The sequence below is a fragment of the Trichomycterus rosablanca genome, chromosome 1 (assembly GCF_030014385.1).
Source record: "Trichomycterus rosablanca isolate fTriRos1 chromosome 1, fTriRos1.hap1, whole genome shotgun sequence".
NCBI lineage: Eukaryota > Metazoa > Chordata > Actinopteri > Siluriformes > Trichomycteridae > Trichomycterus > Trichomycterus rosablanca.
The window spans coordinates 5,591,278-5,735,456 of NC_085988.1; the positions used below are offsets into that span (position 1 = coordinate 5,591,278).

Consider the following 144,179-nt stretch of genomic DNA (forward strand, 5'->3'; position numbering starts at 1 on the left):
TGTATTGAATCCTGGTGTATATTAATGTGTATAAAACAATAAAACTTTATTATATCAGCATCTGTTGTTTGTATGTTGTGTAAAGTGTGAAGCACAAATGTATGAACACGTTTTGTGTTAGAAATGTTCCTGATGAGCTGAATTCTAGAGAACAATAATCCATTAAACATGAGTAAGAGAGGCGACCAAAAGACCAGAAGGAGGAACAAGACAGTAAAGAACTGGGGGGTATTCCAGAAAGCGGGTTTAACAAACTTCAAACTTAAACCTGAACTCCGAGTTGACTTATCTCACCGTGTCATAGCCGGAGTTTTCAGTTACACAAAAGCGGTTCAGGGTTAGATTACTCAAGTCTGAGTAGATTGAACCCAGCAGAAGCGCGTTCATGGTTACCTATAAACAGGCATTCTCAATGGAGTGGCGATAAATGGATTCACCATGGATGTGAATGAAAGAAAAAGTAGTCCGTAATATTTTACACCAATAGAAGTGTTCATATTAATGTTTGCGTGTGCAGAATCATGAAAATGTTTTAGACGTGAAAGTAATACAGCAGCGTCCGTAAAAAAAGACGTCGCAAATGGCAAAAAAATTTTTTTTAAATTAAATAAATGCTTACAGAGTTAATGCATGAGTTTAAATGAATAAAAAAACTTAACCATTATTCAACATCTAGCAGAAGGATAGGTAAAATTGTTTAATATGTCAGTTGTAATATTTGTCTCGATTTTAAACGTTTTTCTTTCATTTACTCAATCTAGGTGTAATCCAAGTGGAATCAGATGCACAAGGCAGCAGATAAAAATGAAATACAAAAACTGTCTATATTCAAGGCTGTTCATTACGTGTAAATCATTAGTTTGCAGTGCATAAACTGTGGAATATTAAGAACTGCATTGGTACAGTCTGAACACTTTTTATTGCCATCTCTTCAGTGATTGGTGGAGTGGTTTTGAGCCTCCTGCAATTGTTAGTGATCTAAATGTCCCTATAGATCCTAATAAATATAAATGTTCTTTAATACAAAAAAATGAAAGAAAAATAAAAAACCATCTCTGCTGCCTCAGAGTGGGATGATACTGGGAGGCCTACAGAGGTACAGTAAATGTTGAACATAGAGCATGGCATTTCATTTGATCTACCATGATAATGTGTATGACTGTCCTCTAACAGAATGTGATGGGCAGTTCCGAATCAAATGAGGGACCATCCACCTCCAAAGCTCAGCTTAGAACAGTAAAAATGTCTTACCAAATATCTGAAATATTTAGAACACAAAAAGCTATGTTTGATCATAACATGCTATTTTTGTCTCTTTCTTTTAAGTTGGGTGTAAATAAGATGATCTATACAAGGTCTATCTGGAGAAACAAACTGCAAAGTGTGATCCTCAGGTGGAGCATATAAAACAGACAAGGCTAGAAATTCAGTTGCTTGAATTTAAGATGGGTGTCGGTGCTAAAGGTGTATAAATATAAATGTTCTCACTAAAGAATAAGGACAAGGAAACGAACTTGTTGCATTGTTTTATTTTCAGTGCCTGACCATTTGGCTTCAATGTTTGTAATGTTTTTTGTAATCACATAAGATCTTAATGAAAGCATCTCCATAAGATGGAGAACAGTAGGTTGCAGAACATGTATTAAATGTTACACTGTTTTATTTGACATTTGTTCATTTTTTAAGATAATGGTCACTACCTGTATGTGGAGGGATATTCTGTCTGCTGTTCAAATAATAAAAGACAACATTTTAATAAAATAAAATCCACATCTGTCAGCTACCCACCCACACACAGCTGTAACATACAGTATATACATGTGACAATGTGTGTAAAAAATAATACGTGAACAGACCCATAACAGGGCAGTTGCAACATTCATTGATATGTAGTAAAATCATATGTTTTAAGTAACAACCATGTTTGGGGTTAATTACTACAATCAATTTAAACCACAAATGATTTGAGCTTACTAAACTGTGTGTGTTTAAGGTATTCTATATCAATCCATAACATTCCATCCATAATGTTATAATTAATGTTGTAACAAGCCTTTTTATTAATATTGTGATTATTGTGATTAATAATGTTGCAGCTGCCCCTTGTGGCAACCGTCCCCACTCTCCCCGAATTGACTTTGTTTGAGAATAAATCCATCCGGAAATGACTAAACTAAGTTTAATGACTCGTTCCCGACTAAGATCTCTTCGCATAATTAGCGCGTCTGTATCCACTGGATCCTGGAGTAAAGGACACGCCAGGTTTACATGAGAGAAGTGTGTGTAACCCCGGGTTTAGGTTTAAGTGTAACCCCGGGTTAGGTTTAAGTGTAACTCCGGGTTAGGTTTAAGTGTAACCCCGGGTTAGGTTTAAGTGTAACTCCGGGTTAGGTTTAAGTGTAACCCCGGGTTAGGTTTAAGTGTAACTCCGGGTTAGGTTTAAGTGTAACCCCGGGTTTAGGTTTAAGTGTAACTCCGGGTTAGGTTTAAGTGTAACCCCGGGTTAGGTTTAAGTGTAACTCCGGGTTAGGTTTAAGTGTAACCCCGGGTTAGGTTCAAGTGTAACTCCGGGTTAGGTTTAAGTGTAACCCCGGGTTTAGGTTTAAGTGTAACTCCGGGTTAGGTTTAAGTGTAACCCCGGGTTTAGGTTTAAGTTAACCTGCCAGCGAGCAGGTTAGCTTCAGAGCGTAAGTTGCTATAGTAACAGACACAGGGTCTCTTTAACCTCAGTTTCTGGAACGGAAAACCCCGAGTCTTCCTTAATTCTTAGTTAATTTACCCGGTTTAATCACTTAACCCGCTTTCTGGAATACCCCCCTGTAGCACAAGATTATTATTGTAGCGACCCGCTGCTGTGGACGAGAAGGGGGCGGAGCTTTACCCAGAAGGGCTTGCGGCCGCGGCATCAAGACCTACCGTGACCGTGTTGTTCAGCGCTGGAAATAGGCTGGTTATGCGAGAAATACATTTTCGGGTAATGGGCTGTGCAGCTCTTAGCTGTGTAGTTATGTATATGTGGTATGAATGTCTCTATGTGTGTGGATGGGTGTTTGTCCACATGGTCACTGAAAGAGCTGAATTCCCATCCCGCTTCGTCTTTGACGCCGTGGAAACGCTACATTATTATTAATATTATTATTATATCCAGCTGTAACAGTGTTTATATTTAATATAACAGATTATTATTATTATTAATATTATTGTTATAATTATTATATTCAGCTGTAACAAAGTGTTTATTTTTAATATAACAGATGATTAGAACTTTACAAACACAAACACGTAGCTACAAACCTACAAGATCAACATTTCATTACACTGAACATTTTTATTAATAGCTGATATTGACTCATTAAATACATTTTTTATTTAAATATCTGTAAGGTGTTGTTAGGATGAATCTTTTGGTTCAAAAAGGTCCTGAAGAAAGCAGTCGAGAAGTCCAGAAAGTACTCTTTAAAACACTTTATTAAGTGTAAAAATAATCTGTGAATATATATCAGAGCTAAGCCGGCCGGTGCTCCTTACTCCTGCAGTCTAGACACACCACGTAAGAAAAAAGCCGCGCCTCTCTTCCCCGCCAGTTTTTAAACTCAGCTAGGCTCCTCCTCCTTTACTGCTGGTGGAGCCAATGAAGTGTGCTAACAAGCCCCGGGCTCTGCCTCCCCCCCCTTTCTGTAGGAGTCAGGGAGAGAGCTTAGCCGGCGACATGTTGAACAATAGACCATGTGGTCTGGATGTAATTTATGTTTAATAATGATGTTATGTTAAAAACCTAACAATCCCCCCTTGAAAGCATCTTAATGCTTTCACAATAACTTTTAACTATAGGTTAGGTGTTTCTAGATCCCAGGAGATAAGGATAGCCGTCAGCAACCCCCCAATTTAACCCCTTCTGACTACATGGCCACTGGGCTGAATTTTATACAATAAAACGTTTCTAAAAATAAAAAGGCTACCAATTAAACTAAAGGAACCGTACCTATCGCAACAGCTCCTAACCCTGAAACAAACAAACAAACAAAAAATAATAAAAACAGGAAATCAAAATAAAGTAATTTAAAAAATAGGAAATCAAAAAGAGAAGAAAAATAAAATAAACACAATGGGTGCGTAGCTTCCACAGGAAGTCCGTTCAGGTTGTCCTCCACCAAACGGAGCTGCAGATATTCAGAAGGGGCCCATAGCTCCTGTGTCTCTGCATGACTCCTAATGTCTTATGGATTCTCCCCTGTCGGTCTTACCTGTTTCCACAGCAGCACAAACATTTCCTAAAAATAGCAGAGTACCAAACATATATACATTGTAAACAATCCTGAACTAACCCCTTGCGTTTTGTAGCTAAACTATGTGTGTTGCACTTAACTAGTGTTTTCAAAGATGGTCTATGTGTCTGCGAACTATATGTTTATGTTTTTTTTTCTCCTAGTCTAACTAAATTCTCCCCCCTCGTCTTGTTCCGCTCCGTTGATTCCGCTGGACTCTTCTTCCACATAGTCGGTTTTGTCGGGCTTTTCTGCTGTGGGTTGTTCCCTGTAGGCAGGTCCAGTTAGTGCCACTTCTGTCCCTTGGAGTGGGTCTTCCAGTCCCCTCAGTGTCTGCCTCTGCCAGTCCTTCCAAGTCTCCTTCCTTCATCACGGTGTGTGATTAGTAGTGCTGGTCCTCTCTCCTCATCTTGTCTGGTCGGTTTTACCTTTAATTAAGCAGAGTTAGTAGAACTTATGCCGCTCGAAGTGGGTCTTCCGGCCCACCTTCAAGGGTATCCTCCTCATCATCATCATCTACATGATATCTCGACAAATCAGCCAACACCATCTGGATAACTGGTGGATCCTGCCCCCCTCTGCTTCCTCTACACACTACTTCTATCACAAATTTTTCTATTAATATCCTGATGCACGGGATACCACAACAACAACATATCACTAAAATTACCAATCCTACACATACTGACCTCACCAAGACCCCGGTAAGTAGTTTCCCTGACCAGTTCTAGCCTCACTGACTTTACTAACCAATTGCTAACCATGCAATAGGAAACTTAATCAATTCCACTGATTATTCCACAAAGCAATTGCTATATTGGTTTTCAGGGCCGACTGCTCGACACGGACCAGAAAATAACTTACCACACAAACGGTTGGACTTTAACCAACCGACCTGAACCCGTTCAGGCTTTCACAGTTGGACTCGGACCAACTGACCTGGTACCAGGCTTTGAGTTTGGACTCTAACCAAACTGGCATGGACTCTAACCACACCGGATCCTTTGGACTCACCAGGAGTCAAGGCATGCCCACCATACCTTTGTCAGTGAAAGAGGAACCACACCTTAACATTTATCAGTAATTATTTCTAATTATCTACAAGAGAATTCTCAACATACCACTAAAATTGCCAATCCCACACTCTCATACTGACATCACTAAACCCGTAATAACTTCCTTCCATGGCCCAAACATCCCTTCTAGCCACTTAACCCATTCATACACACATACAATCATACAACAGACAAACATATAAGCTACTTACCCAGCCCTCACCGCAGCCACCCCACTCCCAACATCGGGATACACGGCCACGGTGAGCTTAGACACCACTGCCGCAAGGCTTTCTGGGTAAAGCCCGTGCCAGACCCAGTGGCGACGCTACACTGTCCCCTCCCTAATGGTCAACCGTCCCGGTGACCCACTCACCAGCGTCCACTGGGTGGCTCCATGTCTGGACCGCACCCCATTACACTGCCGAGTCGCTCTTCCACCCACTGCTGGACCGGGCACCCTGCCCCTGCAGCCACCTGGGCTAGCGCACTCGGACAGACCGGGCATATTGGCTCACCAAACCATCAGAGCCACCCAAACACCACGATCCCACTTCTGACACCAATGTGGCGCCGGCGAGTAAGGAAGGTTAGCGTCAGGGCCGCAAGTGAGCTGCCTTTGGCAGTTCATTCAGTGGTTTAGGGACAGACACCCATTCATACACACATCCCTTCTGAAAATTGTCCCCTGTTTATCGGTTCTGGTTTGTTGCTCCTGAAACAGGTGTAATTGTCTTTATAAGCTTTGATGTTGGTTGGAGTTGGTTCCTGAGTTAGTGGGTGAGACATGGATAAATTCTCTATGTGTTAAATTAGACATTTTAGACCGCTTTAAACAACCTTTCGAGCAAAATCTGTAACACGTATTAAGACAAAGATAAACTGATACACCCTAGAACAGAAGATTCCTGCCTAGTCGAAGAATACGAGTATTCTTTTAACATTCACTGGCACAACTCACTCGGTTGTCCAAACACAACTCAGACAAAAGAACGTAAACCTCAGTACAACAACAGTGTCTACTGGAAACAAACAATTACTTCACCGCGACCGACAATGGCCCTATGGAAACAAACAATCACTTCACCGCGACCGACAATGGCCCTATGGAAACAAACATATACTTCAGGGCAATCGACAGTGATCCCCTGGAAACAAACAATCACTTCACCGCGACCGACAATGGCCCTATGGAAACAAACATATACTTCAGGGCAATCGACAGTGATCCCCTGGAAACAAACAATCACTTCACCGCGACCGACAATGGCCCTATGGAAACAAACATATACTTCAGGGCAATCGACAGTGATCCCCTGGAAACAAACAATTACTTCACCGCGACCGACAATGGCCCTATGGAAACAAACATATACTTCAGGGCAATCGACAGTGATCCCCTGGAAACAAACAATCACTTCACCGCGACCGACAATGGCCCTATGGAAACAAACATATACTTCAAGGCAATCGACAGTGATCCCCTGGAAACAAACAATTACTTCACCGCGACCGACAATGGCCCTATGGAAACAAACATATACTTCAGGGCAATCGACAGTGATCCCCTGGAAACAAACAATTACATCACAGCGACCGACAATGGTCCTATGGAAACAAACATATACTTCATTACTTGTCTCTCATACTGCATTAACCCTTCCTGCTATATAAAATTTAACTTCAAATAGTTCAAACTGATCAGAGCAGAAGGTGCATACACATTACATCTAACATTTTCTACACTTATTCTACTTCATCATCGTCGCATGCTAGAGAGCCTTCAAATTTTCTAAATCACATTTTTCCCAATACAAATCACCAATCCACTATTTATTATTTACTCTGCCATACTTAAAATAACAACCGCTCTGCTATATCAACTTCCATCAGTCCTACAAACCCCTGACTTATATTATTTATTCATTCAGATTTTTTACCCCAACTTTTGGTCACTGGTACTAACACACCTCCTGCTTCTAACAATACAGACTACATTTCCCACAATCCAACAGACTCTCACATGATCATCTCCTGCTCCTAGTCAGCCAATCCCTCATGCTCATCATCACCAGCGCTTTGATCCAGTTTGGCTTTCTTGAATCACATTAAACTCTACTTAAATAGTTCCATTTAGTTAACTCACTGCAAAGTACTACCAACCTATACTATCTCTATTGTATTATTGTTACATCTCCCTACAAATGTCATTAACCCCACATCACTATGGTACCTGCATCCCTACTCTCACTAAAACACAAGCACTTGTAGCTCTTTCTAATTTACTCTTGTAACCAAAACTTTTTCTACACGAATTATTGTTATTCTAATACCTTACTGTAAAATACATCCAAAACCTCTATAAGATGTTACCGAACCCCTCACTTTTTATTATGGAACCCAGATCTTCAGGTGGATGTCTATTAAAACACACTACTGTCCCACACGGTCTTGAGATTTCACTGCATAACGTCTCCATCCAGTCTCACATCAGCTTTCCCTTCCTCTTGTCTGATGATGTCATTACTTTGGCATTCTGTACCTTAGCACCCCATATGCCTCTTGAACACTGCTTTACTCAAACATCAGAATGCAACAACAGCCATGACACACATCTGCAAGATCTGGTATTCATAATTTTTACATCATCTTTGGTACTGCATAAGTGTCCACCATCCTCAGCCAGTACACAGTAGATTAAATATCAGACTTCTCTTTACTCATGCAGGGCCTGCAGTTTATGGCCTCAACCCCCCGCTGGGTTGCTGTGTGTCTGTGAAACCTATGACCTGGGTCTCCAGTCACCCCCCTTCATGTACTTCTCTCCTAACAAGTTATTTTCTTCTCACTATTCCCTCAATCTTTAAACTGCACTCATCTATGATCATGCATAGTATTGCCACAAGGTTTACTGCACCACATTGAACCAATCTAACTTCTTCAATAAACGATATAATATAAAATAAGTGAGTTGACCTGATCAATTAGCTAGAAAAGATTCATCGGATACAACACAAGCATCAAATATTAACAATCGTCAATTAACAATTTCCAAAAATATTACCAATTAAATTGAATCTTACCAGAGTCCGTGTAAGCAATTATATTTAATCTCCTGAGACCCGAGCTTTGATTTTTTCAATGCATTTTTCCTATTCCTTTTGTTTTTAACCTTGTTAGTTGGGTGACACGGTGGCTCAGTGGGTAGTACCGTCGCACACTGTCACAGCAAGAAGGTCCCCCCTCCGCGGAGCCCGCATGTTGTCGTGTGGGTTTTCCCCGGGTGCTCCGGTTTCCTCCCACAGTCCAAAGACATGCCAGCGAGGCGAACCAGAGACACTGAACTGTCCATGTCTGTGCCCGATATAACCTGAATCCCGTGCAATGAGCAACCACCGTTTCCTGTCATAAATGTAACCAAAGTGCAAAACATAACGTCAAAATCTTAATAAAGAAGCAAACAAACTTTATTAGTGTTCTAGTACTTTTGCTACCACTAGCTGGCAGACAAAAGTGTCCACTAATGGGGACAATCGATCGAGGTTTAGCAGGTCAAGGAATAAGGCATAACAAAACCAAAATGTAATGTCCTCATAGGTGAGGTAAGGCTGAAGATTACCTTCACCAGGCGTCCCTGAATCTGCATGCATATACGTACCTGAATCTGCATGCATATCCGTAGGTCTGCCAGTCCAGCTGCCCCAGCACAATGTATCACAGGATTTAATACACAAAGCGACATTTTAAACATAAATTCTTATTCCTGCCATAATACTCCCCCCTTTTTTCAAATTTTACAATCAAATCTTGAAAATAAAACATTAAATAAACCTTCTAAATGTGTTTATCCTGTTGGAAAGCACAGAATTTTAAAGTTAGTTCAATCAAAGTCTGGTGTTAGCTGGACCTGTAAACAAATAATGTCGTTAGTGAGCAGTGGAAGGTGTGCAACAGCTTTGTCGGCAGTGTCACCTCTGGCATTGTCCTGTAAAATTGGAACAAAACTTTACTTAAATAGTTCCACTTAAATTGAATAAGAGGGACAATGACACAAAGTATCATTTGCTAAAATTTTAACTAAGCCCACTTGTTTCCTGTCTGTTGCAGCATCTCTGGATGCAAATCCTTTCACAAACATTTCCAATTCAGGATTCCTATCAGGCCCAGAAAAAATAGATAGAGTAATACAGTCATGATGTTCACCATCTCCTGCAATTAGTAAAAAGTGGTAGGATTAAGTACATTACAGCATTTGATAATAATGTTCAATTTTAGAAGTACACTGTAGTATTTATACAATCATTAACTTGATACGTGAGATGTTTTCCTTTCAGTTATAGAACATAATTTGGCAAGATCACTTAATATAACTACGGATATTTCTGTAGCAGACAAAGACAAAGAAAATTCTGCACAAATCCAGAAGGGATCAGAGTCCCTGTCTTGTACAGAAATAGTGGTACCTTCAGGCATTATTTCCAATTTAATTCAAGAGGCAAACAAATGATCACACCTCATAAGATTTATAGGGCTATGAAATCTCACTCTTTACAACTACACAATATTTTAGAAACAGTAACATGTTAGCTTTTACCTTTTACTTGTATTCAGCATTTGTACACAGTGAAAAACACGACATCACTCTCAAATAAACATAAGCTTTGACAATATATAATCTAATATATTACCATATGTCCTAATCAGAGGTGGAAAGAGTACCAAAAATTGTATTCAAGTAAAAGTACTATTACTTTAATTAATCTTTACTTAATTACAAGTAAAGTTACTACTCTGAAAATCCACTCAAGCAAAAAGTAGAAAGTAACTCATTTAAAATGTACTCACCGAGTAAACAGCAGGGGGTCTCCTCTGTGTAATGTAAACGGGAGTGGATACAAACCTCAACAGTAGTTTTTAATTCAAATGTAATAGAAGAAATGTTGTCCTTAACTCAAATGCAATAGAAGAAACATGTTGATGCAACACTTAAAACAGTTAGGGATGTGTAATGTGTCATTTCAAATGACATAAAACTTTTTCAAAGACACCCACTAGCGATGTGTCGTAAAATGATTCGAATCCATGAATCGGCTCTTCTAACCGAAACAAAGGAACCGACTCTTCCGGCAGTCGCCATGTAAATACGCGGCTCTTCAAAAGGAACCGAGACAAAAGACTCGACTCCCTGTCGCAACTCACTGAATTCGCGATTTCTTTAGCGTTTTTTATTTTTATTTTTATTTTGCTCGGTAACAGATGCTATTCAAAATGTAACAATTACTAATACAAAACATACTTAAGCAAAAGCAAAATTACAGTCTGTGAAATGTGCTTTAAAAACTACTGTGTTACAGTAACCAGTGCGATCAGAGCGGTAACACTAAGCACTGGATTCGTGTATGTATGTGTATTGATCGAATTTGTTTAAAATCATATCCCCGCTATTGAAACATTCCCCACTTGCGACATATTGATGTCGAATTATTGTCCAGCACTACCCCATACATTAAACAAAGAAACAATATAGCAATCTCTCAATAATACATGCACCAATACACCCAGCAAATCTCCTATCACGACTAACAAGCGCTGTGTTACTCACAAAATTTTAATCTTATTCACTATAACAACTCTGATTAAGGAGATTTTCCTTAATTATGTGTGAAAATGTCCTATGTCACACATGGATGAATTCCACTCTAAGTACCCCCTTTCCTGGTTTAAGAACCTTAAAGTTCAAGAACGCTATCTACCTTAAAACACACTTAATAAGGTACCATAAATACTTCATCTTAACTCAGTTATCTTAAGATTATAAAAATAAAGTTGATTATAAAATTAACTGCAGCACTTACCCAATCCAGGCGTACAAAGACAAAGATAGCCGATGGACAAGATACGGCAAGCTGCTCACATAGAGCCAAAATGGTGGACAGACAGAAAACCACGCTCAGCTCTCCCAGAGCCAAAATGGTGGACAGACAGAAAACCACGCTCAGCTCTCCCAGAGCCAAAATGGTGGACAGACAGAAAACCACGCTCAGCTCTCCCAGAGCCAAAATGGTGGACAGACAGAAAACACGCGTGTGCAAGAAACAAAATGGCGGATAGACGGGAGACCACGTTGCATTCCCAAGACAAAATGGCGTACAGACAGAAAGCCACGCTGCGTTCTCAAGAAACAAAATGGCGGATAGACGGGAGACCACGTTGCATTCCCAAGACAAAATGGCGTACAGACAGAAAGCCACGCTGCGTTCTCAAGAAACAAAATGGCGGATAGACGGGAGACCACGTTGCATTCCCAAGACAAAATGGCGTACAGACAGAAAGCCACGCTGCGTTCTCAAGAAACAAAATGGCGCCGACAACAAAAGAAACCACGTTGCACATCCAGCACACGGTTTCACAGACAAACATACACAGAGACTTACTGACAAACAAAACTCCTGATGTACTGTTTTCGAACCGGATTTAGAATTTAAAGTAATCAAATTATTCCAGCCCCGTTCCCGAAACAGACAGGCTAGTTAGAATTTAGAACGACCGAATTAGGCTAATTCCGTTACCGAAACAGACGAACTAGCCGAGTCTCGTTTCCGTAACAGCCAGACTCCTTTGAGATTAATAATCAAATTACCCGAATTCCGTTACCGAAACAGACGAATTCGTTAGAATTTATTACACTCAAATTAGGTTCGCTTCATTACCAAAACAGACAAGCGTCCTTTCCCTTCAATTGTGTTCCATACACAATGGCGCCCTTAACATTTATTTTAACCGGTTTGGTTCAAATTCAGATATCAGGAAACACACATTTTTAGCTCCAACATATATTCACAGTTTTAAACTATCTAATGATACTTTAGTAATTTAATCAGACACTTACGGATTCTGAGATTCACTTTCACACTCAGTACACTAAATAATAAATGCATCTAATATATATACAGAGAACGTCTGTTTACCTTAAGTAGGCGCGCCCTTGTACTGAGTACAAAAGATTTTTTCAGAATTCCTGGTCTTACCTCAGTCAGCTGAATCGATTCGATGCTATCCTCAGACCTCTTGAACCATCTTCTGCTACCATTTGTTAGGATGAATCTTTTGGTTCAAAAAGGTCCTGAAGAAAGCAGTCGAGAAGTCCAGAAAGTACTCTTTAAAACACTTTATTAAGTGTAAAAATAATCTGTGAATATATATCAGAGCTAAGCCGGCCGGCGCTCCTTACTCCTGCAGTCTAGACACACCACGTAAGAAAGAGGCCGCGCCTCTCTTCCCCGCCAGTTTTTAAACTCAGCTAGGCTCCTCCTCCTTTACTGCTGGTGGAGCCAATGAAGTGTGCTAACAAGCCCCGGGCTCTGCCTCCCCCCCCCTCTGTAAGAGTCAGGGAGAGAGCCTAGCCGGCGACATGTTGGACATGAGTGAGCCGGCCATCACTCTCATGGAGATACAGCTGAGTACTGGAGAATCTGATCTCTGTACTGAGATTGGACTGATAAATAAAACACAGTACAATTAGTCTGAGAGAATTAGTCTGCTTCCCCTAGTCAGTCTTTAAGCATGGGTCTGCCTACTTTCTGGACGACATTTCCCAAAATACAATTGCCGATTATGTGATGATGTCAACCAGTCAGCCCTTGCTTGACAGATCATCTTCTTTAATAAACCACGCTTTAACTTTTTAATCTGCGAGCATCTCATCTGATTGAAAAATGTTACATGTAACCAGAAATTAGTTTTAAATGATTATTTTATTTATTCCACTTTGATGTCATACCTGTAGAAGTGTATATAAGGCAGCGCGCTGCTGCATTCTCATCATTCTGTGTTTAGACAGCGAAGAGAACAGTTGCGATTATGGATCATCTGTTGACTTGGTTTCCGATATTTTACCGGGGCCGAGCCGGAGATGCCCAACATAAACGAGGCAAAAGAGAAGAAAAGGGGGAAGAAAAGGTGGAAGAATATCTTCAAGAGGAACCGTAAGCCCGAAGGAGGGCCTCAGCAGCCAGAAGGGCCAATTCTCTGATATACATCCCCCTGGATAAGCCCAGTGATATCAGCCTGGATAAACCCTGGGATGATGATCTTTCTTCTGCAGACAAGAAAAAGGGAAAGAAAAAGTGGAAGAATATCTTCAAGAGGAACCGTATGCCCAAAGCATGAAAAATGGAGGGCCAAGTGCCCCAGCAGCCAGAAGGGGATGAGGGTCTGGAGCTACACTCCAGCCTGGATGAGACCAGGGGCAATACTGAGATGCTCTTGGCTGAGAAAGAGCTTAAAGCTGAGGCCAAATCTCTGACAAATATCAGCCTGGATGAGACCAGAGACGTCATCCTGGATGAGACCAGGAGTAATACTGACATGCTCCTGCCTGAGGAAGAGCTCGACTCTGAGGCCAATTCTCTGTTCATCCTGGATGAGACCAGGAGTGATACTGACATGCTCCTGCCTGAGGAATAGCTTGACTCTGAGGCCGATTCTCTGTTCAGCCTGGATGAGACCATGGATGTCAGCCTGGGTAAGACCAGGGGTGATGCTGAGATGCTTCTGCTTGTCAGAGAGCTCAAAGCTGAGCCTGAAGCCCTGGTTAACACCAGCCTGGATAAGACCAGGGGTGATGCTGAGATGCTTCTGCCTGTCAAAGAGCTCGAAGCTGAGCCTGAAGCCCTGGTTAACACCAGCCTGGATAAAACTGGGGACGTTGCTGAGATGCTTCTGCCTGTCAGAGAGCTCAAAGCTGAGGCTGAGGCTGAAGCCCTAAAGAACCTGGAGAAGACCAGCCTGATTGAGTCTGAGGAGAGTGGAAGAGACACTGAAGCTGATTTATTTAGCAAAAGGTGATGATGGTGGTATCACCAGAGAACACAGCAGGAGAAAAAAGACCAGGAGAGGAACCTGGGGACGCGGCCGGAAGATAAATTACAAAAAGAAGTATAATAACGGTAAATAAAAGTTAAAAAGATCAACATGCGTCCACATACTGAAGCCACTGTGGGATCTGATCTATATCATTCTTTTATTTTAGGATCTGAAATGATAAACGAGGTGCACGTGGAAGCAAAAGCTGAGGTCGTTGAGGTGAAGAATGTCCACCCTGATGAGAAGGACTCAACCGCTGTTGTGCTGAAACACGACCAACCTCTGGATGAGGAAAGAAAGCAGCTGATAGGTCGAGGTGACCCAGAGGACACAATGCAAGAGAAGAAGATCACACAAGGCACTCAACATTGCGGCCGCAAAATCAGAAGAACAGAACCAGGTTGACTGAGTCCGATTCTCTGACAAACATCAGCCTGGATAAGCCCAGGGACGTCAGCCTGAATGAACCCGGGGATGATCTTTCTTCTGCAGACAAGAAAGAGTGATAGAAATAGTGGGAGAACATCTTCAAGAGGAACCGTAAGCCCAAAGCAGGAAAGCTGCCGAAGGAGGCTTTGGAGGGCCAAGTTCCCCAGCAGCCAGAAGGGGATGAGGGTCTGGAGCTGTAAACGTGAAAAACCTCCACGTCGACCTCAGAAAGGTGTTGTGGGTAAATACTGAAGATCAACGTGTGCACTTATAAAACTAATAAAGCACAACAGTAAAACCATTATCCTTGTGTCTGTTTATTTATTTTTCCTTTGATTTTATCCACAGTTTAAACCTTTTTAAATTAAAACCTTTTTGAGTTTAAGCCTAGCCTATGGGCTTGTTAAGACGTGACATATCGACCTCATGAAATATCACATCCAGGTCCAGGTTGGCTGAGTCCCTCGTATTTTCAATATACCACAGTGCTGTGTCCCGTGTTGCTTCAACAGGTCCGAGTCGAAAAAGACTCAACTGTCTTTTTGCCGCTTTCCTTGCGATGAGAAAGAGAAAAGAAAATGGCTGCAGATGATAAGGTAAAAGCCAAACTTCCCCTTTGCAGATACCCTCAACATATTTATATTTTATAGGGTTCTTCTTGCTATATAACACATTTCAGTGTTTTTGTTGTTTACTGCCCAGTTAAAGCAAATACAGCAAATATATAAATATTTTATATATAAAATTTTCCAGTTTCCCGATCACCCCAGCATTCCCCCTAAGCAGAAGAAGCAAGTGGTCCCAACCAGTGCTGAGAATGAAGCAAGAACAGATATAGTACCCACAGCTAACATTGCAACTGTACAGGCCCCTAGTACTTCATAAAGTCTTGTGATGCTTGAGGTCGAGAATGACATGCTGAGAGATGAGAATGAGAAATTGAAAAAAATAATTGGAGAAACAGAAGCAAACATTTTCTTTCAGTCAGATTTCCTCACATCCTGACAAGGTTTAATATTACACTGGATTGCCCGATGCTGCCACTGTCCTTTTTTTGGAAGCGCTCCTTTCTAGATTTGAGCTACAATATCATTCTGATTGGACTGTCCACATTATGCCCCTAATTGATCAATTACTCCTTACCTTAATGACGCTTAAATTGAATTGTGGCCATGTAGACCTTGCAACAAGGTTTAATTGTAGCACAGTCACAGTAACTAACATCTTTACCACTATCCTTAGTGCACTGTAGGACATTTTGTATGTCGGTCTACTTGAGAACAACATCCCCTCCACAGCCAAGAATCAGACATCACTTCCAGACTGCTTCCGACCTTTTCCAAACTGTAGGATAGTGCTTGACTGCACAGAGGTTGCTGACTCGAACACAGAGAGGCTGGACACACAAAGTCATTTGTACAGCCATTATAAAGGAAGGACCACGCTGAAGGCTCTAACTGGTGTGTCTCCCATTGGAGTGATTACCTACGCCAGTGACCTGTACGGTGGGAGTGCCTCAGACAAAGCAATAACAGCAGACTGTGGACTTCTCCAACATCTACAACCAGGTGATTTGGTTATGGCAGACAAGGGCTTCACAATTCGGGATATTTCACCAGAGGGAGTTATTCTTAACATCCCATCTTTCCTTGTCAACAGACAGTTTACGCAGGAGGAAGTCAACAATAACAGACTCATCTCCAGTGCAAGGATACATGTGGAGCGGTCCATTCAGAGGCTGAAGTCGTTTAGCATTTTGGACCATATCCCATATCAGTTTAGAAAAAATATCAACAAGATACTGAAAGTATGTGTGTGTCTTACAAATGTACAAACACCCATTCTCTGTGAAATTCAATAAATTTACTAATTGTGTCTTTCTGGTCTTTTCAATGTTAGTTTTAAATAATTCAGGCCAGTTTGTTTTGCAGACAACTTTTATAAAAAAAAAAAAAGTAAAACCAGATAAAAATGTTTCTCCTCTCTATTTATTAAGTATTATTTATTTGAAGTGCTAAAGTCTATTTATTAAGTATTATAATTATAATAATATATATAAAACATATATAAATTATATAATATATAATTATTTTAATTGATTAATTTATAATTAATAATAAATCAATTCATCCAATAAATTACAAATGCAAATTGAATAAGTCTGTGACAGAATGTGTGGTAGGAAACAATCTTTATAAAATGTTTTCAGGATGTCCATGTTAACCACCCATGTTGGGTCTATGAGCTCTGGCAGAACCACAAAGTCAAGAGGAGTCCATACAAGCAGATGACAACAGTTAGCTCAAGTCAGGTGTAGGTTGCCCTGGATCTGATGCCAATAGTGTTGAGTTGGTTTTAGTGTTAGGGAACCAGTCACCTCCTCCAACTCCAAAAAAAAGTCCTGACTCTCTGCTGCCTGCAGAATAGTCTTGGTTCTGGCTGACCATGGACATTTCACCTCAATAATGCAATCACCAGATACTGTCCCATCTGAATATCCACCAAGCAGGCTTCTATCAGACAGGAACAGTCCCCTCTCCTGGATACCGACACCATGCACTCTGTGTACTGCTGCTTTGCCCTTGGCTCACTGAGGATTCCCCAATCACATGCCTTTAATAAAAACACAAAAATTGTCACTTAATCTTAGATACACTGATAAGTTAAATCACTTATCCACTTCTAACTTTAGATCCGTCTTTGACATTGTAATGGCCAAGCAGGGTTTTGAATAATGAAGGGGGGTAAGACTTCCGCTTGAATGCTGCCAACACCACACCAAAGTTGCTTGCCGTGATCCGTTTCTTGCGAAATGCCGACCTGTTATAAAAAAAAAGTTGCAATTACTAGTTTTGTATTATTTCAGCTTGTATCTTATTTGGCACAGTGATGCTAAGAGCTCAATGCATTATGACTTAAGAAAACATGCAAATACTTTAGACATAAAATGCAAGCAAATCAAGAAAACATCTACCCGACAGCCCATACAAAGCATTTAGAAAATCTGCAGCAAATTCAGACAACACATCACAACATATGAATTTGCAGAATGTTTTCTAAATGAAGTGCATAGGTTGTCAAATTGATATATTCTTAATTTGTGTTTTGTCCATCTGCATACACTGTATGTTGCAATGCATTGAGTTCCCAGGGCCACAGCAGTTTTTATTAATGCACTTTCTTACCATAAAGGGTTCCTTGCTTACCCAACTGTTGCTGCCTCGATCTGCTGCTTCTCATCATCTGTGACAGCAAGCCATGACAGCACATAAAGAGCCTTGTCCTCAGCTTGGGCAGAACCTGGGCTGGTCACTAACCCATCAAATGTCTTGATGGGTAGTGTCTAGATTTAAAGTTAAGCACATTGTGTCAGACATTTATATAACAAATGCTAATTTCCTTGCAAGTAAAAAAGGTTTAAGTTCAAATCTGTCATGGGTATAAACTGTGCCATGTTCATTTTTACTACACGGTACAACTGTTTACAGCACAACTACATCTCTAGTTGAAATGATTTCTTTTTGACATTGTACTAAATTGCATAATGACCAAATCGTTATTGACTTAACATAGCATATGTGATATTTCTGGAAACATGGTGGGCAAATCAAACTGCAAGAGACAGAAGTCGTACCTGAGGCGGTTCAGGACTCAAAATCCACCCCATTCCAGTGAAACACCCAAGTTTTGACAAAGATGCCAGTGCCCAGTCTTTGTCCTCCTGTGTGACAGGTCTATGATTCCAGCTGAAATAAAATAAGTAATTCCATCAACCGTCTTTTAAACTCACAGTGTACACTACACTCTTCATGCAGTATATCAGATTAACAATATTTTAAGGATTCAGAAAAGATCTCTGCCTGGCCAACTAAAATTTCACTATGAAGATAAAGCTTAAATTCATGATTGTTCAGTAGTACCACAGAACAATGTGACTATGTTAGCATTGTTTAATAAATACTATATAATGGCTTTAACCCAGTGGTCTTGGAGGACCCCTGCACATTTTAGTAGTTTCTTGCTCTACCACACCAGCTTCGTCTCCGAAAGGGATTTGATAATCAGCTGATTAGTTGGATCAGGGTAAAAACTAAAATGTGAAGGGCAAGGGGTCCTCTAGGACCGGGTTAGGGAAAACCCTGCTTTAATCCACCTAGCGTTAAGCAAATAAACCACGCAACATCAGCATCACTTGCAAATTAATTACTAACCTCGTGTTGTGGATGGTGTCATCTCAGACACCCGCTTAGCTGCAATTTCGTCCGTTTTCGATGTCTTCACCCTCTTCCACGAGCATTCCACGTCAGTGCGGGACACGTTTTTCTTAACCCAAATCAACAAGGCTGCCATATGAGGGCACTTGTCTCTGCCAATTGTGCACTCGCAGGTACTGTACCTCACTGACTGACCCTCAACGTGCACCTATATTGAACAAAATGTAGTCCTCGCTGTCCCTAACACATCTTCAAGACCTTATCAGTGCTGTAGTTAAAGTAGTAGCCTAAATATATTTCAGTAGCGCTAGCACTACCTAGCTACAAAGTGACAGATCATTAGCTAATCGCTAGCTAGCTAACATAACCTTACTAATCCCACAAAAGCCTTTATATAGGTTTTCATTATTTTCGTCCAAAGTTATAGCAGTCCTGTGCATTTATTATACAAATACCTCAGTCAGAACATGACATATCATCTTTAAATGCTAATTAGTGAACCTGGCTAACCCTCCTACCTTCTAACTCACCTCAACCTTGTAAATCAGGTTTTTCATGGATGCCTGAACTCTACCCTTGGATATACCACCTGGAAGAACACTTACACTCATCACTCTATTTGAGTTAAAAGAGTTTAGACCTTTTTTAACCCTCAATGGTGCCTCACTAAAGAAAGAAGTAAAGGTAAAAAGGTTCACAGGTTCAGCCACAGTCGTTTGCGTTTGGGATTAAAGTTGCGTTTGGCCCCGGAAATGGTCCTCACGTCGCGCGTGCCATCACACTTAACAAGCAGAGACTGACACTTTTACTTTGTATTACATAATAAAAAACTGATTTTTATTCATAACTTCAATAGCATTTAAGGTATTCAGCATATTATTAACTTCAATAGCTTTTAAATATTCATCAAATTGTTCCAAAACAAGTTGGAAGTAAAACGTTGGAAGCATGAATATGTGTGTGTGTGTGTGTGTGTGTGTGAGTGTATGTTAAACAGATTCTCTCTCTGAGCCTGCAATCCCCTTAATCCAATATATGACAAAGACAGAGGGATTAACATTGTCTTGGATTAACATTATTTGTAGTTATGTTAAAAGTATGTTAAAGTAACATTTAAAACATTTACAAATGTTTTTGGGTTTGTTTTTTAACTTGTATTAAATGTCTTGAGAATATTAAGAAAACTGACAAAAAAATGACAAAATAACGTTAAAGGAACGTTCTAATTAAACATTCATACAACCAAAATGGAATGTTAAGGGAACGGTCAGAAAACCTTATTTACAATGTTCTTAGAACATTCTAATACAATGTTTCCAGAATGTTACATTATGGTTGCAAATGAGGTTTAGGTGACGTTCTATGAACGTTTTCATAACTTTAAAACAACGTTCTGAGAACATCAAGAACACTGGACAAAATAACATTGAGGGCTACGTTGTAATGCAACGTTCCCACAACCAGAATGGAACGTTTGGGGAACGTTCTCAGAACGTAATTTTGTTAGCTGGGAATAATAAAATTTAGACCTAGCATGTATGCTAGCACAGTTCAGTGTGGTCAGTTATATTGAGAACATTAACATTTACCTCAGATATGATGACAGATAACTAATAATGGTTTTTATTTAGCTACAATGACAGAGTTTAGACTTAGCCTGTATGCTAACACAGTTCAGTGTGGTCAGTTATATTGAGAACATTAACATTTTGATGACAGATAACTAATAATGAGTCTGCCATGAGTTAGAAGCTGCTGAAACATGGCTGACACTGTCCACAATCGAGCAAGCTTCACATCATCATGGACTCAGATGCTATTAGGTAAGAAAGTAGCTGCAGATTTAAACTGGAGAGAGTTTAGAGGATATCGAGTCTCTTCAGCTGTGATGAATATCAGGATCATTTCTGTGATGCACTTCGGTATCTCGTCCTGTCTTGAACCTCCTCCTCCATCACACCAACCTCCTGCGTTCCTCCTTCACCACATCCTAAACCTCCTCTCTGGTGCTCCTCTACTACTCCTGCATTCCTCCTTCACCACATCCTAAACCTCCTCTCTGGTGCTCCTCTACTACTCCTGCATTCCTCCTTCACCACATCCTAAACCTCCTCCTCTATCACACCAACCTCCTGCGTTCCTCCTTCACCACATCCTAAACCTCCTCCTCTATCACACCAACCTCCTGCATTCCTCCTTCACCACATCCTAAACCTCCTCTCTGGTGTTCCTCTACTACTCCTGCATTCCTCCTTCACCACATCCTAAACCTCCTCTCTGGTGTTCCTCTACTACTCCTGCATTCCTCCTTCACCACATCCTAAACCTCCTCTCTGGTGCTCCTCTACTACTCCTGCATTCCTCCTTCACCACATCCTAAACCTCCTCTCTGGTGTTCCTCTACTACTCCTGCATTCCTCCTTCACCACATCCTAAACCTCCTCCCTGGTGTTCCTCTACTACTCCTGCATTCCTCCTTCACCACATCCTAAACCTCCTCTCTGGTGTTCCTCTACTACTCCTGCGTTCCTCCTTCACCACATCCTAAACCTCCTCCCTGGTGTTCCTCTACTACTACTGCGTTCCTCCTTCACCACATCCTAAACCTCCTCCCTGGTGTTCCTCTACTACTCCTGCGTTCCTCCTTCACCACATCCTAAACCTCCTCTCTGGTGTTCCTCTACTACTCCTGCGTTCCTCCTTCACCACATCCTAAACCTCCTCTCTGGTGTTCCTCTACTACTCCTGCATTCCTCCTTCACCACATCCTAAACCTCCTCTCTGGTTTTCCTCTACTACTCCTGCATTCCTCCTTCACCACATCCTAAACCTCCTCTCTGGTTTTCCTCTACTACTCCTGCATTCCTACTTCACCACATCCTAAACCTCCTCTCTGGTGTTCCTCTACTACTCCTGCGTTCCTCCTTCACCACATCCTAAACCTCCTCCCTGGTGTTCCTCTACTACTCCTGCGTTCCTCCTTCACCACATCCTAAACCTCCTCCCTGGTGTTCCTCTACTACTCCTGCATTCCTACTTCACCACATCCTAAACCTCCTCTCTGGTGTTCCTCTACTACTCCTGCATTCCTCCTTCACCACATCCTAAACCTCCTCCCTGGTGTTCCTCTACTACTCCTGCATTCCTACTTCACCACATCCTAAACCTCCTCTCTGGTGTTCCTCTACTACTCCTGCATTCCTCCTTCACCACATCCTAAACCTCCTCTCTGGTGTTCCTCTACTACTCCTGCCTGGTGGCTCCATGCTCACAACTCTTCTCCTCATGTAACTTTTATTTCTCCTCTGAACATCTCAAATATCTCAAACTCACCTCACTAACTTTGTCTCTGAGATATCCTTCCTGCGCTGCACCTCTAATGAACTTGTTCTTCATCTCTGCAGCATCTTCATCTCTGCCACCTCCACCTCCCTCTCCTGTATTTTAGTCAGTGCCACCACCTTCAGGTCCTACACCGTACCAGACCTCACCAGTCATGTAGTCCGTCCTTCCTCATTCCTGCCCTTAACACCGTATCATATGAAGACCAGCAGTGAGGTTCAAAGTGGAGGGGGAACTGCATCATGGACCAGCTCTGAGTCCGGCCTTCCACTACTTCTCCATCAACACACCATAATGCTGCTCACAAATCCTCACCTATCTTCTCAACCTAGCTTTTCTTCTCTTCTCCAGATCTTCATGCTGAGGCTGATGAACTTTATTCCTCTGTAGATGCTGCAGCTCTGCACATCACTCTGATTCTTAAAAACTGGAACAATTACGCTTCCTCTTCACTCCTCAGGCATCCTCGTACATTCCATCATTCTGTTAATCTGCTTAAAACCTCCACCACCATCTCTCCTAAACATCTTCATGTCTTCATCATGTGATCTGAGCCAACTGCCTTTCTACTCTTCATTTTCTTTTTAGCTGCCCTCACTTCCTCCTTGCTAATCCAAGACACTCTCTGGCTCACTATCTGTACGTTCTCCAACCTTCTCTCTCCAATTTTCTTCATTCATCATCATCTCAATAAACTCTTTCCATCTTCTCAGAACACTGTCCTCATTTATCAGCACATTCCCGTCTGCATCCTTTATTATTCTAACTCTCTGTTCTACTGTCTGGTAAATCCCTCCAATCACCTTCCTTAGTCTCCAACTTCTTATTCAGCTCACCATACATCCTTTACTCAGCCTTCACCACTCCTCTCTCTGCCTTACTCCACATCTCCTCGTACTTCTGTCCACTCTCTTCACCTTTCATTTTTTGGCAAGTTAATTTTTTTTGCACTTCGACCTCCAAGTCTCTTTTACTTTGTTCCTCTGTCTACACCAAGTATTTTACTAGCTGATTCCTCTGCCACTTCATTGGTCATATCCCAGTTGTACGGCACCCTTTTACCATTACGATCTTCTTTTAACCATCTAATCCTTGGTTCTAGAAGCTGATACCAGTGAGGTAGGCTGCCACCACAACTGCTCTGGCCATTTTTGGCTATTTATTTTTTATTTTGTGCTCTTTAATTGGCTCTTATTTTCTTTCCTTTTTACTAGTTTCTTTAGCTAGAGATGCCAAAAGTCTGCCCTCTTTCAGAGCAACAAAAATACCTTACCCAGTTCAGGGAAGAAAGGAAAAGAAACGTGTGGAAAATAAGTTGAGGTCTAGAAGAAAATAATCTTTAAACTTCTGAGATCCACCGAATAAAATTTAAACCTCTAGAACAACTCAGTTGTGTTCACATTTATAGAGAAGTGACACTAATAACAGCAACATATCAAATATCTCTTTATTAAAATAAAACTGGTATTATTATCATTACAATCATATTAATTCATTATAAACCTGCAACATCACTAATGTTTATTTCAATAGAAAAACTAAATACAATAAAAACATTAAAAAAAAAAAAATCAGTGACCACAAAATATTCTACATTTATAAAAGAAAATGTTTTAAAGATTATTTAAAGTTAAAAAAAGGAACTTTTACATGTATAATTTTAAAGGAAAACTTTCACTCACTCACAAGAAGGATTTATATCAATCAGTCCACATACTGGTATGTTTTTGGGAGGTGTGATGAAACCCTGCTGATACGGTTTCTCTCCAGTGTGAATGCACTGGTGTGTTTTGAAACCACTCTGACTATTAAAACTCTTCCCACACTGTGAGCACTGATACGGTTTCTCTCCAGTGTGAATGCGCTGGTGTCTTTTGAGTTCACTCTGGAACCCGAAACTCTTCCCACACTGTGAGCACTGATACGGTTTCTCTCCAGTGTGAATGCGCTGGTGTGTTTTGACATGACTCTGTCTATTAAAACTCTTCCCACACTGTGAGCACTGGTACGGTTTCTCTCCAGTGTGAATACGCTGGTGGCTTGTGAGAGCACTCTGACTATTAAAACTCCTCCCACACTGTGAGCACTGATACGGTTGCTCTCCAGTGTGAATGCGCTGGTGTATTTTGAGATAAGTTGGACTATTAAAACTCTTCCCACACTGTGAGCACTGATACGGTTTCTCTCCAGTGTGAATGCGCTGGTGTATTTTGAGATTACTCTGTTGATTAAAACTCTTCCCACACTGTGAGCACTGATACGGTTTCTTTCCAGTGTGAATGTGCTGGTGTTTTTTTAGATAACTCGTGGACCTGAAGCTCTTCCCACACTGTGAGCACTGATACGGTTTCTCTCCAGTGTGAATGCGCTGGTGTGTTTTGAGTTCACACTGGAACCTGAAGCTCTTCCCACACAGTGAGCAGACGTTTCCTTTTTGCTGTTTCCCCTGGTGAGACGTGTTAATGCTGACAGGACCAGAGGACGTTTGCTGATTACTGGAGCTTCTGGTGGGCGTCAGGTTCTCACGTTCAGTCTTAATCTTCACCAGCGTCTCATATTTTACATCACTGCAGCTCTTCATGTGATCGTGGAAATGGTTGTTCATTTCTGAAACAGAAAACAATACTGAATCAATATTTGTAACATTATAAATAATAAACATTGTTAGTAAAAGTCAAAAAGGGAATAAAAAATAATAAAAAAGTCAAAAAAGGACAAATTGTCCAGGCAGGGAAACGTGTTACAGGAACAATAAAATCAGAGGCTTATCAGAGCAGTTTAGAGTGAAATGTGCTCACAAGTGTAAGAAAAAAATGAACCTTATAGCAGGATAATATGGGAAGTCGTTTTAGCTTTTAATTCTCCTTTACTCGATATCAGGAATTCAATTTTTGATATCAGAAAATATTGTTTTACTAGTTAAAATTCTATTCAAATGAGTCTGTTCAAATTTATCCAATAGTAGCTCATTGTCACTGCATGTGGGAGTGTCTTCAAATATTCAGGGTTGCCAAGTCTGCAATAAAATCTGAGTTTGATAAATGAATATATAATAAAATGACAGTGGATTATATTAAATTGAATAAATTTTCTTAATGTTTGCTTTAAGTGTTTAGCTAATCCCAAAGTAGTTCATATTTTTTAGTTTTGTTTATTAAAGCGCTTTTGTTGTTGCCATCTGTAAGATGACCTCCATAGGTGTCTGGCAACCATGCTCCCATTACACTGACCATAGACCTGCATTACACAAATCTGACAGTGATTTTCATCTCTTACACTGTATATAAATCACTGTCATGTAAAACACTGAGAATCAGGAGCTTCGACTTAAACAGGCATTGCAAGTGATTGGAAATCAAATGTAATTATCAATAATCTACTTCTAAGATCTGTTTTTTTTTCTAAAATAATCATCATTAATAGAGGAATCAAATAAATGTGTATTTATTTAGTAGACCGTTCAGTCTTCCAAGTGCCGTCTACTGCATCTGGACTGTTGCACATTTTAAGTTGGACCAGAGAAACTCCATTAGAAAGTTGTTCATTAGTGTAGTTGTACTTTGTGAAGTGTAGATGTGAGAGAGTTGGGATGCAGTAATGAACTGATGTTAAATTTTACAGCTTTCTTACACATCATTCCACACATTATTAACACGTCAGCGTTAGAAAAGAAATGTGGTTTTATACTGATATATAGATTACGTGATAGAGCACAGATTTAAGGGTTAGATGTATTTTCACTCTGCAGTTTATTTTTTAATGTAAATGCTCGAGTATGCTGCAAAATCTGTAATGTACAACCTTTACTGTTTTGTTTACAATGGCTTGCAGTACATGTGGTTCATGATGTTGTCTTTAAGAAAAGCACAACCCAAGTTAGCCCCGCCTTTAAATCCACATGCAAATCAACTCATTATCATTAGAACATGTAATAATTCAATTCTTACTAGTACGAATTTAATTCCTGATATGAAGAAAAAGGATAATATAGGATAATAGAATAATGACCAAAAGCTCACGTCAAAAAGTATAAAAGCTGATTCAGATGGAAATAAACAGACTGTTCTAAACTAGCCAGCGATGAATCCTCTACAATCTTTCTTTCTGAACTTTTTTTTTTTTTTTATGTATTTGGTCATGTTGGCATGAAACCATAATGCTGCTCACAAATCCTCTTTTCTTAACCTAGTGTTTCTTCTCTTTCCCAGATCTTCATGCTGTGACTGATCAGCTGATGCTTCTGTAGTTGTTTCAGCTCAGTGCATCACCTTTACCCTTAAAATTATACTTCATATTCTTCAAATATTTGAACCATTATGCTTCGTGTCTTCTCCTCAAGCATCCTTTCACATTTATTTATTTATTTATTAGGGTTTTAACATCATGGTTACATTCATGACAGGAACGGTAGTTACTCGCTACACAAGATTCATCAGTTCACAAGTTTAATATCAGACACAGTCATGGACAATTTAGTATCTTTAATTCACCTCACTTACACGTCTTTGGACTGTGGGAGGAAACCCACGTGGACACGGGGAGAACATACAAACTCCACACAGAAAGGACCCGGACCACCCCAACTGGGGATGGAACCCAGGACCTTCTTTCTGTGAGGCGACAGTGCTACCCACTGAGCCACTGTGCCGCCCCCTCTCACATGTAAAGATTCCATTGAACAATCTAGTTCATGCCTCCACTGGTACGTCATCTAGGACGACTTCCACTCTTCATTCTCTTTATTGCTGCCCTCACTTAATTCATGCTAATAAGTCTGTGTGCTAGCACCGCTGCAGTTAGGCTAAAGCATTTTTATTTCATAGCCACATTTATAGAGAAGTGACACTAATAACACTAACACTTATAATAATAATGACACTAATGCTGCCCTCACTTAATTCATGCTAATCCAAGGCACTCTGTAGCTATCTACAGCGTCTCTGCCTATTAAGGTTGTATCATTCTGTTGATGGTGTCCCAGTCCATCCACCAGGTTAAGTTTCTCTTATCTGCAATCAACTAAAATTCACAGTACATGTAAGAAACCCTGCATTTTTATTTGCATTTTTCGTCCTGTCCCAACTGTTTATGATTTGGGGTTGTTGTAGTAGCAGCGGCAGCAGGACTACAATTTAAACTCCTAGTGAAAAAACGCACCAAGAAATTCAAGCATTAATGAATCTGTATTAAAATGTGATTTTGCTGAAGATAAAAAAGTCTTACTGAGTTCATCTGTATCTTCAGGTTCTTTCTTCTTCACAGGCTTCATCTGGAAACCTCCACACTGTTGGTCCACTGAGGAGAAGAGTTCCATGACTTGTTCCACAGGGATTAAAGTGACTTCACCTGAAATTCCATCAATATGTGAAGAAGAAACTCAACAACTGGAGAAAATGTAAGATCGTGGGTTTGGTTTTCCAATCACAAATAAATCCCAGTTAGATTTAAACCTTAAATCCAGACTGGAGTGGAGCAGCACAGTACAGTACAGGTTCTAATCCCACTATCCACATTCTCTTATTATTTCTACTGATTATTTTTACTGTACTGTACCACACTGTACCACACTGTACCACACTGTACTGTACCATACTGTACTGTACCACACTGTACTGTACCATACTGTACTGTACCACACTGTACTGTACCTCACTGTACTGTACCATACTGTACTGTACCTCACTGTACTGTACCATACTGTACTGTACCACACTGTACTGTACCATACTGTACCATACTGTACTGTACCTCACTGTACTGTACCATACTGTACTGTACCTCACTGTACTGTACCATACTGTACTGTACCACACTGTACTGTACCATACTGTACTGTAACACACTGTACTGTACCATACTGCACCAAACTGTACTGTACCACACTGTACTGTACCTCACTGTACTGTACCACACTGTACTGTACTGTACCACACTGTACTGTACCACACTGTACTGTACCATACTGTACTGTACCACACTGTACTGTACCTCACTGTACTGTACCACACTGTACTGTACCTCACTGTACTGTACCATACTGTACTGTACCTCACTGTACTGTACCACACTGTACTGTACCTCACTGTACTGTACCATACTGTACTGTACCATACTGTACCATACTGTACTGTACCTCACTGTACTGTACCACACTGTACTGTACCTCACTGTACTGTACCATACTGTACTGTACCACACTGTACTGTACCATACTGTACTGTACCTCACTGTACTGTACCATACTGTACCACACTGTACTGTACCATACTGTACCATACTGTACTGTACCACACTGTACTGTACCATACTGTACTGTACCTCACTGTACTGTACCACACTGTACTGTACCTCACTGTACTGTACCATACTGTACTGTACCACACTGTACTGTACCATACTGTACCACACTGTACTGTACCTCACTGTACTGTACCATACTGTACTGTACCACACTGTACTGTACCATACTGTACCATACTGTACTGTACCTCACTGTACTGTACCATACTGTACTGTACCTCACTGTACTGTACCATACTGTACTGTACCACACTGTACTGTACCATACTGTACTGTAACACACTGTACTGTACCATACTGCACCAAACTGTACTGTACCACACTGTACTGTACTGTACCACACTGTACTGTACCTCACTGTACTGTACCACACTGTACTGTACCACACTGTACTGTACCATACTGTACTGTACCACACTGTACTGTACCATACTGTACTGTACCACACTGTACTGTACCTCACTGTACTGTACCACACTGTACTGTACTGTACCTCACTGTACTGTACCATACTGTACTGTACCATACTGTACTGTAACACACTGTACTGTACCATACTGCACCAAACTGTACTGTACCACACTGTACTGTACTGTACCACACTGTACTGTACCTCACTGTACTGTACCTCACTGTACTGTACCATACTGTACTGTACCACACTGTACTGTACCATACTGTACTGTAACACACTGTACTGTACCATACTGCACCAAACTGTACTGTACCACACTGTACTGTACTGTACCATACTGTACTGTACCACACTGTACTGTACCATACTGTACTGTACCACACTGTACTGTACCTCACTGTACTGTACCACACTGTACTGTACTGTACCTCACTGTACTGTACCATACTGTACTGTACCACACTGTACTGTACCATACTGTACTGTAACACACTGTACTGTACCATACTGCACCAAACTGTACTGTACCACACTGTACTGTACTGTACCTCACTGTACTGTACCTCACTGTACTGTACCTCACTGTACTGTACCATACTGTACTGTACCACACTGTACTGTACCATACTGTACTGTAACACACTGTACTGTACCATACTGCACCAAACTGTACTGTACCACACTGTACTGTACTGTACCACACTGTACTGTACCTCACTGTACTGTACCACACTGTACTGTACTGCACCAAACTGTACTGTACCACACTGTACTGTACTGTACCACACTGTACTGTACCACACTGTACTGTACCTCACTGTACCTCACTGTACTGTACCACACTGTACTGTACCACACTGTACTGTACCATACTGTACTGTACCTCACTGTACTGTACCACACTGTACTGTACCATACTGTACTGTACCTCACTGTACTGTACCATACTGTACTGTACCACACTGTACTGTAACATACTGTACTGTACCACACTGTACTGTACCACACTGTACTGTACCACACTGTACTGTACCATACTGTACTGTACCTCACTGTACTGTACCATACTGTACCATACTGTACTGTACCACACTGTACTGTACCATACTGTACTGTACCACACTGTACTGTAACATACTGTACTGTACCACACTGTACTGTACCACACTGTACTGTACCATACTGCACTGTACCACACTGTACTGTACCTCACTGTACTGTACCACACTGTACTGTACCACACTGTACTGTACCTCACTGTACTGTACCATACTGTACTGTACCACACTGTACTGTACCTCACTGTACTGTACCACACTGTACTGTACCACACTGTACTGTACCACACTGTACTGTACCATACTGTACTGTACCATACTGTATCACACTACTGTACCACACTGTACTGTACCATACTGTACCACACTACTGTACCACACTGTACTGTACCACACTGTACCATACTGTACCACACTGTACTGTACCACACTGTACTGTACCATACTGTACTGTACCACACTGTACTGTACCACACTGTACCATACTGTACCACACTGTACTGTACCACACTGTACTGTACCATACCATACTGTACTGTACCATACTGTACTGTACCATACTGTATCACACTACTGTACCACACTGTACTGTACCATACTGTACTGTATCACACTACTGTACCACACTGTACTGTACCACACTGTACCATACTGTACCACACTGTACTGTACCACACTGTACTGTACCATACCATACTGTACTGTACCATACTGTACTGTACCACACTGTACTGTACCACACTGGTTGGTGGAGAAATGGCTCATCGCTCCATATTTACTTACAGAAGAAATCATCGTCCTCATCTTCATCTTCTTCCTTTTTTATTGGTTTCTTCTGGAATCCTTCATGTTGTAGATCCTCCGGGGTGTCGTGTCCCTCTTCTGCTGACTGCATTATTAAAGATCTAATACAAAGATAGATAGATGTACTTATTTCTGCTTTAAGGAATATTCTGAGAAATTCTTTTAGACTATTTTAATTGGCTATTGTTTATTCTGTGAGGCTAAACACGGCGAGAACGTTACAACTATTGTGGGCAGCATCTGACAGAAAAGACCTCCAACAGAGCTTCTAAGATCTTCAGTTAAATAAAGATTAAAGAGAATGAACACATCACACATCTCCTTCTTACTGGGTTTGAGCTTTGTCTTGTATAACTAAATGTACAATTTGTCTGATTAACTAAATGTAAAATAATAAATGTTTTTTTTTTAATAATTGATTGATTTATCTAAAACTACTTACAATCACATTTGCAATTAAAACAGAACAAACACCTGACCTGGTAGCTCAGTGGTGGAGATACTGGTCTAGTAATTGCTCACTGGTTCAGGCCACACTCTTCTAAGTTACCACTGATTACATTGTTTCATTGTATTAAAACAAAAGTCACTTTGGCTAAATATGTCCACTAAATGTCATGAATGTAAATAAAAATATAACTCGATGTGTTTCTATAAAAATGTTACATTTAGTTCTGATAAACTGATTCATTTTGCTGAATCGGTTCAAATGAATCGGTTCATCAGTACTGAATCATGTGAGATGCTAACAGTTAGCGGAGCAGCTAGTAGTTTGTGTGAAAATAAAGTTAAAGCTCCTTAAATCCACACAGTGATATTTTATTATGAACTCCAGTTTTGTTATTAATGAGAATGTAGTTAATAATTAAAGTGTAATAAATAAATAATTTACTTACAGATGATTCACTTCAGTACAAACACACCAGCTGCTGCAGCTTCTTCTTCTTCTGTATGAATTGAGCTGGTTGATCTACAACGTTCAGGTTTATTAGCGCCTCTACTGGACTGCAGTGTAAGTACTGATACTAACTCATTCATTCAGCTTTATTAAGTCTGATCAAGGTCGTGGTGCTCTTATTGTGAGGTGGATGGATTATCTCGGCAAAGGAGAAGTGCTCACTAACACAGATGTAGACACATTTGTGAACAATATTTAAAAGAAAAAGACCTTTTGTGCACATAGACAAAGTCTTAGATCTTTGAGTTCAGCTCATGAAAAATGGGAGCAAAAACAAAAGTGCTGCGTTTAAATTTGTGTTCAGTTTATGTGCACATTAATAGATATAAACCAAAGTTCTGTTCAGTCACTGAGCTGCTGAGCGTCTTTCTCAACAGCCGCTATTTTCAGTTCGTTTTTCAAGAAACTGAAAAAAAAATCCCCAATGTCTTTAACCAAGTTGTGTTGGAGCACCCAAAAGGTGGTGTGACAAAGTAAAACTTCATCTCCGGTAAGTATGTGTATGTATGAGTGTGTGTATATATAGGAGTGTGTGTATATATGAGTGTGTGTGTGTATATATGAGAGTGTGTATGTATATATGAGTGTGTGTATATATATATGAGTGTGTGTATGTATGAGTGTGTGTGTATATATGAGTGTGTATATATAAGTGAGTGTATATATGAGTGTGTGTATATATAAGTGAGTGTATATATGAGTGTGTGTATGTATGAGTGTGTGTATATATGAGTGTGTGTATATATGAGTGTGTGTATATATGAGTGTGTGTATATATGAGTGTGTGTATATATGAGTGTGTGTATATATGAGTGTGTGTATATATAAGTGAGTGTATATATGAGTGTGTGTATGTATGAGTTTGTGTATATATGAGTGTGTGTATATATAAGTGAGTGTATATATAAGTGTGTGTATATATAAGTGAGTGTATATATGAGTGTGTGTATATATAAGTGAGTGTATATATGAGTGTGTGTATATATATGTGAGTGTATATATGAGTGTGTGTATGTATGAGTGTGTGTATATATAAGTGTATATAGAAGTGAGTGTATATATGAGTGTGTGTATGTATGAGTGTGTGTATATATGAGTGTGTGTATATATAAGTGAGTATATATATATATAAGTGTGTGTATGTATGAGTGTGTGTATATATGAGTGTGTGTATATATAAGTGAGTGTATATATAAGTGTGTGTGTATATAAGTGAGTGTATATATGAGTGTGTGTATATATGAGTGTGTGTATGTATGAGTGTGTGTATATATGAGTGTGTGTATGTATGAGTGTGTGTATATATAAGTGAGTGTATATATGAGTGTGTGTATGTATGAGTGTGTGTATATATAAGTGAGTGTATATATAAGTGTGTGTATGTATGAGTGTGTGTATATATAAGTGAGTGTATATATAAGTGTGTGTATATATAAGTGAGTGTATACATGAGTGTGTGTATATATAAGTGAGTGTATATATAAGTGTGTGTATATACAACCCCTGGCAAAAATTATGGAATCACCACTCTTGGAAGATGTTCTGTCAATTGTTTAATTTTGTAGAAAAAAAATAAATCACAGACATGCCACAAAACTATCATTTCTCAAAATGTCAACCTTCTGGCATTAAGAAACAATAAAAAAAAGAAACAAATATAATAGTTGTGGTCAGTCACAATTGCTTTTTTTAGATCAAGTAGAGGAAAAAAATATGGAATCACTCAAATCTGAGGAAAAAATTATGGAATCACTCAAATCTGAGGAAAAAAATATGGAATCACTCAAATCTGAGGAAAAAATTATGCAATCACTCTGTAATTTGCCGTTTAAAAACAAAACATCTGCAGCAGATTAGATTTGCTAATTATTCTTCAGTTTAAAAAGAGTGCTTACACCTCGGAGAGCTGTTGCACAAAGCAGATTGTCATGAATCATGGTTCCAACACAAGATATGTCAGTTGAAACAAATGAGAGGATTATAAAACTCCTTCAAGAAGATAAATCATTGTGGAATGTCGCAAAAGATGTTGGTTGTTCCCAGTAAGCTGTGTTTAAAATCTGGACCAAGTACAAACAAAATGGGAAGGTTGTAAAAGGGAAGCATACTGGTAGACCAAGTAAGACATCAAAGCATCAAGATAGAAAACTTAAAGCAATATGTCTTGAAAACAGAAAATGCACAACAAAACAAATGAGAAACAAGTGGCCGGAAAGTGGAGTCAATGTCTGTGACTGAACTGTAAGAAATCACCTAAAAGAAATGGGATTTACATACAGAAAAGCCAAACAAAAGCCACCATTAACACCTAAAAAGAAAAGAACAAGGTTAAAGTAGGCTAAAGAAAAGCAATCGTGGACTGTGGGTGACTGGATAAAAGTGATCTTCAGTGATGAATCGCGAATCTGCATTGGGCAAGGTGATGATGCTGGAACTTTTGTTTGGTGTCTGTCCAGTGAAATTTATGAAGATAACTGCCTAAAGAAAACATGTTAATTTCCACAGTTGTTGATGATATGGGCCTGCATGTCGGGTAAAGGCACAGGGGAGATGGTCTTCAATAAATGCCAAAGTCCACATTGAAATTTTGGACGCTTTTCTTATTCCATCAGTTGAAAGGATGTTTGGTGATGATGACTTCATTTTTCAAGATGATAATGCATCTTGCCATAGGGCAAAGGACGTGAAAACTTTCCTTCAAGAAAACATATAATGTCAATGGCATGGCCTGCAAATAGTCCGGATCTTAATCCATTTGAAAATCTCTGGTGGAAATTGAAGAAAATGGTCAATGACAAGGTTCCAACCTGCAAAGCTGATCTGGCAACAGCAATAAGAGACAGTTGAAGGCAGATTGATGAAGAATACAGTTTGTCATTAGTTAACTCCATGCCTCAGAGAGTTTAAACCATTATAAAAGCCAGAGGTGGTGCAACAAAGTAATAATGGTGCAGTGTTTTCTAATGATTCCATAATTTTTTCCTCAGATTTGAGTGATTCCATATTTTTTTCCTCTACTTGATCTAAAAAAAAGCAATTGAGACTGACCACAACTATTATATTTGTTTCTTTTTTTTATTGTTTCTTAATGCCAGAGGGTTGACAGTTTGAGAAATGATAGTTTTGTGGCATGTCTGTGATTTTTTTTTTTCTACAAAATTAAACAATTGAAAGAACATCTTCCAAGAGTGGTGATTCCATAATTTTTGCCAGGGGTTGTATAAGTGAGTGTATATATATGAGTGAGTGTATATATGTGTGTGTATATATAAGTGAGTGTATATATGAGTGTGTGTATGTATGAGTGTGTGTATATATAAGTGAGTGTATATATGTGTGTGTATATACAGTATAAGTGAGTGTATATATGAGTGTGTGTATATATAAGTGAGTGTATATATGAGTGTGTGTATGTATGAGTGTGTGTATATATAAGTGAGTGTATATATGTGTGTGTATATACAGTATAAGTGAGTGTATATATGAGTGTGTGTATATATGAGTGTGTGTATATATGAGTGAGTGTATATATAAGTGTGTGTATATATAAGTGAGTGTATATATGAGTGTGTGTATGTATGAGTGTGTGTATATATAAGTGAGTGTATATATGAGTGTGTGTATATATGAGTGTGTGTGTGTATATATGAGTGTGTGTATATATAAGTGAGTGTATATATAAGTGTGTGTATATATGTGTGTGTATATATAAGTGAGTGTATATATGAGTGTGTGTATATATAAGTGAGTGTATATATGAGTGTGTGTATATATGAGTGTGTGTATATATGAGTGTGTGTATATATAAGTGTGTGTATATATAAGTGAGTGTATATATGAGTGTGTGTATATATAAGTGAGTGTATATATGAGTGTGTGTATATATGAGTGTGTGTATATATAAGTGAGTGTATATATGAGTGTGTGTATATATGAGTGTGTGTGTGTATATATGAGTGTGTGTATATATAAGTGAGTGTATATATGAGTGTGTGTATGTATGAGTGTGTGTATATATAAGTGAGTGTATATATGAGTGTGTGTGTGTATATATGAGTGTGTGTATATATAAGTGAGTGTATATATAAGTGTGTGTATATATGTGTGTGTATATATAAGTGAGTGTATATATGAGTGTGTGTATATATAAGTGAGTGTATATATGAGTGTGTATATATGAGTGTGTGTATATATGAGTGTGTGTATATATAAGTGTGTGTATATATAAGTGAGTGTATATATGAGTGTGTGTATATATAAGTGAGTGTATATATGAGTGTGTATATATAAGTGAGTGTATATATGAGTGTGTGTATATATGAGTGTGTGTGTGTGTGTATATATGAGTGTGTGTATATATAAGTGAGTGTATATATGAGTGTGTGTATATATGAGTGTGTGTATATATAAGTGAGTGTATATATGAGTGTGTGTGTGTGTCAGAGTCAGAGTCAGAGAGGTTTTATTGTCATTTCAGCTACATACAAGTACATACTGAAACGAAACAGCGTTCCTCTAGGATCACGGTGTAACACGGTACAAAAAGTGCAAGACAAAACAGTATAAATACAAAAAAATCTTATAATAAATAACTACAAAAGATATTCGAATTATCCCTAATCTAAACAAGTAATTAGAAGACAGGACTAAAGACAAGTGTTAGTACATGATGGTGAATAGATGGTACAATGGTTCATGAGGTAGTGACATGTTGTACATTAGCAGCGTAAAATTGGCAATGGAGATAAGGTGCCTAAGAAGTGAATAAGGTGCAAAAATACAGAAAGACTCTTTAATATTTGAATAAACAGGTAAAACAGTCTAACATAGTCAATACAGTTTAGTGTGTGGCAGCAGACAAATTTCCGGAGGAAATTGTTACAGTACTGAGTTGAGGATTCTGATTGCTTGAGGGATAAAACTGTTACACAGTCTGGTTGTGTTAGTCCGGATGCTGCGGTATCGTCTCCCAGACGGGAGCAGAGTAAAAAGTCCATGTGATGGGTGGGTTGGATCGTCCACAATGCTGAGAGCTTTGCGGATGCAGCGGGTGTTAAAAATGTCCGTGAGAGATGGAAGAGCGACCCCGATGATCTTTTCAGCTGTCCTTACTACTCGCTGGAGAGTCCTGCGGTCCGACGCAGTACAATTTCCGAACCAGACAGTGATGCAGCCGCTCAGGATGCTCTCGGTTGTTCCTCTGTAGAACGTGGTGAGAATGGGGGGTGGCAGATGAGCTTTCCTCAGTCTTCTCAAAAAGTAGAGGCGCTGCTGGGCTTTCTTGGTGATGGAACTGGTGTTGAGGGTCCAGGTGAGATTCTCCTCCAGGTGAACACCGAGAAATTTGGTGCTCTTGACGATCTCAACAGATGAGCCGTCGATGTGCCGTGGGGAGTGGTCCCTTAGTGTCTTTCTAAAGTCAATGACCATCTCTTTGGTTTTATCCACGTTCAGAGACTTTGAACCAGTCCGTTAGATGTTGTATCTCCTCTCTGTACGCTGACTCATCGTTGTTGCTGATGAGTCCCACCACAGTTGTGTCGTCTGCAAACTTAACGATGGAATTCGAGCTGTGCATTGCTGTACAGTCATGTGTAAGCAGAGTAAACAGCAGTGGACTGAGCACACAGCCTTGGGGAGCGCCGGTGCTCAGTGTGGTGGTGCTGGAGGTGTTCTTACCGATCCGGACGGACTGAGGTCTCTCAGTCAAGAAATCCAGGATCCAGTTGCAGAGAGAGGTGTTCAGGCCCAGCGTGCTCAGCTTTCTAATTAGATGCTGAGGAATGATGGTGTTGAATGCTGAGCTAAAGTCTATGAACAGCATCCTGACGTAAGTGTTCTTTCTGTCCAGGTGTGTAGAAGCCAGGTGGAGTGTGGTGGATATGGCGTCGTCCGTTGAGCGGTTAGGACGGTGCGCAAACTGCAGTGGGTCCATGGTGGGAGGCAGTAGGGTCTTAATATGCCTCATGACTAGTTTCTCGAAGCACTTCATTGATGATGGGCGTGAGTGCTACGGGACGATAGTCGTTGAAGCATGACACAGATGACTTCTTTGGCATGGGTACGATGGTGGTCGTCTTGAGGCACGTTGGAACGATGGCGCTGCTCAGGAAGATGTTGAAGATGTCAGTGAATACATCTGCCAGCTGGTCTGCACATCCTTTGAGCACTCGGCCAGGAATGTTGTCTGGTCCAGAAGCCTTCCGTGGGTTGACTCTGTGCAGAGTTCTCCTCACGTCCGCTGTTGTGAGAAATACATGTGAATAAGGAGAACATCAGTAGCACCAACACTAGATATTTTCTCCAAACCAGAAGTTAAAGTTCAGAGGTGATTCTAGTTATTTTAGATTATTACTTTCAACACCAACCACGTCCACATATTTATATTATGAGGTGTAAAGAACATCTGAAGATCCTTTAAAATGACATCTATAAAAATGTTTGATCTTTAGCCACTTTTGTCTGTGGTTTTATTAGAATGATAAAATCCCTGAATGAGTCATACATAGATGTAATACTGCCACCTTGTGGTCATAAAACTGTCAGCTAAACACTTGGAAGTAGTACATGAAGAAAAACTAAAAAATATGCTACATAATTAAAAGTATGTGAACACCTGATCATGATCATGCAGGACAATGTATTTTAAAACCATAATCATTAACCACGATACTGCTTTAATATACAAGTACTGTAAGATGAAGATTTCTGCAATCAGTTAAACATCTTCTGTCAGCGATATGTAGATCAGACGAAAGTCATTATAAAAAGTACATTAGTCTGATACTCCAACATTAATGACGTGGATGCCTCAACATTTGTTTTTTAACCTTAACTGAACCAGACGCTACATCTCAAACATCCAAACATTAAAGAAGTGAGGAACATCTCTGTATCTCTGATGATTTATTGGCATATTCACACTTTAATTACCAAAGCTGAGATAAAGAAATAAAATCTGACATGCGAATGTTTTGAAACTTGATATTTTATTGTAGATGTAAAGCAGTAAATATTAGCAGAAAATAAACATGTACAGATTTTGTTTGTTCAAATAAACAAACGTGTCCTCTAAAGGGAACAAAAGTGAACATTTTTGTTTTGTTGTTGATAGTCTAATTCTGGCTGGGTAAGATTTAATAGGGGCAGTTGGAAGGGGGTGGGGGTGATATAGGATCTTTGTATTAGGGTTAATAATGTTTTCTTTATGGTAGTTTAGTCCTGGTCAGGTGTCGATTTCCATACGCAAATGTAATGCATGAACATATATAAAATTTTTTGTGCAAACTATATATGAAACCTATTGGAACAATGGACAGATATTGACACAGTGAGGAAAATAATTATTTGATACACTGCCGATTTTGCAAGTTTTCCCACCTACAAAGAATGGAGAGGCCTGTAATTTTGAGGCCTGAAACAGAATCTCAAAAAAAATCCAGATAATCACATTGTATGATTTTTAAATAATTAATTTGCATTTTATTGCATGAAATAAGTATTTGATCACCTACCAATTAGCAAGAATTCTGGCTCTCACAGATCTGTTAGTTTTTCTTTAAGAAGCTCCTCCTATTCTGCACTCATTACCTGTATTTATTGCACCTGTTTGAACTCGTAACCTGTATAAAAGACGCCTGTCAACACACTCAATCAATCACACTCCAACACGCAAGATCCCCCTGCTCACGCCAGCACATGTCCAGGCCCGTTTGAAGATCACCAATAACCATCTGGATGATCCAGAGGAGGCATGGGAGAAGGTCATGTGGTCAGATGAGACCAAAATAGAGCCGTGTTTGGAGGAAGAAGGAGGATAAGTACAACCGTCCCAACCGTGAAGCATGGGGGTGGAAACATCATAGTTTGGGGGTGCTTTTCTGCAAAGGGGACAGGACGACTGCACCGTATTGAAGGGAGGATGGATGGAGTCATGTGTAGTGAGATTTTGGCCAACAACCTCCTTCCCTCAGTAAGAGCATTGAAGATGGGTCGTGGCTGGGTCTTCCAGCATGACAATGATTATTGTGATTATTTTATTGTTTTTATATAAAAATGTAAAAACACATTTGATCTAAATCTGCATCCAAAACTTTCAGAACTATTTAAACATGATGTTCCTGAGTGTAGGTTGTGTCCACAATGAATTCTGCTAGTCTGCAGGTCATCAGTGAAAATGTAAAAGAGAAGCTTTTAATTTTAGTGTTTTCATGCTGCTTAATTTACTACTGTATATCAATCATCTGGAACACCTCTGTCCATGTTTCTCCATTTTAGCTTGATGTTCTCTTCCATTCCATGCTCCTTCAGTTTCTGCTGGATCTGGAGAGAAGAAGATGGATTCATTAGGATCTCATGCTGGTTGATGGAACTGGTGTGTTGTGGTTAGAGTAACACTGGTAGAAGAACTGAATCCAGCAGCTGATGATGGTTACAATACAGTCTGTGGATCAGAGCATGATGAACACTGAGGTTCCTGCTGCCTAAATAAACAGGAACTGTACATTATTAGTAGAACCTTGTAGAGCAGGGGTGTCAAACTCATTTTCACAGAGGGCCACATCGTCATTATGGTGGCCCTCAAAGGGCCAATTGTAATGTATCCTGCTGTGATTGCTGTCTTAGGGGCTGAATTCTGCATTTATACTGTCCTCCTTTACCACAGACACGGCCTCATAACACAAGAGATGCACCGGTTTCTGTTCCTGAAGCACAAACATTACATTTCCTCCTTCTGCTTAATTTTCTTACTTATCTTCTTGTACATTTTAGAATTATGTGTAAATATTTCTTAACATCATCTACTGGTGGGCTGTGTCACTTTGCAGGTCACAAAATCAGCCTGCATTTTGAAAGATGCAGTTTGTTTAGGATTTTACAGTGTAATTTAAGACAATTATTCTGCCCTCACTAATAGTTTATCCCCCTTTCTCAGCTGGACAGACAGACAGACAGACAGACAGCTCTCTTCAAAACACAGTCAGTTTATTTGCTTCCCAGCTGTGTGAGACACTGTGTGCATTAAAATGAAGTAAAAATACAAACAATAAAGAACTTAATACAGTAAAAGCTCACAGCTGTAGTCAAGTGTTACATCTGGTACAATATGAGATTTAACCAAACGTAAAATAGCGCTAATGAGTTAGCATTTTGATACTTATAAAATACTTATTGCTATAGTAACGTAACAGTTGTATTTAATAATGGTAAATTTGTAACTAAAACGCTGTGATATACTCACTAAACATTTACTAACAACAGAGAATATAAACGTCACTACTTACAGACGATGCTTCTGTATTATACTGCAAGATAATTATCTGTATTTATTTATTATTGTTTACATTACTGACTACGCTACAGCGCGTTGTGTTGCCGTAAAAGTCACATGGCTTCTTAATAAAGGTTAAAGTTAGTTGCCATGACTACGATGTAAGCACTTGTCTCTTAAAGGTGCAGGAGTTAGATTAAATTATAAACGCGTCTCTGTAACGACTCGAACCATCACAACAATCATACAGTCGGTTAAGCTCTCGCGGGCCGGATGAAACGACGTGGCGGGCCGGATCTGGCCCGCGGGCCGTGAGTTTGACACCCCTGTTGTAGAAGATGAGACCCACCTTCTCCAGGAGCGCTGCCTGTACTGCAGGATCGTTCATGTTCTGATCCGACTGAACCTTGAAACTCAGGAGCTGTTTGTGTCCTGTTACATCTGCTCACACAGAGATGAAACTGAAATTATAACATTAATTAAAATGATTTTGAATTAAATACGACACTGAGAACGACTTGAACTCACCTCTGTGGCAGAAGAACGGTCTAAGTTTCGAGCACAGAGCATCAGCAGCCAGAAAATTAGATAAATAGCCACAATTTTTATACGCTACATCAGTTTTAGGTTCTCCCAGCTTCCAGGTAATGTTGCCCAGGCTGGTCTGATCTGACCACTTCCAGGTGACTCTGGACAGACCGATCCAAACAGAATCAAGGGTCAGACCACGTATAACAGAGTTTTCAGTTGCATCTCTCACACTGGTCAGGTCGGTGTGATGCAGTCTGCAGTAACGCTGAGCTTCATACCAGTTCTTACTGTTAGAGATGTAAACATACCTGCTGGTCCCAGTGTTCCTCTCTGTGAGATTTAAAATCACATCATTAAAATATTAACATGCATTAATTTAGTCCGGTAAATAATCTGTACACTAAATAAATACATTAAACACAATAACAAGCCCACTTACCGTCATAGCACACAAAGGGAAACACGTCTCCACATTCTCTGTCATGCCAAATACCATCGTATGTAAAACGAGCACACTCCTGTTTCTTTCCATAATTGTCCGGCTCAAAAGAAGACCAAAACTTTACAGCTCCTAGACTCTCATTTCTGTAGGACCAGCGCCATCCATGTGATTGTTTGTACAGTCCAACCCAAGCATTAGAAGTGAACTGGTCTAGCCATGTCAGCATCACTGCTGATGGTAGCCAGGTCGGTGTATCTAGCTCTGCAGTAAGTCTGAGCATCGTACCATGTTTTACTCTGCTGGATCAGGTAGTATTTATGCTGGGCGAGAGGCATGAGGGCAGAGACTCCTGTAGAACAGATTAATTCATTCATTCATCCTTTTAGCAGTCAGCATTTAGCAGACATTTTTATTCAAATCGACTTAGATTATTGGGACAGCATACAGCCTAAGCCATTGAGGGTTAAGGGCCCAAAAGTGACAACCTGGCAGTGTTGGGGCTTGAACCAGTGACCTTCTGATTACAACACCTGGTCGATGCGTGGAGCGGACGGAGCATGCCCCTCTTCTGGCTGCACAGTAAAGCTTCCTCAAGTAAAGCAGGGATCAGAACTGATAAGAACAGATACTACACTTGATCCTAGCCAAAAGGCCGAGAACCTAATTTAGCGTAATCAATCTGTCCCTTTTTATTCACCCACACGTTTGATAAATTCACGCGTGAGGCCAGTATTTAACCCTACCGGCAGACTTTAAATGGTTGATTTCGTCTGCTGCAGTCACTGCCAGTTATGCTCACTATGGGCACCCAGCCAACCAGTAGCAGATCTGAGGTTCCAACTCGGGAGTTCAGAATCTCAGGGCAGGTGTGATAAGGTCAATTCAAATGTATTTGTATAGCGATTTTTACAGTATACATTTTCTCACAGCAAATTTCAGGACCAACAAACCCAAATGATCAAGCGCAACAAAGGCAGAAAAAAACTCCCTAAATATTACAAGAAAGAAACCTTGAACTCCACTATACTCAACAGGGACCCATCATTCATGGGTGGCTTAGAAGATAGTGTGGATAGTTTTGAATTCAATTCTATCCCCTCCATGCACTCTTTCAACCGGTGTTCCTCAGGGCTCTGTACTTCGACCACTTCTATTCTCTATCTACACCCACTCTCAGGGTAAGGTCATAGCCTCCCATGGCTTCTCCTACCACTCCTATTCAGATGATACTCGGCTCATTCTGTAATTTCCTCCTTCAGACACACAAGTCTCAGCTCGCATTTCAGCATGTTTGCGAGATATCTCACAATGGATGTCAGCTCATCATCTAAAACTCAATCGCAGCAATGACAGAGATGTTGCTCATTCCTGGAGATCAGTCTCCAACCCAGGAGCTAGTTATATCTCTTGATGACTCCCAGTTCAGACCATCTGATAATATACGAAACCTTGGTGTCGTCCTGGATGACCAGCTGACCTTCTCTTCTCATGTAGCCAACATGACAAGATCGTGCCGGTTCCTCCTCTACAACATCAGGAAAATTCGGCCATTTCTCTTCATGGAAGCTACTCAGATTCTGGTCCGGTCACTTGTAATCTCACGGTTGGACTACTGCAACTCCTCTATTTAACCCTTGAAGCTCATTCAAAATGCAGCTGCTCGCCTGGTTTTTAACCAGCCTAAACACTGCCACATCATCACCACACTTCTGCCACATAATCACCACACTTCTGCCACATCATCACCCCACTGCTGCCACATCATCACCCCACTGCTGCCTCATCATCACCACACTTCTGCCACATCATCACCCCACTGCTGCCACATCATCACCCAACTGCTGCCACATCATCACCACACTTCTGCCACATCATCACCCCACTGCTGCCACATCATCACCCCACTGCTGCCTCATCATCACCACACTTCTGCCACATCATCACCCCACTGCTGCCACATCATCACCCCACTGCTGCCACATCATCACCCCACTGCTGCCTCATCATCACCCCACTGCTGCCACATCATCACCCCACTGCTGCCACATCATCACCCCACTTCTGCCACATAATCACCACAATTCTGCCACATCATCACCCCACTGCTGCCACATCATCACCCCACTGCTGCCACATAATCACCACACTTCTGCCACATCATCACCCCACTGCTGCCACATCATCACCACACTTCTGCCACATCATCACCCCACTGCTGCCACATCATCACCCAACTGCTGCCACATCATCACCACACTTCTGCCACATAATCACCACAATTCTGCCACATCATCACCCCACTGCTGCCACATCATCACTCCACTGCTGCCTCATCATCACCACACTTCTGCCACATCATCACCCCACTGCTGCCACATCATCACCCCACTGCTGCCTCATCATCACCCCACTGCTACCTCATCATCACCCCACTGCTGCCACATCATCACCCCACTGCTGCCACATCATCACCCCACTGCTGCCTCATCATCACCCCACTGCTGCCCCCACTGCTGCCTCATCATCACCCCACTGCTGCCTCATCATCACCCCACTGCTGCCACATCATCACCCCACTGCTGCCTCATCATCACCCACTGCTGCCTCATCATCACCCCACTGCTGCGTTCTCTTCACTGGCTTCCTGTTTAAAACACAGATGCTCGCCTACAAAGCCAAAAATGGACCAGCCCCAAGCTACCTTACACATGCTGGTCAGCAGCTCTCAGTTTATGAAGATCCCACCCACACAAAGTCCGGTCATCTCACCCTAGCAGATACGGTGGCCAATTAGTATCTGCTGCTGGCACTGCCAATTATGCCCGCCAAATGCCGTCCAGCTGACCGGAGGCAACTCTGAGTTTCGAATTTCGGAGTTCAGAATCTTGTGCTAGCCAAATATCCACCTGGGCGCCCTGAAACCGTGTCTTAATGGTCATGGATGAGAAGTAGGCACAATTTATGACAGTGATACCCTTACTACAAACACAGTCAACACCTGAACATCACACTTTTAAGCATGTAATGATGTATGTTAGTATCAATCAGCGGGCATTTTCCAAGAGTCCGTGTGGAACCAGGTGCTTTAATTCTTCTCTGTGTAACAAGCAGTGTTAATTTCGTTGACAAATGATTTGTCAACAAACCTTTTGTTTGTACCCAGTTTTATAAAGAATGTAATATGCAGTTTGTTATGAACAATGCATATGTTTTTCAGGCAGAGCGGGCCTACTGGTCATTAATATTTTGTTATTGTTATGCTCAATAAGCAAGCTTAGGTAAATAAAGATGTTTGAAATAAGTTAAATCTGGTTTTGTGTGTATTGCACATTCAAACATTAATAATATTCCATAACTGGTTAAAAAAAAAAATATTTTGTGTAAGTGTAAATAATTCAAGGAAACTGATGAAAAAGCATTTACATTTTACACCCTTTATATTTTAGTCGACTGAATCGACTGTAGATTTAGTCGACTATATTCTTATGATAATTAGTTGACTAAAACTAAAACAATTCAGATGACTAAATTATGACTAAAACTAAATCAAAACTTGCTGTCAAAATTAACACTGGTAACAAGTAACACACTTACCTGTGAGGAACAGAAGAACCATCAGTATCTGCTCCATCACTTATGTGTAAACCGAGAACTAAAACCTGGAGTAGTTCTTCCAGCAGTTCCACCTGGAATAAAGTTACATTTAGTAGCTACATTCATAATCCCACCTACTACAATTAAGCATAAAACAGAAGGTGGAACTAAATATTAATAAACAGGTAAAAATCAATTCATTATTAGCAACCTAATAAAAGTAGAACCACTGATTGGTTGGAGAAAGGATTTAATCCTACAGTGATTAATGTATTAAAAAGGTGAACATGGTCCTGTACATTTCCTCAGGTACATCAGTAAAGTAATGATCGAAGCTCCTGATTTCCAGCAGATGCTGCAGGTACCGTTATTGTACTGAACTGACCAGTTTGGTTCTCCAGCAAGACCAACACAGTACATAATTACTTCATCACTGTCATAGCTGCTGTGTCCTTTTAGGTTATCTGCTCTTTCCATTTGTCTCACTGTTCCTAGGTGGAGCTATGGCAAAGATGAAGAAAGCAGGACAAGGTGGAGAGAGTAGGAGTTTGAGAGAACATGTGTTATTGATTGGTGCATTGTGTGTCTGGATGATCTGCCGGGCCCTTGAGCAAGGCCCTTAACCATCCTGGTTCCAGGGGCGCCAGACAATGATGGACCTTTTGCTCTGTCCCCAGCTTTCAACAAATAAAAAACTAGCTGTGATATGCAGAAAAATTATTTCACTGTACTGTACTCTGTATATGTACATCAATCTTCTCAGAGTCTATTAGATTAGGTAATAGGGATGTAACGATTCACCACAATACGGTTAGTAACTGATTAAAAAATGTCACGATTCAAATTTATTTTACATGTAAAATGAATCATTATTCACGTTAAACAGCAGAGGGCGCTGGTGCTATTCACCTCGCCTTGTTAAACGCCACTGGCGCTATATTCCTGGTTGCCAAATTCGATTTTTTTCAGCCAAATTGGGCTTAATACAAAATTGTTTGTACCCACCTCAGAAATAAAAGGGCATTAATTATTTAGATAAAAAAAAAGACAATTACAGATACAGGATTTTCTTTTCTTTTATTAAGAGAAATAATAAAAGGAAACTTTGTCATAATTTGTCTTCAATTTCAGTTTTAAAAAAATTGGGGAAAAAATCGCATTGTGAACCCAGTATCGTGAATCGCATCACATCGTGGGTAGAGTGTATTGTTACATCCCTGTTAGGTACTGATAAAGGGTTTCTCTCTGGTTTTATGGTAGTCAGGAAGTTTGTTTTTTTCAGGTTAGTAAGAAGATTTGGTCTGGACATCAGCGTCGGGTTTTGTTTGTTGTTTTTGGTCTGGTCTACTCTTTAAAATACGGCACTTTTTAATTCTTGTTAGTTCTATACTTAGTGGAAAAAGTGTGACAGTGGTAGCTTAGTGGTCAAGGTACTGGACTAGTAATAAGAATGTTGCCGGTATGAGTCCCACCAATGCCAAGTTGCCTTTGTTGGGCCCCTGAGCAAGGCCATTAACCCCCAATTGCTTAAACTGGATAAAACTGTATGCTAAGTGCTACAAATGTTAGTAAGAAATGATCACAAACACAAAACCTTACACCTCCCTACCTACCCTTACTACACTTATACCCAGGGCTGTCATGCTACATCTAACTACATCTAAAACTTTAATACAACCACAAATCAGAAAACATTGGGACAGTATGGTAAATGCAAATACAACATATTGAAATTAACTTGAATTAAACTCAAGATTTTTCATGTTTTGCCTTGTCAACTTGAATTTGTTTGTTAATATGCATCCATTTCATTCCTGAAACATCTTGTGTATAAAATATTAGTAGGTAATGAACAGTAGAAACAGATAAAGTGTTAATGTGTATAAAAGATCAGGATTTGCATTAAATGGTACCTTTATGTTGAAGAAAAAGGTCTTGGTTCCTCAGAGTTTCTTCTGATCTTTGACCATATCACTTGCTCCTTCTCTATGTTCTTTCCACACCATAACAACAAGCTGACTGGACAGCACTGATTTCCATCCTCTTTAGAAATTCAAATCAGCTAGTTGTGCCGTCATGGTACAATGTGTACTGGCTTTACACAAAAACCAACAACCCAAGAGCATGAGGCCATGCTCAACTGGAGCTCCTGAAACGGTTATTGGTTATTTAAAACCACTGAAATAGTAGTAAAGCAGAAAAAAAAGAAAATATCCATCCATGGATAAGGCACCAAAGTATCCAAAAGACCTTAACACAGACGACCTCATCTTGCCAACGGAAATATAATATTTTTTGTTTTTTTTCTTCTTTCTTTATATTTTAGGAACTAGAACATTTCCCTCCATTGACCTGTGATAAAGTACAGACAAATAGACAAATTGTGGTAAAAGAAAGACAGGGACATAGTACCATTCTGGAGTACACTACTGGTCAGAACTGCCCTGTAAAGTCTGAGAATTACCAAGGGATTCTGAAGGAATAGAAAGCAAGTACGATCCCTCAAGGCTTTTTCAATGCTTGACTTGACTCGAGTAGACTTTATTACAGGTCATGTGAAGAACAATATACTAAAGTCTCTCATATTGTGAAAAATGGCAGATACATTTAGCAATTGGGTGAACATTTATGTAAACGATTAGGATCAGAGAAGTTGTCAGACTTCTCCAAAAACTAAGTAAGAGGACCAAATGATTGTTTATTAGGATTATAACGTTATGTTTACATTTACATTTTCGGCATTTAGCAGACGCTCTTATCCAGAGTGACTTACAGAAGTGCTCCCATAGTAAACATTTCATTACTCTAGATTAAGTAAACAACAACAAGAGTGTTAGTAAGTAAGTACAAGTCAGCTTAAGTGCTCAGTAAAGAGGTGATGAGAAGGTTTTTAATCGTTTTTTTAAAGACAGCAAGAGACAGACAGAGGAAGTTTGTTCCACCACTTGGGTGCTAGAACAGAGAAGAGCCTTGATGCTCTGGGTGGAGGATCAAGTCGAGCGAGACTAGTAGCTCCGGGGTTGCACTGTACAGAGCGGGGTTTGATTAGACCTCAAAGGTAGTTTGGGGCTGGTCCATTTTTGGCTTTGTAGGTGAGCATTAGTGTTTTAAACTGAATGCGGGCAGGTACAGGAGGCCAGTTAAGAGAACGCAGCAGTGGGGTGATGTGGCAGCATTGGGGTGATGTGGCAGTGTTTAGGTTGGTTAAAAACCAGGCGAGCAGCTGAAATTTGAATGAGCTGCAAGGGTTTGATAGTGGACATTGGAGCACCTGCCAGAAGGGAGCTGCAGTCGTCCAACCGTGAGATTACGAGTGACTGGACAAGAATCTGAGTAGCTTCCATGGAGAGAAATGGTCGAATATTCCTAATGTTGTATAGATGAGGAACCGGAGCCATCTTGTGATGTTGGTTTCATTGATAGTGACAGAAGACCTCATTGTCTATGGCAACTTTCCATGAACAAAATAAAACACATTTTATGACTGTTTTTTAAACGGGGTCATTTACATCATCAATACTGTAATTGCTGGAAAGCAAAACCTAAGGGTCTTAGCCATTTGTTGGCACAATGACTATAAAGTTGAATCTAATGTAATCAAATCTAATAGTTTTCATGCAGCGAGTTAACTACACATTTAGCATAATAAACTCACTTTGCTATAATTAAGAACATTAATAAAGTCGAATGTTATGGAAAGTAAATCTACTGAACTGTGGAGCTTACAGATATTTCAGTTCAGCTTCAATGAGGTGAATCAAAGCAAACACACCCGGAGGGACTTTGTTAGGATAATTAGCATCAGAGTTTTGTTTATTGTGTAAGTCGCTTTGGATAAAAGTGTCTGCTAAATGCTGAAAATGTAAATGTTTAAACACTTTGCATGGCGGTGGCGGCGAATCCTAAAACCAGTCAAAAACGTAAACGTTAAACTCCACATGGAATATTTGCTTAGTATAAAATGTGTTACATTGGTGAAATGAGGAATACTTCCATACTGTCCATATTGAGTTTGACTGTGATCATCTCCATGTCAGATACGCACCTCTAAAAATCCATGTGCTGCAGTCTAAACATTTAGACTCTTAAATGCACCTTTTTAAAGCACAGTTGTGTTGCAGTTAACATTTCAGGGTCAGCCTTCACTGGGAGCCAAGAGGAAGATGTGGCTCATTATTCCACCCCCGATACAGTGGTCTAATTTTAAATAGGCACAAATGCTCACTGCCATGATATGCATCATTTATTTAGCTGCATTTTTATCCAAATAAAAATGTTTTCTTAAATACAGGAGTGGTTGTAACCCACCCTTTCTCCAAGATTGACATTGTCTCTGATTACCATGAAAGGTGGCAAAAACAGAAATTTGACTATTGCGTCAAAAGTCTTTCTTTAGTGGACTGTTCTCTGTTTACATCAACACAGACAACACACCTACCTCACCTATGTTAACGGCCATTACCCTAATAACAGCCACTGCTGCCTCCCATAACTATGATGAACTGCAATTGAAGTGCTGTGAGATGCTTTGATTGAAATGAAATGACTGCATATACGGGGCGGCACGGTGGCTAAATGGGCCTCACAGCAAGATGGTCCTGGGTTCGATCCCCAGGTGGGGCGATCCGGGTTCTTTCTGTGTGTAGTTTGCATGTCCTCCCCGTGCCTGCGTGGGTTTCCTCCGGGAGCACCGGTTTCCTCCCACAGTCCAAAGACGTGCAAGTGAGGTGAATTGGAATCTTCTATGGGAAGAAGGCAAACCAGCAGAGGCAGCGTGAAGCTTTGGGCAACGTTCTGCGGGGATACCTTGGTTCCTGCCATCCATGTGGATGTTACTTTGACACGTATCACCTAAGCATCGTTGCAGACCATGTTCACCCTTTCCTGGAGACGGTTCCCAGATATATGTGGTCTTTTTTCAGCAGGATGATGCGGCCTGCCACAGAGCTAAAATGCCTCCGGAACAGTTTGAGGAGCACAACAACCAGTTTGAGGTGTTGACTTGGCCTCTAAATTCCCCAGATCTCAATCCGATCCATGGAGGCCCCACCTCACAACTTACAGGAGTTAAAGGAGCTGCTGCTGACATTGTGGTGCCAGATACCACAGCACACCTTCAGGGATCTAGCGGGTTCCATGCCTCAACGGGTCAGGGCTGTTTTAGCAGCAAAAGGGGGACTAACGCAATATTAGGAAGGTGGTCATAATGTTATGCCTGGTCAGTGTATAACCAACACCAACACTAACTCTCGCTGGTTAGTTTAACATGAATGTTTTAAGCTGAGAACAGTGCTTCAGTGTAGGGCTACAGGCTACAGGCTACTCACAGCTGGATGACGCAGACTGGGATATGTTCCGAGAGAGCTCCGCTGATGATGTCAGCGTGTTTACGGAAGTGGTTGTGTGATTTGTTGGGAAACTAGTGGACGATACGGTGGAGAAAACCGTAGTGAAAACTTTTCCCAACCAGAAGCCGTGGGTGGATAAAACTGTCCGCGACAATCTGAACTCTCGCACCGCTGCCTACAACGCGGGGCTCATCAGCGGTAACATGGAGGAGTATAAAGCTGCGTCTTACGGAGTACGCTGAGTGGTGAAGGAGGCAAAGTGGCGCTACGGGGAGAAAATAGAGACACAGTTCCAGCAGAGTGACTCTAGAACCCTGTGGCAGGGACTACGGACCATCACGGACTACAGAAGCCCACCCTCCAGACTTTCTTGTGCGTCAGCTTCCTTCTGGGATGACGACCATGCAGACCGAGTTGATGCAGTGTGCGGCGTATGGTCTGAGCACTGACAGGCTGACCTCTCACGTCTTCAACCTCTGCAGCAATGCTGGCAGCACTCATGTGTCTATTTTTTAAAGCCAACCTCTGGATATGACGCCGAACACGTGGACTCAACTTCTTTGGTCGACCCTGGCGAAGCCTGTTCCGAGTGGAACCTGTCCTGGAAAACCGCTGTATGACCTTGGCCACCATGCTGTAGCTCAGTTTCAGGGTGTTAGCAACCTTCTTATAGCCCAGGCCATCTTTGTGGAGAGCAACAATTCTATTTCTCACATCCTCAGAGAGTTCTTTGCCATGAGGTGCCTTGTTGAATATCCAGTGGCCAGTATGAGAGAATTGTACCCAAAACACCAAATTTAACAGCCCTGCTCCCCATTTACACCTGGGACCTTGACACATGACACCAGGGAGGGACAACGACACATTTGGGCACAATTTGGACATGTTCACTGTGGGGTGTACTCACTTATGTTGCCAGCTATTTAGACATTAATGGCTGTGTGTTGAGTTATTTTCAGAAGACAGTAAATCTACACTGCTATACAAGTTGTACACTGACTACTCTAAGTTATATCCAAGTTTCATGTCTATAGTGTTGTCCCATGAAAAGATATAATGAAATATTTGCAGAAATGTGAGGGGTGTACTCACTTTTGTGATACACTGTGTATATATATATATATATATATATATATATATATATATATATATATATATATATATATATATAAAATTGGATGCACTGTTTTTTTGTGAGCCAACTCAGAATGCTCACGGTAAAATTCAAGATGGTGAGGACGGCTGCCGTCACGACTGCTCCGACAACTTTTTACCTATTTTTATTTATTTCGCAACTTTTTATCGGTTTTAACCTCTTTTTCTTTTCACCACTCTTATTTCTATTAATCTACAATCCACTCACCTTTTGCCGTTTTTAACTCCTGATCCATCGTGGCCGAGGGAGATCTTGAGGGACAACAATGGACGGAACACGAAACGACCCCGAGGAAAATGAGCCGGAGTCAGGAACAAGCTGAAGGCTAGGGCACACCGAGCTCCCCTGCAGGATGCTCTGGATGACGCAGACTGGGATATGTTCCGAGAGAGCTCCGCTGATGATGTCAGCGTGTTTACGGAAGTGGTTGTGTGATTTGTTGGGAAACTAGTGGACGATACGGTGGAGAAAACCGTAGTGAAAACTTTTCCCAACCAGAAGCCGTGGGTGGATAAAACTGTCCGCGACAATCTGAACTCTCGCACCGCTGCCTACAACGCGGGGCTCATCAGCGGTAACATGGAGGAGTATAAAGCTGCGTCTTACGGAGTACGCTGAGTGGTGAAGGAGGCAAAGTGGCGCTACGGGGAGAAAATAGAGACACAGTTCCAGCAGAGTGACTCTAGAACCCTGTGGCAGGGACTACGGACCATCACGGACTACAGAAGCCCACCCTCCAGACTGGTGAGCGCGGACGCGTTTCTGGCAACCGAGCTGAACACCTTCTCGCTTTGAGGCTGCAGCCGGCAATGCTAACTGCGCTAGCGATGCTATCAGCGCTACCGGCGTGACCAGCATGCAGACGGAGCTCGTCAGAACGCAGAGACCCCTCATCATCAGGGAGAGTGATGTACAGAGAGCTTTCAGGAGAGTGAACACCAGGAAAGCAGCAGGACCGGACGGGATCGCCGGCCAAGTCATCAAAGCCTGCGCGGACCAGCTAGCACCGGTGTTCACAGATATTTTCAACCTATCCCTGAGCCAGTTCATCATACCAGCGTGCTTCAAACAGTCCGTCATCATTCCAGTCCCGAAGAAGAACCAGCCAGCCTGCCTCAACGACTTTCGCCCAGTGGCCCTGACATCAGTCGTGATGAAGTTCTTCGAGAGGATCATCAGAGACTTCATCACCTCATCACTTCCGGACTCTATGGACCCTTTACAATTTGCATACCGCCACAACTGTTCTACAGATGATGCCATCACCTACCTCCTTCACACCACACTAACACACCTGGACGCTGGGAGGGGTAATTATGTTAAAATGCTGTTTGTTGACTACAGCTCAGCATTTAACATGATCATCCCCTCTAAACTAACCATCAAGTTGGAGAACCTGGAACTTCATCCATCCTTGTGTCACTGGATCTCTAACTTTTTGACGGACAGAACACAAGCTGTGCGGGTAGGAAAACACATCTCACCCACACTCACCCTTAGCATTGGCACCCCCCAGGGCTGTGTCCTGAGCCCCCTGCTGTACTTACTGTACACATATGACTGTGTGGCCACTTCCAGCTCTACCACCATTGTCAAGTTGGCTGACGACACTGTTGTGGTGGGCCTGATCTCTAACAACGATGAGAGGGCCTACCTAGAGGAGATTAAACACCTGGAGGACTGGTGCCAGGACAACAATCTCCTCCTTAACGTCAGCAAGACAAAGGAGCTGATAGTGGACTGCAGCATAAAGCAGGAGAGGAACTATCACCTCGTTATGATCAGTGGCACCGCAGTGGAAAGAGTAGACAATTTCAAGTACCTTGGAGTTCACATCTCTGAGGACCTGTCATGGTCCTGCCACACCACTGCGCTGGCAAAGAAGGCTCGTCAGCGTCTTTATCACCTCAGACGCTTAAGGGACTTCAAACTACCATCCAAGGAGCTTTGTAACTTCTACATCTGCACCATTGAATCCATCATAACGGGAAACATCACAACCTGGTTCGGAAACAGCACCAAGCAGGACGGGCGGCTCTACGGACTGAGCTTCCTGACCTGCAGTCCATATACAGGAAACGTGCTGGACAAGGGCCAGGAGGATAGTAAAGGACCCCAGTCATCCCAGTAATGGACTGTTTTCTTCGTTACAATCTGGGAAGCGTTTTCGTGCTCTAAAAGCCAAAACGGAGAGGATGAGAAGAAGCTTTTTCCCACAAGCTATTCGAGTCCTCAACTAAAATAGCATTTAGGACCAATTTACACAACTTGCACAATCTAATTTATACGTATATGTATGTGTATATATTTGGACATATGTATGTGTATATAAGTATATGTATATGAGTATATAAGTGTATATATATGTATAGATTAGTATTTGTGTATTTATTATTTAGCACATCTGTATAGCATTATGTAGCATTATGTTGCACAGTTTCTGCACTACTTGTCACTTTACACACTTGTTCACTTTAAATTGCTCTTTTTAATTATATTGATAATTTTTCTAATGTTTACTTTAAATTGCTTTTTTTAATTATATAGTTAATTTTTAATTTTATATTGTTTTTATATTGGTAATTTTATTTTTACCTTTAAAAACATTCTATATTTTTTGTATAATATATTTTTTAACTATTTTGTAGTTTTTGTAATGACTGTGGCGGAGCAGTCACTAAAGCATTTCACTGCTAGTTGTACTGTGTACCATGTATGTGACAAATAAACCTTGATTTGATTTGATTCATCGGTCGACCCTCAATACCCAACGTACACAAAATCAGACCAACCAACATGTTCATGAAGGCACTTTATTGTTATTTTGATGTTGGAAAAGTCGGCGTGTGATTGGATGATCTCCGGATCGTCACCACCTCAGCTTCAGACGTTGAAGAACTGGAACCGTTTGGTTCTCAGGCTGGTTCTCCTCGACTTCGGCATCGGGACACCTACACAGCAACACAGAGCCGTCATGCACACGTTTTAAAGGAAACTCCAGCGTTACTCCACCCAGCGTGTATAACGTGTATTTCTGAATCTAAACCAGACCTTCATCTTCACACGCGCTCTCCATCAGAGCCCCGGACTCTTCAGGTTGGGCTTCGACGATGGGAACAAGAACGTCGTCCTGCAGCTGCTGGGGGTCTGGTTTGTTTGAAGACACCTCGGAGACGTTCTTCAGTGGATCTGATGGAGAAATGAAACCTAATTCCATTTTTAATGTTCACCTTTATTAGATCACCACCATCTATCTATACAATCCTTCAAACTTACCTTCAGTGCTTCCTCTATCCAGGTTCTGCTCTTTCAGTTTCCATATTTTGTCCTCCAAAGCTGCTGGATCCTTCTTCATGTCCTGGTCTGGTTGTTTCACCAGGTTCAGCGGGGCCACCTGCCTCTCCTCCTCCTTCACGAACTGGTCTGTTTTATTCACTGGGTCCACCTGCCTCTCCTCCTTCTTCATCTCATTCTCTATAAAACTAACCCTATTTTTTACCTGTCCCTTCCCCTGCTCCTTTAGGATGACCAGCTCTGGTTCTTCCACCAGGTTTAGCGGGTCCACCTGCCTCTCCTCCTTCTTCATCTCATTCTCTATAAAACTTACCCTATTTTTTACCTGTCCCTTCCCCTGCTCCTTTAGGATGACCAGTTCTGGTTCTTCCACCAGGTTCAGCTGGACCACCTGCCCCTCTGCCTTCTTTATCTCATTCTCTATGCAATGAATCTTATTTTTTACATGTCCCATCCACTGGTTCTTCAGGATGACCTGCTCTGGTTCTTCAACCTGCTCCACTGGGTCCACCTGCTCTAACTTCTTCATCTCAATCTCACAAACCAGAACCACCTTGTCTACTGGTTTCCTCCTCTGGTCCTTTACAACGACCTGTTCTGGTTCTTCCACCAGGTCCCGTGGGGCCACCTGCATCTCTACCTTCTCAGGTTTGTTTTTTCCCAGAACCACCTGCGTCTCCATCTTTGGTGTTTGGTCTGCCTGGTCCACTAAAACCTTCTGCCCCACTCCTTGCCCCATCTCTTCACCCTTTACCTCATTTCCCTTCTCACCCTCCACGTCCTGCATCTCTACCTTCTGGCGTCTCTGCCACCATTTTCTCTTCTTTACTTTCTTCTCAGGTTTGTTTTTTCCCAGAACCCCCTGCTTCTCCATCATTGGTATTTTGTCTGCCTGGTCCTCTAAAACCTTCTGCTCCACTCCTTGCCCCATCTCTTCACACTTTACCCCGTTTCCCTCCTCACCCTCCACGTCCTGCATCTCTACCTTCTGGCGTCTCTGCCACCATTTTCTCTTCTTTACCTTCTTCTCAGGTTTGTTTTTTCCCATAACCACCTGCTGCTTCTCCATCTTTGGTGTTTGGTCTGCCTGGTCCTCTAAAACCTTCTGCTCCACTCCTTGCCCCATCTCTTCACCCTTTACCCTGTTTCCCTTCTCACCCTCCACGTCCTGCATCTCCACCTTCTGGCGTCTCTGCCACCATTTTCTCTTCTTTACCTTCTTCTCCGGTTCGTTTACCGGCCTGTGCGGCTCGTCTTGGTCAGATGGAAGAGTCCAACAGGAGAACATGTTCATGCTGCTTACTGTCTCGGCGTCTCAGATCAAATGAGCACAAACACATGAAACGCAGCAACTTATACCAGAGGTGTGGAGTGTGGTGATGTCATCATGATGATGTCACAATGTGTGCATGTAGCTGAGAGTGGTGCTGATCATCATCACTGCTGCTCTCAGCATCATTAACCTCTAGTGTAGAGTGGGACAGTGGTGGCCTAGTGGGAGGAGCTTCGGGCTAGAACCCAAAGGTTGAGGGTTCGAATCCCAGTTCTGCCTTTTAGCAAGACCTTTAACCCTGTTTGCTCCAGGGGCGTAACAGCTGGAATACTGCACACCTGTACATGTATACATGACAAATAAAGGCAATCTATTCTATTACCATATACGTATTTACACACACACACCGACCAGGCATAACATGGTTCATGCTGGTTCTGATAGAAAGGTGTCAGAATACACAGAGCAGCACAGTTTGTTGCCGCAGATCAGTCAGGGTGCCCATGCTAATTCACCTCACTTACACGTCTTTGGACTGTGGGAGGAAACCCACGTGGACACGGGGAGAACATGCAAACTCCACACAGAAAGGACCTGGACCGCCCCACCTGGGGATGGAACCCTGGACCTTCTTGTTGTGAGGCGATAGTGCTATCCACTGAGCCACTGTGCCGCCCCCTCTCACATGTAAAGATTTTATTGAACAATCTAGTTCATGCCTCCACTGGTACGTCATCTAGGACGACTTCCACTCTTCATTCTCTTTATTGCTGCCCTCACTTAATTCATGCTAATCCAAGGCACTCTGTAGCTATCTACAGCGTCTCTGCCTATTAAGGTTGTATCCTTCTGTTGATGGTGTCCCAGTCCATCCACCTGGTTGGGTTTCTCTATCTGCAATCAACTAAAATTCTAAGTAAATGTAAGAAACCCTGCATTTTTATTTGCATTTTTCGTACTGTCCCAACTGTTTATGATTTGGGGTTGTTGTAGTAGCAGCGGCAGCAGGACTACAATTTATACTCCTAGTGCAAAAATGCTCCAAGACATTCAAACATTAATGAATCTGTATTAAAATGTGATTTTGCTGAAGATAAAAAAGTCTTACTGAGTTCATCTGTATCTTCAGGTTCTTCCTTCTTCACAGGCTTCATCTGGAAACCTCCACACTGTTGGTCCACTGAGGAGAAGAGTTCCATGACTTGTTCCACAGGGATTAAAGTGACTTCACCTGAAATTCCACCAATATGTGAAGAAGAAACTCAACAACTGGAGGAAATGTAAGATTGTGGGTTTGGTTTTCCAATCACAAATAAATCCCAGTTAGATTTAAACCTTAAATCCAGACTGGAGTGGAGCAGCACAGTACAATACAGTATAGGTTCTAATCCCACTATCCACATTCTCTTATTATTTCTACTGACTGTACCACACTGTACTGTACCATACTGTACTGTACCATACTGTACCACATTGTACCAAAATGTACTGTACCACACTGTACTGTACCGTACCACACCGCACTGTACCATACTGTACTGTACCATACTGTACTATACTGTACCATACTGTACTGTACCATACTGTACTGTACCACACTGTACTGTACCACACTGTACTGTACCATACTGTACTGTACCATACTGTACTGTACCACACTGTACTGTACCATACTGTACTGTACCACACTGTACTGTACCACACTGTACTGTACCATACTGTACTGTACCACACCGCACTGTACCACACTGTACTGTACCATACTGTACTGTACCATACTGTACTGTACCACACTGTACCATACTGTACTGTACCATACTGTACTGTACCACACTGTACTGTACCATACTGTACTGTACCACACTGTACTGTACCATACTGTACCGTACCTCACTGTACTGTACTGTACCACACTGTACTGTACCATACTGTACCATACTGTACTGTACCATACTGTACTGTACCACACCGCACTGTACCACACTGTACTGTACCATACTGTACTGTACCGTACCACACTGTACTGTACCACACTGTACTGTACCACACTGTACCATACTGTACCACACCGCACTGTACCACACTGTACTGTACCATACTGTACTGTACCGTACCACACTGTACTGTACCACACTGTACTGTACCACACTGTACTGTACCATACTGTACTGTACCACACTGTACTGTACCATACTGTACTGTACCGTACCACACTGTACCGTACCACACTGTACTGTACCATACTGTACTGTACCACACTGTACTGTACCACACTACTGTACCATACTGTACTGTACCATACTGTACCACACTGTACTGTACCATACTGTACTGTACCACACTGTACTGTACCACACCGCACTGTACCACACCGTACTGTACCATACTGTACTGTACCGTACCACACTGTACTGTACCACACTGTACTGTACCATACTGTACTGTACCACACTGTACTGTACCACACTGGCTGGTGGAGAAATGGCTCATTGCTCCATATTTACTTACAGAAGAAATCACCGTCCTGATCTTCATCTTCTTCCTTTTTTATTGGTTTCTTCTGGAATCCTTCATGTTGTAGATCCTCCGGGGTGTCGTGTCCCTCTTCTGCTGACTGCATTATTAAAGATCTAATACAAAGATAGATAGATGTACTTCCATGGTCTTCCCATGGTCTTTACAGTTAATTATAGTATTATAGTCTAATTATAGTACACTATTATAAAAATTATAACAATAATAATAGAGTAAATGTGTGTATGTATGTGTGTCTATCTATTTATGTGTGTGTGTGTATATTTAAAATTATATGTATATATATATTTGTGTGTGTGTGTGTATGGGGCTCTAGAGTGTTAGAGTGTAATCTTAAATCCAGTGCATTATATTATCGGCTTTACTGGATCTTTTACAGATTCCCAAAATCACTTGCGGTGCACTTACTGCGGTACACTTATTCTAATATTTCACTGTCTTTTAGTTATTTTTATATTTTACTTAACGAAAATATTGTGGTGTTTTTGCTATCGCCGCACTTTACCGCTAGCATTAGCCTATTGCTACTAGAGGGTGATGGAGGTGTGGGAATAAAAGCACACGACAAGGTAGACTTCACTGTCTAGCTCCAGAAACCGAACTTTAATGCTGGGACTGTCCGGCGAGTCTCATATACAAAACTAAACCAACTGAACGTCGAAACGCACATGTATAAACCTGGTGCTGCATTCTGATTGGCTGAGCTGAATGTCGCTCACATATCGCCGCTACAATATTGTCCCGCCCTTCACTGTCTCTGATTGGTTTAGACCATGATTTGGGCCTGATGTGTGTCTGTTGTACCACAGGGAGACTTTCAGAGTAGCGGAGACTTTTTTCCCCTCGAACGGCTGGTCGCACCGGTGCGACCTCAGAATTTTTTTAGTCGCACCATTGAGAAATTAGGTCGCATGTGCGACCAAATTGGTCGCACTCTAGAGCCCTGCTTATGGTATAACGTAATACATGTTTATAATATTAAAAAGCATATACTAGTTTATACAGAAGTTAAAATGTACATTTTGATTATTTATATAAATATTTTAAATATTTAATTTAAAACTTTTAATTTTAAAAACTTTTTGATTAAAACATTTAGCTGTGTTTATTTCCCCTTTTCTTATAAACAAACTTTCCTTTCCTAGATATATTTTAAAAACAAGGAACATTACTAAAACATAAAACAGAATATACAGTTTGTCAATATTGGTTTTAAATTATCCACATACCTTTCTTTAATATAAATATTTTGAAAATAAATTATATCTAAATTATTCAAATCAAAACCTTTTGCATTTCAGCTTTAAGTTTTTTCTTTTCTTTTTTTTTAACAGGACCTTGTGTGTAACTCATAAAAGCAGTTTGAACTTAAATGCAGAAAAATACATTTTAAACATTTTAAACATTTTATGCGTGATGTTTTGGTGCAGCCAGGGTTTCTGCACCTCTGTAAGCTGGTGCTTTCACTACCCACCACTGACAAGTGCTCTGCCCCACTGCATCTAACATCCTGGCTCAGAATCACTCGACTCCCCATCACTGTGCTGTTGATATTCATCCTCACTCCTCTCAACACAGCAGTATCATCTAGTAATGTAAGCACCTCATCATTAACATACATGAAAAAGATACAGCACCAACAATGCAGAAAGTTATACTGATACAGACTAAACAACATCCAATACATTCAATCCAAATGTCCAGATAGCTGGACATAAAACATTTGTTACAAAAACCTTCTAAAATACATCATTTTTTTTGCTAAAAAAATTCTCAATGTGTTTGAGCCACCTTAAATCCACACAGTGATATTTTATAATGAACTCTAGTTTTGTTATTAATTAGAATGTAGTTAATAATTAAAGTGTAATAAATAAATAAATAAATATTTGACTTACAGATGATTCACTTCAGTACAAACACACCAGCTGCTGCAGCTTCTTCTTCTTCTGTATGAATTGAGCTGGTTGATCTACAACGTTCAGGTTTATTAGCGCCTCTACTGGACTGCAGTGTCAGTACTGATACTAACTCATTCATTCATTTAGCTTTATTAAGCCTGATCAAGGTCGTGGTGCTCTTATTATTATATTTTACTTTATTTATGCTAATACAATTCAGTGTGGTCAGTCCTTTTATTGTGGTCAGCCTAAGGCTCACCTGTGCAATAATCATGTCTAATCAGCATCTTGATATGCCACACCTGTGAGGTGGATGGATTATCTGGGCAAAGGAGAAGTGCTCACTAACACAGATTCAGACACATTTGTGAACAATATTTAAGAGATAAAGGCCTTTTGTGTACATAGACAAAGTCTTAGATCTTTGAGTTCAGCTCATGAAAAATGGAAGCAATTTATATATTTATATGTTTTTGTTCAGTCTATGTGTGTAGCCGGTGTGTACTTGTTGGTGAGACTCACATTCAAATACCCCTCTGCGTTGTGAGACAAGAACACAACTGGACACACTCTGCCATTCACCTGGGAATTTATTCTGTATATAAAATGAGAGTATTGAATGAACACAATGAATTCCCTCACATGCACAGCACTGTGTACACTTCCTCCAGCGCGAACTGAGTAAAATGTATACGTTTACATCAATAACATATTTATATATATATAAGATATAATTACATTGCACTATAAATCACATATTTACTGTACAAATATAACCCATTCATATCAAGAATCTCACCAGGAAGGCAAATATATATTTTTGTACAACAATAAACTTCATAAAATGATTAAAGTCTTTAAAGTGAACAGTGCAAAATGACCATACCTGTATGTAAAATGAGAATATCAAATGAACACAATGAATTCCCTCACATGCACAGCACTGTGTACACTGTGTGAGGAAAAAAAGAAAAGGCGCCATTAGAGCCTAACTGGCGGCAATTCATTCACTGATGGAAAATTACTGCATACAATAAATCTCTCATATACGAAATACATGTAACATATAGGCCATCTTACTCAGAAATTACATTAAACATAATAAACAAACAATTAATACATGAAAAACACACTTTAAACAACTTTACAAATGTCTTTATACAGAGCTCTATGAACACATACCTTCCTCTAGCGCTTCCAGCGTGAACTGAGGACAGTGAATCGCTCAACACCAATATAACTCACCACAACAGGCGTAAAATTCAAAATAAAAGCTCTTTACATAAATCGGCTAAAAAACAAAACATTATAAAATTAACAAACAAAATGTACATGAAAATAAGGATTTTAAGTGAAATATGAAAAACAAAACTTTATCTTTTTACACATCTGCTATATGTGCACATTAATAGACATAAACCTTCTGATATAAAAGTTATAAAATAGATATAAAAGTTCTGTTCGGTCACTGAGCTGCTGAGCGTCTTTCTCAGCAGCCGCCATTTTCAGCTCGTTTTTCAAGAAACTAAAAAAAATCCCCAATGTTTTTGACCAAGTTGTGTTAGAGCGCCTAAAAGTGGGTGTGACAAAGTATAACAATGATAGAAAAGTTACATATTTTTACCAACATTTTAGAAAGAAATTGTGAATTAAAAATGTTTGTGCTCTTCCACTCCAGTCTGGATTTCAGAGGATTTTCATTCTAAGTACATTTTAACCTTCATTATTATGATTATGTCTGACAGTGGTGCAAATTTGTTTTCGTTTAGAGGAAAAAGTTTAAGTTGGATTGCTTCATTAGCATTGCTGCTAACTGATGTGGAAAAAGCTTAAAGCTGTGGGTCAAACTTTAAACGGTGTAAACAGTTCGTCTCTCCTCTCCTCCAGTGGCTCCTTCCAGTCCCTCTCCTCCAGTGGCAGTGGCGGCGTCTCTCTTCTCTCCTCCAGTGGCAGTGGCGGCGTCTCTCCTCTCCTCCAGTGGCAGTGGCGGCGTCTCTCCTCTCCTCCAGTGGCAGTGGCGGCGTCTCTCCTCTCCTCCAGTGGCGGCGTCTCTCCTCTCCTCCAGTGGCAGTGGCGGCGTCTCTCTCCTCTCCTCCAGTGGCGGCGTCTCTCCTCTCCTCCAGTGGCAGTGGCGGCGTCTCTCTTCTCTCCTCCAGTGGCGGCGTCTCTCCTCTCCTCCAGTGGCGGCGTCTCTCCTCTCCTCCAGTGGCGGCGTCTCTCCTCTCCTCCAGTGGCAGTGGCGGCGTCTCTCTCCTCTCCTCCAGTGGCGGCGTCTCTCCTCTCCTCCAGTGGCAGTGGCGGCGTCTCTCTCCTCTCCTCCAGTGGCGGCGTCTCTCCTCTCCTCCAGTGGCAGTGGCGGCGTCTCTCTCCTCTCCTCCAGTGGCGGCGTCTCTCCTCTCCTCCAGTGGCAGTGGCGGCGTCTCTCTCCTCTCCTCCAGTGGCAGTGGCGGCGTCTCCTCCAGTCCTCCCTTCTCCTCCAGCCCTCTTCTCTCTTCCAGTGGCAGTGGCAGCGACCCTCCCCTCTCCTCTCCTCCAGCCCTCCCCTCTTCTCCCCTCCTCCCCCCTCCAGCCCTCTCCTCCCCTCCAGTCGTCTCCTCTCCGTTTTTGTTGCTGATGTTTAAGGTGTTTGAGCTGTTACAAATTTACAAATAAATTCTTTAAAAATCCTACAATATGATTTCCTGGATATTTTTTTCTCATTTTGTCTCTCATAGTTGAAGTGTACCTATGATGAAAATTACAGACCTCTCTCATCTTTCTAAGTAGGAGAACTTGCACAATCAGTGGCTGACTAAATACTTTTTGGCCCCAATGTAAGAACAGTTTCTACCCACGAGTGGTTAAACTGGTCATTCCTACAATAACTACCAGGACATAACTACCTCTATGACTGTTGCACTCGCACTTTACTGGACTTTTGCTGCTAAATCCAAAACCTCAAATTTTGTTTACCTAAACCTAGCTGCTAAATCCATATCCACTACCTCAATCTGTCTATGCAAATTTTTTATCATTTGACCGCCCTAACAATGTTTTTTATTGAGCTACAATGTCAGAATTTAGATTTAGCATGTATGCTAACACAATTCAGTGTGGTCAGTCATATTGAGAACATTAACATTTACCTCAGATATGATGACATAACTAATAATGGTTTTTTTATTTAGCTACAATAACAGAATTTAGACTTAGCATGTATGCTAACACAGTTCAGCGTGGTCAGTTATATTGAGAACATTAACATTTACCTCAGATATGATGACAGATAACTAATAATGGTTTTTATTGAGCTACAATAACAGAATTTAAACTTAGCATGTATGCTAACACAATTCAGTGTGGTCAGTCATATTGAGAACATTAACATTTACCTCAGATATGATGACAGATAACTAATAATGGTTTTTATTTAGCTACAATAAGAGAATTTAAACTTAGCATGTATGCTAACACAATTTAGTGTGGTCAGTCATATTGAGAACATTAACATTTACCTCAGATATGATGACAGATAACTAATAATGGTTTTTATTTAGCTACAATGTCAGAATGTAGACTTAGCATGTATGCTAACACAATTCAGTGTGGTCAGTCATATAGAGAACATTAACATTTACCTCAGATATGATGACAGATAACTAATGTTAGGATGAATCTTTTAGTTCAAAAGGTCCTGAAGAAAGCAGTCGGGAAGTCCAGAAAGTACTCTTTAAAACACTTTATTAAGTGTAAAAATGATCTGTGAATATATGCCAGAGCTAAGCTGATCAGCGCTCTTTTCTCCTGCAGTCTAGACACACAACCACAAAAGCAAGAGAGCTCCTTTGAGCCCGCCGTCCTTTTTTAAACTAGTCTAGGCTCCTCCTACGCCGCTGCTGTTGGAGCCAATGAAATGTGCTAAAAAGCCCCGGGCTCCGCCTCCCCCCCCCTCGGTGGGAGTCAGAGAGGGAGCCTAGCCGGCGCCATGTTGGACAAAAGACCATGCGGCCTGGATGTCGTAAAACTTGGAAAATGCCGTAAAACTTCCCATATTGAATTTATGTTTAATGTTCTGAAAAACCTAACCAACCCCCCTTGAAAGCATCTTAATGCTTTCACATTAACTTTTAACTATAGGTTAGGTGTCTCTAGATTCCAGGAGATAGGATAGCCGTCAGCAACCCCCAATTTAACCCCTTCTGACTACATGGCCACTGGGCTGAATTTTTTACAATAAAAGGTATCTAAAAAATAAAAGGCTACCAGTTAAACTAAAGGAACCGTACCTATCGCAACAGCTCCTAACCCTAAAACAAACAAACAACAAAAATAATAAAAACAGGAAATCAAAATAACGTAATTTAAAAAATAGGAAATCAAAAACAGAAGAAAAAATAAAAACAATGGGTGCGTAGCTTCCACAGGAAGTCCGTTCAGGTTGTCCTCCACCGGACGGAACTGCAGATATTCAGAAGGGGCCCATAGCTCCTGTTTCTCTGCATGGCTCCTACTGTCCCATGGATTCTACCCTGTCGGTCTTACCTGTTTCCGCAGCGGCACAAACATTTAAACGATGAAACACAGAGAATATCTTTTCTAAAAATAGCAGAGTACCAAACCTATATACATCGTACACAATCATGAGCTAACCCCTTGCGTTTTGTAGCTAAACTATGTGTGTTGCACTTAACTAGTGTTTTCAAGGATGATCTGCGTGTCTGCGAACTATATGTTTATGTTTTTCTCTCCTAGTCTAACCAAATCCTTTCTCTTCTTCTTGTTCCGGTGGCTCCTCTGGACTCTTCTTCCGCATGGTCGGTTTTGTCGGGCTTTCTGCTGTGGTTTGTTCCCTGTAGGCAGGTCCAGTTGGTGTCACTTCTGTCTCTCGGAGTGGGTCTTCCAATTCCCACGAAGTCTACCTCTGCCAGTCCTTCCAAGTCTCCTTCCTTCCTCTCGGTGTATGATCCGTAGTGCTGGTCCTCTCTCCTCATTTTCTCTGGACGGTTTTACCTTTAATTAAGCAGAGTTAGTAGCACTTATACTGCTCGAAGTGGGTCTTCCGGCCCACCTTCAAGGGTATCCTCCTCATCATCATCTACATGATATCTAGACAAATCAGCCAACATCATCTGGATAACTGGTGGATCCTGCCCCCCTCGGCTTCCTCTACACACTACTCTTATCACAAATTTTTCTATTAATACCCTGATGCACGGGATACCACAACAACAACATATCACTAAAATTACCAATCCTACGCATACTGACATCACCAAACTCGTAATAACTTCCTTCCATTCTCGTGACAAAGCCCTTAATCCTTCCAAAGCTCGTGTCACACTACCATCAGGTGCAGTATTATTAGGGATGAAGGTGCAACACGATGAACCCACAATCTGGCAAACTCCACCTTTTTCTGCCAACAGCATGTCCAACACCATTCTATTCTGTAAGGTCATAAGTGAAGTCTGGTCTAGCTGGTCTCTCAGTCCCTCAATGGCCTGAACACAAAAGAGTGCACTTTCAAACCCTGCACCAATCTGGTTCCCAGCCTTAAATTCATCTGGGACCCCCCTTGGGACCCCTATACCATCAACCCACACGGTCTTGTCGAAGGATCCACCAGGTTTGACCTCTCGGGTGTCTCTTCGATGGCTGTGGTGATTGGTCAGGACGTCCCCGGCATCCTCCACTCCGTGCTGCTTGTAAATTCTGAAAGGCATAATCAGAAAGACCAACGCACACTCCCCAGACCAATTCCCATGCAATCTTCGCCGGATTCTCATATCTCCACAACCATACTAAAGCCGCCCTACTGAATTTTTGTGCATTCAGCTGGCTGCCTGTATAATTCCCATCACTATCCAGGATAATGGTTTCCTTACACCAACCTTCTGAAAAATGTCCCCTGTTTATCGGTCCTGGTTTGTTGCTCCTGAAACAGGTGTAATTGCCTTTATAGGCTTTGATGTTAGTTGGGGTTGGTTCCTGAGTTACTGGGTGAGACATGGATAAATTCTCACACCCTACTGGCACAATCTCATTGAACAATGAGAGTAGGCATGTCCAATTTCCTGAAGTTACTGGATGTGTGGCCAAATTAGGTTTTGCAGCTGCGCAAACAAAGCAGTTATCTATCTTCACTGAAGATACTGAGTACTTGACCCATTCCAGTCAGGTATTTGTGTCGTCATAACCTGTTTCTATAGTCAATTGGTCCCTCCATGCCATCTCTGATTTGACTATTACCATCATCTCTTCCTTATCTACAGACGATCTCCTTGTCCCTGTCTTGGTCATTCCTTTGTTTTCTAAACATAACACCGCCATCAATCCCCACAGTACAACAATACTGTCTGGACTTGTTCCAACCTGCTGCAGTCGTATTGTCGAACTGCCAAACTACTTTGTCCCTTAAGACAACTCAATTCCACTTTACACAATTCCTTCCATTCTAACTTACTTTTTATTCCACTGCTTAAGTTCACCTGGACAGATTATTAAAAAATTGTTTATGTGTACCACTTAGAACAAAGACACACAAGTACACCACAAACAATACCTTCCACTCCCTTCTTATTTCAACAAACACATACGTTGTCTCATACAACACAGACACATACAAAACATAAATCCAATAAATTCTTCAATCCAGTCACCAATCCTCAATTTTCATATATCTACGTATAGTTGGTTTTTGTATTGTTTATTAGTTGGATGCAACTTGTCCTCTCCTTCTGAGAGGCTAGTGCATTATTCACAACATTACAAACCCATCTGTCCGCACCAGGTTTCCCACGCTCAATTTCTTTACTGCAGGGGCACCTTCCAATTCCCTTTTACATTAGTCAACTTTATGTTTTAGATAAATTTAGAAAAATTTTTTAATACGTTGTTCAGAACCAGGTGGGGCTTTAGTTTCCAGTGGATAGAGACCAACCTCTGTCCAACTCAGTTCCTCAACTTTTGCGCCTGCTTTCGCCTTCTCTTTGACAGAGGAGGTTTCCACCAGTCACTTAACAACTACTTGTTTCAATTCTCTATGTGTTAAATTAGACCGCTTTAAACAACCTTTCGAGCAAAATCTGTAACACGTATCAAGAAAAAGACAAACTGATAGGTTTTAACGAGACACACCCTAGAACCGAAGATTCCTGCCTAGTCGAAGAATACGAGTATTCTTTTAACATTCACTGGCACTACTCACTCGGTTGTCCAAACACAACTCAGACAAAAGGACATAAACCTCAGTACAACAACAGTGTCTACTGGAAACAAACAATTACTTCACCGCGACCGACAATGGTCCTATGGAAACAAACATATACTTCAGGGCAATCGACAGTGATCCCCTGGAAACAAACAATCACTTCACCGCGACCGACAATGGCCCTATGGAAACAAACATATACTTCATTATTTGTCTCTCATACTGCATTAACCCTTCCTGCTATATAAAATTCCACTTCAAACAGTTCAAACTGATCAGAGCAGAAGGTGCATACACATTACATCTAACATTTTCTACACTTATTCTACTTCATCATCGCCGCATGCTAGAGAGCCTTCAAATTTTCTAAATCACATTTTTCCCAATACAAAATCACCAATCCACTATTTATTATTTACTCTGCCATACTTAAAATAACAACAGCTCTGCTATATCAACTTCCATCAGTCCTACAAACCCCTGACTTATATTTATTCATTCAGATTTTTACCCCAACTTTTGGTCACTGGTACTAACACACCTCCTGCTTCTAACAATACAGACTCCATTTCCCACAATCCAACAGACTCTCACATGACCATCTCCTGCTCCTAGTCAGCCAATCCCTCATGCTCATCATCACCAGCGCTTTGATCCACTTTGGCTTTCTTGAATCACATTAAACTCTACTTAAATAGTTCCACTTAGTTAACTGTCTACTTTTATCCTGTTGGAAAGCACAGAATTTTAAAGTTAGTTCAATCAAAGTCTGGTGTTAGCTGGACCTGTAAACAAATAATGTCGTTAGTGAGCAGTGGAAGGTGTGTAACAGCTTTGTCGGCCGTTTCACCTCTGGCATTGTCCTGTAAAATTGGAACAAAACTTTAGAATATGCACAATTTACAAAATGGCTCTCTGTTTGGTCAGCAGAATTGCATCCACAAGTTGTGCAACAAGGTATGGTGGGCGATTTCCAAATTTAAATTAGTCAAAACAAGACACTCTCCCACCAAATACAACCAATTGTTCGATTCCATATGTGAAAGTTTTTAGTTCATAAACATGTAAGCAGTTTTGCTTTCAGCCAGTCTAGAGGCTGTTATTAGAGCATGTAGTTCAACAGTTTAAGCCAATAAATTGAATAGGAGGGACAATGACACAAAGTATCATTTGCTAAAATTTTAACTAAGCCCACTTGTTTCCTGTCTGTTGCAGCATCTCTGGATGCAAATCCTTTCACAAACATTTCCAATTCAGGATTCCTATCAGGCCCAGAAAAAATAGATAGAGTAATACAGTCATGATGTTCACCATCTTCCCTGTAGTGTATGAGATATGAGGTTGAGTGAGAATACTATTGATTCTGTCTTTTCTCGCTCTTGACAGGGTAAAGGCTGTGGAAATCAAAAATGCAGTCACACCATGACTTGTATTGACAATAAGAGGATGACATGACCAAATGTGCTGTTTGAGCTATGGTACAAGGGTACAGCTCTCCACTCCCCCCTTTTTCTGAAAAAAACTGCATTTATAATGCCATTCTTTTCAGAAACATCCAAATAGAAAGGGTCAGAGTATTTCGGTTGTTGTAGGTCACTGGCTAAGGTCAGTTGCTGTTTTACTTCAATAAAAGCAGCCTCAAGGGGCTTGGCCCACTCTACTTAGGTTGTTAGGTTTCTTTGACCTAACCTGGTAATTTCAGCCCTCAAAGGTGCAACCAAGCCTGAGTAATTAGGGATGTAGTTCCTGGAATAACCTGTCAAGCCAAGAAAAGACAGAAGGTGACTCACGGTAGTTGGCTTCGGGTGATTCAGGATGCAACCTCTGGTGTCAGCAGTCAGATATTGACCCTTGCTGGGAACCCTCCATCCTAGAAATGTCACGACAGGTCGGCATATCTGCAGTTTGGCTTTGTTGACTTTGTATCCTGTAAACTTCTGAACTCTGCAACAGTCTATGAAATCTCACTCTTTACAACTACACAATATTTTAGAAACAGTAACATATTAGCTTTTACCTTTTACTTGTATTCAGCATTTGTACACAGAGAAAAAACACGACATCACTCTCAATTAAACACAAGCTTTGACAATATATAATCTAATATATAAACACATGTCTTAATCAGAGGTGGAAAGAGTACCAAAAAGTGTATTCAAGTAAAAGTACTATTACTTTAATTAATCTTTACTTAATTACAAGTAAAGTTACTACTCTGAAAATCCACTCAAGCAAAAAGTAGAAAGTAACTCATTTAAAATGTACTCACCGAGTAAACAGCAGGGGGTCTCCTCTGTGTAATGTAAACAGGAGTGGATACAAACCTCAACAGTAGTTTTTAATTCAAATGCAATAGAAGAAACATGTTGATGCAACAATTAAAACAGTTAGGGATGTGTAATGCGTCATTTCAAATGACATAAAACTTTTTCAAACTGTATAACCACTAGCGATGTGTCGTAAAATGATTCGAATCTATGAACCGGCTCTTCTAACCGAAACAAAAGAATCGACTCTTCCGGGAGTCGTTATGCGAATAAACGGCTCTTTAAAAGGAACCGAGACAAACGAATCGACTCTTCCGGGAGTCGTTATGCGAATAAACGGCTCTTTAAAATGAACCGAGACAAACGAATCGACTCCCCGTCGTAAATTTCACTGCAGCAGTTCCCCAGCCGCGATTTCTTTACCGTTTTTATATTGCTCAGTAACAGATGTTATTTAAAATGTAGCAATTACTAATACAAAACATACTCAAATAAAAGTAAAATTACAGTCTGTGTGATGTGCTTTAAAAACTACTTTGTTACAGTAACCAGTGTAATCAGAGCGGCAACACTGAACACTGGCTTCGTGTATGTGGCGTACGTCATCATGCACTGATGTATGACGCTACCCACATTAAAACACACTTAATAAGGTACCATAACAAATACTTGTCTTAACTCACAGTTATCTTAAGATTATAAAAATAAATTTGATTATAAAATTAACTGCAGCACTTACCCAATCCAGGCGTACAAAGACAAAGATAGCCGATGGACAAGAGATACGGCAAGCTGCGCACAGAGCCAAAATGGCCGATAGACGGGAAGCCACGCTGCGTTCCCAAGAGCCAAAATGGCGGACAGACAGAAAACAAAATGGCGGATAGACGGGGAAAGCACGCTGCGTTCTCAAGAGCCAAAATGGCGGATAGACAGAAAACCACGCTGCGCTCTCTGGTCCAAAATGGCCGCCGAACAAAAGAAACCACGCTGCAACCCAGAGCTAAAATGGCGCCGGCGGACAAAGGAACCACATGTGCCAGATGGCGGACAAACAAAAGGTTACATACAAATACACACAGAAACACTGACAAACAAACTCCTGATGTACTGTTTTCGAACCGAATTAAGAATTTAAAGTAGTCTAATTAACCGAACTCCGCTTCCATAACAGTCAAGTCCGAATTTAGAATAATCTTATTGATCAAATCTCGTTCCCAGCACCGGCAGATTTTTTCAAGATTAAACGGCACTCCGCTTCCATAACAGACAAGTCCGTATATAGGACAATCTTATTGATCGAATCCCGTTCCCAGCACCTGACAGATTCTTTCAAGATTTCCCACACGAATTACGAATTCCGCTTCCATAACAGACAAATTCGTTATAATTTAGAACTATCAAATTAATCACGCCCCGCTTCCATAACAGACAGGCTAATTAAAATGTAGAACAATTCGAATTAGACGAGTCCCGCTTCCATAACAGTCAGACTCCCCTTTCCCTCCAATAGTGTTCCAAACACAATGGCGCCCTTTAGCATTTATTTTAACCGGTTTGGTTCAAATTCAGCAATCAGGACACATACATTTTTAGCTTCGGCATATATTCACAGTTTTAAACTATCTAATGATACTTTAGTAATTTAATCAGACACTTACGGATTCTGAGATTCACTTTCACACTCAGTACACTAAATAATAAATGCAGCTAATATATATACAGAGAACGTCTGTTTACCTTAAGTAGGCGCGCCCCTTGTACTGAGTACAAAAGATTTTCAGAATTCCAGGTCTTACCTTGATCAGCTGAATCGATTTTGCTGCTATTTCAGGTCTCTTGAACCATCCTCTGGCTACCATTTGTTAGGATGAATCTTTTAGTTCAAAAGGTCCTGAAGAAAGCAGTCGGGAAGTCCAGAAAGTACTCTTTAAAACACTTTATTAAGTGTAAAAATGATCTGTGAATATATGCCAGAGCTAAGCTGATCAGCGCTCTTTTCTCCTGCAGTCTAGACACACAACCACAAAAGCAAGAGAGCTCCTTTGAGCCCGCCGTCCTTTTTTAAACTAGTCTAGGCTCCTCCTACGCCGCTGCTGTTGGAGCCAATGAAATGTGCTAAAAAGCCCCGGGCTCCGCCTCCCCCCCCTCGGTGGGAGTCAGAGAGGGAGCCTAGCCGGCGCCATGTTGGACAAAAGACCATGCGGCCTGGATGTCGTAAAACTTGGAAAATGCCGTAAAACTTACCATATTGAATTTATGTTTAATGTTCTGAAAAACCTAACACTAATAATGTTTTTATTTAGCTACAATAACAGAATTTAGACTTAGCATGTATGCTAACAAAATTCAGTGTGGTCAGTCATATAGAGAACATTAACATTTACCTCAGATATGATGACAGATAACTAATAATGGTTTTTATTTAGCTACAATGTCAGAATGTAGACTTAGCATGTATGCTAACACAATTCAGTGTGGTCAGTCATATAGAGAACATTAACATTTACCTCAGATATGATGACAGATAACTAATAATGTTTTTATTTAGCTACAATAACAGAATTTAAACTTAGCATGTATGCTAACACAATTCAGTGTGGTCAGTCATATAGAGAACATTAACATTTACCTCAGATATGATGACAGATAACTAATAATGTTTGTTATTTAGCTACAATGACTGAATTTAGACTTAGCATGTATGCTAACACAATTCAGTGTGGTCAGTCATATTGAGAACATTAACATTTACCTCAGATATGATGACAGATAACTAATAATGGTTTTTATTTAGCTACAATAACATAATTTATACTTAGCATGTATGCTAACACAATTCAGTGTTGTCAGTCATATTGAGAACATTAACATTTACCTCAGATATGATGACAGATAACTAATAATGTTTTTTATTTAGCTACAATGTCAGAATTTAGACTTAGCATGTATGCTAACACAATTCAGTGTGGTCAGTCATATTGAGAACATTAACATTTACCTCAGATATGATGACAGATAACTAATAATGGTTTTTATTTAGCTACAATGTCAGAATGTAAACTTAGCATGTATGCTAATACAATTCAGTGTGTTCAGTCATATTGAGAACATTAACATTTACCTCAGATATGATGACAGATAACTAATAATGGTTTTTATTGAGCTACAATGTCAGAATTTAGACTTAGCATGTATGCTAACAAAATTCAGTGTGGTCAGTCATATGGAGAACATTAACATTTACCTCAGATATGATGACAGATAACTAATAATGGTTTTTATTGAGCTTGAACCTCCTCCATCACACCAACCTCCTGCATTCCTCCTTCACCACATCCTAAACCTCCTCTCTGGTGCTCCTCTACTACTCCTGCATTCCTCCTTCACCACATCCTAAACCTCCTCTCTGGTGTTCCTCTACTACTCCTGCATTCCTCCTTCACCACATCCTAAAACCTCCTCTCTGGTGTTCCTCTACTACTCCTGCATTCCTCCTTCACCACATCCTAAAACCTCCTCTCTGGTGCTCCTCTACTACTCCTGCATTCCTCCTTCACCACATCCTAAACCTCCTCTCTGGTGTTCCTCTACTACTCCTGCATTCCTCCTTCACCACATCCTAAAACCTCCTCTCTGGTGCTCCTCTACTACTCCTGCATTCCTCCTTCACCACATCCTAAAACCTCCTCTCTGGTGTTCCTCTACTACTCCTGCATTCCTCCTTCACCACATCCTAAAACCTCCTCTCTGGTGTTCCTCTACTACTCCTGCGTTCCTCCTTCACCACATCCTAAACCTCCTCTCTGGTGCTCCTCTACTACTCCTGCATTCCTCCTTCACCACATCCTAAAACCTCCTCTCTGGTGTTCCTCTACTACTCCTGCATTCCTCCTTCACCACATCCTAAACCTCCTCTCTGGTGTTCCTCTACTACTCCTGCATTCCTCCTTCACCACATCCTAAACCTCCTCTCTTGTGCTCCTCTACTACTCCTGCATTCCTCCTTCACCACATCCTAAACCTCCTCTCTGGTGCTCCTCTACTACTCCTGCATTCCTCCTTCACCACATCCTAAACCTCCTCTCTGGTGTTCCTCTACTACTCCTGCATTCCTCCTTCACCACATCCTAAAACCTCCTCTCTGGTGTTCCTCTACTACTCCTGCATTCCTCCTTCACCACATCCTAAAACCTCCTCTCTGGTGTTCCTCTACTACTCCTGCGTTCCTCCTTCACCACATCCTAAACCTCCTCTCTGGTGCTCCTCTACTACTCCTGCATTCCTCCTTCACCACATCCTAAAACCTCCTCTCTGGTGTTCCTCTACTACTCCTGCATTCCTCCTTCACCACATCCTAAACCTCCTCTCTGGTGTTCCTCTACTACTCCTGCATTCCTCCTTCACCACATCCTAAACCTCCTCTCTGGTGCTCCTCTACTACTCCTGCATTCCTCCTTCACCACATCCTAAACCTCCTCTCTGGTGCTCCTCTACTACTCCTGCATTCCTCCTTCACCACATCCTGAACCTCCTCTCTGGTGTTCCTCTACTACTCCTGCATTCCTCCTTCACCACATCCTAAAACCTCCTCTCTGGTGTTCCTCTACTACTCCTGCATTCCTCCTTCACCACATCCTAAAACCTCCTCTCTGGTGTTCCTCTACTACTCCTGCATTCCTCCTTCTCCACATCCTAAAACCTCCTCTCTGGTGCTCCTCTACTACTCCTGCATTCCTCCTTCACCACATCCTAAACCTCCTCTCTGGTGTTCCTCTACTACTCCTGCATTCCTCCTTTACCACATCCTAAACCTCCTCTCTGGTGTTCCTCTACTACTCCTGCATTCCTCCTTCACCACATCCTAAAACCTCCTCTCTGGTGTTCCTCTACTACTCCTGCATTCCTCCTTCACCACATCCTAAAACCTCCTCTCTGGTGTTCCTCTACTACTCCTGCGTTCCTCCTTCACCACATCCTAAACCTCCTCTCTGGTGCTCCTCTACTACTCCTGCATTCCTCCTTCACCACATCCTAAAACCTCCTCTCTGGTGTTCCTCTACTAATCCTGCATTCCTCCTTCACCACATCCTAAACCTCCTCTCTGGTGCTCCTCTACTACTCCTGCATTCCTCCTTCACCACATCCTAAAACCTCCTCTCTGGTGTTCCTCTACTACTCCTGCATTCCTCCTTCACCACATCCTAAACCTCCTCTCTGGTGCTCCTCTACTACTCCTGCATTCCTCCTTCACCACATCCTAAAACCTCCTCTCTGGTGTTCCTCTACTACTCCTGCATTCCTCCTTCACCACATCCTAAACCTCCTCTCTGGTGTTCCTCTACTACTCCTGCATTCCTCCTTCACCACATCCTAAACCTCCTCTCTGGTGTTCCTCTACTACTCCTGCATTCCTCCTTCACCACATCCTAAACCTCCTCTCTGGTGTTCCTCTACTACTCCTGCCTGGTGGCTCCATGCTTAGAACTCTTCTCATCATGTAACTCTTATTTCTCCTCTGAACATCTCAAACTCACCTCACTAACTTTGTCTCTGAAATATCCTTCCTGCGCTGAACCTCTGATGAACTTGTTCTTCATCTCTGCAGCTTCTTCATCTCTGCCACCTCCAACTCCCTCTCCTGTATTTTAGTCAGTGCCACCACCTTCAGGTCCTACACCGTACCAGACCTCACCAGTCATGTAGTCCGTCCTTCCTCATTCCTGCCCTTAACATCGTATCATATGAAGACCAGCAGTGAGGTTCAAAGTGGAGGGGGAACTGCATCATGGACCAGCTCTGAGTCCAGCCTTCCACTACTTCTCCGTCAACACACCATAATGCTGCTCACAAATCCTCACCTCTCTTCTCAACCTAGCTTTTCTTCTCTTCTCCAGATCTTCATGCTGAGGCTGATGAACTTTATTGCTCTGTAGATGCTGCAGCTCTGCTCATCACCCTGATTCTTCAAAACTGGAACAATTACGCTTCCTCTTCACTCCTCAGGCATCCTCGTGCATTCCATCATTTTGTTCATCTGCTCAAAAACTCCACCACCATCTCTCCTAAACATCTTCATGTCTTCACCATGTGATCTGAGCCAACTGCCTTTCCACTCTTCATTTTCTTTGTAGCTACCCTCACTTCCTCCTTGCTAATCCAAGGCACTCTCTGGCTCACTATCTGTATGTTCTCCAACCTTCTCTCTCCAATTTTCTTCATTCATCATCATCTCAATAAACTCCTTCCATCTTCTCAGAACACTGTCCTCATTTATCAGCACATTCCCGTCTGCATCCTTTATTATTCAAACTCTCTGTTCTACTGTCTGGTTAATCCCTCCAATCACCTTCCTTAGTCTCCAACTTCTTATTCAGCTCACCATACATCCTTTACTCAGCCTTCACCACTCCTCTCTCTGCCTTACTCCACATCTCCTCGTACTTCTGTCCACTCTCTTCGCCTTTCTGGAGATACCAGGTATTTTTTGGCAAGTAAATTTTTTTTGCACTTCCACCTCCAAGTCTCTTTTACTTTGTTCCTCTGTCTACACCAAGTATTTTACTAGCTGATTCCTCTGCCACTTCACTGGTCATATCCCAGTTGTACGGCACCCTCTTACCATTACGATCTTCTTTTAACCATCTAATCCTTGGTTCTAGAAGCTGATGCCAGTGAGGTAGGCTGCCACCACAACTGCTCTGACCCTTTTTGGCTATTTATTTTTTATTTTGTGCTCTTTTATTGGCTCTTACCTTCTTTTCTTTTTACTAGTTTCTTTAGCTAGAGATGCCAAAAGTCTGCCCTCTTTCAGAGCAACAAAAATACCTTACCCAGTTCAGGGAAGAAAGGAAAAGAAACGTGTGGAAGAGAAGTTGAGGTCTAGAAGAAAAGAATCTTCCGAGATCCACCGAATTAAATTTAAACCTCTAGAACAACTCGGTTTAGTGTTCGTCTTCCCAAGTCTAAGTTCTCTGTAAGTTGCTGTTTCAGGCTGGTCACTACAGTTAGAATTCCTCTCAGGTGTCCTTCAGTAGAGTTTTACTCCAGTTTGATTTCAGCAATCTGAAAGAGCCTGACGCCTTCACCAGCCAGAAACATATGCTTAGCCTAAGTCTGTGTGCTAGCACCGCTGCAGTTAGGCTAAAGCATTTTTATTTCATAGCCACATTTATAGAGAAGTGACACTAATAACAGCAACATATCAAATAATTCTTTATTAAAATTAAACTGGTATTATTACCATTACAATCATATTCATTCATTATAAACCTGCAACATCACTAATGTTTATTTCAATAGAAAAACTAAATACAATAAAAACATAAAAAAAATCAGTGACCACAAAATATTCTACATTTATAAAAGAAAAAAAAAACTTATACTCGGGATTTTAAAGATTATTTAAAGTAAAAAAAGGAACTTTTACATGTAGAATTTTAAAGGAAAACATGAAGAGTCAGTCCACATACTGGTATGTTTTTGGGAGGTGTGAGGAAACCCTCTTAAGCCACTGTACCACCCGACTGCAGAGACTGTGGGTTCATTTATTAAAATAAAAAGAAACAGGTGCACATACTAAACATTACAGCTGCTGCTACATTAATAGGAACACTTGGTTTGATTTTAATACCACATTCCCAAAGAAATCTCCGTTTGTTTATTCAGTACAATTGAAAGTGTCACACTTGTGTTTCTTAAAATTTGTTAAATTAGCAAAACTCTTTCCACACTGTGAGCACTAATATGGTTTCTCACCAGTGTGAATGCGCTGGTGGGTTTTGAGACCACTCAGAGTATTAAAACTCTTCCCACACTGTGAGCACTGATACGGTTTCAATTCACTGTGAATGCGCTGGTGTTGTTTGAAATTATTCTGTCTATTAAAACTCTTCCCACACTGTGAGCAATGATATGGTCTCTCTCCAGTGTGAATGCGCTGGTGTGTTTTGACATGACTTGGACTATTAAAACTCTTCCCACACTGTGAGCACTGATACGGTTTCTCTCCAGTGTGAATGCGCTGGTGTATTTTGAGTTCACACTGGAACCCGAAGCTCTTCCCACACTGTGAGCACTGATACGGTTTCTTTCCAGTGTGAATGCGCTGGTGTGTTTTGAGATTACTCTGTTGATTAAAACTCTTCCCACACTGTGAGCATTGATAGGGTTTCTCTCCAGTGTGAATGCGCTGGTGTTGTTTGAGATCACTCTGGAACCTGAAGCTCCTTCCACACAGTGAGCAGACGTTTCCTTTTTGCTGTTTCCCCTGGTGAGACGTGTTAATGCTGACAGGATCAGAGGACGTTTGCTGATTACTGGAGCTTCTGGTGGGCGTCAGGTTCTCACGTTCAGTCTTGATCTTCACCAGCGCATCATATTTAACATCACTGCAGCTCTTCATGTGATCGTGGAAATGGTTGTTCATTTCTGAAACAGAAAACAATACTGAATCAATATTTGTAACATTATAAATAATAAACATTGTTAGTAAAAGTCAAAAAGGGAATAAAAAATAATAAAATAGTCAAGGACAAATTGTACCGGATCCAGGCAGGGAAACGTGTTACAGGAACAATAAAATCAGAGGCTTATCAGAGCAGTTTAGAGTGAAATGTGCTCACAAGTGTAAGAAAAAAATGAACCTTATAGCAGGATAATATGGCAAGTCGCACACTGACGTCTTAATAATGTATGGAATGACGTGTAAGAAAGCTGTAAAATGTAACATCAGTTCATTACTGCACCCCAACTCTCTCACATCTACACTTCACAAAGTACAACTACACTAATGACCAGCTTTCTAATGGAGTTTCTCTGGTCCAACTTAAAATGTGCAACAGTCCAGTAAACGGCACTTGGAAGACTGAACGGTCTACTAAATAAATACACATTTATTTGATTCCTTTATTAATGATGATTATTTAAGAAAAAAAAAACTGATCTTAGATTTTTTAAATTAAAGTCAATTATTGATAATTACATTTGATTTCCAATCACTTGCAATGCCTGTTTAAGTCGAAGCTCCTGATTCTCAGTGTTTCACATGACAGTGATTTATATACAGTGTAAGAGACGAACATCACTGTCAGATGTGTGTAATGCAGGTCTATGGTCAGTGTAATGGGAGCATGGTTGCCAGACATCTATGTAAGTCATCTTACAGATGGCAACAACAAAAGCGCTTCAATAACCAAAACTAAAACATATGAACTACTTTGGGATTAGCTAAACACTTAAAGCCAACATTAAGAAAATGTATTCAATTTAATATAATCCATTGTCATTTTATTATATATTCATTTTATTGCAGACTTGGCAACCCTAAATATTTGGAGACACTTCCACATGCAGTGACAATGAGCTACTATTGGATAAATTCAAACAGACTCATTTGAATAGAATTTTAACTAGTAAAAATGTATTTTCTTGATATCAAGATCATATCAATAAAATTATAATTAAATTTTTTATATCAATAATTGAATTCTTACTAGTTAAAAAAAAATTTTGATTATCAGAAAATAAATTTTTACTAGTAGAAATTGTATTCAAATGAGTGTTTAAATATATCCAATAGTCGCTCATTGTCACTGCATGTGGGAGTGTCTTCAAATATTCAGGGTTGCCAAGTCTGCAATAAAATGTGAGTTTGATAAATGACAGTGATAAATAAAATGTATTCAATTTAATATAATCCATTGTCATTTTATTTATGTTGGCTTTAAGTGTTTAGCTAATCCCAAAGTAGTTCATATTTTTTAGTTTTGGTTATTGAAGCGCTTTTGTTGTTGCCATCTGTGAGATGACTTACATAGGTGTCTGGCAACCATGCTCCCATTACACTGACCATAGACCTGCACTACACACATCTGACAGTGATTTATCATAAAATAAATACAGTAAATGTTATTGGGGATATAGAACGCCAGTTATACTGTCTGTAATCTGTATTTTGTCAGATTCATGAGATGACGAGACATTTATCATAAAGCACCGTTATATTCACTGTGGTGGCTATATCACATGCACACAATTAAAAATCTGTACACTATTGTTTTCAGGATTTTCGTCTCTTACACTGTATATAAATCACTGTCATGTGAAACACTGAGAATCAGGAATACAACTCGCGTGCTAGAACTTGTACGGGTCAAAATCAGTCACGACACCGCACGCGACCCTTGTTTACCTCTCGCGAGACAAAGCCACGAGCGCCATTACGTCAGTTGCTACCATTCAGTGAACAACCCGCGCTATAACTCTATAGCTATTACGCGCTGTAACTCTGTGAATTTTCAGGTACTGTACTACAGGTACTGTAGTCCTGTTAACGGTGTGCCGTGTTGCTAGGCAACATAACATTCGCAAACTATTACACTATTTCTTGGACGAAACACCCGCTTAATGATCAGGATTACTGTTTATATACATTTCCGTGTATAGTACATGACTTAAAATAGTGTTTCACCAAGTTTGTACTTTTTCTTTTCAGTGGTGTATTAATATGGAATGATGTGAGGTGGTCACAGGTGCGCTTATATCTGGGATTTTACAACGGCTTTAAACGCTGCTCAGCAGATCAGATTTTAGGACCGGAACTATCCGTTTTATAAATTATTTTATACAACCCCATCAACGTATAATATGCCAATTACAATAGGATTTTTTTCATGGGAACGGATTAATCATTTTCCCTTTATTCCTTATGGGAAAAATTCGTTTGGTATACGTCCTGTTTTGGTATAAGTCCAAGGATCTGGAACGGATTAAGGACGTATACCGAGGTACCACTGTAATCATCATTAAAAGAAGAATCAAATAAATGTGTATTTATTTAGTAGACCGTTCATTTCGAGATCTTTTTTACTTGTAAAACTAAAGCAATTCATTTTTCACCCACGGGAGACAGATTGAATTATTCTCACTGACCACGCTCACATACGTTTAATGTTATTTAGTTCCGTTTGAAGAAAAAAAAAACTTCAAAATAGAGCTAACAGCGAAGATAACCGGTTACAAAAGCAGCGACGTGTTTGTGTTCAATACTCTGTTCACAGTGTCGATACAAGTGATTCAGGTGTCGACTCATTTTAAGCGCAGCGTAAGTTTCTTTTCTCAGTCATCTCTCCGTGTTTACTGTTATAATAGGCATTTTTAACTGATCGGAAATCGGCTTTACTACTTTATGCCGATCATAACCCGATCATTTGTTTTACGTCAGCACGTCCGCTGTGTGGAAATACTTTAAATTGGAAAGTGAAACGAGTCCAACAGCGGTGTAATGTCTGTAATGCGAGCGTTTCACGAGGCGGTGGGAGCAGAGCTGCGTTCATTACTGTAGAATTTTACTGTTTATATGGTGTGTGAGTCGAGGATCACACCGGTTTACAAAACAATAACTTTTAATCCAAGTATGAAAACTTCAGGACCATAACATACAGCTTTTACCAGTTTATGTGTTACAAGACTGAACGACATCTCAGTATCAAGCTCTCTGATTGGCTTAGTTATGTAACCGAGCGTCGTAGTGATGCACTCACTTAATAAAGAAATAAATACACGGTATATTCACTAATTGTCGGGAGCATTTAACACTTTATTAACTTCTTCTGTTACTGTACTGAATAGCCGACAGCTAGAGCCAAGCACGCTATCCCATGCACTATGGAAGCCCCAAAGGGTCAAAACACACTCACTTTGCGTAGAAACGTCCATGAAACCATCATCACAATACAAGCACTTTAAGAACTGGCTTTCCTTCATAACAAAAGAGCCTGTCCATTTTATTTTGGTATTCAGGTTTTACTGTAATGCTGTTAAGTAACTTATTTGTTTTTTATATTTAAGTTAAGCTGCTACACCACTTGTGAGTGGAGATTTTTGTTCATGTTTAGTGTATCACTGCATTAAACAGAATTATGTTCTTTGAATATAAAGTTCAAAGTGAAACTGTAATTATCTCACTTCATTTTTACTACAATGCTGCACTAGATTTGTTTACTTTTATTTTGTAAAAGAACATTAAGCAATAGTTTGGATGCAGCATTATTTTCCTACAGCACTGCAGAGCTATTCAGTTGTTAAACATGTACACTGGATTAATGTGAATAACTGTAATGTACTTGAAGTGTGCACTGTGTGAACAGTATTATCTAGTTCTTATCTAGACAATATCCAGAAAATACAAGTATCGGTTTGAGAATCGGTATCGGATCAGGATCAAAATTAAAGATCGGGATCGGGAACAAAAAAACGTGATCGGGACATCCCTACCAACTACTACAGAACATTTTGTGTGACTCGCTTACATTATAAAGCTCAGGCTTAATTATACTGCTTATTACCACAGAGCGGGAGTCGACTCAGAGTCGTTTACGATTTACCGAGGTGAACCACGAACGTACGTGCTGATAGAATCGGCTCAGATGGGATCGGACTGTATTATCCTTTTAAAGTAAATATTTCAATCAGCAGAATCGCATCGCATGTATGATGTGCACAACGTTAATTACGTGCGTTTATTAATGAACGTTTATGTTAGCTTGTCAGAAGCTTTCTCAATGATGGCTGTGCGGTGGTTGTTTTTTTTTACAATTAGTGATGGCAACCCAAGCAACTGTTCCACTGCACTATTTTACACTAAAAACTACACTATCCCATAATGCTCCAGATTGCATAATTCTAAATAGGTATCGGTATCGGCAAGTACAAAAATACTTGTACTCGTACTCGTACTCGTACTCGGTTGGGAAAAAATGGTATCGATGCATCGCTCGTTTTAACATCATGTTTTACACTTTGGTTACATTCATGACAGGAACGGTAGTTACTCATTACCCAAGATTCATCAGTTCACAAGTTTAATATCAAACACAGTCAGGGACAATTTAGTATCTTTAATTCACCTCACCTACACGTCTTTGGACTGTGGGAGGAAACCCACGTGGACACGGGGAGAACATACAAACTCCACACAGAAAAGACCCGGACCATCCCAACTGGGGATGGAACCCAGGACCTTCTTGCTGTGAGGCGACAGTGCTACCCACTGAGCCACTGTGCCGCCCCCTCTCACATGTAAAGATTTTATTGAACAATCTAGTTCATGCCTCCACTGGTACGTCATCTAGGACGACTTCAACTCCTCATTCTCTTTATTGCTGCCCTCACTTAATTCATGCTAATAAGTCTGTGTGCTAGCACCGCTGCAGTTAGGCTAAAGCATTTTTATTTCATAGCCACATTTATAGAGAAGTGACACTAATAACACTAACACTAATAATAATAATGACACTAATGCTGCCCTCACTTAATTCATGCTAATCCAAGGCACTCTGTAGCTATCTACAGCGTCTCTGCCTATTAAGGTTGTATCCTTCTGTTGATGGTGTCCCAGTCCATCCACCAGGTTAAGTTTCTCTTATCTGCAATCAACTAAAAATCTAAGTAAATGTAAGAAACCCTGCATTTTTATTTGAATTTTTCGTCCTGTCCCAACTGTTTATGATTTGGGGTTGTTGTAGTAGCAGCGGCAGCAGGACTACAATTTATACTCCTAGTGCAAAAATGCTCCAAGACATTCAAACATTAATGAATCTGTATTAAAATGTGATTTTGCTGAAGATAAAAAAGTCTTACTGAGTTCATCTGTATCTTCAGGTTCTTTCTTCTTCACAGGCTTCATCTGGAAACCTCCACACTGTTGGTCCACTGAGGAGAAGAGTTCCATGACTTGTTCCACAGGGATTAAAGTGACTTCACCTGAAATTCCATCAATATGTGAAGAAGAAACTCAACAACTGGAGGAAATGTAAGATTGTGGGTTTGGTTTTTCAATCACAAATAAATCCCAGTTAGATTTAAACCTTAAATCCAGACTGGAGTGGAGCAGCACAGTACAGTACAGTACAGTACAGGTTCTAATCCCACTATCCACATTCTCTTATTATTTCTACTGACTGTACCACACTGTACTGTACCATACTGTACTGTACCACACTGTACTGCACCACACTGTACCGTACCACACTGTACCGTACCATACTGTACCACACTGTACCGCACCACACTGTACCGTACCACACTGTACCGTATCACACTGTACCGTACCATACTGTACCGTACCACACTGTACCGCACCACACTGTACCGTACCACACTGTATTGTACCATACTGTACTGTACCACACTGTACTGTACCACACTGTACTGTACCACACTGTACCGTACCACACTGTACTGTACCATACTGTACTATACTGTACCACACTGTACCGTACCACACTGTACTGTACCACACTGTACCGTACCACACTGTACTGTACCATACTGTACTGTACCATACTGTACCACACTGTACTGTACCACACTGTACCGTACCACACTGTACTGTACCATACTGTACCATACTGTACTGTACCACACTGTACCGTACCACACTGTACTGTACCATACTGTACTGTACCATACTGTACCACACTGTACTGTACCATACTGTACCACACTGTACTGTACCATACTGTACTGTACCATACTGTACCGTACCACACTGTACTGTACCATACTGTACTGTACCACACTGTACCACACTGTACTGTACCACACTGTACCACACTGTACTGTACCATACTGTACTGTACCATACTGTACTGTACCTCACTGTACTGTACCATACTGTACTTTACCACACTGTACTGTACCATACTGTACTGTACCATACTGTACCACACTGTACTGTACCACACTGTACTGTACCACACTGTACCACACTGTACTGTACCATACTGTACTGTACCATACTGTACTGTACCTCACTGTACTGTACCATACTGTACTTTACCACACTGTACTGTACCACACTGTACTGTACCATACTGTACCGTACCACACTGTACTGTACCACACTGTACTGTACCATACTGTACTGTACCATACTGTACTGTACCATACTGTACTTTACCACACTGGCTGGTGGAGAAATGGCTCATCGCTCCATATTTACTTACAGAAGAAATCATCGTCCTCATCTTCATCTTCTTCCTTTTTTATTGGTTTCTTCTGGAATCCTTCATGTTGTAGATCCTCCGGGGTGTCGTGTCCCTCTTCTGCTGACTGCATTATTAAAGATCTAATACAAAGATAGATAGATGTACTTATTTCTGCTTTAAGGAATATTCTGAGAAATTCTTTTTGACTATTTTAATTGGCTATTGTTTATTCTGTGAGGCTGAACACGGCGAGAACGTTACAACTATTGTGGGCAGCATCTGACAGAAAAGACCTCCAACAGAGCTTCTAAGATCTTCAGTTAAATAAAGATTAAAGAGAATGAACACATCACACATCACACCATCTCCTTCTTACTGGGTTTGAGCTTTGTACAATTTGTCTGAATAACTAAATGTAAAAATAATAAATGTTTTTTTTTTTTTAATAATTGATCGATTTATCTAAAACGACTTACAATCACATTTGCAATTAAAACAGAGAACAAATAACTGAACTGGTAGCTCAGTGGTGGAGATACTGGTCTAGTAATTGCTCACTGGTTCTACCCAGCTAACAGGGAACGTTCTCACAACTTTCACTAACGTTATGTAAAAGTTCTCCTAATGTTATGAGCAAACGTTCTCACAATAACGTCAGTAGAACGTTCTATAAACGTTACATGACCTTGATAAAAAAAATCTGTTCAAAGTGTTTGACGTTAACTTTTAACGTTTTTTAAAGGCGCATGTGTGATATTCTTTAGACGCATATTAGGAAATATTAGTCCACTGATTTACATTCATTAAAAGAGGTCATAAGATGCACCACTGTAAGACTGAATTCATTGCTTCCTACTAAACATTTTTGCTTTATATAATATTTTATTTAATAATATATTTAAAATAAACCATCATTTATCCAAAATTTCCTCATTGGATTTGATAAAAACTGCATTAAGAACTGCTGTTATCAGAACTCATCCATGCAGGACAAATATTACATTACACATCATTCAGTTAAATGACTTTATAGCACCTTTTATTATGTCTATTCTGCTCAAACCTCACAGCACGTCAGTCTCCATCTACAGACAGTCGGCCACTTCTTTCTGCACATGCACACATCAGCACTTGACCGTTATTTCAACAAATTTGGTGTTTTCAGTTATTTTATTCTTAGACGTGAGTCTGCCAGAGTACGTGCTTGTGTACTTTGAAGATGAAATTCCTGCCACATATATTATTGAATCAGTACTTATTGAAAGACAAAATAATCTGACAAGATCTCACAGACAACTAAACTGTGGTCATCAGCTTAAAGTGAGAAATGCAAAAAGACGTTCGTCAAGCGGCGCCCTGCTAAGCAACTGAAGTTTGATGGTAAGTCATAAACTTAAAGTGTTTATAATAATAAACAGGAAAGATTATATTATCTATTAAATGTTATTAAAAATAAATGGTCATTGTAGAAAGTCGAAAATAACTCATCATGAAATGTTTTCAAATTAGTAACTTGGGACGTTAGCTAAACGTTAACATTAGCATTAACAGTCTGTTAGCTAGTTTATTCTCACTGTGCATTTTAAATACTTAGTTATACTTGTTAAGACTGGTGCGATTACATCGTTTATAGTGCTGTTATTGTGCTGAACTGCACTAGAATAAACTTATGACTTTTAATGATTTTAAGTTTACAGATAATATTACTTAGAAATGAACACAGAGAAGTTTGTAAATGCTTTTAACATCTCTTACGAAACAATTCACCTTCGAGGTCACATCTATACACATATCTATACACATATCTATACACATATCTGTACACATATCTATACACATCTATACACATATCTGTACACATATCTGTACACATATCTATACACATATCTGTACACATATCTATACACATATCTATACACATATCTGTACACATATCTATACACATATCTATACACATATCTGTACACATATCTGTACACATATCTATACACATATCTATACACATATCTGTACACATATCTATACACATATCTATACACATATCTATACACATATCTATACACATATCTGTACACATATCTATACACATATCTGTACACATATCTATACACATATCTATACACATATCTGTACACATATCTATACACATATCTATACACATATCTATACACATATCTATACACATATCTGTACACATATCTATACACATATCTGTACACATATCTATACACATATCTGTACACATATCTGTACACATATCTATACACATATCTGTACACATATCTATACACATATCTGTACACATATCTGTACACATATCTATACACATATCTGTACACATATCTATACACATATCTGTACACATATCTATACACATATCTATACACATATCTATACACATATCTATACACATATCTATACACATATCTGTACACATATCTATACACATATCTGTACACATATCTATACACATATCTGTACACATATCTATACACATATCTATACACATATCTGTACACATATCTATACACATATCTGTACACATATCTATACACATATCTATACACATATCTGTACACATATCTATACACATATCTGTACACATATCTATACACATATCTATACACATATCTATACACATATCTATACACATATCTATACACATATCTGTACACATATCTATACACATATCTATACACATATCTGTACACATATCTATACACATATCTGTACACATATCTATACACATATCTATACACATATCTATACACATATCTATACACATATCTATACACATATCTGTACACATATCTATACACATATCTGTACACATATCTATACACATATCTATACACATATCTGTACACATATCTATACACATATCTATACACATATCTGTACACATATCTATACACATATCTGTACACATATCTATACACATATCTATACACATATCTGTACACATATCTATACACATATCTATACACATATCTATACACATATCTGTACACATATCTATACACATATCTGTACACATATCTATACACATATCTGTACACATATCTGTACACATATCTATACACATATCTATACACATATCTATACACACATCTATACACATATCTATACACATATCTATACACACATCTATACACATATCTGTACACATATCTATACACATATCTATACACATATCTGTACACATATCTATACACATATCTATACACATATCTGTACACATATCTATACACATATCTGTACACATATCTATACACACATCTATACACATATCTGTACACATATCTATACACATATCTATACACATATCTGTACACATATCTATACACATATCTGTACACATATCTATACACACATCTATACACATATCTATACACATATCTATACACATATCTATACACATATCTGTACACATATCTATACACATATCTCTACACATATCTGTACACATATCTATACACATCTATACACATATCTATACACATATCTGTACACATATCTATACACATCTATACACATATCTATACACATATCTATACACATATCTATACACATATCTGTACACATATCTGTACACATATCTGTACACATATCTATACACATATCTATACACATATCTATACACATATCTGTACACATATCTATACACATATCTATACACATATCTGTACACATATCTGTACACATATCTATACACACATCTATACACATATCTATACACATATCTGTACACATATCTGTACACATATCTATACACATATCTGTACACATATCTATACACATATCTGTACACATATCTATACACATATCTATACACATATCTGTACACATATCTATACACATATCTATACACATATCTGTACACATATCTATACACATATCTATACACATATCTGTACACATGAATTAAATGTGGACGTTAACCTGCAAGTTACACTTTAAATACTGGAGGTCCAACATTTTCTTTCAAATAAAAGGTTATATGTGTGCTTTAAATTGATCAAAGTTTGCATGATTTATTCAGAAAATCTCTATCAACACACATTCCAGGGTTTTTCCTGCTCTTATAAGATTTGGGCACCACCTAAGCCCAAGCCCAGTGACCACACCACCTAAGCCCAAGCCCAGTGACCACACCACCTAAGCCCACCAACAACCCAGGTAAAACCCTGCATTTGTGCCATTGTGTTTTAGCTATTGTAGCATTCTGTTAACTACAGATTTAAAATATGGAATCAAAAACTCAAAAAGTGTTTTTTTATATTCCAGGAAAATGGCCACATGTCAAGGAGGGCTGCTGAGGTTGAGAGTCTCAGTGTCCGACAGAGAAGACCCGGGTATTGTAGATACAGTTTTTGCCTTCATTCACATCAGCACAAAAGGACGGGTCGCCCATATTCAAGTTTATGATAGTGGCAACAAGTTTGACATGTAGCACACTGCTCCACAACCAGATTTAGAGAACGTCAATGTTTTTGTAGCCCATATCCTAAATTAATTGAAGTGCTAGCATTAAAAAAGAGCCACAGGCACCTCTTGCACATTGAAGACTTAAATGAAATTAAAGACTGCAACATAACTGTAAGGAAGTTTTGTATTTTAGCTGCCCAGAATGACTTGGTTACAGTGTAAAATGTTTTACATGTACTGATAAATGTGCAGAAATACTGAAAAAACCTCTTTGTTTACTTTGCAGGTGGAGAATGCAGAGACGCCCTGAATTACTACCTAACTTTATTTTTCATTTATTCATTTACATTAGAATTTATATATTTTTTCATTGATTAATTTAAATTAATCGCTCGATGATAATAATAATAATAACAACAATAATAAGATATTATAAACACAATATATTCTAACTGATTTTATCTCAGTTTATAATGGATAGAAACATTGAGGGATTGTTCTTTTTTCATTTTCAGTTGGGGGGGGGGGGGGGGGGGGGGGGGGGGTTCAAGATTGTTTGTTTATTAAGATTTTAACGTCATGTTTTACATAGGGATGCACCGATCCGATATTAAGATCGGATATCGGTCCCGATATTACCAAAATGAGATAGATCGGGTATCGGATAATTAGACCGATCCATGGGGCCGATACGTTCACTTTAATTCGTTTGCGACGCCCATACAGGACGTGCTGCTGACGTATGACGTAAAACACAAACAGGAACAACAACATGGAGCGAGCCAAACAGTCAGCTGCATGGAGCTATTTTACGCTTGCTATGCCAACAAGTTCGATGGCAACATGCAATATCTGCAGAACAAATGTTGCAAGGGGTGGCGGTAGCACTGCAAAATACAATACAACAAATGTAATTAAGCACCTCCAAAAGTACCATGCTAAAGAGCACGCCGAGTTCCGAACGTTACAGTCGAACAAACAAAAAGAAGCCGGAGACAAAACGACGAAACAGTTAACTGTGGTGGACGCACTGCAAAGACGTGAAACATTTCCAACCGATAGCGTGAAAGCAACAAAAATTACAGAGAAAGTTCCAGAATTTATTGTTTTAGATGGGCAACCAATGTCGGTGGTCGAAGATGAAGGCTTCCGTCGCCTGCTTGAACACATGGAACCACGTTATAATTTACCGTCACGAAAATATTTTTCCGAGACTGCTCTGCCAGAATTGTACAACAAAGCATGTGGACACATATCACCACAGTTAAAAGATGTCAAAGTAATGAGCTTCACGACAGATATCTGGAGCTCAGACGTGTGCCCCATGTCACTTTTAAGCTTAACTGTCCACTGGTTAGACACGAGTTATACGCCCCTCAGTGCCATGCTCCAAACTAAACATTTCCGCGGATCACACACCAGCGACTCAGTTTCGACTGCCATTAGGGAAATGCTTGATCAGTGGCATATTCCCTTGACCAAAGTGCACGTCATTCTGAGGGACAATGCTAGCAACATGAAAAAGGCAGTAGACAACCTGGGAGTGCGTAGCTTGGGCTGCTTTGCTCATACATTGCAACTCGTAATTAACGAGGGATTATTGTCACAACGGCGTGTGAGTGATGCTATTGCAAGCGGCAGGCAGATTGTGGGACATTTTAAACATTCTTCACTTGCATATTCACGGCTACATGATATCCAGCTCCAGATGCAAACGCAACCTAAACGCCTGCAACAAGATATCAAGACAAGATGGAACAGCACCTACTTTATGGTAGAGAGCCTTCTGGAACAGAAGCGAGTCCTTTGTGCCTACGTTACTGACCATGACCTGCCCACGACACTGACTGCTAACCAGTGGGCCTTGCTAGAAAAAACCAACACTGTTCTAGCACCATTTGAAGAGCTAACTAGGAAAGTAAGCTCATCCACCGCCTCTGCTGCTGATGTCATTCCAGCTGTTACCGTCCTCAAACGCATCCTGGCTAAGGAAGACGAGGCAGATACCGGCATTAAAACAATGAAGAAGACCTCGCTACAAGCTGTCGACAAACGCTTCGGCAATGTGGAAGATCAACCCCTATACGCTCTTGCCATCTTGCTGGACCCTAGATATAAAGCCAGGTAAGATTCAAAACTCATTACATTATACTTTAAAAGACTTAGAAAATAAAATTCAGCAGGATTGTAGATGGTTCAAACAACTCGCTATTGAGAGCTTTAATAATATGGCCAAGCATACGTGTGATTGCTGGCAGAAGCTTTGGGGATGTCACAGGCATTTATTGAATTAAAAAATAAATAAATAAATAACTCATAATCAGAATGAATTCAGTCAGATCTTTGCATGTAAACATGGTGTGAATTTTAACCAGTGTTTTATATTTTAAACTATTGTTTTATTTCTGTGTCAGATATTTTATAAGTGCAGAGTCCACAAAGCGTGCAAAAGATGCACTCAAAAAGGAACTTGAGCAAGAAGACTTGAGGAGCAGCACAGCTGGAGCACTGGAGACTTCAGCAGCAGCACCAGACAAGAGCAGCTTTATGAAAGAATTTGAACAAATTCTGGAGGAGCATGAGGGTCCTGGTGCAGCAAGCAGCTCAAGTCCTGCTGTCGATCTGCATCGATTCTTTACTGAGAAAACAATCACTGCCTCAGACGATCCATACCAGTACTGGAGAGTCAACAAAGATCGGTCACCATGTCTCGCTGCAACTGCCACCAAATACCTCTGTGCCCCCTGCACTAGTGTAGAAAGTGAGAGACTGTTCAGCACAGTTTCCAACATTGTAGATGAGAAAAGAAACAGACTTACAGCAGAGAGAGCAGAAATGCTTGTTTTCATGAGAAAGAACAAGTCATTGCTGCGTAAGTGAGCATTCATGGTAACCACAGACTGTGAGTGGTGTGAGACTGCACCTAATGTTTATGTTTATAATATTTGATTACTGCTTGTATATTTGACCAATTTACATGTTTATTACTCAGGTTTAGCTGCTAGATTTTATTTTGAATTACTGTTTACACTAAATATTTATGGATAAGTTTATTTGTTTTTCTCATTGTCAGCAGCTACATTTTATGTTGAATTGCACTAGATGTTTGCTTGTTTACGGTGTTTGATTACTGATTGTATTGTACCAGGGTTTTCGTTTATTCTCAGGTTCTTCCGCTGCTAGATTTTATTTTGAATTTGAATGCTGTGCCAAGGTCCTGCACAATTGTTTATTATTTTATTGACAAATAAATAGCAGTTCAGTACATTTATATCTGTGTTCATTATATTTTGTTTTGCCAACTTAGTAATGTTTAAGTCGATCCTGATGCCTTAAGTCTTTCCCACATGATAAAGTACACGGTTTATTAATTCAACAATGGTATCGGATCGGTATCGGGTATCGACCCATATGCAAAGTATATGTATCGGATCGGTATCGGAACTGAAAAAGTTGGATCGGTGCACCCCTAGTTTTACACTTTTGGTTACATGACAGGAAACGGGAGTTTATCTTCACACAAGGTTCATCAGTTCACAAGGTTACATCCAACACACTCATGGACAATTTAGTATCTCCAGTTTACCTCACTTGCATGTTTTTGGACTGTGGGAGGAAACCGGAGCACCCGGAGGAAACCCACGCAGACACGGGGAGAACATGCAAACTCCACACAGAAAGGACCCGGACCGCCCCACCTGGGGATGGAACCCAGGACCTTCTCGCTGTGAGGTGACAGTGTTACCCACTTATCCACCGTGCCGCCGGGGGTTCAGGACTGCAGTATATTAGAATTGTGTTTGTGATTTATAACTGTAAGTTAGTTAACGGTTAGAAGGTGGCAGTAAATACTTAATAACTATATAAGATAATGAGGGTAAAATTAATAAGTAAATGTAACGGGTTGGAAGCATGAATGTGTGTGTGTGTGTGTGGTGTGTGGTGTGTGTGTGTGTGTGTGTGTGTGTGTGTGTGTGTGTGTGTGTGTGTGTGTGTGAGAGTGTGTGTGTGTGTGTGTGTGTGTGTGTGTGTGTGTGTGTGTGTGAGTGTGTGTGTGGTGTGTGTGTGGTGTGTGTGTGTGTGTGTGTGTGTGTGTGAGTGTGTGTGTGTGTGTGTGTGTGTGTGTGTGGGTGTGTGTGTGTGTGTGTGTGTGTGTGTGTGTGTGTGTGTGTGTGAGTGTGTGTGGGTGTGTGTGTGGAGAATAAATGTGAAGAGTTAAACGGATTCTCTCTCCTTCATCAGATCTATCACACAGACAGAGGGATTAACATGGTCCTGGATTAGCATGGTCCTGGATTAACATGGTCCTGGATGAACATGGTCCTGGATTAACATGGTCCTGGATTAGCATGGTCCTGGATTAGCATGGTCCTGGATTAACATGGTCCTGGATGAACATGGTCCTGGATGAACATGGTCCTGGATTAGCATGGTCCTGGATGAACATGGTCCTGGATGAACATGGTCCTGGATGAACATGGTCCTGGATTAGCATGGTCCTGGATTAACATGGTCCTGGATGAACATGGTCCTGGATGAACATGGTCCTGGATTAACATGGTCCTGGATTAGCATGGTCCTGGATTAGCATGGTCCTGGATTAACATGGTCCTGGATTAGCATGGTCCTGGATTAGCATGGTCCTGGATTAGCATGGTCCTGGATTAGCATGGTCCTGGATTAACATGGTCCTGGATGAACATGGTCCTGGATTAACATGGTCCTGGATTAGCATGGTCCTGGATTAGCATGGTCCTGGATTAACATGGTCCTGGATGAACATGGTCCTGGATGAACATGGTCCTGGATTAGCATGGTCCTGGATGAACATGGTCCTGGATGAACATGGTCCTGGATGAACATGGTCCTGGATTAGCATGGTCCTGGATTAACATGGTCCTGGATGAACATGGTCCTGGATGAACATGGTCCTGGATTAACATGGTCCTGGATTAGCATGGTCCTGGATTAGCATGGTCCTGGATTAACATGGTCCTGGATTAGCATGGTCCTGGATTAGCATGGTCCTGGATTAACATGGTCCTGGATTAACATGGTCCTGGATAAACATGGTCCTGGATTAACATGGTCCTGGATTAGCATGGTCCTGGATTAACATGGTCCTGGATTATCATGGTCCTGGATTAACATGGTCCTGGATTAACATGGTCCTGGATTATCATGGTCCTGGATTAACATGGTCCGGGATTAACACGGTCCTGGATTAACATGTTCCTGGATTAACATGGTCCTGGATTAACATGGTCCTGGATTAACATGGTCCTGGATTAACATGGTCCTGGATTAACATTATCTGTAGTTATGTTGAAAGTTTGTTAAAGTAACATTTAAAAATCATTGACATGTTTTTGGGTTTGTTCTTTAACTTGTATTAAATGTTTTAAGATTTATAAGGAAAATATAAAACATTGTAAGAAAGAAGTGGAAAAGTTTAAGGACGTTTTTTAAGCAACATTTTCAACAACAGTTTTATAATAGAATTAAATCACTAAATAAATGAAAATAAAATGACACATTCTCATTCCTATAATCTTTGTAAATGCGGTTGTGGGGATGTTCAGGGAACGTTTTCACAACTTTAAAATAACGTTCTGAGAACAATAAGAAATCTTGGCAGAATAACGTTGAAGGAACGTTCTAATAAAACATTCATACAACCAAAATGGAACATTAAGGGAACGTTCAGAAAACCTTATTTACAATGTTCTCAGAACATTCCAACACAACGTTCCCAGAACGTTACATTATGGTTGTAAATGAGGTTTAGGTAACGATCTATAAACGTTTTCAAAACTTAAAAAAAACGTTCTGAGAACATGAAGAGAACTGGAGAGAATAACGTTGAGAGAACATTCCAGTGCAACGTTCCCACAACCAAAACGGAACGTTTAGGGAACGTTCTCAGAACGAAACGTTGTTAGCTGGGTAGTTACCACTGTTTACATTGTTTTATTGTATTAAAACTAAAGTCACTTTAGCTAAACATGTCCACTAAATGTCATGAATGTAAATAAAAATTATTTTTAAAAATGTTACATTTAGTTCTGATAAACTGATTCATTTTGCTGAATCGGTTCAAATGAATCGGTTCATCAGTACTGAATCATGTGAGATGCTAACAGTTAGCGGAGCAGCTAGTAGTTTGTTTAAAAGTGAAATTAAAGCTCCTCAAATCCTCACAGTGATATTTTATTATGAACTCCAGTTTTGTTATTGATTAGAATGTAGTTAATAATGAAAGTGTAATAAATAAATAAGTAAATATTTTACTTACAGATGATTCACTTCAGTACAAACACACCAGCTGCTGCAGCTTCTTCTTCTTCTGTATGAATTGAGCTGGTTGATCTACAACGTTCAGGTTTATTAGCGCCTCTACTGGACTGCAGTGTCAGTACTGATCCTAACTCATTCATTTAGCTTTATTAAGCCAAAATATATTATTATATTTTACTTTATTTATGCTAATACAATTCAGTGTGGTCAGTCCTTTTATTGTATGTATATATATATATATATATATATATATATATATATATATATATATATATATATACATATATATATATATATATATATATATATATTAGGGCTGTCAAACGATTAAAATTTTTAATCGCGATTAATCTCAGAATTTCATATAGTTAATCACGATTAATCGCATAAAAAAAAAATCTGTGTAAATGTTATAGAAAACAAGGATTTTTAAGTGAAATGTTACAATTAAAATGGTGAACACATTTTATGCTAAATGTACTTATGTTAAAAACTGCTGGGACAAGAGAAAACTGTAAGGGAGTTTATTCACTCACATACTAGGCAGTAAATGTCAGATTGTAGTTTAGAATTTCTCCATCAGCAAACATTGTAGATCAGCGGTGCTTTAGGTGGGATAAGGTGTAGTTATTGTATCAGACTTGTCTGTGGTTGTATCGTGACGATGGTTTGATGGACGTTTCTACACGAAGTGAGTGTGTTTTGACCCTTTGGGGCTTCCATAGTTCATGAACTAACGTGCTCGACTCAGCTTTCCGGTATTCGGTACAGAAGAAGAAGTTAATTAAGTGTAATAAAGTGTTCTGCTCCCGACAACTTGTGAATATAGCGTGTATTTATTTCTTTATTATGCAAGTGCATCACTACCACGATCGGTTACATTATGTTAACAAACCGCAAATGAAAAACGGTGGCAAGTCCGACATTAAAACGTTTGTTCTACCAGTCAAGTGTCAACATGAACTAGAATTTGCGTTAATGGCACTAATTTTTTTAATCGCGTTAAATTGAGATTGCGTTAATGCGTTATTATCGCGTTAACTTCGACAGCCCTAATATATATATATATATACAGTGTATCACAAAAGTGAGTACACCCCTCACATTTCTGCAAATATTTTATTATATCTTTTCATGGGACAACACTATAGACATGAAACTTGGATATAACTTAGAGTAGTCAGTGTACAACTTGTATAGCAGTGTAGATTTACTGTCTTCTGAAAATAACTCAACACACAGCCATTAATGTCTAAATAGCTGCAACATAAGTGAGTACACCCCACAGTGAACATGTCCAAATTGTGCCCAAAGTGTCAATATTTTGTGTGACCACCATTATTATCCAGCACTGCCTTAACCCTCCTGGGCATGGAATTCACCAGAGCTGCACAGGTTGCTACTGGAATCCTCTTCCACTCCTCCATGATGACATCACGGAGCTGGTGGATGTTAGACACCTTGAACTCCTCCACCTTCCACTTGAGGATGCGCCACAGGTGCTCAATTGGGTTTAGTCCATCACCTTTACCTTCAGCTTCCTCAGCAAGGCAGTTGTCATCTTGGAGGTTGTGTTTGGGGTCGTTATCCTGTTGGAAAACTGCCATGAGGCCCAGTTTTCGAAGGGAGGGGATCATGCTCTGTTTCAGAATGTCACAGTACATGTTGGAATTCATGTTTCCCTCAATGAACTGCAGCTCCCCAGTGCCAGCAACACTCATGCAGCCCAAGACCATGATGCTACCACCACCATGCTTGACTGTAGGCAAGATACAGTTGTCTTGGTACTTCTCACCAGGGCGCCGCCACACATGCTGGACACCATCTGAGCCAAACAAGTTTATCTTGGTCTCGTCAAACCACAGGGCATTCCAGTAATCCATGTTCTTGGACTGCTTGTCTTCAGCAAACTGTTTGCGGGCTTTCTTGTGCGTCAGCTTCCTTCTGGGATGACGACCATGCAGACCGAGTTGATGCAGTGTGCGGCGTATGGTCTGAGCACTGACAGGCTGACCTCCCACGTCTTCAACATCTGCAGCAATGCTGGCAGCACTCGTGTCTATTTTTTAAAGCCAACCTCTGGATATGACACCGAACACGTGGACTCAACTTCTTTGGTCGACCCTGGCGAAGCCTGTTCCGAGTGGAACCTGTCCTGGAAAACCGCTGTATGACCTTGGCCACCATGCTGTAGCTCAGTTTCAGGGTGTTAGCAATCTTCTTATAGCCCAGGCCATCTTTGTGGAGAGCAACAATTCTATTTCTCACATCCTCAGAGAGTTATTTGCCATGAGGTGCCATGTTGAATATCCAGTGGCCAGTATGAGAGAATTGTACCCAAAACACCAAATTTAACAGCCCTGCTCCCCATTTACACCTGGGACCTTGACACATGACACCAGGGAGGGACAACGACACATTTGGGCACAATTTGGACATGTTCACTGTGGGGTGTACTCACTTATGTTGCCAGCTATTTAGACATTAATGGCTGTGTGTTGAGTTATTTTCAGAAGACAGTAAATCTACACTGCTATACAAGTTGTACACTGACTACTCTAAGTTATATCCAAGTTTCATGTCTATAGTGTTGTCCCATGAAAAGATATAATGAAATATTTGCAGAAATGTGAGGGGTGTACTCACTTTTGTGATACACTGTATATATATATATATATATATACAACCCCTGGCAAAAATTATGGAATCACCACTCTTGGAAGATGTTCTTTCAATTGTTTAATTTTGTAGAAAATAAATAAATCACAGACATGCCACAAAACTATCATTTCTCAAACTGTCAACCCTCTGGCATTAAGAAACAATAAAAAAAGAAACAAATATAATAGTTGTGGTCAGTCACAATTGCTTTTTTTTAGATCAAGTAGAGGAAAAAAATATGGAATCACTCAAATCTGAGGAAAAAAATATGGAATCACTCAAATCTGAGGAAAAAATTATGGAATCATTAGAAAACACTGCACCATTATTACTTTGTTGCACCACCTCTGGCTTTTATAATGGTTTAAACTCTCTGAGGCATGGAGTTAACTAATGACAAACAGTATTCTTCATCAATCTGCCTTCAACTGTCTCTTGCTGTTGCCAGATCAGCTTTGCAGGTTGGAACCTTGTCATTGACCATTTTCTTCAATTTCCACCAGAGATTTTCAAATGGATTGAGATCCGGACTATTTGCAGGCCATGCCATTGACATTATATGTTTTCTTGAAGGAAAGTTTTCACGTCCTTTGCCCTATGGCAAGATGCATTATCATCTTGAAAAATGAAGTCATCATCACCAAACATCCTTTCAACTGATGGAATAAGAAAAGCGTCCAAAATTTCAATGTGGACTTTGGCATTTATTGAAGACCATCTCCCCTGTGCCTTTACCCGACATGCAGGCCCATATCATCAACAACTGTGGAAATTAACATGTTTTCTTTAGGCAGTTATCTTCATAAATTTCATTGGACAGACACCAAACAAAAGTTCCAGCATCATCACCTTGCCCAATGCAGATTCGCGATTCATCACTGAAGATCACTTTTATCCAGTCACCCACAGTCCACGATTGCTTTTCTTTAGCCTACTTTAACCTTGTTCTTTTTTTTTTAGGTGTTAATGATGGCTTTTGTTTGGCTTTTCTGTATGTAAATCCCATTTCTTTTAGGTGATTTCTTACAGTTCAGTCACAGACATTGACTCCACTTTCCGACCACTTGTTTCTCATTTGCTTTGTTGTGCATTTTCTGTTTTCAAGACATATTGCTTTAAGTTTTCTATCTTGATGCTTTGATGTCTTACTTGGTCTACCAGTATGCTTCCCTTTTACAACCTTCCCATTTTGTTTGTACTTGGTCCAGATTTTAAACACAGCTTACTGGGAACAACCAACATATTTTGCGACATTCCACAATGATTTATCTTCTTGAAGGAGTTTTATAATCCTCTCATTTGTTTCAACTGACATATCTTGTGTTGGAACCATGATTCATGACAATCTGCTTTGTGCAACAGCTCTCCGAGGTGTAAGCACTCTTTTTAAACTGAAGAATAATTAGCAAATCTAATCTGCTGCAGATGTTTTGTTTTTAAACTGCAAATTACAGAGTGATTCCATAATTTTTTCCTCAGATTTGAGTGATTCCATATTTTTTTCCTCTACTTGATCTAAAAAAAGCAATTGTGACTGACCACAACTATTATATTTGTTTCTTTTTTTTATTGTTTCTTAATGCCAGAAGGTTGACATTTTGAGAAATGATAGTTTTGTGGCATGTCTGTGATTTTTTTTTTTCTACAAAATTAAACAATTGACAGAACATCTTCCAAGAGTGGTGATTCCATAATTTTTGCCAGGGGTTGTAGTAATAGCTTAGCAGCGTTAGCTTACCTGTTTAAAGTAATAGCCTAGCAGCAATAGCTTAGTAGCAATAGCTTAGCAGCAATAGCTTAGCAGCTTATAGTAATAGCTTAGCAGCGTTAGCTTAGCAGCGTTAGCTTAGCAGCGTTAGCTTAGCAGCTTATAGTAATAGCTTAGCAGCGTTAGCTTAGCAGTTTAAAGTAATAGCTTAGCAGCAATAGCTTAGTTATAGCATTGAACCCAATGTAAACAAACCATAACCATTTAACGGTGCTTTGTAGCTACACATACACTTACACAGTCCTTGTCTGAGCCTGAAAAGTTCAATGTCTGAGCTTTAAAAGTGATCTCCACCATACCTCTGTGTCCATAGTCCAGTCATACCTCTGTGTCCATAGTTCAGAAAGATCTCCCGGTTGCCTCTTGTAGTGTTACCTATCGCTTGTTGTTCACTGCAGAAGTCCGAAACCTTCCAGCTTTTGTCCCACAGTTGTCCCAGAGCCTCCAATAGCCTCCGCCGAACCAAAGCTGTGTCCACCACCCCTATGGTAGCGGTTTATCCAAAATCCGGTGAACGTCCTCCTGTAGCAGTCTTTAGCAGCAACTGAACCTTCTAATCCACTGAGCAGGTACTTGCAAAGTCATGTATTTTGCCTTAAAATTGTAGTGACCTTCTTCATCCAATAAAAACGATTCTACATTAGGTCACTACATGTGAGGAAAAAGAGTAGGTCTACCAATTTTGACGCGTTCCTTTGTTTCCACAGATACTCCACGTTGTTTATACCGTTGGATATGTCAATCCATTTATTGTCTATTTTTCCACATCCCAAGTACAAACTAATACGGTACTTTTTCATATACTTCATACGTTTCCATTCAGTACATGCGATACTCAAACGATACTCAAAACGGTACATATGCTTCCTTACGTTCACCATACGGTCAAAATACAGTTTGACTTTTTTACTAGAGAGGGAACTGTTTTGTTGTACTTCTATGGTGGATTGTTTGACTCTGTGTGGCTTGGTGGAACTGTGTTTCTCTCTGTAAGGTCTGTTCTTGCTCATGTTAAGTCATGGTAGTAGTTTATGCTAGTGATGGGAATCCGAAGCTTTCTGAAGCACTGAAGCTTTCCATCCAATTGTCCCGAAAAAAGGTTCACTTCATGAAGCCTCATGAACCATTGGACATTACCGCCCTCTGATGGACAGAGAAAACAGTGTCTTGTATTAATCCCCTTCAGTTTTTAACCCCATTTCATTTCATTAAAAAATTATTTGGGTCAGTAAGTCAATAAAGGAAATCTGTTTGGTTTGTTGTGATTTGTTGTGTCTTATCTAGGTCTGGGTTCTTATTTTTGCGTTTTTCTAATAAATTACATTTCTATAAATGATGCAATCTTCCCAAAATTACGTTTGATGTGAATTTTACATTTTTCATAGCTGTAGTTTATTGCCTGTTTTTCATAGGCAAGGCTCATATAGGCTTTCTGTATGAATATCCATGTATATCATGTGAATGTTAGTGTATGAATGTAAAAATAACAAAAGTGCTTGTGGAAAAACAAGTTTGATCTCACTCTAACGCTCTCACTCCTTACGCAACCCTCGAAGCGCGAGCTATGATTTGCTCTTTTTGAACCGGCCTCTGAAACAGTCACGTGGGTGTGAGCCGAAGTGAAGCTTCGGACGTCATAGTCACGTGATCATTTCAGAACGAATCAAGCATCGACTCAGTGATTCGAAGCACTGAGTGTCGTTTTTTTGGCACATGCCTCGAAGCTTCAGTGTCAAGGGTGACATCACTAGTTTATGCTCATGTTAAGTCATGGTAGTAGTTTATGCTCATGTTAAGTCATGGTAGTAGCTTATGCTCATGTTAAGTCATGGTAGTAGTTTATGCTCATGTTAAGTCATGGTAGTAGTTTATGCTCATGTTAAGTCATGGTAGTAGTTTATGCTCATGTTAAGTCATGGTAGTAGTTTATGCTCATGTTAAGTCATGGTAGTAGTTTATGCTCATGTTAAGTCATGGTAGTAGTTTATGCTCATGTTAAGTCATGGTAGTAGTTTATGCTCATGTTAAGTCATGGTAGTAATAAATATCCTTGGTTTTCAATTACATCTCTGCGTGTGTGTCCGTCCCCTTTGTCTTGCCTAAGCCCCACGTTCGTGACATAACAGTTCCCCCTTAGCCATGACACAGCGAGATGTTTTTGGTTCATGAATTCCCGGAGTTTAGCTCAATGAGGTTTCCTCAAACTTTACCGCTTAGTAGGCCAGCTCCATATGATGGAAGTGACCCGTTTGTCGACGGCTTCCTGCTTCAGAGCCAGCTCTACCTGCAGCACCTTCTGGACCCCCAGCCAGCTGAAATCGACAAGATTCGGTTCATGATGTCTAGGCTGAGGGGTCCCGCTCGTGAGTGGGCCAGGCAGCTTTGGTCTGACAGGGGAGTTGTGCTGAACTCGGTGAAGGATTTTGAGGGCCTCATGAGAGCCAAATTTATACGCCGCAAAGCGCCCACTGCAGCTTATACCCGGCATCCAGTGCCCACTAGGGATGTTAAATTTCCCCCAGTGCCCACTGCTGATGTGGTCCGGGTGCCAGTGCCCGCTATTAATGCTCGTGACCGTTCCATGTCCCTGTTAGGAGCCAGGCAGGATTGTTTGTTTGCTAATACTCCTTGTAAAGACCCCAAGAGCGCCAGGGGTCCTTCTGTTTGTTCGCCGGCTCCAGTCCCGTGTACTCAGGTTCGGGTGAGTCCTCTGCCGGTTCCGTCTGTTTCCTTGACTCCTAGTCCGTCTTTGCAGTCTGTCCAGTCTTGTCCAAGTCAGTCTGTCCAGGTCTGTCCGGTGTCTAAGTCAGGTTCCAAGCAGCTGAGTCAAGAAACCTCTCCAGGTTCCAAGCAGCTGAGTCAAGAAACCTCTCCAGGTTCCACGCAGCTGACTCAAGGAGTTTCTCAAGGGTTTTTGCAGCTGATTCCGGACGCCTCTCCAGGGTCCTCACAGCTAAATCAAGGAGATTATCAAGGATTTGTGCAGCTGATTAATGATGTTTCTCCAGTGTTTTCGCAGCTGACTTCGGACGCCTCTCTAGGGTCCTCGCAGCTGGTTAATGATGTTTCTCAAGGATTTTTGCAGTTGACTTCGGACGCCTCTCCAGGGTCCTCGCAGCTGAGTGATGTTTCTCCAGTGTTTTCGCAGCTGACTTCGGACGCCTCTCCAGGGTCCTCGCAGCTGACTCGAGGAGTTTCTCAAGGGTTTTTGCAGCTGATTCCGGACACCTCTCCAGGGTCCTCACAGCTGAATCAAGGAGATTCTCAAGGATTTGTGCAGCTGATTAATGACGTTTCTCCAGTGTTTTCGCAGCTGACTTCGGACGCCTCTCTAGGGTCCTCGCAGCTGGTTAATGATGTTTCTCAAGGATTTTTGCAGTTGACTTCGGACGCCTCTCCAGGGTCCTCGCAGCTGACTCAAGGAGTTTCTCAAGGGTTTTTGCAGCTGATTCCGGACGCCTCTCCAGGGTCCTCACAGCTGAATCAAGGAGATTCTCAAGGATTTGTGCAGCTGATTAATGACGTTTCTCCAGTGTTTTCGCAGCTGACTTCGGACGCCTCTCTAGGGTCCTCGCAGCTGGTTAATGATGTTTCTCAAGGGTTTTTGCAGCTGATTCCGGATGCCTCTCCAGGGTCCTCACAGCTGAATCAAGGAGATTCTCAAGGATTTGTGCAGCTGATTAATGACGTTTCTCCAGTGTTTTCACAGCTGACTTCGGACGCCTCTCTAGGGTCCTCGCAGCTGGTTAATGATGTTCCTCAAGGATTTTTGCAGTCGACTTCGGACGCCTCTCCAGGGTCCTCGCAGCCGAGTGATGTTTCTCCAGTGTTTTCGCCGCTGACTTCGGACGCCTCTCCAGGGTCCTCGCAGCTGACTCAAGGAGTTTCTCAAGGGTTTTTGCAGCTGATTCCGGACACCTCTCCAGGGTCCTCACAGCTGAATCGAGGAGATTATCAAGGATTTGTGCAGCTGATTAATGACGTTTCTCCAGTGTTTTCACAGCTTATTTCAGATGCCTCTTCTCAAGGGTCCTCGCAGCTGACTCTCTGACCTGGCAATCGTGAGAACAGGTGTCACAGGACTGTGCGACTAAAACAGAAATTTCTGGGCAAGTTACAGTGGTGATTTCTTAAGTGAGATGACCCTTATAAATTTGGGGAATCCGTGCCCACTATTCCTAGTAAATAAAAGGAACCCCGAATTGTTATTAAAATTAAAACCCTAGTCCCCAACATTTACTGATTGGGCTAACTAAATATATCCTACCATGGCTTAGACATACACCCATAGCTAAAAAGCAGACCACCTGCAGAGTTCATGTGGGATAACTAAATGGCTGACTACTTCCAGTCAGATTCCCTCAGTGGAGGAGGTTCTTACAGTGATATAGAGACAGCCCTGGCAGACATGACTAACTCCTTGGTCCCTGAATATATGAACACTGCCCAAAAGTCAAACCCTGAGGCTCTTGAGTCATTACAACTGGACAGTTGTATAGCGGAGTATTCACGGAGTAACCTTAAGGACAAATCCTGGGGAAAATGAGACCCAACGCCATTCCAGGGACCTAAAGCAGGTGAAAGCCAAATGCATGGCTAATGAGCAAAATCACACAGCTCTCACCAGTAAAGTTTGGGTTTGGAACGTGCACTCACTAGGACCAGTCAGGAATTGACTGCATCCCAGGAAAGGAATGCAGCTCTTAAAGGCGAGATAGGTGTGGTTAGGGTAAGGAACCAGGAGCTAGTACAGCAAGTTGCTAATGCTGACGGACTGCTCGAGCAGGCTTAGTCTAGAATAGAACGCCTCAAGGAACAACAGGCCAGTTTAGACAGGGAGTTGGTGGAAACCAAGGCAGAATTAACAACCTCCCAACATCAGCGATTAAAGGCAGAGCATAGGTTGACCGAGCAACCACTTATTAATACTCTAGTAACCCTCTGAAACAACACTGGAACAGTTAATTACAACCTAGCATCTAACATACCACTGCAACCACCAGCAATATCTGAGTAACCCCATGGTTATTATCATCATTATTATTATTATTATACTGTATAATGGTCACTTATGGTTTTCATTTAAGCTGATCCTGGAGAAGCACTGGACTTGGAACAATCTAAAAAGAAAGCCCAGGAAACCCCAGCTAAGCAAGCAGTGGAACCAACAAGCACTGCATCATTTTCCAAAAGTATTGTCTGATTTATACAAATAATGACAATACATTAAAATACTTTGTATGTTTCAACTAACATTGTCCTGTATTTATTCAGGTGTTAAGAAAAAAAGGATAGAAATGGGAGATCAGTGAAGTAAATGCAGTTGAAAAGCATCTGTCCAGGTTCATTAAAACTTGCACAAAACCAGGAAAAAGCCATTGTGAGGCTTGCATACAAGCTGAACCGGTTGCATTAAAAGACAGGGATTGGTTGTCTGTTAAGTTCTTTGTAAAGAACAGAATCACTGCTCTTAAAAGGAAGATGTAATTCAGAAAACATTTGCATTGTTTTATTTTGTTTTATACACACATCAGTGGCTTTTTTACATTTTTTAATACAATGACTAATTTTATTTCATTGTACTACTATAATGTACATTTACTTTAAAAACATTTTACATTTTTTATGTGACAAACTTTTAAGTTTTAATAATTGCACTGAAACTGATGTACTTATGATCTGTGGAAAAATACTGCATTGTTAATGGCAAAACTGTTGAATAAGAAATAAATAAGGACTGTTGTTGTTCATGTGAGTTAATCAACTCATCATTTAAATACACATTATTTAAGTTTCCCTATTGTTTGTAAAATGAGTTCCCAGATTGTTCACAAGTACCTACAATGTAGAAATACCAAAAAGTTGTGTGTGTGTGTGTGTATCTGCTGGTCCTTACAAGTTTGGTCTACCAGAAATTGTCCCCAGAATGTGGAAAAATGTCACATTGCTTTAATAACGTATTTCCTGTCATTTGAAGTGCCCGCCGTTTTTACAGCTTCCGTTAAAACATGAATCATGAATTTGTTTGCTCCTAAAGCCTTTAGAAAGGTGGGTCCCCAGATTGCAGGATCCAGCATATATAAATATGAATGTTCTTACTAAAGAATAAGGACAGGGAAATTAACTCATTGACATGAAAACAGAAATTAAGTTATTTTTAATTTATATTGTAAAGAGCAGTTGGGTGTGAGAAATAATCAGAGAAATAGATATTGCAGATTGCCACCATCAGAGGAGAGCAACATCCCACCATACCCCAAATAGATACTGAGGAGGAACCTCATCTCAATCTACCTGAACACAGAAATGGTAGAATTGTAAGAAAGACAATGTTTTACAATACCACACATGCCACTATAATGTCACATGACCTCTCTGGGGTGACCCTGAGCCCCTGCAGGCACTGAATGATTGAGGATCCCGATTGTGATTTCAACCCTTGTTCTTGTTATGTAGAGGGCCAGGTTGTAGTGTGACTGTGGTCCAGGCTCAGAGTAATGTTATGGTGGTCATTACATATGGCATGCAGTGATACCCTGTCTGCAAGGAGGAGTTTGTCGTATTGTCCTGTAAGCACAATAGGGGGTGCAGTGAATTAAAACTGAAACGATCTAACATTACACTGAATGTGAACCACACTCCTAGCAAACACAGACTTACCCTGATCAAATGTATTGTACAGTGCAGACTCACGTTTGTAAGAATTAGCATCACATGACCTTGATGAGGGAGAACAGTACGTTTATGCAACATGTTTTATTTAAAAATGTGTAAATTCAAGATGGTCACTACCTGTATATTAATGCTGTGGAAGGATTTTCTGTTTACATAATCTCCTTCATTTTCTGCAGGTGGTTTAATTGGAATGTGGGTTTCATGCATGTAGCCAATGACTCTTGGAAATCCAAAAATATTAAATGGTGTATTAACTTATTAAGTATAAAATTGACTGTGATGAAAAACTGTATAACGTTCGTGGAGAAATTCATCGAGAAAGGACATCTAATCTTGGTCTAATGATTCGTTCCTGATGAAGAGCTCTGTGAATAATTTGTGCTTCAATATCCACTGGATCCTCGAGGAAAGGACACGCCATGTTTGCATGAGAAAAGTGTGTGTAAACCCGGTTTAGGGCTAAGTTAACCTGCCAGCAAACAGGTTAGCTTCAGAGTCGAGCTCTTCTAAACTCAAGTCCTCTCAGTTTTAGAGCTTCTGTTGTTAATATGATCTGAATATTCTGTATTTTCTACACTTTGGGTAAAAGCAGCAACAAAGCTGAAGTATCATGAAGTGATTTAAAAACATGATCTTGGATGATCTGAAATCCATGACTGATGCTCTGCACGACCCACTCCACCCATTATTGAGTACCATTAATTAGGTCCTGAACTACATCCTACAGCATCTGGAGCTCTCACATGTTCACCTGTATTCTGTATGTGGACTTCAGATTTGCTCTCTACACCGTCATCCCTGAACGACTCTCAGATAAACTAATGCAGCTCAACGTGTCTCCATCTGTCCACCAATAGATTATTAACATCATAAGGGACTAAATGATCAAGTAAATGTGTCTGTGATCTACACCAGCTTTACACCACTGTGACCCTGATCAGGATGGAGTGTTTGTTATTATTTTAATAATAATAAAGCTTGTATTTAGGAGAAGTAGTGAGTGAGTGAGGTGTTTCCTGTACAGAGTGAATGATTGTACTGTATCACATCCTCCCCCTCAGCACCTGCAGTCGGTCCCAGCTGCAGCAGTGCAGTTACTGTACACTTCCACTCACCCAGGTTTTTGTACCACCATATAACACTGTGTGAAGATGCGGGTACTACCAGGCCAGTGAAAACTCTGACAGTAATAATCTCCTGCATCTCCAGTCTCAATTCTACTGATGGTCAGAGTGAAGTCAGATCCAGATCCACTGCCACTGAAACGATCTGGAATACCTGATTCTCTGCTGTCAGCACCATAAATCAGGAGTTTAGGAGCTTCTCCAGTTTTCTGCTGATACCAGGCTAAATAATTAGCACCAAATGAACTGTAAACATCAGAACTGGTTTTACAGTTGATGGTGACTGAAGCTCCTGGATCAACATGTTTTACTGCAGGACTCTGAGTCACAGTCACCTGACCTCTGGATCCTGAAAACAATAAGAAGAATAAAGACGTTCACTACATGAAGAACCATGTGGAGTTTGAAGATCATCTAGTGGATCTTCTCCACATGGCAGAGCCTCCTCACCAGTAGAACATAAAGCATCGTGTTACCTTGAGTGCAGAGAGCCAGTGTGCAGATGAAGATGAAGGTCATGGTTGATGTGGGTGAAGATGCTGGTCAGCAGCTCTCAGTCATGAAGTGTTAAACTCACAGAGCTTTAAACACTGACAGAGCACTGAAGCATGTAGTGTGTGTGTGTGTGTGTGTGTGTGTGTGTGTGTGTGTGTGTGTGTGTGTGTAACGTCTAGTTCGCGCGGGGAGGCCCCTTGAAGAGATTATTGGTGCCTATTTACTTGCCCTGTCGTCAGTAGAACACACACACGAGTCGACCAATGCAGGTAATGGGAGTATTTATTTGGCACAGGAGCACCCACACTTCCATTCATCACAATCCGGATAGCAGCAGCAGTAGAATAAAACAGTCAGGCTACAAACCGAGCTAACACCATGCATGCTTCTCTATCGCTGTCTGATACTCTCTCCAAAATGCGCATGCTCATACCCCTTAAAGGGAACGTTACATATTCCCCCCCAGCAAAAAAAAGGCTGACCCCAGCCGTCAACAAACAACTATACAGGGATCAACACAAATTGCAATAATATACAAACATGACATAGCTGGACATAGGAAGTAGAGCCACATGAGAGGTTTACAATGCATTGAGAAAAAAAAATACAATAAAAAAATATACAAAAAAAAAATACAATACTCCAGTACCTTTTTTTTTTTTTTTTTTTAACTTGAAAATCATAGATTTGTTAACATAGCCATAGAACAAAAATACATAACATTATTATAACACAAACATGGGATTAAAACAATTTGCCCTCAAAAACAACAAAAAAAAAAATCCAGTCCGTTAATGTCGGTCTTAGTTCAGGTAGTCGTCACCCTATGTCGAGGTCTTGGTCTAAGGTCATATGAGTGAGTAACAGAAAACCCAAAGTCTGTCACCTGCAACTGATTAGGTCTGTCCGTACCAGTAATAGTGTGAGAGTCCAGTTTTAACTTAAGGTCAGTGCAAGTCTCAAGACCGTCTGAGCGACCAACTCTACTTCTCAGTCCGTAAGAGTGAGTAGTAGGTACTTCACTGTCCTCAACAAACATATCAGCTAGCGATTGTGACAAGTCACCTTGACTAGAGCTAAGGCACTCTGGTTCGCCTGAAACTAGTGTACCCTCAATAGTAGCTCGTTTAGAAATTTCTGATTCAGCCTCAACACAATAAGGACTCAAACAAACATCATCCCCCTTACCTGCAGAGTTCTCCTGACTAGCAGTCAAGTCTGACATGAGGCACGTTTGTGACTGCGTGTGAGCTGTAGACCATGTACGAAAAGGTTGCAGGTTAACGACATGAACAACACCCACGTCAGTGCCGTCCTCCTTTGAGAGACGGTAGTTTACCTCAGAAAGTTTTTTAACCACTCTGTATGGGCCACTATAAACCGGGGCCAGTTTAGCAGTCAAATTAGCAGCAGCATCTGAACGTGGATGATTCTTTAAACGCACCAGATCACCAGGCTCGTAAGTGACTGAACGGTGCTTCTTGTCATAATGCCGCTTTTGTCGCTCATGACTTAATTGCAAAGAAACTCGAGCATGATCATGAATGTTCCGTAAATGCTCCTCAGGAGTTTCAGGCTGACTCAGTATGGGGTCATCCAGACCATCTGTAGATGGCCTCGTCACGAGGTCCATGGGGGTAGACAACTCTCTGCCATAAAGCATTCTTGCAGGACTAAACCCTGTACTCTCGTGCAGAGAGGTCCTAAGAGCAAAGCAAATCTGAGGAACAAATTTATCCCAGGTGTTATGTTTATTGCCAACATAAGCTCTGATTGCAGTTTTCAGAGTGCGGTTCACTCTTTCAGTGGCGTTGGTTTGTGGGTGATATGCAGTCGTAAGACGGTGTTCTGTCCCCAAGGTTTCCAGGACATGATTGAAAAATTCACTCATGAACTGCGTCCCTCGATCAGAGATCAAGTACTTTGGAGCCCCATGCCTTGCAAAAACATCACTTTGAAACTTGGTAGCAGCGACCTGTGCCGTTGCTTCTCTTACTGCGGACACCTCAACCCACTTACTAAAGTAATCCACAAAGACTAACAAGTAGGCATTACCCCCTTGAGTACGTGGCAACGGTCCAACGAAATCAACTCCTGCCACCTCCCAAGGCTCCTTGGCATGAACAGGAACTAGCATCCCAGCTGGCTTCTGCTGTGACGGCTTAGTGAGTTGGCATACAGGACAAGAGAGAACATAAGACTTAATGTATTTTCTCATTTTTGGCCAAAAGAAGCGTAATTTCAACCTGGCTAGAGTCTTGGAGAACCCAAGATGGCCAGCAGTTGGGTGGTCATGATAATATTTGAGAAGTGCCCCCTTAACAGACTCCGGAGCATACAGCTTTAAGTTACCTAACGGACGCAACCCACAACTGCAATCTGAGTCACGATAATACACAAGACCATCATGGACAACAAACTTGTTCTCCGATTCATCAGAGCAAGTATTAAGTGAATTCTCCAGTTTTTCCAAGAGCTCAGCCACCACAGGATCTTCCCCCTGTAGACGGCAGAGCTGCTCTTTGTCGGTTAACTCAGCCAGTGACTGAGCTCTCAAATCAAGGCCCGCTACAATGGCATACCTAGGAAGAACATCTGTTGGATTTACCTCGTCCTGTAGTGGATTTCTGGATAAGGCATCCGGAACTGTGTTCTGAGGACCCGGTTTATGAACAAAGTGCACGTCAAAATCTTGGATCCTTAGACACCACCTGGCCAAACGTCCAGAGGGATTAGGCCGGGACATTAGCCATTTTAGGCTGCTATGGTCGGTATAAACCGTGACCGAAAGTCCCTCGATATAGGGTCTAAAGTGCTCAAGGGCCCAAATTACACCAAGACACTCCTTCTCAGTCGTAGAGTAAGGTCTTTCTGACTTGTGTAAGGTTCGGCTAGCATAAGCTATAGCAATCTCCTTTCCAGCATCATTACGCTGCATAAGAGCTGCTCCGAGTCCAAGATCACAAGCATCAGTGTGGATACTAAAAGGGCGTTTGAAATCTGGGAAACACAAGACTGGAGCCGAGGTGAGACACGTCCTCAGATAGTCTATGGCTTCTTGACAATCTCTGTCCCACACAAATGGTGTGTCTTGTCTGGTGAGAGCAAACAAAGGCTCAGCATACTTGGCATAATTGTGAATGAACCTACGGTAATAGCTGGTCAGGCCTAAAAACTGCCTTACTTGCTTAACGTCAGTGGGCACAGGAAACTTCAGAACTGCATCAACCTTGTCCGTGTCTGGGAGAATTCCATCAGATGAAACCTTGTACCCCAAGAACTTCAGCCCTTCCCGGCAGAACTGACATTTCCCAAGCTTCAGGGTAAGCCCAGCAATTTCCAGTCGTGAGAAGACTTCCCTCAAGTCCAGAAGATGTTGTTCAAATGTCGGCGATGCAATCACAACATCATCCAGGTAAACAGCACAACTTTTGTAGATCAGGCCTGCCAAGACTGTGTTCATAAGCCTCTGGAAAGTCGCAGGGGCATTGCAAAGTCCAAAGGGCATGACCTTGAACTGGAATAGGCCACAATGGGATGCAAAAGCAGTTTTCGGTCTGGCGTGTTCATCCACACCAACCTGCCAATAACCGCGAGCCAAGTCAAGTGTTGAGATAAACTTCCCCCGAGCAAGAAAATCAAGGGCTTCGTCCACTCTTGGTAACGGGTATCTGTCCTTCACTGTCACCTGGTTAAGGCCTCTATAATCCACACAAAACCTAGCTTCTCCAGAAGGCTTGGGGACAATGACAACCGGTGCAGACCAGGGTCCTGAAGCAGGTTCAATGATGTTGTCAGTAAGCATTGACTGAATGTGTTCTTCAATGAGTTTCTTCTTAAGCGGCGAAGAACGATATGGAGGAAGATGAATAGGTCTTGCATCACCAGTCTCAATGCAATGGACAGCGACAGTAGTGTGCCCAAGACGTGCTGCAAATAGGCCACTGAAATCTGTCAGCAACCCGTTCAATCTCTCTTTTTGTGCAGGCTCCAATACGGAGTCACCAAGACGAAGTGAACAGTCATTAAGACCAGAGTAAAGAAAGTCTGGTTCTTCTAGTGAACACAGGATGTCAGAGGATAGTGATACATCCCCATGATCTAGTTCATCAGGCATCTCTTGTGACCCTAGAGTGACAGTTCTGCTTGGAATGTGAATTGAGATGGATGCCCTGATCATGAAATCCATCCCGAGAATAAGAGGTGAGGACATTGTCTTCAAGACCACAAACCGATGGAAAAAACGTTGGCCTTGGAACCAAATAGGCAACCATGTAGTTCCTACTGGGTCGCAGTAAGCAGAATCAGCTAGCCTCAACGGAAGAGAAATCCATGGCTCGCACTTCAGCTTACCGGTTTTATCTTTATCAACATAATCCGCTAACACAGCAGATAACGAGGCACCAGTGTCAAGCGTTGCGGCTACAACCTGATTCTTAAGTTTAACACTCACACAGAAAGGTGTGTTCCAAGAAGCATCAGAAGACGTGTCTACTATATGCCCTAAATGATGACGATCTACAGGGGTACCTACATTGCCAGAAAACACACTGGAACCGCTTGAGGACTGTTGGGCCTCAGGGTGATACTGTCTACCGCCTTTGGCACCACCCTGCTGTTGACTTTTCTTTTTAGACCGTTCTTGATCCATAGGTTGTGTACTTAAACCACCTGGGCCTTGTGGCAAAAATTCAGTTACACCTTCATTAAAAGTTACACTGAGGACAGGTTCGCGAAGTATAACCAGGTAAAGAGCATTTGAAACACAACACGGCCCCGACTGACTTAGCAGGAGCTGTCCGAGAGCTACCAAAGTCTCTATGACCAAGTGCAGCATGCAATTCATGTGCCCGCAGCAAAAGATCTGCCACTGAGTTTAACCGGGTACCATACAATGCAATGGTATACTTTTCTTGTGCATGTTTGCAAACAAGTTCAACCTGGTCTAGTTCAGGAGGAGGATATCTGAGCTTACTGAATTCACTTAACATGTGTGCCACAAATGTCGGAAGAGGCTCATCTGGTGCTTGAAAGTAATCAAGAATACCCTTCCAGATTTTCTCTTGATTATTGGAAGGCAGAAAAGCTTTTTGAAAGAACTGCGAAAATTGGTCCCAACTACCCAAGTAGGGCTTGAGGACCTGAAACCAACGACTCGGTTCTCCAGAGAGAAAACGTGGCAATTCTGTTAGAATCTGCACATCAGTCAAAGTCATGTCCTGCTTAAAAGCTTCTACAGTACGCAACCATTCCATGGGTGGAATACTATCAGACCCATCAAACTTAAGCGGCTGCATTTTTGAGTGTTGCAGTAAAGACGTAAGCACACGTGAAGTGCTACTTAGCACATCAGAGTCAGAAGCGATACAGCTGCCTGAGCATCGGTTCGTACAGCAAGAAGTTTTATGTTTATCCTCAACACAAGATGTAATATGTGAATTGAGTACACCCGTAGAGGAATTAGACTGAGCCCCAAGCAAGTGAGAGCTTGAGTATGACCTAGGCTGACTAGACTCGGTAGTGTCTACTGTGTGAGCAAGTGTATGAGGTGTAGATGTACTTAAAGGAACAGACCACCTCACACTCTGACTACGAAGGTTAGCCCTAGTATCAGACCTCAATTGCTTAAGAATCTCAGTCTGAACTTCCAATGCAGTACTAAAACAATCATTTAACAGTCGTATCTCTTGTCTCATTGAATCAACCTGACTTTCTAAAGTGTCAGGCTTAGAGCTGGGTGCAGCAGCACAAGCCCCAACGGCACTGTCAGAGTCAGTCAAATGATCAAAATCATCCATTTTCACACAATACAGAAAACAGTATTAACAATGAACGGAATTGCGTAAAACAGAACTACAATAATAAAGAAAATAGCTTACACTGAACTGTCAATTTATCAAAGTCACTAACAGTATAACTAATGTAAGTATTACAAAATTCAATAATGAACTCTAGAAAAGCATTAGTAATACAAAAACAATTAATAGAAACAGGCTTACTTGTTGCTTTCCTAAACACTGACAGGAGCTCTACTGCAAACCGATGTAAAACGCACCCGTTTTCATCCCATTAGAGTCCCAATGCAGGCGTAACGTTTATACACCGCATAAAAGTACATTCATCCACTGTAAATAAACACTTAGTCTGTGAAACATCACCAACAGCCTTTGAAAAAAGTAAAATTGTCAGTGATAGAGTTCCACACGAAAACACAAACAATAGTAAGTAAAAGTATCTTCTTTGCAAGGAAAATAAAGTTCACAAACCAGCTTAGTTTGCAACAGCATTCGTAGAACCGCTTGTCAAATTGGCAAACATGAAAAACAAAAACAAAAATCAGATTGCCCCTGAAATCGAGCGAAAGTTAAAAGTCAGTTCAATGTCCACAAAATGAAACTGTAGAAAAAGTGTGACAACACGCAAGGCTAGCGGTTAGCATCCAGTAGCCTAGCCAGCATATCGTCACGAACTTCCAAACAGAAAAATATCCAGTCTTCGTCGAAACAATAATTCACCAGCAAATGTGACGAAGCTCGATTCAGGAATAAAGTTAATTCGCTAGGAAAACTCACGGAAAAGCAACAAAATATATCCGTAACGAACCCAGGCCCAGTGTAGCAACCAAGCTAAAGCTAAAACCACACTAACACACTGTGGGTAGCCAAAAGTCCGCAGAAAACATAAAAAATAGTACAAAACCCTCCTTATTCAAAAATTAAAACACTCAGCACCGGATCATAACTCCAGGCAATGAGAAAAAAGAAAAAGAATTGGAGAGTCCAGTTACAACACGGTTCGGGCGCCAATTTGTAACGTCTAGTTCGCGCGGGGAGGCCCCTTGAAGAGATTATTGGTGCCTATTTACTTGCCCTGTCGTCAGTAGAACACACACACGAGTCGACCAATGCAGGTAATGGGAGTATTTATTTGGCACAGGAGCACCCACACTTCCATTCATCACAATCCGGATAGCAGCAGCAGTAGAATAAAACAGTCAGGCTACAAACCGAGCTAACACCATGCATGCTTCTCTATCGCTGTCTGATACTCTCTCCAAAATGCGCATGCTCATACCCCTTAAAGGGAACGTTACAGTGTGTGTGGAATCACTGGAGTGGAACAGAGGTTTTTGTACGACGGCTTCATTGGAATGTATCACTGTGCTACACTTTTGGTGGAGGAACCAAACTCAGCGTCAGTAAGTAGTTTTATTTCTTCTGAATTAAAAACATTTTTATTTTTAATATCATTTATTAATCTTCATATATACAAGAGATAAAATAAGTATTAATAACAATAAATAAACAGTAACTGAATATTTCACCTTCAATAAATACTGTGGTACCTTGTAACTCGACGTCCCCTAAACTTGAAAGCTTTGAAACTTGACGCCCTTCGTGGAGAAATTTGTACCTTTAAACTCGACTTTTAGCTTAAACTGGAACTGTGTGGGACTGTCGCTTTGTTCACATTAATGCTGTCCGTGATCATGATAATGCTTTGCTATCATTGCAAAAGGAAAGTGCACAATAAACAGCAGCACCGCGACCCAGATCAACCACAGAGCATCATAAAATCATAACCGCTGCTTACCTGAGCTTCTCTTCTTCAAATTAAGACCAAATCTACATCAGTGTGTTGTTACATCAGGGATTTAATCCACTTGTTTTTCTTCTTGGAGACTTTTGGAGACCAACATGGACTCTTTTTACTTCTATAACTCCAGATCAGAATTAGTTAGAAGCAAAAAATGTAATATGGTGATTGTAAACAACATTTGCTACAGGAATAAATTGTTAGTAATGGAATATAATATTATAATTTTATTTTTAATATATATAATAAAATATTCACATAATGAAATAAATGCAGTTCCACAGAACCATGAAACACATTAACAGGTTTCACAAACATCCTTATGGGAAAAATACCTCGAAGCTCAGTGCCACGCCCAGAAGCAAATGACATTAAGGTACCACTGTATATACAATTACTAAATATTCAACCTTTACTAAATACTTACAGTTTCTGAATATTAAAGACTGAATAAATGTGCAGGTGTTTTTGATGGTAAATATAAAGCTGGTCTCTGGTTGATGGAGTTTGGTGTAAACTGGTACGAGTGACTGGTGCTGATGTAAAATCCAGACGAATGCTGCTGTGTGTTTGTGCTAAACAATGAATATTTCTGTAATCAGCTACATCTGGATGTGCTGCAGTCAGTTGTGTTGAATGCTAAAGTAATAAGAGTTGATATTGAATCTGTGCTAACAGAAGCTTGCAGATGTTTCTACTGAACTGCAGTGATGTGAGAACAGTGTGCAGCAGCACTGCATTGATGATTGAACACAGATGAAGGTTTCCAGTCTGGAGGCTTAATAAGCAGTAAGGAGGAAATGATGTGGAAACGTTTCTAAATGGGACTTTTTGTTCTGTTTCTCCTGTACAGCCGGTCCCACGGTGAAGCCGTCCGTGTCTCTGCTCCCTCCCTCCTCTCTGCAGCTGTCTGAGGGATCGGCCTCGCTGCTCTGCCTGCTGTCTGGTTACTCTCCACAGGGGGCGCTGGTGAGCTGGACGGTGGACAGGAAAGTGGTGCAGGACGGGGTGGTGACCGGAGCAGAAGAACTGAAAGGGGGCAGTTGGAGGCGTGGCAGCACCCTGACCCTCAGCAAAGCACAATGGGAAAAGGGGGAGGAGTTTGGCTGTAAGGTCTCTCACGGTGGCGTCGATCATCCCGTCGTATTTAGAAAGAATCAGTGTGAAGGCTAGCAGCTCCCAGATAGAACTGAACATGGAGACACTTCCACATGCTTCTACAATGGAGTTTCAGTTCTACACAATGCTGCATTTCTGTCTTTCCTCTGTTCAGTGTCCTGTTGCTCTTCCTGTAGTTTTGCTGTGCTGAAATAAAGCTTGATTTTGGACATTGTCTGGTCTTTTCTTCTAGTTCATCATCATGATGAGTGTTAGGAGAGAAGATCTTTAGCTGGAGAACATCTGGTGAAAGTGCTGCTCTATTCTGGGAGAAAGCAGATCACTCAGCCGTCTTCATGCAAATCTCACTTTCACCCCCATGTTCTCTCACTTTAGCTTCTACTCATTATAATTAGATGATTTTGGTTGGTTGGTTTTACCTCCCAAATTTATCAGAATGCATCAGAAGTGATTTAGAGACAAAAACTTTTGAATTTAGCAAATAAAAAGTTGTGTGCCACCATTAAAACACCAGGTCGGTATCACACAGTATTGCACCTCACACATCACAACTTGCACCAACAAACAATATAAATTATGGAAAACATGAAAATTGTTTATATATGTTTGTTTGTACAAATTTAAAAGGATTATTTCAGCAACTGTTACACTTATAACACTCAGCCATTATAACCACTGGATCTTTCCCCAGAGATTCCAATTACACTGAGGCTAATGCCCACCAACAGTAAACGCTTCCAAAGGGTTAGTCATGTCACCTGGTAACTGGGGTTCTGGACAAGTTACAATTGTGATTTCTTATGTGAGATGACCCTTTTTAATTTTCTAAATACATTCTCACTAACCCTGATACATAAAGGGAGCCTTAATCCCAAACAGTCATTGATCTGGTTAGCTAAATAGATCACATCTTGGTTCAGATGTACCACAGTAGCTAAGTTCTCGCAGGGCAATATGTCTTTCTATAAAGCACACTGAGACAGACACCTCCCACATGTTACAACAGCTGCAAAGATTTTACTGTCGCTCAGTCCGAACTGAGTGGACAAAACATGAGATCCAAAAGGTTTATTGGTGGATTGTTAACTGCAGCCACAGCCATCGGATCAATTCTAGGCCTCGGAACCTCGGCTGTGAACGTTGTTACTGTAGCCAGCGTCAAACATCATGTTGGAGAATTGCAGGCTGAGATTCCTGATATTTGACTGCAGTTGCTCCAACAAAGGGCACAGCTACACAACATTAAAAAAGCCGTACGGGGCCACGGTTGTAGTGCTAAACACCCATAGTGCCGCCTTAAACAAAACCATACAAATCATAAACTCACTTCTGTCTGTGCTTCAGGTTGATCACGAACATACTCAACTCCTGAATATGTTAATGTCTGATATGTTGCAAGAAATCGTATCTTCTATAATCTAACCATGGGTAGGATTCCTGCCTATTTGGTACCCCTCTCCCTGGTACAAGGTATTCTCTCTGCAGCCACTCAGGAAATGGTTACTGATTTGCAAGCACACCTAGCCTTTACCCTGGGTAGTGCTGTACACCTCTATGTCAATCCCCAAGACCATGAGTTGACACTTATAATTAACTCACCGATAGTCTCAAATCAAAAACATTTACCGGCTAATAGATGTGAGAGGTTAATGTTGAGTTTTGGCAGGGTGAGACCCATATAAAGGTCCAGACCCCACCAATTGTGGCCTATCACAACAATAACCCAGGATTGTATTTGGCCCCAAATTTACACCATTCATTCGTGATAGCACCAACAGCATCTGTGGCCTTAAGCCCATGGTAAATGATGCCCGCTGTGCAACCACCGTGACGCTTTGACATCAAGCAGAGGCCACTCAAGCCGAATTAATTGGAAGTCACTGGTTGGTGAAAACCCCAGCCAGGGAGGCACTCCTAACGTATGACCAGCATGACACTGCTGATCGCATGACATTGCCCAGCCAAACTTTGCGGGTTAGCGTACCCAACAATACCATCCTGCATGTAATGGATTTGGCCTTATACCACCTTAAACCTGATCAGTATGCAAGCGAGCATGAAATACCAGATTTCTTTTCCAAGCACCCTTTGAAATTGAAGCAGGCCACTATTATGCACGTCCAGATTGATGGACCACAGGCCAAAGAGGTGACCTCTATTAACAACATCCCTAAAGGGATAGCCTTGTAGCTTTGAACACCCAGCCAATTTCATCTTTATTCCTGGTCAGTCTCAGACACAATCCTAGCAACCATGGTGGGACTGGGGTATGTACTCACTGGTGCTATCACCTACCTTTACCTTAAATGCACCCAGAGACTGCAGACAGAATTAGGTAACTGCTCCGAATGGATGGTCAGATTTGTTAGACAAAAGAAACGAGAGCAAGACCATCCCATTAACTCCACTGAAGAGAAGAAAGAAAATGGGACCCCTGTCCTCATAGAGCTACAGGAGTAGGTGATCCTAACAGTACCACACTCACATTTTGGCCTAGATTCATAACTCATACTGCAACTCATCAGAACCAAGCCATTGATGTGAGCAAAAAAATTTGTGTCTACTAACCACTTTACATCCACAGCCATTCCACTTGCTTGCGGTCCGACCCTCTTCTGTGGGTAGAGCATTGACCTGAGTAGGGGAGATGTAGTGTACCAGACCTTTTTCCTACAGATATTAGGATTCAGGAATTCTCCTCTCCTCTGGAACTACAGCTTTTTTTTTCAAAGTTTATGATTCTTGGACGCAAGGACTTGGGCCTGCATTTCCTAAACCTTTCATCTGCTGTTTCACAACCCTTTTTACTATGGACAAAGAAAAACAGACACCAGTCTTTGATAGGGGTTGATTGAAAGTGGATTAGACAGACATTTTTACAGCCTCTTTAAAGCAGATAGGGCAAAAACAGATGGCAGACTTATGGGCCGCCCTTCCTCTCACCCCACACATCTAGAGGGTTTTCCATCCACCAACTTTTTGCGAATTTTGAAAATGCGCATTAAAAAACCTGGATGGAAAAGCTCAAAATTCGAAAAAAGACCAAAATATCGCAAAGAAAGTTTTTACGCTTGAACGAGGTGGAAAAGTTAGAATATCACATCGCCGAAATAAAGGGGATGGAAACAGGTTTTGCGAATAAACGATGACGTTTTATGTGTGTGTGTGCATATATATACAGTATATACAGTATATACAGATTTTCTATGGGGTTAAGGTCAGGCGGGTTTGCTGGCCAATTAAGAACAGGGATACCATGGTCCTTAAACCAGGTACTGGTAGCTTTGGCACTGTGTGCAGGTGCCAAGTCCTGTTGGAAAATTAAATCTGCATCTCCATAAAGTTGGTCAGCAGCAGGAAGCATGAAGTGCTCTAAAACTTCCTGGTAGACGGCTGCGTTGACGTTGGACCTCAGAAAACACAGTTGACCAACACCAGCAGATGACATGGCACTCCAAACCATCACTGACTGTGGAAACTTTACACTGGACCTCAAGCAACGTGGATTCTGTGCCTCTCCTCTCTTCCTCCAGACTCTGGGACCTTGATTTCCAAAGGTAATGCAAAATTTACTTTCATCAGAGAACATAACTTTGGACCACTCAGCAGCAGTCCAGTCCTTTTTGTCTTTAGCCCAGGCGAGACGCTTCTGACGCTGTCTCTTGTTCAAGAGTGGCTTGACACAAGGAATGCGACAGCTGAAACCCATGTCTTGCATACGTCTGTGCGTGGTGGTTCTTGAAGCACTGACTCCAGCTGCAGTCCACTCTTTGTGAATCTCCCCCACATTTTTGAATGGGTTTTGTTTCACAATCCTCTCCAGGGTGCGGTTATCCCTATTGCTTGTACACTTTTTTCTACCACATCTTTTCCTTCCCTTCGCCTCTCTATTAATGTGCTTGGACACAGAGCTCTGTGAACAGCCAGCCTCTTTAGCAATGACCTTTTGTGTCTCGCCCTCCTTGTGCAAGGTGTCAATGGTCGTCTTTTGGACAACTGTCAAGTCAACAGTCTTCCCCATGATTGTGTAGCCTACAGAACTAGACTGAGAGACCATTTAAAGGCCTTTGCAGGTGTTTTGAGTTAATGAGCTGATTAGAGTGTGGCACAAGGTGTCTTTAATATTGTACGTTGTCACAATATTCTAATTTTCTGAGATACTGAATTTGGGGTTTTCATTAGTTGTCAGTTATAATCATCAACATTAAAAGAAATAAACATTTGAAACAATCAGTCTGTGTGTAATGAATGAATATAATATACAAGTTTCACTTTTTGAATGGAATTTCTGAAATAAATCAACTTTTTCATGATATTCTAATTTTATGACCAGCACCAGTATGTGTATATATATATAGTTCAAAACTGAATGACTGTCAACGTGTGTAGTGTACCTGAAAAGGTGTGATGTTTTAAAGACTGCTGCGTCATGTGCGCTGCCGGGAGAGCCAACACATACATCACGAATCAACAACTGGTCATTCACAAGTGCCTGCAAAACAATCCAATCGATGGCCATCTCTTTAGATTTACATAGTCCTGTACCCGACTGCTGGAGGGAGGATTGAAATGTGTGCACCTTACACCTGTGGTATGTGCTGCGCTGCGTAATTACATTGTGCTATTTCTTCTGTCTCCTGTGCATTTGGTAATACGACGTAACGTTTCATTAGTTTTAATGTTATTGCTTGGCATACAGCGTGTACACTATGGTGAACTATTGTTACGCCGAACGTCTCGCCCACTACCCTGTACTCCGACTGTAAACTTTTGGCTCTACAGATGACCCTATCATGGTGCATAGCTCATCAAAGGCTGATTTTGACATTCTGAAATTCTTGATCCAAAGCTCGTCTGAAAAATGGCTCTGCACAATGTGCTCCCAAAATTGTTTAGTGCGTTTACGTTTCCAGATGCGAGGTGAACGTCGCTGTGGCACGGAGATTTGAGCCCACATTAGATGGGCCGTCGCTCGTTCTGCCCGACGTCTCTTAGCTGCAAACAACATAACAATAAAAAGATGGCAAATAGTTGTAAATATAATTCTACTTAAAGCAAAAACTAAGTTAAATCTCTCCATCTTGCTCGTTTCTCTGCAGCGCGTTGACACGTCATGTAAAGGTTTTTTTGCATAACTGTAGGTGATGGAAAAGCGACATTTTTCGCTTTTTTTCTGCCGATATTTCATAAATGCGCATTACACTTGCAAACGTTTGGATGGAAACCCGGTTACAGTCATGTAAATCTTTTCATTACACAAGAATTATTGGTGTCTGGAATATTGTGTATTCCTCAGAGACAATCTACAGATGTGACAATCTCCCCTGGTGACTGGAAGTTATACCATTGCTTAAAAACTGTCTGGTCTGTTAAATTAATGTGATATGTCATAGATGTGTATTATGTGTACTATTATGTGTACTATTATGTGTACCACCAAAATTCCTTGTATGTGTAATATACCTGGCCAAACCAAATAAAGTGATTTTGAATACTAATCACACCAGTTATCTTTAGAAAAGAGGGATCAAAATATTACTGATTTGCACTGACTCCAACTATGTGATTATTAGCTTTACTAATAATCCCTGAGTGAGACATAGATGTCTCAACAGCCTTGCTGGCCATTAGGTCAAAGTGGGGGCTATTAAGGGCCATTCACAGAATGTGGCTCTACACCACCGATCCAGTAAAACACAATATCTCCAATGATGAGCTTGACTCTATTCTGGGGCTTCGTCCTTTGTTTAAGGTGCATGCGTCCCAGTCGTCAAGGGACTACTTGATCATGGCCCTGATGCACACACATCTCTAATGTGAACCTATGCCTTCCCATGCGTAGGTTATAGAGGTGTCAAAGCAACATACCAGGCACTCACAATCACAGGTGATATACTGGTCCCACATTAGAAAAGACATGACAGATTACATCAAAGGCTTAAAGTCCAACCCTTAAATTCAACCCACTACAAAAACAGAAGGGGCCTTCCTGTGGTCTGACTTGCATAGACTTGGTCGATTGGGTCGGTCCACTCATTAGTCAACCAGAGGTAACAAATACCTTCTCACCAAGACCTGCACGTTCACAAAATGAACAGAATAGAAAAGAATGCAACGGCCCAAATCATGACCTACTTTCTGATGAATCACATTTTTTCTTGATTTGGCCTATCCAGTTTTAATTCTACAAAGTAACTCTGAAAAACAGTAACTTCTGGAGTCCTTCTGCAGTTTGGCATGTTCTCTCTCTCACACTTTGTACAAAATGCAGTAGGTGTATTACCCACATTTTATTTTCACTTTAAATGAATGACAGTGTAATTCTAAATGTCTAATGCTGCCTGCATTCTGTGTTTATTGGTACACACTGGACTCACTGTGACCCTGATCAGGATGAAGTGGTTGTTATTATGTTAATAATAATAAAGCTTGTATTTAGGAGAAGTAGTGAGTGAGTGAGGTGTTTCCTGTACAGAGTGAATGATTGTACTGTATCACATCCTCCCCCTCAGCACCTGCAGTCGGTCCCAGCTGCAGCAGTGCAGTTACTGTACACTTCCACTCACCCAGGTTTTTGTACCACCATATAACACTGTGAGAAGATGTTAGTACTACTGATATAATGGTAACTCTGACAGTAATAATCTCCTGCATCTCCAGTCTCAATTCTACTGATGGTCAGAGTGAAGTCAGATCTGGATCCACTGCCACTGAAACGATCTGGAATACCTGATTCTCTGCTGTTAGTCCTGTAGATCAGGAGTTTAGGAGCTTCTCCAGGTTTCTGCTGATACCAGGCTAAAAAGTCATTATTGTAAACAGCAGAACTGGTTTTACAGTTGATGGTGACTGAAGCTCCTGGATCAACATGTTTTACTGCAGGACTCTGAGTCACAGTCACCTGACCTCTGGATCCTGAAAACAGTGAGAAGAATAAAGACGTTCACTACATGAAGAACCATGTGGAGTTTGAAGTTCATCTAGTGGATCTTCTCCACATGGCAGAGCCTCCTCACCAGTAGAACATAAAGCATCGTGTTACCTTGAGTGCAGAGAGCCAGTGTGCAGATGAAGATGGAGATGAAGATCATGGTTGATGTGGGTGAAGATGCTGGTCAGCAGCTCTCAGTCATGAAGTGTTAAACTCACAGAGCTTTAAACACTGACAGAGCACTGAAGCATGTAGTGTGTGTGTGTGTGTGAGTGTGTGTGTGTGTGTGTGTGTGTGTGTGTGTGTGTGTGTGTGGAATCACTGGAGTGGAACAGAAGTTTTTGTACGACGGCTTCATTGGAATGTATCACTGTGCTACACTTTTGGTGGAGGAACCAAACTCAGCGTCAGTAAGTAGTTTTATTTCTTCTAAATAAAAAACATTTTTATTTTTAATATAATTTATGAATCTTCATATAAACAAGATAAAAAATAAGTATTAATAACAATAAATAAACAGTAACTGAATATTTAACCTTCAATAAATACTGTGGTACCTTGTAACTCGGCGTCCCCTAAACTTGAAATCTTTGAAACTTGACGCCCTTCGTGGAGAAATTTGTACCTTTAAACTCGACTTTTAGCTTAAACTGGAACTGTGTGGGACTGTCGCTTTGTTCACATTAATGCTGTCCGTGATCATGATAATGCTTTGCTATCATTGCAAAAGGAAAGTGCACAATAAACAGCAGCACCGCGACCCAGATCACCCACAGAGCATCATAAAATCATAACCGCTGCTTACCTGAGCTTCTCTTCTTCAAATTGAGACCAAATCTACATCAGTGTGTTGTTACATCAGGGATTTAATCCACTTGTTTTTCTTCTTGGGGACTTTTGGAGACCAACATGGACTCTTTTTACTTCTATAACTCCAGATCAGAATTAGAAGCTAAAAATGTAATATGGTGATTGTAACCAACATTTGCTACAGGAATAAATTGTTGGTAATGGAATATAATATTATAATATTATTTTTAATATATATAATAAAATATTCACATAATGAAATATATGCAGTTCCACAGAACCATGAAACACATTAACAGGTTTCACAAACATCCTTATGGGAAAAATACCATGAAACTCAGTGCCACGCCCAGAACCAAACCACATTAAGTTAAGGTACCACTGTATATACAATTACTAAATATTCAACCTTTACTAAATACTTACAGTTTCTGAATATTAAAAACTGAATGAATGTGCAGGTGTTTTTGATGGTAAATATGAAGCTGGTCTCTGGTTGATGAAGTTTGGTGTAAACTGGTACGAGTGACTGGTGCTGATGTAAAATCCAGACGAATGCTGCTGTGTGTTTGTGCTAAACAATGAATATTTCTGTAATCAGCTACATCTGGATGTGCTGCAGTCAGTTGTGTTGAATGCTAAAGTAATAAGAGTTGATATTGAATCTGTGCTAACAGAAGCTTGCAGATGTTTCTACTGAACTGCAGTGATGTGAGAACAGTGTGCAGCAGCACTGCATTGATGATTGAACACAGATGAAGGTTTCCAGTCTGGATGCTTAATAAGCAGTAAGGAGGAAATGATGTGGAAACGTTTCTAAATGGGACTTTTTGTTCTGTTTCTCCTGTACAGCCGGTCCCACGGTGAAGCCGTCCGTGTCTCTGCTCCCTCCCTCCTCTCTGCAGCTGTCTGAGGGATCGGCCTCGCTGCTCTGCCTGCTGTCTGGTTACTCTCCACAGGGGGCGCTGGTGAGCTGGACGGTGGACGGTACAGTGCTGCAGGACGGGGTGGTGACCGGAGCAGAAGAACTGAAAGGGGGCAGTTGGAGGCGTGGCAGCACCCTGACCCTCAGCAAAGCACAGTGGGAAAAGGGGGAGGAGTTTGGCTGTAAGGTCTCTCACGGTGGCGTCGATCATCCCGTCGTATTCAGAAAGAACCAGTGTGAAGGCTAGCAGCTCCCAGATAGAACTGAACATGGAGACACTTCCACATGCTTCTACAATGGAGTTTCAGTTCTACACAATGCTGCATTTCTGTCTTTCCTCTGTTCAGTGTCCTGTTGCTCTTCCTGTAGTTTTGCTGTGCTGAAATAAAGCTTGATTTTGGACATTGTCTGGTCTTTTCTTCTAGTTCATCATCATGATGAGTGTTAGGAGAGAAGATCTTTAGCTGGAGATTCAGTGCTGTGTGTTGTGCTTCAGTGAGTTTGGATGAAGGAAGTTGAACATCTGGTGAAAGTGCTGCTCTATTCTGGGAGAAAGCAGATCACTCAGCCGTCTTCATGCAAATCTCACTTTCACCCTCATGTTCTCTCACTTTAGCTTCTACTCATTATAATTAGCTGCTTCTGGTTGGTTGTTGGGGGGCTGGTTTCACTTCTAATAATTAATGCTGCACCCCTTTAGAAATGTGAATAAACACTTCTTGCTGTAACACTGAGAAATCATGAAGTAATGAAGCATTGAAGGTCATCACACATACACACGTTATTTTATTCACCTTCAGGAGGAAAGATCAGACCTCAGAGTAAATACATGTGAATAAGGAGAACATCAGTAGCACCAACACTAGATATTTTCTCCAAACCAGAAGTTAAAGTTCAGAGGTGATTCCACTCTCAAACAGCAATATGAAGGTTTAGTGAAGGAGTTATTTCAGATTGTTCATTTCAACATCAACCACGTCCACATATTTATGCTCCATCATTCATTGTTATTGTCTGAGGCTCCAAGAACATTTAAAGTTCCTTCAAAAATGCAGCCATCAAAAGTCTTTTATCTTCATTAATTTTGTCAATGGTTTTATTAAAATGATGAAATCTCTGAATGTCACTGATAGATGTAATACTGCCACCTTGTGGTAATAGAACTAAGTCTTTAAGCTAGAACAGTTACCAAATCAATTTAACATATACGAAGCAAATATACAGTAGTAAACAAAGAATAAACACAAACAGCTAATATACAAGTTTAGATTAGAAACAATAAACACAACATGATATAGTTTTATAAATGAGCCAGATTTAGATCAGATGTGTTAGAAAGAATCTGATGGATTTACAGCAAATGTTCCAGCTGTCCCTGATACATTACAATGACTTTTTAACCACCTCTATTCTGGCTGCGAGTTATTTTGGAGTTCACAAAGTCAGACAAAAGTTTTTACATGTTGATGGTGATTAATAGTGAACATTTTTACACAAGACCAGAGACACAAACTGTCATCATCAGATTTTCATAAATGTTTGATAAATGTTATAAGTTCAGTATTTATGTTACAGACACATTCAGTGTGGGTTTAACTAGAACCTTTTATCCTAAATGGATTCTTTTAAACAGTTATTTTTTACTTCAGAACCTCCAGTCTGAAATGTTCATCATTGTTTAGATCAGAGAGAAGCTTCCATCCTGAATCTGTTAGTCTGTTTCCTAACAAATAAAGTTCTCTCAGGTGTGAGGGGTTTGATCTCAGAGCTGAAGCCAGAGCAGAACAACCTTCATCTGATACACCACAATTATTCAACCTGCAGAGAGAACAATGATCAGATCTTTACTGTTTATAATCAGAATTGTTACTATATTCAATCATTAAATCCCTCTCACATGTAGAAAACTACTGTAATATATAAACACTAAACATGATAAGTGGACGACATTGTAGGTGTTGTACAGCAAAGTGCCTGGGTTTGATCCTAACCTTCTGTCACGCAAAGTCTGAGTACTCTTGTTGTTTTCTGATAATGTATATGTATATACATATAACACAAATTTTAGTGATTATTCACTAATTAAATAAATGTTTAAGACTACAATTTTTGTCGCATCCACTACAATTTATTACTGACTACATTTCCCAGACTTCCTTGTGATTTTATGTTTATTCTCCACAAGATGCAGCACTACTATAGTGTGTTGTACATGTTTTTGTATTTTTATTAATATGTTTTCTTTAATGTATTACTCTGTTATTAATAGAGAGAGCATTAGGTCCCAAAATACCATTGGTCCTAAATAGCATTTAGGACCAATTTACACAACTTGCACAATCTAATTTATATGTATATGTATAAGTATACAGTGTATCACAAAAGTGAGTACACCCCTCACATTTCTGCAGATATTTAAGTATATCTTTTCATGGGACAACACTGACAAAATGACACTTTGACACAATGAAAAGTAGTCTGTGTGCAGCTTATATAACAGTGTAAATTTATTCTTCCCTCAAAATAACTCAATATACAGCCATTAATGTCTAAACCACCGGCAACAAAAGTGAGTACACCCCTAAGAGACTACACCCCTAAATGTCCAAATTGAGCACTGCTTGTCATTTTCCCTCCAAAATGTCATGTGATTTGTTAGTGTTACTAGGTCTCAGGTGTGCATAGGGAGCAGGTGTGTTCAATTTAGTAGTACAGCTCTCACACTCTCTCATACTGGTCACTGAAAGTTCCAACATGGCACCTCATGGCAAAGAACTCTCTGAGGATCTTAAAAGACGAATTGTTGTGCTACATGAAGATGGCCAAGGCTACAAGAAGATTGCCAACACCCTGAAACTGAGCTGCAGCACAGTGGCCAAAATCATCCAGCGTTTTAAAAGAGCAGGGTCCACTCAGAACAGACTCGCGTTGGTCGTCCAAAGAAGCTGAGTGCACGTGCTCAGCGTCACATCCAACTGTTGTCTTTGAAAGATAGGCGCAGGAGTGCTGTCAGCATTGCTGCAGAGATTGAAAAGGTGGGGGGTCAGCCTGTCAGTGCTCAGACCATACGCCGCACACTACATCAAATTGGTCTGCATGGCTGTCACCCCAGAAGGAAGCCTCTTCTGAAGTCTCTACACAAGAAAGCCCGCAAACAGTTTGCTGAAGACATGTCAACAAAGGACATGGATTACTGGAACCATGTCCTATGGTCTGATGAGACCAAGATTCATTTGTTTGGTTCAGATGGTCTCAAGCATGTGTGGCGGCAATCAGGTGAGGAGTACAAAGATAAGTGTGTCATGCCTACAGTCAAGCATGGTGGTGGGAATGCCATGGTCTGGGGCTGCATGAGTGCAGCAGGTGTTGGGGAGTTACATTTCATTGAGGGACACATGAACAATATGTACTGTGAAATACTGAAGCAGAGCATGATCCCCTCCCTCCGGAAACTGGGTCGCAGGGCAGTGTTCCAGCATGATAATGACCCCAAACACACCTCTAAGACAACCACTGCTTTATTGAAGAGGCTGAGGGTAAAGGTGATGGACTGGCCAAGCATGTCTCCAGACCTAAACCCAATAGAACATCTTTGGGGCATCCTCAAGCGGAAGGTGGAGGAGCGCAAAGTCTCGAATATCCGCCAGCTCCGTGATGTCGTCATGGAGGAGTGGAAAAGCATTCCAGTGGCAACCTGTGAAGCTCTGGTAAACTCCATGCCCAGGAGAGTTAAGGCAGTTCTGGGAAATAATGGTGGCCACACAAAATATTGACACTTCAGGAACTTTCACTAAGGGGTGTACTCACTTTTGTTGCCGGTGGTTTAGACATTAATGGCTGTATATTGAGTTATTTTGAGGAAAGAATAAATTTACACTGTTATATAAGCTGCACACAGACTACTTTTCATTGTGTCAAAGTATCATTTTGTCAGTGTTGTCCCATGAAAAGATATATTTAAATATCTGCAGAAATGTGAGGGGTGTACTCACTTTTGTGATACACTGTATATGTGGACATACAGTATGTATGTGTATATAAGTACAGTATATGCGTTATTATCGCGTTAACTTCGACAGCCCTAATATATATATATATATATATATATATATATATATATACAGTGTATCACAAAAGTGAGTACACCCCTCACATTTCTGCAAATATTTCATTATATCTTTTCATGGGACAACACTATAGACATGAAACTTGGATATAACTTAGAGTAGTCAGTGTACAGCTTGTATAGCAGTGTAGATTTACTGTCTTCTGAAAATAACTCAACACACAGCCATTAATGTCTAAATAGCTGGCAACATAAGTGAGTACACCCCACAGTGAACATGTCCAAATTGTGCCCAAAGTGTCAATATTTTGTGTGACCACCATTATTATCCAGCACTGCCTTAACCCTCCTGGGCATGGAATTCACCAGAGCTGCACAGGTTGCTACTGGAATCCTCTTCCACTCCTCCATGATGACATCACGGAGCTGGTGGATGTTAGACACCTTGAACTCCTCCACCTTCCACTTGAGGATGCGCCACAGGTGCTCAATTGGGTTTAGTCCATCACCTTTACCTTCAGCTTCCTCAGCAAGGCAGTTGTCATCTTGGAGGTTGTGTTTGGGGTCGTTATCCTGTTGGAAAACTGCCATGAGGCCCAGTTTTTGAAGGGAGGGGATCATGCTCTGTTTCAGAATGTCACAGTACATGTTGGAATTCATGTTTCCCTCAATGAACTGCAGCTTCCCAGTGCCAGCAACACTCATGCAGCCCAAGACCATGATGCTACCACCACCATGCTTGACTGTAGGCAAGATACAGTTGTCTTGGTACTTCTCACCAGGGCGCCGCCACACATGCTGGACACCATCTGAGCCAAACAAGTTTATCTTGGTCTCGTCAGACCACAGGGCATTCCAGTAATCCATGTTCTTGGACTGCTTGTCTTCAGCAAACTGTTTGCGGGCTTTCTTGTGCGTCAGCTTCCTTCTGGGATGACGACCATGCAGACCGAGTTGATGCAGTGTGCGGCGTATGGTCTGAGCACTGACAGGCTGACCTCCCACGTCTTCAACCTCTGCAGCAATGCTGGCAGCACTCATGTGTCTATTTTTTAAAGCCAACCTCTGGATATGACACCGAACACGTGGACTCAACTTCTTTGGTCGACCCTGGCGAAGCCTGTTCCGAGTGGAACCTGTCCTGGAAAACCGCTGTATGACCTTGGCCACCATGCTGTAGCTCAGTTTCAGGGTGTTAGCAATCTTCTTATAGCCCAGGCCATCTTTGTGGAGAGCAACAATTCTATTTCTCACATCCTCAGAGAGTTCTTTGCCATGAGGTGCCATGTTGAATATCCAGTGGCCAGTATGAGAGAATTGTACCCAAAACACCAAATTTAACAGCCCTGCTCCCCATTTACACCTGGGACCTTGACACATGACACCAGGGAGGGACAACGACACATTTGGGCACAATTTGGACATGTTCACTGTGGGGTGTACTCACTTATGTTGCCAGCTATTTAGACATTAATGGCTGTGTGTTGAGTTATTTTCAGAAGACAGTAAATCTACACTGCTATATAAGCTGTACACTGACTACTCTAAGTTATATCCAAGTTTCATGTCTATAGTGTTGTCCCATGAAAAGATATAATGAAATATTTGCAGAAATGTGAGGGGTGTACTCACTTTTGTGATACACTGTATATATATAATGTATCACGAAAGTGAGTACACCCCTCACATTTCTGCAGATATTTAAGTATATCTTTTCATGGGACAACACTGACAAAATGACACTTTGACACAATGAAAAGTAGTCTGTGTGCAGCTTATATAACAGTGTACATTTATTCTTCTCTCAAAAAAACTCAGTATACAGCCATTAATGTCTAAACTACCGGCAACAAAAGTGAGTACACCCCTAAGAGACTACACCCCTAAATGTCCAAATTGAGCACTGCTTGTCATTTTCCCTCCAAAATGTCATGTGATTTGTTAGTGTTACTAGGTCTCAGGTGTGCATAGGGAGCAGGTGTGTTCAATTTAGTAGTACAGCTCTCACACTCTCTCATACTGGTCACTGAAAGTTCCAACATGGCACCTCATGGCAAAGAACTCTCTGAGGATCTTAAAAGATGAATTGTTGCGCTACATGAAGATGGCCAAGGCTACAAGAAGATTGCCAACACCCTGAAACTGAGCTGCAGCACAGTGGCCAAGATCATCCAGCGTTTTAAAAGAGCAGGGTCCACTCAGAACAGACCTCGCGTTGGTCGTCCAAAGAAGCTGAGTGCACGTGCTCAGCGTCACATCCAACTGCTGTCTTTGAAAGATAGGCGCAGGAGTGCTGTCAGCATTGCTGCAGAGATTGAAAACGTGGGGGGTCAGCCTGTCAGTGCTCAGACCATACGCCGCACACTACATCAAATTGGTCTGCATGGCTGTCACCCCAGAAGGAAGCCTCTTCTGAAGTCTCTACACAAGAAAGCCCGCAAACAGTTTGCTGAAGACATGTCAACAAAGGACATGGATTACTGGAACCATGTCCTATGGTCTGATGAGACCAAGATTAATTTGTTTGGTTCAGATGGTCTCAAGCATGTGTGGCGGCAATCAGGTGAGGAGTACAAAGATAAGTGTGTCATGCCTACAGTCAAGCATGGTGGTGGGAATGCCATGGTCTGGGGCTGCATGAGTGCAGCAGGTGTTGGGGAGTTACATTTCATTGAGGGACACATGAACTCCAATATGTACTGTGAAATACTGAAGCAGAGCATGATCCCCTCCCTCCGGAAACTGGGTCGCAGGGCAGTGTTCCAGCATGATAACGACCCCAAACACACCTCTAAGACGACCACTGCTTTATTGAAGAGGCTGAGGGTAAAGGTGATGGATTGGCCAAGCATGTCTCCAGACCTAAACCCAATAGAACATCTTTGGGGCATCGTCAAGCGGAAGGTGGAGGAGCGCAAAGTCTCGAATATCCGCCAGCTCCGTGATGTCGTCATGGAGGAGTGGAAAAGCATTCCAGTGGCAACCTGTGAAGCTCTGGTAAACTCCATGCCCAGGAGAGTTAAGGCAGTTCTGGGAAATAATGGTGGCCACACAAAATATTGACACTTCAGGAACTTTCACTAAGGGGTGTACTCACTTTTGTTGCCGGTGGTTTAGACATTAATGGCTGTATATTGAGTTATTTTGAGGGAAGAATAAATTTACACTGTTATATAAGCTGCACACAGACTACTTTTCATTGTGTCAAAGTGTCATTTTGTCAGTGTTGTCCCATGAAAAGATATACTTCAATATCTGCAGAAATGTGAGGGGTGTACTCACTTTTGTGATACACTGTGTATATATATATATATATATATATATATATATATATATATATATATATATATATATATATATATATATATATATATATATACAGTGGGGCCTAAAAGTATTTAGTCAGCCACTGATTGTGCAGGTTCTCCTACTTAGAAAGATGAGAGAGGTCTGTAATTTTCATCATAAGTACACTTCAACTATGAGAGACAAAATGAGAAAAAAAAATCCAGGAAATCACATTGTAGGATTTTTAAAGAATTTCCTCGGTGGAACTCACCATACATGGCTGTGGAGAGAATCATACGTATCATAGAAGAGAAGGGAGAGGATGCTATTTGACTAGACATTCCACATCTATTCCTGCAGGAAATTTACTACAAGTTGTCTACATTTGCTTTATGTCATACAGGTCGAGTCCGGTTGAAGTCGCTTTCCTGACTGAGTACTGTCCTTTGATGAAGCCTGTGGTGCAGGCTTTAAACATCCTTCAGTCTGAAACCAACACACACATGGGTTGGCTTCTGCCAGTGATCATCCAGCTACAAGCAAAACTCAGCAGACTGGAGAAATCCTCCAAGATGTGCCCACCACTCATCAGAGCTATTCAGGGTGGTGTCCAAAAGTGCTTTGGTGGGATGATGGAAGACCCTGAACTGATTGCTGCAGCAATTCTTTTGCCAAAGTTTAAGACCACCTGGACTGAGAGGTCTGATATCAGAGAAGCAGGTATGATTTTTTTATTAATCCTAGTCCTGTCCACTTTGTTTCTTTTGTAATAAATGCATCTAGTCTTTCTGCACAAGTTGTAGTTATAATAATTTCTGTATTATGACAAACTCTTGTTGCCACATTAATCAACTTAATTGTCAGAACTCTTCAGTGTGTGGTGTTGTGTGTTTGTCACTCAACAGCTCTGGTCTATGTGAGACCTGTAACGGTTATGTGGACTAGACGGACAGGAGGGGCGGACACACACGCAGAGATGTAATAAACTAAACTATATTTATTAATAAACAAAAGACAGGCACACCAAGACAAGATAACACAGAGCTAACACATGGAGGTTAAACAAACAAAAGGCTAATGGACGGGCTAAACCAAGACTAAACAGGACTAAACAGACTAAACAGACTAACAGGGCTAACGGACAGGCTAACGGACAGGCTAAACAGGACTAAACAGACTAAACAGACTAACAGGGCTAACGGACAGGCTAACGGACAGGCTAAACAAAGACTAAACAGGACTAAACAGACTAACAGGGCTAACGGACAGGCTAACGGACAGGCTAAACAAAGACTAAACAGGACTAAACAGACTAACAGACTAACAGGGCTAACGGACAGGCTAACGGACAGGCTAAACAAAGACTAAACAGGACTAAACAGACTAACAGGGCTAACGGACAGGCTAACGGACAGGCTAACGGACAGGCTAAACAAAGACTAAACAGGACTAAACAGACTAACAGGGCTAAACTGACTGGACAGGACTAAACAGACCGGATGAAACAGCAAGGAGCAAGGAGCAAGGAGCAAGGAGCAAGGAGCAAGGAGCAAACAGTCACCAGAGCAAACAGAGTTACAATGAAAATAGTCTCCAACCAGCCTTTCTCTTAGCCTCTCCTAAATAGTAGCAGCTGGGGCTAATTAGCCCCAGCTAACCAATCAGGAGAGGGAGGCTGGCTGGAGACAGAGTGTGCTCATGGAGAGGGGGGCGTGGCACCTCAGGAGCACACACAGAGGCTCAAATCGTGACAGATGCCCCCCCCAAAGGCACTACCGGAGTGCCTTAAAAAACAAAAACAAGGAGGTCCAGGGCCCTGCGGGGTAAATTTGAAATCATTAAAGATGTCCTCAGGCAGGCGTGATAAAAATGGTGGGACGCAGGCTGCCGACAGGAATCCAGAGGCGCAGTCGGGAAACGCTGTCGAGGAGTCAGAAGCACCTAAGGGTGCCAACGCGAAAACAGGAGCGCTGTCAGGAAGCGCCATATCAGAAGCAGGAGCGCCATCAGGGCGCGCCATCTTGGGAACAGAAGCGCCATCGGGATGCGCCAACTCTGGGACAGGAGCGCCATCGGGGAGCGCCATCTCAAAAACAGAAGCGCCAACTAGGATCATCTCAGAAACAGGAGCGCCATCGAGGAACTCCAACACAGGAACAGAAACGCCAACAGGGGGCGCCAACTCAGGAACAGGAGCGTCAACTAGGATCATCTCAGAAACAGGAGCGCCAACGGGGGGCGCCCTCTCGGGAACAGAAGTGCCGTCGGAGGACACCAACTCGAGAACAGAAGTGCCGTCGGAGGACACCAACTCGGGAACAGAAGTGCCGTCGGAGGACACCAACTCAGGAACAGAAGTGCCGTCGGAGGACACCAACTCGGGAACAGAAGCACCATCTGAGGGCGTCATCTCAGGAACAAAAGCGCCATCGGAGGACACTATCTCAGAAACGCCATCGGAGGGCGTCATCTCAGGAACAAAAGCGCCATCGGAGGACGCCATCTCAGAAACGCCATCGGAGGGCGTCATCTCAGGAACAGGAGCGCCAACGGAGGGCGCCATCGAGGAAACAGGAACTCCGTCAGGGGGCGCCATCGAGGAAACAGGAGCGCCGTCAGGGGCGCTGACGAGGACACAGGAGCGCCGTCAGGGGGCGCTGACGAGGGTTCAGAAGTGCCCTCTGGGGGCACCCAGGAGAATTCAGAAGCGCCATCGGGGGGCGCTGACGAGGAACCAGGAGCACCATCTAAGGATGCCGACGAGAGTTCAGAAGCGCCGTCGGGGGGCGCTGACGAGGAGCCAGGAGCACCATCTGGAGCCAGCTGCGTTGAGCCTGGCGAAGAGGCTTCGGAAGCCAGCTGCGTTGAGCCTGGCGAAGAGGCTTCGGGAGCCAGCTGCGTTGGGCCTGGTGAAGAGGCTTCGGGAGCCAGCTGCGGTGAGCCTGGCGAAGAGGCTTCGTGAGCCAGCTGCGGTGAGCCTGGTGAAGAGGCTTCGGGAGTCAGCTGCGGTGAGCCTGGCGAAGAGGCTTCGGGAGTCAGCTGCGGTGAGCCTGGCGAAGAGGCTTCGGGAGTCAGCTGCGGTGAGCCTGGCGAAGAGGCTTCGGGAGTCAGCTGCGGTGAGCCTGGCGAAGAGGCTTCGGGAGTCAGCTGCGTTGACCCTTGAGAAGAGGCGTCCGGAGTCAGCTGCGTGGACCCTTGAGAAGAGGCGTCCGGAGTCAGCTGCGTGGACCCTTGAGAAGAGGCGTCCGGAGTCAGCTGCGTGGACCCTTGAGAAGAGGCGTCCGGAGTCAGCTGCGTGGACCCTTGAGAAGAGGCGTCCGGAGTCAGCTGCGAGGACCCTGGCGAAGAGGCGTCCGGAGTCAGCTGCGTGGACCCTTGAGAAGAGGCGTCCGGAGTTAGCTGCGTGGACCCTCGAGAAGAGGCGTCTGGAGTCAGCTGCGTGGACCCTTGAGAAGAGGCGTCCGGAGTCAGCTGCGAGGACCCTTGAGAGGCGTCCGAAGTCACTTGAGAAAACACTGGAGAAACGTCATTCAGCTGCGAGGACCCTGGAGAGGCGTCCGAAATCAGCTGCGAAAACACTGGAGAAACGTCATACAGCTGCGAGGACCCTGGAGAGGCGTCCGAAGGCAGCTGCGAAAATACTGGAGAAACGTCATACAGCTGCGAGGACCCTGGAGAGGCGTCCGAAGTCAGCTGCGAAAACACTGGAGAGGCGTCCGAAATCAGCTGCTTGGACCCTGGATATGCGTCAGAAGTCAGCTGTTTGGACCCTGGAGAAACCGGACTCAGCTGCGAAAACACTGGAGAGGCGTCCGAAATCAGCTGCTTGGACCCTGGATATGCGTCAGAAGTCAGCTGTTTGGACCCTGGAGAAACTGGACTCAGCTGCGAAAACACTGGAGAGGACTTGGAACTGTCACGAGCTTTATAATCGGGCCAGTGGGCCCCCAGTGGGCACTGGATGCCGGGTATAAGCTGCAGTGGGCGCTTTGCTGCGTGAAACCTTGGCTCTCATGAGGCCCTCAAAATCCCTCACCGAGTTCAGCACAACTCCCCTGTCAGACCAAAGCTGCTTAGCCCACTCACGAGCAGCACCCCTCAGTCTAGACATCATAAATCGTACCTTGTCGATTTCAGTTGGCTGGGGGTCCAGAAGGTTCTGCAGGTAGAGCTGGCTCTGTAGAAGGAAGCCTTCAACACTATGGTTGCTTCCATCATAAGGAGCCGGCCTACTAAGCGGGAAGACCAGAGGAAATCTTATCGAGCCAAAGTCTGGGAATGAATAAACTAGCAACATCTCGCTGTGTCCTAAGGTGGAGACTATTCTGTAACGGTTATGTGGACTAGACGGACAGGAGGGGCGGACACACACGCAGAGATGTAATAAACTAAACTATATTTATTAATAAACAAAAGACAGGCACACCAAGACAAGATAACACAGAGCTAACACATGGAGGTTAAACAAACAAAAGGCTAATGGACGGGCTAAACCAAGACTAAACAGGACTAAACAGACTAAACAGACTAACAGGGCTAACGGACAGGCTAAACAGGACTAAACAGACTAAACAGACTAACAGGGCTAACGGACAGGCTAACGGACAGGCTAAACAAAGACTAAACAGGACTAAACAGACTAACAGACTAACAGGGCTAACGGACAGGCTAACGGACAGGCTAAACAAAGACTAAACAGGACTAAACAGACTAACAGACTAACAGGGCTAACGGACAGGCTAACGGACAGGCTAAACAAAGACTAAACAGGACTAAACAGACTAACAGGGCTAACGGACAGGCTAACGGACAGGCTAAACAAAGACTAAACAGGACTAAACAGACTAACAGGGCTAAACTGACTGGACAGGACTAAACAGACCGGATGAAACAGCAAGGAGCAAGGAGCAAGGAGCAAGGAGCAAGGAGCAAGGAGCAAGGAGCAAGGAGCAAACAGTCACCAGAGCAAACAGAGTTACAATGAAAATAGTCTCCAACCAGCCTTCTTCTTCTTCTTCTTCTTGTTGGTTTATTGGCGGGTGACATCTCTTTGGTGCATACCGCCACCTACTGTACAGGAGTGTGTAAAGGGACTTAACAGGCTATGTTTTCTAGGTCTTAGATTCTTTTAATTAAACCTGTATCATTAAGGAATATAATTAATGATTTAATTCGGTCACACTGCATCCCTTCTTCTTTAAGAATATTTCCTATTTCATTCCCTTCCTCCCTTTCTTGCCATTGGTGTCTATATTTTGTGTATTTATTGCATTTAAATAATACATGATTTACATCTTCTTGGACGTGACATACATTACATAACCCATTGCCTTTCCCTATTAACCGTAGTGTGTTATTAAGACCTGTGTGACTCAACCTTAGTCTACTATATACAATCTCTTCCCTTCTGTTGATACCTATTGATGTTGTCCTTTTCCCCCACACCTTTCCTTGAATTGAATAATATTGCCTGGCATTATATTCTGTTTCCCATTCATTTTGCCATTTCAGTATAACTTCAGATTTAATTTTGGTTTTAGCTTCTCCCTTCCCTATTGGAATTTTAATTTCTATATTTCCTTTTCCTAGCGCTTTTTTAGCTAATTTATCAGCCATTTCATTTCCTTTAATACCAACATGTGATGGAACCCAACAAAACTGAACTATTATTCCAAGGTTCTTTAAATTCAGTAAAATATGCCTAACCTCCATAATTAAATCCTCTCTTATTGATTTACCTGTTTCAAAGCTCATTAAAACTGCTAGTGAGTCAGTACATATAACTGATCTAATTGGTTTGATTTCTTCGATCCACCTCAGAGCAGTTATTATTCCAATCATTTCTATTGAGTAAATTGATAAAAAATTGCTTACTCTGTATCCATACTTTTTCTTAAAATTTGGAATATAGATCCCTATTCCACAATGATCATTTTCTGGATCTTTTGACCCATCTGTAAAAATTTTAAGAAAGCCATAATATTTAGATATAAGGTACCGTTGACTGCATTCTGCAAGACTTTGTTCATTTGGTTGCTCTGCCTTCTCTTTCAGTAATTTAATATCAACAGTTGGAGTTGGTAGTATCCATGGTGGAACCCTACTTATCACTAATGCAGGACTAAATTTAAAATCTTTAATTCCATACCTTTCTGCTGTGCTATTAATGTTCCATCCAAAACCATTACTCTTTGTTTGATATTCCCAACATTCATTTAAAACTGATAAAGATGGATTACACACACTCCCTTTCAGCCTTACCCAGTATGTTAAGGATAATTGATCATATCTTAGTTTAAATGGGGTTTCTTTAGATTCTACTAGAAGTGCACATGTAGGTGTTGTTTTAATGGCTCCTAAAGCAATCCTTATTCCTTTATACTGAATCCTGTCTAAACTTCTGAGAGATGTTATGCATGCTGACCTATATACTATGCATCCATAATCTATGGTTGATCTGATTAGTGCTTTATATATATTCATCAAGGATTGTTTGTCTGCACCCCAGTATTGCCCTGAGATCATCCTCATGAGATTTAGTACCTTTTTGCATTTGGTTTCTACATGTACTATATGATGTTTCCATGTCATTTTTTCATCCATCCAGATTCCTAGGTATTTAAATTGTTTCACTCTTTCGAGTGGCTGGTTATATAACATTATTTTAAAGTTGTCTGGTACTTTCCTTCTAGTAAAAAACATCACTTTAGATTTTTGCATGGAGAATTTAAAACCCCAGTCCATTCCCCATTGCTCTAATATTTGCATTTCTTTTTGTATGATTTCTGCTATATATGGCACATTACGTCCCCTTTTCCAAATCACAGCATCATCGGCATATAATAATCCTTCACTTCCTTTTCCAAATATATCATTTATCATGATGTTAAATAGAATAGGACTGATTACACTCCCTTGGGGAATTCCACTTTCCACCATGAATTCTTCTGATAATTCATTATTTACTCTGACCCTCAAGGTGCGTTGTGACAAAAAGTCAAGAATGTAGTTGTACACTTTACCTTTAATCCCAATCTTCTCCAGTTTGATTAATAGGCCCTCCCTCCACATAGTATCATAAGCCTTTTCAATATCAAGAAAGACTGCAGTCATTACTTCTTTCATAATTAATGATTTCTCTATCTCATTACAGAGTTTCACTAGGGCATCAGTGGTTGATTTACTCTTCCTGAATCCTGTTTGATAACTTTTAACCAAATTTTTATTTTCCAAAAAGTAGTTCAAACGAGCAACTACCATCTTTTCCATGAGCTTTCCTAAATGTGAGGTCAAAGCTATTGGTCTGTAATTCCCTGGGTTATTTGGATCTTTTCCTGGTTTAGGAAATGGAAGAATTATTGCCTTTTTCCATATTTTAGGTAATTTACCTTCATTCCAAATTTTATTAAATAGTGTTAGGATCTTTTCCAGCATTTCATCAGGGAGTTTCCTAAACATTGGATAACATAAATTGTCTGTTCCTGGTGATGAGTATGCTGTGTTATTTACAGCCATTCGCAATTCTGAAATATTAAATTCTTCATCCAGTATAGTTCCTATTTCTGTTTTGGCATTTAGGATACCTTTATTTACTTTTAAGATATCCTCTTTTCTTTTTTTAAAACATTCATCTAAATGATCGCCTTTATGGACATCGGCAAACATTTTACCCAGCATATCAGCCTTTCCTTTATCTGATATAGCTTTAATATTGTTATTATCTATTAGTACTGGGATACTTGTTGGTTTATATCTGCCTGATATCCTTTTAATCATCTTCCATATTTTATCCAGAGTTGTTTCTCCTCCAATTGTAGAACAAAACTGCCTCCAAGATTCTCTTTTAGCGTCTTTTATTACTTTCCTTGCTAGTGCCTTTTTCCTTTGATATTCTATAAGATTATCTACAGTTAAAGTTTTACGTAATATTTTAAAAGCTCTATTTCTGTTTTTAATGACTTCTTGACATTTATCATTCCACCATGGAACATTTACTCTTTCTTTTTGACTTTTGCTAATAGGAATGCTCTGACTAGCTGCAGTGAGAATGAGTCTGCTTATACTATCATTCAACTGATCTATAGATTGGTCTGTCTCAGGTATATTTTTCATTTCTTCACTGCATCTTTGATAATATTTCTCCCAGTTTGCTTTTATGAAATGCCATTTATGATGAATGTAACTCTTTTCAGTCTTCAACTCCATTTCAATTTTACAGAAGATAGGGAAATGATCGCTACCAATGCTTGTGTTCTGATCTACTTCCCATTCACATATATTAGCTATTTTCCTATCAACTAAAGTCAGGTCAATACATGATGTTTCATTTTTGTATATATTTATCCGTGTTCCATTACCATTATTTAAACATACAAGCATTCTGTCATTTATCATTTCTTCAACAACCTCCCCATTTAAATTTGTATGTTTACTTCCCCATAGACTGTTATGGGCGTTAAAATCCCCACACCAAATTTCTCTATGAGTTCTTTTGATAATGTTTTTCAATACTTCCTTAATTAAAACCTTGCATGGGTTATAATAATTAATAATTGTATATTTACCAGTAGTGCCATTAAAAATTTCAGTCACAATACATTCATGTTCCTCAGCTGTTTCTATATGTCTGTATGATATTCCTTCTTTGATAAAGGTTATACATCCTCCTCCTCTATCTTTTCCTCTATCCTGCCTTATGCTGTTGTAGCCTTTTAAAACAAATTCTAAATGTGATTTTAACCATGTTTCCTGTATACAAATAATATCTGGCTTATTAGTTATCTCGTGAACATATCTTTTAAACTCTTGCCCATTTGCAATCAAACTTCTTGCATTCCATTGAAGAATGATTAATACCATTAAATATTTAGACAGTTTGTGATTCTCCATATTTATTATTTAACATTTCATGAATCTCATCAGCTTTAGTTGTTGTGCCCAAAAAATCATTTGCATTTTCTACAACTGATCTAATTCGGTCACTTTTTCTGGCGTGTTGCATTGTGACATTGACTATGGAACAGATAAATGCTATAAATTCATTTTTTTTAATCAACAGAGTCTCATTGGAAATTCTTGTTTTGCACTCACAACATTCTGATGCTTGGTTAGACCTTGGTAAGCCTACCTTTGTCTGTTGTGTTATCTCTCTCATATGGTTCTCATTATTCTGTCTCACTGTGTTTGAACTGTAGGTATTACTTGTTGGTGTCCTAGAAGTTTGCTCTGTTGGAGAAACAGTATTGTTAGTATTAGTGTCTTTCTTAGCTCTGTGTATTTCTTTGATTGCATCTGCATATGATACTTGATGAGTCAGTTTGTATTTCTGTATTTCTTTTGCTTCCTTTTGTTTCTCACATCCTCCATAAGCAGCACTATGCTGACCTCCACAGTTGCAACATTTTAACTGAACATTTTCTCCACATTTCCCATATACATGTTCACCTCCACACTTTACACATCTTAGCCTACCTTTACATTGTGCAGCTATATGACCAAATCTTTGGCATTTAAAACACCGTAATGGAGGGGGATTAAATTCTCTTACTGGGTAGCACATGAAACCCATTTGGACTTTTGTAGGCATTTCATTTTTAAAGTAAAGCAGGACTGACAAACTTCCTGTTTTCTCTTTACCTTTAGTCAGGCGTTTCACATTAACTATTTCTCCCTCTTTCAGGTTACTCTTGATCTCTTCGTTTGATACTGAAACTGGAATCCCGAATATTACTCCTCTTTTCTTTGCCGCTATTCCTGGGATATGCGAGGTTATTTTAGTACCATTTAACGTAGTCTTTTTTAAAATCTCCCCTCGCTGATCCTCAGACATTGCAAATATCAATAATCTACCATTACCCATAAACCGTGCATGATTAATTTTACCTATTTCCTTCTCTATTGCTTTGGTAACATGAATGGGGTGTAAATCTGGCCCTCCTTGTTGTTCAAACACTATAACTACTTTCCAAACTTCTTTATTTGGCTCCTTGACTCTAGTTCTTAATTCAGACTTGCTCCTTTTAACTGTGTCTATGGACTCATTACTACTGCTAAATTCTGATCTTCGTCTTACTTGTTTTTTCCTAATTTCCTCCCAGAACATTTCGTCATTTTCATCCAAATTCTCATGATCCCGTATATAACCATCTGATTCCTCTGCCATTGTCCACTTTACATTCACTGTACAGTTGTATTAGTTTAATTCAAACCTTCCGTCGTAAAACGTCCTCCTTCCACTCCCGTGCAAAGTCAATCTTCTCCAAACCGTTCCGCAGTCGTTAGCCGCCACTACCTTCAGGCACAGACGGAAGTTTTGCTAACACCACCCCCACCCCTCCAACCAGCCTTTCTCTGAGCCTCTCCAACCAGCCTTTCTCTGAGCCTCTCCTAAATAGTAGCAGCTGGGGCTAATTAGCCCCAGCTAACCAATCAGGAGAGGGAGGCTGGCTGGAGACAGAGTGTGCTCATGGAGAGGGGGGCGTGGCACCTCAGGAGCACACA

At 41.0% G+C, this 144,179-nt stretch overlaps 2 protein-coding genes, 2 long non-coding RNA genes, 1 pseudogene and 1 gene segment (V, D, J or C); all 6 read right to left on the minus strand.

Moving 5' to 3' along the window:
- Window positions 1–23,754: 23,754 nt before the first annotated feature.
- Window positions 23,755–78,856, minus strand: LOC134325618 (zinc finger protein 239-like; the record flags this gene model as incomplete). Its single annotated transcript, XM_063007869.1, has 2 exons — window positions 23,755–24,559; window positions 78,461–78,856. Coding segments are annotated over 2 exons (1,107 nt in total), but the record flags the coding sequence as incomplete, so codon positions are not given.
- LOC134325856 (U2 spliceosomal RNA) lies at window positions 42,442–42,613 on the minus strand (annotated as a pseudogene).
- Window positions 54,847–56,929, minus strand: LOC134317084 (cilia- and flagella-associated protein 251-like). The gene is made up of 3 exons (XM_062997779.1): window positions 55,324–56,929; window positions 55,099–55,236; window positions 54,847–54,998 (listed from the first exon to the last, which is right to left on the minus strand). Exons 1-3 carry the CDS (start codon window positions 56,633–56,635, stop codon window positions 54,931–54,933), a joined length of 1,518 nt encoding a protein of 505 aa, XP_062853849.1. The 5' UTR covers window positions 56,636–56,929; the 3' UTR covers window positions 54,847–54,930.
- A 2-nt stretch (window positions 78,857–78,858) lies between the features above and the next one.
- LOC134318052 (uncharacterized) lies at window positions 78,859–85,610 on the minus strand. Its single transcript, XR_010013329.1, has 3 exons — window positions 85,515–85,610; window positions 84,148–84,270; window positions 78,859–78,936 (listed from the first exon to the last, which is right to left on the minus strand). It is a non-coding gene; the product is annotated as an uncharacterized LOC134318052 (long non-coding RNA).
- Window positions 85,611–123,724: 38,114 nt separating this feature from the next.
- Window positions 123,725–124,756, minus strand: LOC134325629 (immunoglobulin kappa variable 3-20-like). The segment is given in 3 exon segments: window positions 123,725–123,734; window positions 124,226–124,574; window positions 124,702–124,756. Coding segments are annotated over 3 exon segments (408 nt in total).
- Window positions 124,757–138,683: 13,927 nt separating this feature from the next.
- On the minus strand, window positions 138,684–143,888 carry LOC134317943 (uncharacterized). The gene is made up of 3 exons (XR_010013302.1): window positions 143,752–143,888; window positions 142,807–142,904; window positions 138,684–138,749 (listed from the first exon to the last, which is right to left on the minus strand). It is a non-coding gene; the product is annotated as an uncharacterized LOC134317943 (long non-coding RNA).
- Between the last annotated feature and the right edge of the window lie 291 nt (window positions 143,889–144,179).

What these genes read in the sequence shown, in the direction of transcription:
- LOC134317084 (XM_062997779.1), bottom strand. Translation starts at nt 56,635, where the DNA reads ATGAACATGTTCTCCTGTTGGACTCTTCCATCTGACCAAGACGAGCCG. An exon ending in GGATAGAGGAAGCACTGAAG is followed by an intron (nt 55,237 to 55,323) that starts GTAAGTTTGAAG and finishes TTTCTCCATCAG; the next exon opens with ATCCACTGAAGAACGTCTCC. An exon ending in GAGCGCGTGTGAAGATGAAG is followed by an intron (nt 54,999 to 55,098) that starts GTCTGGTTTAGA and finishes GTTGCTGTGTAG; the next exon opens with GTGTCCCGATGCCGAAGTCG.